This window comes from Thamnophis elegans, chromosome Z (assembly GCF_009769535.1).
Source record: "Thamnophis elegans isolate rThaEle1 chromosome Z, rThaEle1.pri, whole genome shotgun sequence".
Lineage (NCBI taxonomy): Eukaryota > Metazoa > Chordata > Lepidosauria > Squamata > Colubridae > Thamnophis > Thamnophis elegans.
Window position 1 is genome coordinate 111,420,750 of NC_045558.1, and position 144,179 is coordinate 111,564,928.

At 38.1% G+C, this 144,179-nt stretch overlaps 8 protein-coding genes across 8 annotated transcripts; 1 reads left to right on the top strand and 7 right to left on the bottom strand.

The window, feature by feature from the left end:
- Positions 1-3,938: 3,938 nt before the first annotated feature.
- On the bottom strand, positions 3,939-4,877 carry LOC116521481 (olfactory receptor 14A2-like). The gene has a single exon (XM_032236149.1). The coding sequence runs from the start codon at positions 4,872-4,874 to the stop codon at positions 3,939-3,941; it is 936 nt and encodes a 311-aa protein (XP_032092040.1). The 5' UTR covers positions 4,875-4,877.
- A 5,787-nt stretch (positions 4,878-10,664) lies between these two features.
- LOC116521482 (olfactory receptor 14J1-like) lies at positions 10,665-12,561 on the bottom strand. Its single transcript, XM_032236150.1, has 2 exons — positions 11,656-12,561; positions 10,665-10,694 (listed from the first exon to the last, which is right to left on the bottom strand). The coding sequence occupies exons 1-2, from the start codon at positions 12,556-12,558 to the stop codon at positions 10,665-10,667; spliced, it is 933 nt and encodes a 310-aa protein (XP_032092041.1). The 5' UTR covers positions 12,559-12,561.
- Positions 12,562-20,450: 7,889 nt separating this feature from the next.
- On the bottom strand, positions 20,451-24,642 carry LOC116521483 (olfactory receptor 14C36-like). The gene is made up of 3 exons (XM_032236151.1): positions 23,736-24,642; positions 20,985-21,248; positions 20,451-20,563 (listed from the first exon to the last, which is right to left on the bottom strand). The coding sequence occupies exons 1-3, from the start codon at positions 24,640-24,642 to the stop codon at positions 20,451-20,453; spliced, it is 1,284 nt and encodes a 427-aa protein (XP_032092042.1).
- Positions 24,643-41,118: 16,476 nt separating this feature from the next.
- On the bottom strand, positions 41,119-42,051 carry LOC116521484 (olfactory receptor 14A16-like). Its single transcript, XM_032236152.1, has one exon. It carries the CDS (start codon positions 42,049-42,051, stop codon positions 41,119-41,121), a length of 933 nt encoding a protein of 310 aa, XP_032092043.1.
- An 11,208-nt stretch (positions 42,052-53,259) lies between these two features.
- LOC116521485 (olfactory receptor 14C36-like) lies at positions 53,260-54,165 on the top strand. The gene has a single exon (XM_032236153.1). It carries the CDS (start codon positions 53,260-53,262, stop codon positions 54,163-54,165), a length of 906 nt encoding a protein of 301 aa, XP_032092044.1.
- A 15,362-nt stretch (positions 54,166-69,527) lies between these two features.
- Positions 69,528-70,457, bottom strand: LOC116521486 (olfactory receptor 14A16-like). The gene has a single exon (XM_032236154.1). It carries the CDS (start codon positions 70,455-70,457, stop codon positions 69,528-69,530), a length of 930 nt encoding a protein of 309 aa, XP_032092045.1.
- Positions 70,458-107,932: 37,475 nt separating this feature from the next.
- LOC116521487 (olfactory receptor 14I1-like) lies at positions 107,933-108,880 on the bottom strand. The gene has a single exon (XM_032236156.1). It carries the CDS (start codon positions 108,878-108,880, stop codon positions 107,933-107,935), a length of 948 nt encoding a protein of 315 aa, XP_032092047.1.
- Positions 108,881-140,418: 31,538 nt separating this feature from the next.
- LOC116521488 (olfactory receptor 14A16-like) lies at positions 140,419-141,354 on the bottom strand. Its single transcript, XM_032236157.1, has one exon. The coding sequence runs from the start codon at positions 141,352-141,354 to the stop codon at positions 140,419-140,421; it is 936 nt and encodes a 311-aa protein (XP_032092048.1).
- Positions 141,355-144,179: the final 2,825 nt, after the last annotated feature.

Here is a 144,179-nt window from a genome sequence, read left to right on the forward strand (position 1 = left end):
GTAACTGTGCAAAAAATATAATTAGACATGTCATTTTATTGTTGTATCATTCCCCCCCCCCCCCAGTAATAAATTGTTATATTAAATTATATGGACAGGCCTTTTTCAGTGACCCCAATACAACTATAATGATATTGGCCTTTTAAAAGATTAACAAATTAACTAAAACTTGTGAAGTTTATTTTAATTATTACATGACTAATCTTCATAGTCAGAAATTGGTAAAAAAATATATCATTCAAGTCCTAAGCAATGACTTAGGAATTATTAAGGCAAAATTTCAGGATATAAGCAATTTTTAAAAAAGGATATTTTTTTGTAAAATTAGATTGTTCAAGTCTGATAAATTCAAAATGTCCAAATATCAAGGTTTTTTTTAAGCTATCGCTTAGGATACTAATTGCAACTGGTTCAATAATTATTTTCTTTTGAATTGAATAATATTTTTGTCCAAATAATTTTGGAATTTCCAGTTTACATTTTCTTTTCCTTTTAAATATATTTTTATTGTTTTTGTATTTAAAATAGTGCAGCACAGCGAAGCCATTATGGCCATACAAACACAGTACATACACATAATCTCATCCATTTGTTGTCAATCTACTTAGTACATTATCCATCTTTCTATCCAATCATTATTTACAATTTGTTCCAGTCTTGTCACCTTGTCTTATACCAATAATAAAATCTGTTCCAAACTTCATAATATTCCAAATCTCCTTTATTTTTTAATTCTAGGGTAAGCCAATCTGCTTCCACACAGGCCAGTATTTTTCTAGTTATGTTTAACTCTGTTGGGATACTTTCTTTTTTCCAATACTGCATGTAGTATTCGCGCTGCAGTAAATACATGGATAACTAAATAAAACACATCCTTCTTATACCCTTCTGGTATTATGCCTAAGAGGAAAATTTCTGGTTTGAACAGAATTTGCTCTCCCACCATTTGTTCCAGCCATAATTGTATCATTCTTCAATATCTTTTTGCCTCGCTGTATGTCCACCACATGTGAAAAAAAAATGCCTGTTTTTTGTTTTTTTTTTGCACTTCCAACAATTTGGAGCCAAACTTTTAAACATTTTGGAGACCCGTGTTATGGGAAGATGCAGTTTACATTTTCTGAAGTACATATTTCCTTACTGTTATCAGAAACTGATAATAGCATGTGTTGCATTGGACGTAGGAAAAAGTGAAATAATGAACTGTTCAGTCATTGAAATTATTAGGAATATAATTCTAATGGTTGGGTTGGCAATATACAAATCATGTAACAATGGTGTAACTGGTTCTTTAAAGCATACTGTAAAATGTGATTGGGTGCTGTTTTTCCTCAACCGGCCATAAGAGGGAGCCAGAACAACTGTTAGCTCTCTCTGTGTGTTTGTTAGATGCTGGGCTGATCTGATCTGAGTGCCATGAGCTATTGTAAGTTTTGCAACTGTTAGCAAACTTTGGTTACCAGACTGATTATATGTTACTGGACTATATTATTTGATTATCCCTTAACTGAAAGACATTGATGATTGACTGACTTATCCGTGTATGACTTGGACTGTTTGATGGACTCTGATACCTCTATTTAAAAGCCTATTTAAACTGCAATGTCTCGGTATGCTGGTTTGTGTCTTCTCCAACACAACTCTCACAACACTTCGCTGAACATACTCGCTCTCCCAATGGGGAGCTTACCTAACAGAAATCTCTTTTAACTTTCTTGAGATATAATCAGATTAGATGAGGGTGTCAAACTCAATTTCATTGAGGTCTGCATCAGGGTTGTGTTTGATCTCAGGGGTCTAGGGTGTGGGTGGCCGTGGTGACCATGGCCAGCTCTATATCATTCATGTTGTAGGGGCACAGCCCACCCAAGCTCCATTTTCAATGGCAAGGCACTGCGGGCTGGTCCTTCACTGTTTCCAGAGGGACACTGAGAGCCTGTGGGCTGGATCTGGATTGCAGGCCTTGTGTTTGACATCCCTGCATTAGATTATAATATATGTTGTTTGGCTGACATGTATCAAGGATATTCAGTGTTAGACATTAGAAATATATGTGGGTCAGTATTAATAATTTATGCAAAAACCAGGAGAAAGAGCTTGACTTTTGAAATAATAATGTACAGACATTTGGATTCCAAGGAGAGGAAAGTGGTTTTGATACCCTTCATCATGTATGTAGCCTCTATGGGAAAAACAAACAAACTAGATCATTATACAAAATACAGAAAAACTTGTAATCTATTTGTTTTTTGTTTTCCTTGAAGAAAACCTCATGAGAGACAGGATTTCTGGTGTGGCTGTTGATTGTTTTTTAAAATTGTGGTGTTGTGTTGTCCGTTGTCTTTCTCTGTCCCCCCCCCCCTGACTTGGTTTGTGAGCCACCCAGAGTCCCTCTGGGAATAGGGCGGCATAGAAATACAATAAAATCGAAATCGAAATCTAATTCATTTCCATAAATATCTTAAATAAGCTTCCTAGTTTAAAATAATGAGTTATGAGCTGTAGGGACAGAGGGGAGGAAAGCTAAGAACATACACACAGAGTGAAAAGACAGTGCAAAGTGTATTTATAAGACTTGAAGTGTATAAATATTTTTATACATAAACATTTGTGTTTCTCTCTGCATGTGTATGTCTACTAAATATAAATATGTATGCTAATGCTTTATTTAATTTAAGGATTAGAATTTAATTAAATAACTTAATTATTACTACTGACTACTACTACTACACACACACATCAATGAGCTTATGACTGAACTGCTGCTGCTGCTGCTGCAACAACAACAACAACAACAACAACAACAACAACAACAAAAGGATAAAAATTGAATAATATGTCTGTCCAAATAATTTTGGGATTTTGAGTTTACTTTTTCTCAGATGCATATTTCCCAATCTATTACTGGAAACTAAAAATGACATTATTTGTACTGGACATAGAAAGAAGCATTATGAAATTAATGATTTATGTAGAAAGCTTGAGGTTCAGAATAATAATGTGCAGCTATTTGGGTCCAAAAAGGAAAAAAAAACTGTTTCTACACTTGCTCATGTATATAGGTCCTATTGAATACACACAGAATATACATAGAATTGAACACATATGCACAAAGCTAATAAGTGAAAAATCCTGTTTATTACTATACATAGTACAAAATATATTTGTAGGAATTTGTCTGTACAAATATTTCTATACATCTACATATGTAATGTATATAAAACCATTTATCTGGGTGTGTGCTTTGTGTATGTGTGTGTGTACGTGCGCTCATGTACATGTATGTATGTGGTAAATAAGTATAACATCAATATTGAGAATTTAATTAACATTTTAACAGTTTGTTTATAATACAAAAAAGGTTCACTGCTAATTTCTTCCTCCATATTACTTACGAATAGTCTTAGGAATGTTAACAATCTCTCCATTATTACCAGGACCTAAGACAAATGGAACTTGCTCTACCACCATCTAGAATTGAGAGTCACATGTCTTTCTACTGGCTGTTCTTTGGCTCTTTTTTCATTTCAGGGAGGAAGATCCTTAGGGATCTTCTTGCTTCTTCTCATTGGCAATTGATCTTTTGGTTTCTATATCAACCAGCCATGGCTTCCTCTGCTGTAACCTTTCTCCATTCACTTCTCATTCCAACAGCATCTCTTGTCACATTTAGAAGACTCCTGTCCTCTTTCTTTGTTTACCTGCTATAGCTTATTTTATCATTTTCTTTAGAAATGCCAGCTGCATGCCAGTTTATAGGGATTCGAATTTAAACTTTGCTTCCCATTTTCTTTAAATGTCTATCTGGACAGCTGAATAACCTCCAACCTTGACAGTTGCATATAACATTCTTTCAATATGAAGACACTTCAATCAACTCACAATATGAAACTATGAGATAGGCTTCATTTTATACTGAACTCTTCATATGTTTGCTCCTAATTCTTGCTAATTAAAATATGGGTCCTCAGACCAAAATGTCTTGAAAGAGCAATTTTGATATCCTTATTTCTAAAGCTGTATATTAATGGATTTAACATAGGTGGAACAATAGAATACATGATGGTAATTGCAAAATCAAACTGTGATGGGGTATCAGACGGAGTTCTCAGGTAAGCAAATGAAGAAGTAAATATAAATAAGGAGAAAACTGTGAGATGTGGGAAACAAGTGGAGAAGGCTTTTTTTCTTCCCTGAACAGAAGGGATTTTTGAAACAGCAGTAAAGATCTCTATGTAAGTAACAAAGATAAAAGCAAAACAACCAAATGCTAATGTAAAACTGAATATTATGCCAGCAATTTCAATTACAAATGCATCTGAGCAGGCAAGCTTAAGTAACTGAGGGATTTCACAGTAAAACTGATTAATCGCATTAGAACAGAAATGAGTAGTAAAAGTTCCAATTGTGTTTAATACAGCATTGAGAAAGCTAGCAATCCATACACTGCCAATCATTTTGATGCAAGCCTTCCTGTTCATTATCATTTCATATCTTAAAGGATTGCAAATGGCAACAAATCGATCATATGCCATGACAGTAAGAAGAGAAATATCACAATCTATGAAGAAGACAAACAAGAGGACTTGGGCGACACATCCAGAATATGAAATATATCGTGCATTAATAATGGAATTGACAATAGATTTGGGGACAATAAGTGAAACAGAACCAATGTCTTGTAGGGCTAAGTTCATCAGAAAGAAGTACATGGGGGTGTGAAGGCGGGAATCAAAAGCAATTGCAGAGATAATGAGGATGTTCCCTATTAGGGTCATTAAATACAGAATCAGAAATAAAGCTGTGTACATAACCTGTAGTTCCCTAATCGTTGAGAATTCCAGTAGAAGAAATACAGATGTGTCATTATCCATTGTTTTGTCATAAATATCAGAAACCTATAGTAGAAGAGAGTGATTGATTAAAATGTTTCTCTTGAGAACATTTGAATAGCAAATTCCATACGTTCAGGGAATATTTAACAAAACATGCTTTTCCAAAAACCTATAAACAGTCCAAAACATATGCATCTTTGTTTTACTACTTAGTTGTCTTACGCTAATTTAAAGTCTAGGGTTTTGGAGTCTATTAATTTTATCAAATAATATTCATGTCTCCTATCAGCACTTATAATTCTGAATTCAGCGACATTGGAGAAACTCATTTAAATAATAAGTAAGATAACTAAAAATGAAAAGCTATAGGAATAATTTTTTTCTCACCTGTTATATATAAATTAATAAATCACATCATCTTAATAATTTTCAACATTTCTCCATAAACAGTTTTGAAAAGACTTCAGAGAAAGAAAATGGTGTTTTTTATTTCTCTGAATCTGATTCATAGGATAATGAAACATTTATAAAAATATGTAGATTCAGATTTAATAAAATCCATATCCCACTGGAGTTCCTAATATATAAAACAGAAAATATCTCTAAAGAGAATAAATATATAATGTATGTAATCTAATAATACAGACAGACAGACAGACAGACAGACAGCCATAGAATATGAATATATGAAGAAGGAAAGGAGACAAAGGGGAAAAAGAAATCAGCTTACTTTCCTATTCTAATTTGATTTTCAGTTATTAGGTATTCATTTTGATATGTTCCTGGAAACTCTTATATGTACTTTCCACCTTTAAATATCTCTTTTAAATAATTTTCTGAATCAGGATAGTTTTATCAGGTCTTCTGTGCCTAATCAGAGTTTAACTCCCCAGGGATCCTGCACAGCTGATTAAAATAACCTCTAGGCGCAATTTTCCTTCACTTTTCATTTTTCATTGTTTTTCCTAATTAATATAATACAGTAGAATCAATATAATTCTAGAAATAGTTCTTCAAGTTATAATTAGGATTTAGCCAATTCAGTCAGGAAACTATTGTATCTTCCTGAAGGCTACGCAATTGCCTGTCATTTTATTTACTATTTAAATGACAGCACTATAGAAGCACGGAGATCTAAACAGTGGAATATATTACAACTTTTGCTGAAACACACACACACATTTACAAGGCTATTCTAGGAAACAGTGAAGATGGGTGAAGGCTCCTCTTTGGCTACAAGCTCCCCCCCCTCCAATTTGGAAATTCCTTTAGTTCTTTTTTTTCTTTTGATATTACCCAAAATCTTGAGTATTCTCCTTAGTTTCTATTCAATTGGAAATTGAAATTGCTCTATTCCAACCTGCCAACAGAAACCAATTTTCATAAGAAAATTCTATTATAGGTGGTCCACCACTTGTCACTGATTTCTTTATGCTCTTTTTGAAGTTATGATGGCCATGGAATGAAAGCTCTATGACCTTATGGATGGTTTAAAAAAACAGATCATCTTATATGTTTATCCTGACCCTCCATTCTATGACTGTGTTTGGGTGGGTCAGTTTTACTATCAATAGAGGTGGGTTGCTCCCAGAGGTGGATTCCTACCAGTTCGCACCTATTCGGTAGAACCGGTTCATCAAATCTACCGAACCGGTGAGAAGAGGTTCCACCAGTGGACCCAGAAAGCAGGCCACACCTACAGAAGAGGTTCCAAATTTTTTGAAACCCACCACTGGTTGTTCCTGGTTCAATCCGGATTGGGTGAACTAGTAGTATTGGTGGCAGGAGGCTCCTCCCACCTGCCTGGATGCATCTGTGCATGCAAAGAAGCACCGCACGCAAGAGAGAGAGCACCTAAACCAGTAATAAAAAATGGCAACCCATCACTGACTACTAGTCACAGGTTTTCATAGTCATGTGACCATGATTTCCAATATTTTTCTGCCATTGTGTAAAACATACGTCAGCTGACAAAATTGGTATTTGAAATAAAAGCAACAAAATTGTCAGTGAAATATTCATTTTTATAACTGAAATGCTGAGAAAAAATAGCAATTGTAATATGTGCCACCTCATTAAATCTCCTTTTAATTCATTCAATGTTTTAACATTAATTATTCTGAAACAACATACAATTTTTATTAGTCACTTTAATTCTCTTTTCCTTTCAATTTTAAAACCAGTCTTTATCATCAACAGCTCTGGAACTTATGCACTCATATTTGTGACCAACAACTTAGTCTTCTATTTATTAATCTTAGAAACAGTCATTCTTCCAAATTCCATCACTTTTTATTAAATGATTCATAAAATTTATAGGATAGCAATAGCACTTAGACTTACAGTATATACCACTTTATAGCCCTCAGTAAATGGTTTACAGAGCCAGCATATTGCCCCTAACAATTTGGGTTCTCATTTTACCCACTTCGGAAGGATGGAAGGCTGAGTCAACCTTGAGCCTAGTGAGATTTAAACTGCCAAATTGCAGGCAGCCGGAAGTCAGCAGAAGTAGCCTGTAGTACTGCACTCTAACTACTGAGCCACCGCACCTCTAAAACCAAAATTACTAAAACCAAATTCTCAGTATCAAAAACACTTTATAGCTCTCTTTTTTAATCAGTCAGTTAAGGAACCCCTTAATTTTGTCAACTTGTTTATTATCTCTATCTAATATTTCCAAAATTAAACTACAAAGCAAAGATGATTAATGGAAAACTATATTGCACAATATTAAGATATATTAACATTAATGATGATATTAGCTTTATTTAATATACAAGTATAAATATAATATTTATTGTCATTGTACTTAAATACAACAAAATTGGTTTTAACCTCACTGGTGCAAAATTATAGCAGAAACAAAAAAAGAAAGAAAAAGTAGCGTGTACACATGGAGCGATTGTGGTTGTATTTAAAAGTCTGACAGCCCAAGGATAGAAACTATCTTTAAACCTATTTGTTCGGCTGGCTATACTTTGATGTCTTCTGCCCGATGCTAGAAGTGCAAAGAGACACTGACCAGGATGTGAATAATCTCTGAGCATCTTCCTTACTCTGCTAAAGCAGCGAGATCTGGCAATGTCATCCAGTGGTTTCAGAGGGCAACCAATGGTTTCTTGTGCCGAATTGATCACTCTCTCTAGTGCCTTCCTGTCCACAGCTGAACCAGCATACCATACTGTAATGCAATTACATATATTGTAAATGAATAAAATCCCTTCTAAAGAAAAATCAGCCCACACACTTGAAGGCCTTTTATATGGCTTTAAAAATATGACTATGCCACCAAGAACACAAGCTGTTGTTGTATTCGGGTCTTTTCCCATGTAAGATTGAGATTGTCTTGGCAACATTTCAGCGAGGTCCCATTCACCATACCATCTTCAGGCTGGTGTTTTCAGCTTCATGCTTGTGCAATTAAGGCATGATAGGAGCTGTCGTCTTTCTATAAATCTTGGTGGAAGTGTGTGGAGTGTTGGCTTTGTTGCTGTAAGTGGGTTGATTGGCTGTGTAGTTGCATCCTGATTGGTAGATGGAGTTGATGTTTGTAAATTGGTTGGCTGTTTCATATCATCCTGTGTGTCTGTTGTTCTTTTGTGTTGTAATGACCCGGGTGGTGGGGTTCGAGGGACTTCCTGGGGGCGTGGCCTGTTGCCGAGGAGGGCTCCACCGAGCTCCTCAGAGATCTGGTCTGTATATCTAAATAAGATCATAGATAGCACCCCTTTTTGGCTAAAAAAGGGGCAGGGAGTAGCTCTGTAGGCGAGGGTCTATTCGTAAGCCACAACCTCTTTCTTTTTTTTTTGGCTGTGGACAGAGATTAGATCCAGCTGGAGCAGAGCTTTTATCTCCAGCCAGTTCTTCTCGTGGGGTTCGTTTGTTGACTAGGGCTGGTTTCCAGATGTCTGGTAGGTGAGATGTATCATCACATTTATTCATATTATGGGGGTGTTTCTCTATTTTGATGGCTTCCATAATTATTCTCTTGTTGAAGTGTTCTGTTTTGGAGATTAATTTGGTTCCTTCAAAATCAATTTTATGTTTTTTGTTGAATTGAATTGAATTTATTGCATTTACATGCCGCCCTTTTCCCCGAAGGGGACTCAGGGTGGCTCACAATCCAAGTCAGGGAAGGGGGTACAGATAAGGGATAAAAAAGACGAACAGAACAATACACAATTTGTGCTTATGTGTTTAAAATAATAAAATAAAAAAAATAAAAAATAAACAAAATCAATTTTATGTCCTGTAGCTTTAAGATGCTGGAAAAGGAAGGAAGTTTTTTTTTCTTTTTTTTTCTGGCTTCGTTCTAGTGTTCTGCGATGCATGCATTTATTCTCCTATTAGTTTGTCCAATGCATGTGGCAGGGCAGAGGTACTAGCTGTGTGCCAATTAGTCTTTTGTGCTGTAATGACCTGGTTAATGGGCTGTGTGATGACATCCTGAGCTCTAGCATAGTGATATCCTGACTCCTGTGCTGCAACATCCTGGGAAGCTGGCTGTGTTGTATCATCCTGAGTCTTTGCATTGTAACGTCCTGAGTTCTGTGATGAAATGTCCTGAGCAGATGGCTGTGATGTAACATCCCGGGCTTTGGTTTGGCTCTGAGTTTGCGGTCTGGCCATGTGTTCATGGCATGTGTCAGTTTGCTTTGTGTGACATACTTTGCATTGAACATGGGAAGAAAAATCTTTAATTCCATTAAGTTCCATTCAAGTCTCTTTTAAAATTTTTGCAATAAAATCAGGTTCAGAGGTGGTGTTCAGCCAATTTGCACCAGTTTGTGTGAACCAGTAGTGCAGATTTACTGTTGGTCACCAAACTGGTAGTGACTGCTGGCGGGCCACGCCCCTGAACTGGTCACCTGGTTATTAACCATGCCCACCAGCTTGATGCTCTCTCATCCCATCAACCGACTAAATGCTCACTCGCTTCGTTCACCTGTTCGATGTTCATTTGCCCTGCCTGCCATTCCCCAGCTCCAGCCTTGACCTGGATCTGGAGCCAGCCACCACAGCTGGGAAGTGGCTAACAGAGAAGCCTCCCAGGTTCCGCCTCTTTGAGAGCCGCTTTGTGGCTGTGGTGGCTGGCTGCAGGCCACTGAAAATATATGGAGGTCACTGAAAAACCTGCTGCCATTGCTGCCCTGTTCTCTGCACATGCACATCCCATTGCCTGCTGCATTTCTCCACTCAGACTTGCAAAGCAATGGGATGTTCATGTGTGAAGAACAGAGTGGCAATGGCAGTGGCTTTTTTGGTGACCTCAGGTATTTTTCAGTGGCCTGCAGCCAGCCACCACAGCCACAAAGTGGCTCTCAAAGAAGCGATGTCTGGGAGGATTCTTTGCCAGCCATTTCCCAGCAACAGCAGCTGGCTGGGGGTCATCATTTGTCTTCCAGAGTCTGGAGAAGCCACCAGGGGAGTAAGGTAAGCAGCCCAAACAAGGAAGCAGTGGTATGGGAGGAAGCAGGGATATGGCAGGGGCTACCTAACAGGGGAAATGGGGTGATGCCTGCAACTGACAAAGGGGAAGCAGGGCAGCATGCTGGTAGCCAGGTTGAAATTCAAAAAAAATCCTACCTTTTTTGTGGCCATGGCTTGGTGGTGGGGTCATGTGACTGAGTGGGCATGGTTATGAGTGATGTCAAGTTGCCCATGCCCACTCAGTCACATGACCTCCTACCTTGCCATACCCACAGAAAAAGGTAGGAAAATTTTTGAAACCCACCACTGATCAGATTAGATTATAATATTACTTTGACAGATATTTATCAAGGATAAATGCTATTAGATTTTAAAAATAAATATGGCTCAGTGTCATTAATTTATATATATAGAAGAACATAAAGAATTTGAATTTCAGAATAATAAAGTATAGCCATTCAGATCCAAGGGGGGAAAAGTGATTTATGATATAATTAATCATGTGTGTAGCTTCTGTTGAAAAAACAAATTCCCAAAAATTACTAAAATGAATTCACTAAATTGGAACAATATGAATTATCAGATTGTAGAAATGGATAGGAACATAGCCAAACATATACATACAAAGCCAGCAAGTGAAGTCATTGTTATTTATTACTATATAAACTTAGTACAAGTTTATTCATGAGACTTTACATATGCAAATGATTCTATACATCAATCAACATCTCTCTCTCTCTCGCTCTCTCTCTCTCTCTCTGTCTCTCTCTCTCTCTCTCTCTCTCTCTCTCTCTCTATCTCTCTCTCTCTCTCTCTTCATGTATGCGTTTGTCTGTGAGTATAGTAACCAAACATAAATATTTATACCAATATCAAACAGTATGAAACTTAGAATTTAATTAAATCACTTAAAATCACTTTGTTTGTAATAATAAAAAGTTTCATTGCTTGTTTCTTCCTCCATATTTACAGATTTAAATCTGTTAATCAACAGATCTTTCGACAGATTTAGTAATGCACATAGCTTCTCTTCTTAATACTCACTGGACCACTTATCCAGCACCAGAGCCATGTAAAACTAGTTGTACCATCATCTACAATGCAAGACTATATATTATTCTTCTAGCTGTTTTCTGCAGACTCTTCTTTTGCTTCAGTGATCTTAGGGACCTTCATCTTTCTTGTCATGTCCATGGATCCTTTGGATTCTGGAACTCCAGCCATGGCTTCCAGTGCCTTGGCAGTTGCATGTAACATTCTTTCAGTTTCAAGAGAATTCAATCTCTCCCTCCCCTCCCATGATAAACTATGAAATAGGATTCACATTATGCCTAATTCTTTATATATCTGCTCCTAATTCTTGCTAATTAAAATGAAAATCCTCAGGTAAAAAAAGCTTTGAAAGAGCAATTTTGATGTCTTTGTTTCTCAAGCTGTATATTAATGGATTTAACATGGGTGGAATAATAGAATACATGATGGTAACTGCAAAATCAAAGTGTGATGGGGTATCAGATGGAGTCTTCAGGTAAGCAAATGAAGAAGTAAATAAAAATAAGGAGAAAACTGTGAGGTGTGGGAAGCAAGTGGAGAATGCCTTTTTCCTTCCCCGAACAGAAGGGATTTTTGAAACAGCAATAAATATTTGAATGTAAGAAATAATGAGGAAGGCAAAACAACCAAACGCCAAGGTAAAACTAAATATTACAACTCCAGTTTCAATTAAATAAAAATCTGAACAGGCAAGCTTAAGTAACTGTGGGATATCACAGAAAAACTGATTGATCACGTTGGAACAAAAATGTGTAGTAAAAGTTACAATTGTATTTAAGACAGAATTGAGGAAACTGGCAATCCACACACTGCCAATCATTTTGGTGCAAGCCTTCCTGTTCATTATCATCTCATATCGTAAAGGATTGCAAATGGCAACAAATCGATCATAGGCCATGACAGTAAGAAGAGAAATATCACAATTTACAAAGAAGACAAAGAAGAAGACTTGAGCAACACATCCAGGATAAGAAATATGCCGTGCATTAATAATGGAATTGATAACAGATTTGGGGACAATGAGTGAAACAGAACCAATGTCTTGTAGGGCTAAGTTCATCAGAAAGAAGTACATGGGGGTGTGAAGGCGGGAGTCAAAGGCAATTGCAGAGATAATGAGGATGTTCCCTATTAGGGTCATTAAATACAGAATCAGAAATATAGCCGTGTACATAACCTGTAGTTCTCTAATCGTTGAGAATTCCAGTAGAAGAAATATAGATGTGTCATTATCCATTGTTTTGTCACAAATATCAGAAACCTAGAGAATGATAATTGGTTAAAGACATTTAAATAGCAAATTCTATGTCTTTATGTGAAGATTAAACTAAAATTAGTATTTCCAAATACTAATAAGCAGTTCCAAATGTAAGTATTGTTTTCTTAATTTATATGAAGTGTTGAGTCAAATACTTTTATCTAACAGTAATCATGTCTCATGTCAGCATTTATAGTTCTGAATTCAAAGAGAGTGGAGGACCTCATTTGTAATTCTCTTAAGTAAGAATTACTTAGCAAGTAATCCATAGCTGTAGAATGGAAATGAAGGCAATGTTTCAGAGAAGAAACTAAATCTAACAATTTTGAATCTTTAGCTAATGATAATTTGCTTTGGAATCTTGATTGTTTACTACCTGAATGAGGGTCTTTCTTCCACCATCTCCTTCTCAACATCCACCTTGCAACAAGATATAATGTGTTCCCCTTCAGTTCCATTTGAATTATATATTGAAAAGAATTGGTGCTACAATCTATAATTTTCTTCAAAAAAACAAAAGAACAAGAATTGATGAAAGAGAAATTTTCAAATGTATCCTAAATGGAAGATTTATATTTGAAGAGACATGACTTGAATGTTTATAAATTCCATCATATTCAGAATTTAATGTTTGTGTGTGTAGGAACAAATTATTTTCCCCAGATTGTGGGAAACTGCATGAAATTAATTAATCACATCAACTTAATCATTAATAATCAAACAGATTTATAAAAATCTGTAAAACTCAGGTTTAACATAATCCATATCCCATTGGAGTTCCTACTGCACAGAACAGAAAGTTGCTTTAAAGAAAAAAAGATGAAAATTTATTTATATGAATTTGACTTTTCTACAATTTGAATACCATAATTCATCTTGTAATTGAAAGAGATGTACGAATATATTAAAATCTGAATAGGTTCTGATGCCAGCAGCCTCTAAATTGGAAGAGAAGTGGAAATATTTGAATTGAGAGTATGAAAGAGGAAGCCTTCACAATCCCCAAATGTGAAAATCTCTCATCCCACCCCAACAGTTTTTTCTGGTTGTCACATCAAAAATTTAAATATGTAGTTTTTTTTTAGCAGGAAGAAGAGAAAAAATGTGGGGAATGTATAAATAAAATGCTGAATGAATAGATTTATAGAAAGCAGTACTGTAGAATATTAATATATGAAGAAGAAAAGGTGATAAAATGGAAAATAAATCAGCTTACTTTCCTAATCGGATTTTCACTTATTAGGTACTCATTTTCCTGTTCCTGGAAGATTCCTTCTTTGAACTGATCATTGTATATCTACTTTGCACCTATAAATATGGGTTATAATTAGTTTTCTTCATTAGTATAGTTTAATCACGTCTTCTGTTTGTAATCATTGTTTAATTCCTGGGGGGTCCTGAACAGCTGATTAGAACAACCTCTAAGGTCATTTTTCCCTTCTTCACATTTGTTTTTGCTTTGCTTTTCCTAATTAACATTATAAGCTCTAGAACAATGTAATTCAGAAGTTTGTTATTCAAGTAAATAAACCTAGCATTTAGCCAATAGTTCGGGAGACTACTGTATCTTTTTCTATTTTCTTTCTAGGGAACATATTTCCTGAAGCACTATTAGATGCTTATTAGGACATAGATCTACAGCCAAGATGGTATTCAGTCAGTCCTGACAGGTTCTGGAGAACCAGTAGCAGAAATTTTGAGAGTGGAGAGGGAATGAGGATTTTGCAGTATCCTTCTGCTGCAATGCCCACAAAGCTACACACACAGAACCGGTAGCAAAAATATTTGAATCTTACCACTACAGATATATTGAAGATGGAATCAGGCATATTTGAATAGCTCAATTATCAAAAACTATTTCTATCCTCTTCTATCGGAATCAAACTGGACTTAAATGTATCTATATTGACTTACATATACCAAAGAAAATCACTGTTAGACATAAAGTCACACTTTTAAAGTCCCACTATATAGAAATATTTGAGGAAAGACAGTTGGAATAGACTGTACCGTAATGCTGAACCTATGGCACCTGAACTTCCAGTTAGGTCGTTTTTCACCATCCCCATGCTCCGGAGGCTTTCTTAAAGTCTGGGGAGGGCAAAAAATGGCCCAACAGGAAAACTTCTGTTTGACCTGTTGGGCTTGTTTTTTGCCCTCCCCAAGTTATGGAGGCTTTCCTGAAGCCTGAGGAGGGCAAAAAGTGCCCCAATGGGCAAACCAGAAGTTTCTTCCCAAACTTCTAGTTGGGCTGTTGGGCCATTGGCCCATTTTTCACCCTCCCAGGCTTCATGAAAGCACCTGGAGCCTGGAGAGGGTGAAAACTCCCCCCAGGAGAGGGCACAGTGGGAGATTGTGCACACATGCACTGGTGGGTGAGCACATATATGCGTGCAAATAGCGCATGTACACACAATTTTGACATTTAGAAAAAGGTCAACACAATGGAATTGACAGAAAACCTCAAGAAAAGCTAGTTCTCAGATAGCCCTTTGAGGCCCTCTGCAATGATGGACTTTAAAAGTGAACCCTGAATCACACATTAATAAGAGGTAGTTGTGCGGCTTACACAACAGCACTTTAATATTGACAGTATTGATCAGAACTGCATATAGTACTGCATTCTAGACCAGCTATAATTTCCAGATGGTCTTCAAGATAAGCTCCATATAGAACACATTGCAAAGTCAATGTTGAAAGAAATCACCAAGCCACAATTGAGAGAGAGCAAGTCCTACAGGTCCAGGAATACAAACAATTTATTCTACAAAGAAAAATATATATGTACAAATATGAATTTATGAAAATCCCTCTCTAGTCACAACTGTCTCCCAAGTCCAGGAGGATCACCACATTTTGTATCTTATCTGTTGTATCTTATTGATAGATAAAGATATCACATCTTTACATCCAAAGCCGAAGCCATTCATTTTGCCAAGGTTGAGCTGAATGTGTTTCCTTACTATACATAATCTCAAGCCTCTAAACATTGGGACACCACCAAAACAGCATCCCTACCTGGTCAGGAGTTTAAATGTATAACTAGGAATCATCAGTATACCTCAGCACAAGATGAACAAACAACCCAAGTCAATGAATTTATGTAGATATTAAAAAGGTGTGATGAAAGATCTGAGCCCTGATGTAAACCAGATTTTAGGGCCCTAAGTTTACATCACTTTCCCCAAAAAATATTGGCCATGGAAGAAAGACAATAGCAAAAAGGTGACCTCACTGCCCATAAAAAATTGTCCAGAACCAAACATATTACAGTGAATTGTAGCAAAAGCCACCAATGGGTGCAAGACACACAGTATTATCTCATAATACAAAAAAGCATTACGGTAAATTCCTTAACCCAGCCACATGATACCTCCCAGAAGGCTCTGACCAATCAAGAGAAGTATGGTTCCAGGACAAACTTTGTTTTGTTATAACCTAGCCTTATCTTGTAAAACAAAAGTCTCCTCAAGCACTGAGAGGAAAAATAATAATAGGTTTTCCAGGTTCCTGTGTTTTTCTGGTTGTATTAAGTCTGGGTCAATTCTGGTTAGTTAAGATTAAAGGAATCTTTGAAAAGTTTGATTATAAAAAGATTGCTTCAGATTGAAGAGAGATGTTCATATCAACAATGGCTCAGGCTCCCCTACAGAACAAAATCATGGTCCTAGATTAAATCAGTAGGCACTTCTTCAAGGTCTTGTGAATGCTGAAAATAGAAGGTTCATAGTACATCTTTGTTTCATAAGGAAAGTGGCATATATAGATAGACAGTCCTGTAGAAATGTTATGGGGGCATTAAATAAATCCCTTTAGTCAAAGCTATGAATTAGCAAATACTAATGATAAATTAACCCCTAAATTACCCCCTTGGTAATTAGAATTAATATTAAAATTATAAGTGATTGAGTTCAAAGAGAAGACTAGCAGAGTAGAAGTAACTACTACAACCTAATTCAAAGCAAAGGTAGAGAAGGAAGAGATCCAAGAGGGAAAATGAGATTTTCACCAGCCATTAAGGTTTAATAGAAGAAATAGAGCATAAAAAAGAAAATGTTGTGAAGAATATGGTTAAAACATAAGGAAAAATCAAAAGGAAAAGTATTCTCAAGTCAGAGGTTAATATTAGGGAAATCCAGAATATACAGTAGATTTTCCTTTACAACCATACTTTGCCTACAATTATTCGGGGGGGGGGATCCTATTTTTTTTGTATGCACAATATGACATAAACATTTGAAAACTAAAACTCGACAAACATGCAAAAGTGCAGACATAGGATTTTACATATTTATTGTTACATTTTTATTTAAGAATAAAAAGTTAACATCCATTCTTTTGTTTTCTAGTACTAAAACAAGCATTTAAATTAATAGGACTATGAAACTAGATAGTAGAATTCACATTAAACCTCTCTTTCACATGGTTTGCAATTACATTGTTCATTTTCTAATTCCCAGAGAGAAAATTTTTGAAAGAGCAATTTTAATGTCCTTGTTTCTCATGCTGTAGATTAATGGGTTCAATATGGGTGGAATAATGGAATAGGTTATTATAAGTGTGATGGTTTGTCAGGTCGTGGGATCAGGTAAGCAAATGAAGATGCAACCAAAAATATGGAGAAAACTGTGATGTGAGGAAAACAAGTAGAGAAGGCCTTTTTCCTTCCCTGAACAGAAGGGATTCTTGAAACAATAGAGAAGATCTATCCATAAGTAACAGTGATGAAGATAAAAGCAACCAAATACTAATATCATAATAAATATTATATATCCAATTTCAATTACATATATACTTGAGCAGGCTAATTTAAGCAACTGTGGGATTTCACAATAGAACTGATTAATTGCATTAGAGCAGAAATGATTAGTGAAAGTGCCAATAGTGTTCCATACAGCATTTATGAGGCTCACAAGCCACACACTTCAAACAATTTTAGTACAGACTTTTCTGTTCATTATCATTTCATATTGCGAAGGATGGCAAATGGCAACAAACTGATCATATGCCATGACAGTAAGGCGGCCCACATCAGAGCCCAGGAAGAAGAGAAGCAGGAGGACTTGAACAACACATCCTGAATAGGAAATACATCTTTTATTCACTACTAAATTAAAAACAGCTTTGGGAATGATGACTGAAACCGAGCCAATATCTTGCAGAGCTAAGTTCATCAGGACAAGGTACTTGGAAGTATAAAGGTGGGAGTCCAAAGCAATTGCAGAGATGATCAAAAGGTTTCCTGTTTTTGTTATTAAATACAATAGCAGGAAGAACATTGAATACATAATCTTAATTTCCCATATCTTTGAGAATCCAAGAGAAGAAACACAGTTGTGTAATTTTCCATTTCTGGCCGCATTTCTGAGAGTCCTGGAAGTAAAGTGGAAGCTATGAAAATATTTCCAATTCATTTCAAAATACCCTTCAAAGCTATTCACAATTTCAATAAATCCCCAATAACGTTACACCTTTATAACATATTCTGGAAAAAAATCAATTAATAAGATATCTAAGCATTCCCCCCCCCCTTTTTCCCCTCCAACTCACTATTTAAAGCTTGTAGCCAATTTGCTTTTACCAATACAACACATGTATATATCATTAATCATTATCCATTAACATTTCCTTATTATTGTTGTAGTTAGCTAAAAAATATTTACTATTTATATCACATCTCCTCTCATCAGACCCCCCCCAAAAAAATTACACCTTTATAACAAGATCTAAACAAAGATTTATTAATACAATTTATAGGTCTTTTTCCCAAGTCCCAATTTACAATTTATATCCAAGTTACTTTTACTAGTTAAGGTTATCATTTCATTATTGTTATCATAATTAAATATATGTTAATGAATAAACATTTATTAACAATCTAAAACAATCTACAAATACTAAAATTCCTACTTATTAATCACCAAAAAATAACTAACTTTTTGTTAATTTAACTAACTTTCATTATCAACCTGTGTCTTTCCAGTGGCAAAACAGTCTTATCTCTCTTGCAAGTTGTGTCAATTCTCTTTTTAACTCCTTTATAACGTTTTTATAAACTTCTCTCTGCACTTTATTGCTTGAAAGATCTCTCAGGTAATCTCATTGCCCTTGAATTGTTATTGAAATTAGCTTGTCTTTGGTTGTCAGACTTATTTCTGAAAAAGTTTCTCTTCTTAACTCCATCATTATCACCCTTTTTATCTCCTGTATCTTGAAATCTGGGATAAAGCTCCAAATTGTCAAATTCACTTTTCCATCTTCCCTTCTTTCCACTTTCACCCATGTTTGCTCTATTAATAAGTTCATCTATTGTCTTATCTTTATCTTCTATATTTTCATTCTCTTCTTTAATTTTTGGGGCTCCAACCCCATCATCTTTTGCTGTGTGAAACAATAATCTATCCAACTTCTTCTCAAATTTCCCAAATCCTTCCAATATATTTTGAATTCCAGCCAAGATATTTTGAAACTTTAAGGTTTCCTCCTCTGTGTGTGTGTGTGTGTGTGTGTGTGTGTGTGCTGCATTTGTGCTGATAAATAAATAAAGGGAGACTAGTATAGATCTATTTCAAGCTATTTAGCTCTCATCAGCTCGCCGTACCCTTACTGGGATTTGAACCTGTGCTGTATTAAATATTAGGCTGTTGTATTAGCCACTAAGCCACAGGTTCTCCATATATATATATATATATATATATATATATATATATATATATATATATATATATATATATATATATATATATATATATATATATATATATATATATATAGGCTCTTTATCAGATTTTGTAAGCAAGTTGCAAACCCTTCAGTTACAAAGTCAGTGAGATCAAAGAAGAAAGAACAAATGATACATTGTTTAAAAAAAACTCCAGACTGACTTCCGAGTGGCAGATTCCACTTTCTCATACTTGTCTCAAGCTTATGGAAAACAAAGATCTTTAATTGTATTTAATGAAATTTAATAACAAATGGTAGGAAGAATTGTTAAAATAAAAAAGAAAGTTTTAGTTCAAGCCAAAAAATGAGGTGACAAGTTTAGAGGAAAAAAAATCAATCCGTTCACTTTAAGAGGAGAAACAGGAAACAGCAGTCTCGTGCAGTCAAGACCGCATGTTGTATTGTCATGACGTTGGCTCCTCCCTCTATTATTCCTCCTTTAGAACATGCCATTATGTGTGAGGTTTCAACCATTGCTACTATATTTAAATGGTTTTCTGAATGAAAATACTAATTGGTCATCAAATGATATCTCAGAGACTTGTTCAATTCTCAGGAGTCCTACACAGATAATGAGATTTTAAAAAAAAAAAAAAAAAAGGCTCAGAGATTTTTTTAAAAAATAATAATCTGCATGTTTGCTTTTCCTTTTCTAATAGACATAAGATGATAACAATGACTCTTACGTGTAGAATTCAGAAGATTTTTGTGCCTTTCTAAAATTTGTATACTAGATTCAGTGGTACATTCTTGAGATAATTGAGCTAATCATACCTCTGCTACATACATAGCAATAGAGAGGACCATTTGGCTTGAAAAAGGAGTAAAATAATCAATCGATGATAATATTGAAAACCCCCCCCCCTCTCAACAGACTGTGGTGGGGAATATTGAAGGAGGAAGAATAATTGGAATGTTTGCTGCTTTGAATTACTTATAAAAAGAATGATGAAATATAAATAAAGAAATAAATGATTTTTCTGGAGGATGGTTTTTTGCTTTGTGGTGTCAGCTTCCAATTTTTTAAAAAGTTTAAAAATATTTAGAAGAATATATAAATACAGGAGTAGATAAATTGCCAAGCAACTTGCAAAGTATGTACAGACATACATTGATTTTCTGGGTAGTACAAATGGAGACCCCAGGCCTCAGATAATTGGTAGAGTATATAGATCAGTCATTAAATCACAATTCTCTGTCTTCTTTTTTAATACTGCAAATCCATCCTTCTCAGAGGACCCTTTTTGCAAATTTAAAGAGCCTATCAAAATAATTAATATGAACAGTTTGGAAAAGTTATCACATGAGCTCATTTAAATATTTGGAAAATACAGTACAAAATACTTGTATAAAAGGATGCAATATTTTTATTTTCATAAAGCATTGTCACCAAAAATAGTTGTTTCAATTCTAAGGTACTTCTAACATACTGCCATTAAATTCCTTTTGCTCTCAATCACCAAAAATGAATACTTCCAAAATTTTCCAAGGCCTTAATTCCAACAGTTAAAATCTATAGGATTGTTAGGACATATAATCAATTCTAACACTACAATATGCAAGGCTTTCAAAGGTCCCTTACATTATTTTCTAAGCTATTAAAAAATCTTCCTTTCCCTGCTCACCATTCTCACCTTTCCCAACCATTCTGGGGCCAAAATCCCTGAAAGTGACCACCTTACCTGCTAAGCTGTTGTAAGAGTTTGCCAGGCTGCTGGCCCCCATAAAGCAGGCATTCGAAGTGGTGCCCTCAGAGTCTTCCTGGGCCAGCAACAGTCCCTTCAGCTCCAGCAATGCACTGTGATACTTGCCAATGGCTTCCTGGCACTTCTTCTCCTTGTAGCACTGAGCTCCTTGGCTTTTGAAATCCAGCATTCTTGGATCAGCTGCTTGGGCTTGGTAGCTGGAGAAGAACCACCAGATTTCAAAAGCCAAGGAACTCAGTGCTGTAAGGAGAAAAAGTGCCGGGAAGCCATTGGCAAGAGGCCTGGGAGGAGGTGAGGAGGCACATTCAGCCAGCATTCAGAGGCAAGTGGGAAACAGAGGGAAATGGTGGGAAATAACAGGAAACAGTGCGGATTAGAGGTCTGTCTTCCAGAGAGAGAGGCAAGTAAGAAACAGTGGGAAATGCATGGGCAAAGGAAAGGCCACACATGGCTGGGCACTCTTGGTGCAAGGAGGAGGCTCATTGCAATGGGGCTGTTTTTTTGCCACCGATGGAGCCACCAACCAACTGACCAACCTGATCAAAGCTGAGCACTTGTGGGGTTAGTTTGGCCAGGCAAATTTGACCCCCCATGTTATCAAAGTGGAGCCTGGGCACTGTGCTGCAATGTAGGTTGGTGGTGGATGGGGAAAGCTCCATGGCATGGTGTGGCACTGCAATGGTTAAATGGGAAATGGAGCAGCCATTATGAGGGAAGGAGGAGAAGAGAGGAAAAGGGGCCTCCTGCTTACTTCACTCTGGCTGCTCCATTGCCCATTTTGGCATTGCAGTGCCATGCCATGGAGCTTTCCCCATCCACCACCACCCAGATGCCCTAACTTTTCCTAAGCATTTCTTTGCCTACCTGATTTCCAGCTTCATTGCATTTTTGCCATCATGTGCAGGGAAAGAGAAGTTTGTGGGTCTAAAATTCACCCAGTCAATTCCAACTTTGTGAGATCTTTTTTTTCCATGAGAAGTTGAAATTGATTGATTGAACTTTTTTTTAATCCTACAAGCTTTAATTTTCCTGCACATGTGTGTGAAAAATGCAATGGATCTGGAAATCAGGTAGGCAAAGAAATATTTGGGACATTTGGAGAAAACAAGTGCATCTGGGTGGTGGTGGGTGTGGAAAACTCTCCTGCCCACAAAAACCTTGTCTTTCAGAGCTGAGAGGCAGAGCAAGAGCTGCCTGTAAGAAGCAAGTCATCCCAGGAATCAGGAATACTCTTTCTCTCTTTCCCCACTCTTCTCTACCCGCCACAATCCCAAATTACATCCAAAAAGGGGCAGGGGGCTAAGTGAGGAGCAGGAAACCCAGTCATGCTTGGCAATGGGGGAAGAGGAGAAGAGATGGCAAGAGGAGCTCTGTTGTGCTCCACATGCCCCAATGAAAGGCAGCCCAGCCACTTCTCTTTTCCATGGAAAGGCAGGCAAGCAGGCTGGGCCACGGGGACCATGTGGGAGGCAGCTGGGCAAGTAGTGAAGGAAGACTCACCAGGCAGAGATCATCTGAACCACATGGTCGATCAAATGAGGGAAGCAGCAGCTATGCCTTGGGCATAACTCTAGGGACTGGCCAAGGCAGGTGAGGTGAGATAAGGAGTGACTGGGAGGAGTGGGCAGGCAGGGTGGGTGGGGCCTGCCAGTAGTGAGATTAGCCACTTGTTTGAACTGCACAAAATCTTAACAACCGGTTCACCTGAACCAATCTGAACCAATTGAATCCCAACTCTGCTTAAATCCCTCTTATCTGACAGTTCCTTTGGTAGTGACTCTTTATCCTGTTCTTCCAGGCCAGGTTTGTACATAATTTAAAGAATGAATGAATGAATGAATGAATGAATGAATGAATGAATGAATGAATGAATGAATGAAACTCTTCTGCCCCTCCCGAATGCTGAGTGAATGTTGTGTTTTAGTACTTTTTAGTTATTTCACATTTTTTTCTATATTTTGTCTTCACTCCCCTTCCCTTATTATTGTAAGCCGCCCTGAGTCCCCTCAGGGAAAAGGGCGGCCTATAAATGCTAAATAAAATCAAAAAAATAAAATCAAAAAAATTAAATGAATGAAAGAAAGAAAGAAAGAAAGAAACACCTTTGTTCCAACTCTTTTAATTACTAAAGAAAATTATATTATTTTAAAATGACTTGTAAAATAAGATCCTTTGAACCAAATAAATAACCAAAATTCATTTAGAACCAATTTCTTCAGTTGACAAACAAAATTAGACTAGATTCAATTCTATCCCTTTAGTTTAACTTATATAATAAATGACAATCTGTTTTATGGACTAACATTACCAATGCATAATGTTCACAGTTGAAAGATGCAGTATTCAAATGATAGGTATTATGTATCCTTTTCTTATATTTGTGAATTAACTATTATAAGCCACCATTGAATAAACATCTATTAAAGAAATTAAAGAAATTATCACATGAGCAGATTTTGGAGAAACATTCTTTTCTACAAAATATATAAAATCAAAAATTTTAATATATACTGTATCTTAAACACAAGAAATGAAACTTGCTTGGAAGCTAAATATCTTGAGTCCAGGAATCAAAATATCTAAAATAAACTTCTTAATATAAAACAAAAATGTGTGGAAAATATGTGGAAAAGAGGGTAAAAAATATGTGAAAGTGTGAAAAAGAAGGTGGGAATTATATCAACAATAAAATTCATATGCAATATTTGTAATTACATTTTAAATTACTTTTCACCAGAATTCTTGAAAGAGAAACCTTAATATCCTTGTTTCTCATGCTATAGATTACTGGATTCAACATAGGTGGAATAATGCAGTACATTATTGTAACAATGATATCAAAGTTTGATTGTTTCTCAGACTGAGGCCTCAGATAAGCAAGTGAGGCTGTAAATAAAAATAAAGAAAAAACTATAAGGTGAGGGAAGCAAGTGGAGAAGGCCTTTTTTCTTCCCTGATCAGAAGGGATTTTTGAAACAGCAACAAAGACCTGAATGTAAGTAACAATGATAAAAGCAAAACAACCAAATGTTATTGTAAAAATAAATCCTACAATTCCAGTTTCAATTACATATAAATCTGAGCAGGCAAGTTTAAGTAGAGGTGGGATTTCACAGTAAAACTGATTGACCATATTAGAACAAAAAGGAGTAATGAAAGTTCCCACTGTGTTTAATACAGCATTGAGAAAGCTGACAATCCAAACACTAATAATTATCTTGGTACAAACCTCCCTATTCATTATCATCTCATATTGTAAAGGATTGCAAATGGCAACATACCGATCAAATGCCATGACAGTAAGAAGAGAAATATCAGAGTCTACAAAGAATACAAACAAAAACACTTGGAGTATACATTCGGGATAAGAAATACTATTGATGTTCATTACTGAATTGAAAACAGCTTTGGGGACAATGACTGAAACAGAACCAATATCCTGAATGGCTAAATTTGTCAGAAAGAAGTACATGGGGATATGAAGACAGGAGTCCAAAACAACTGCAGAAATAATGAGTAAGTTTCCTGCTAATGCAATCAAATATAAAAACAAAAGTACCATTGCATACAGAAGCTGTAGTTCCCATATATTTGAAAATTCCAAGAGAAAAAACACTGTAGTATCATTATCCATTTCTGGCCACAGATATAAAAACCTAGAAATAAAGGGAGAATGTTAATATATTTCCTATACATTTAATTTAATTTAATTTAATTTAATTTATCTATCTATCTATATCTATCTATCTATCTATCTATCTATCTATCTATCTATCTATCTATCTATCGATAGAGGATGATAGAGGATTATAGAGGATGATAATAATTTTAACAACAGCAATATCTTTCTGCATTGTTCAGCACTATTATAATATAACAATTTGCATTATGTTAATTACTATGAAAATGAACATTATAATGAGTTGATTTTGGAATTTGACAGATTCAGAGGTACAGGGCGGGGCATAACCTTTTCCTAGGGGGTCACAGCAACACTTGTAATAACAACACAAATAATTCATACACCATTCGAAAGCCCATAAAAAACTGAGTTTATTGACACGATTTAATAGTCAGTATGATTATCAGTAACCCAATCTGGATGACGTTTCAATTTGTTTGCAATCCATTTTCGATTGATAAACGTCGCTCCAGCATCGCGAGCCTCTCGAAAGGCAATGCATTTTATTCTGTCAATGATCCTTTGTTCTTCCGAATCGAATTTTCCAGCCATTCTTAAAGCAAATTTAACATTTAATAGCTCATTCAATTCAGTTTTTTATGGGCTTTAAAATGAGGTGTCGCGGAAGTTGTAAACTGCTGTCGATCTTGCTGTGACCCCCTAGGAAAAGGTTATGCCCCGCCCTGTACAATAGGTATAGGGGGAAGCAAAAGATGGATGGATAAGAGCTCATATTAAGAGCATGGGAGCAAGAATGATAAAAAGAAGATGTTAAACAATGAACTTACTTTCCAATAAATTCCACTTTAATTTCAGTGTTTCATGAAGAAATTAGCCATTTTGTTCATTAAGGACTAGTATTCTTTCTTTGAAAGCTTGCATGTCTCATATACAGCTTTTCCTCATCAATGAGGGATTTAAAAGGATTTCCTATGTATGAAGCAAATTTCATCAAGTCTGCTTTGGATTCTCGGAGACTTCTTCCATTCCCCTGAGTCCATCATACCTAATTAGAAATGAATCCTCATTTTGTTTTGTTTTTACCGGATCTGTACTTTGCAGTGAGAAGAAAGTGATTAAAAAGTTGGAACTAAATATTCTCGGGGATCTTTTTTCTTATCCTGTAACTGATAACATATTATCAGTGAATACTCAGTGAAGAATTATTTGCCCTCGTTCATGGTCATCTTAAATTAATATTATTTTTATATTGTAATCCTAGAACAAAGAATTCAGAGCCAGCTACAGCAATCTTTAGTTTCAGGTGTTTGGAATAGAATAGAATGTTAAAAAAAAAAAAAAGATGTGGATCCTCTCAGAAAAAAAACCCATAGAAATATGATGAAGTTATGAAGCAATAAAGGAACAGAATAATATTGAATGTCTTTGCTTTTAAAGGAATATTTTACTTTATATGAACTTGAGACAGGAAGACCAAAGAAATGTGAAATATTTTAAGTCAATGGGGAAACCAGATTCACTTAACAATCATTTACTAATTTAAGAATTGGAGTGTTTCACTTAAAAAATGCAGTGAGAAATGTAAAATGGGGCAACATGCATTTTGGGCTCAGTTGTTGTCATAAGCTGAACACCATCTGTATAGCTTACTGTTGTGACTCAGCAGCAGTCTTCTGTGAGTCTTTTCGGGATGCAAGATTAACTATGCAGCTGGGGCTCATTAGGGGCATCTTCGGGGGATAAAAGGACGGATAGTGCCACGCCCTGATTGCAGGAGTCAACGTTCATTCATTCGTTCAACATTCATTGATCATCGGTCGTGGTTTATTTGAGATACACTTGGAGAAGTGATTTGCTTTCTGTAACCCTGATTCAAGGAGACACTTGGAGAAGTGCACTGCTTTGTAAGAGTTTTTGTTTGGTATTCTGTTATCTCGTTAGAGACTTTATTTATGTTTATTTTTGAGCTCGCAGCCAGTCTGAGCTGAGAACTGATAAAGTGAGTTCCTTTTAAGTTTGTTTGCCTGTCGTCTGTTAACGAGCGGAGAAGGGGGGACAGAACAGTTTGACTCCTGCCGACAAGCCTCCATTTCATTAATTATAGAACAATTAATGGCTGAAAATAGGCAAATGGCACAACAAATTGCGATGTTGTCGGACCAAATTACGTAGTTGCAGAGAGCTGCAACCCCCCCCCTCCAAGCCAAGGAGGAAGTGCCCAGTAGCCATGCCAGATAAATATGATGGGAGTCTGGCCATGTTTGCCGCGTTTCTGGGACAATGCCAGCTGTTCCTGAGTTTGAGAGCGGAGGACTTTCCCACTGACCGGACGAAGGTGGGATTCATTATCAGTTTGCTCTCAGGCACAGCTGCCCGCTGGGCTACCCCCTTGTTAAATCAGCAAAGCCCTTTGTTGTACGACTTCCAGGGCTTTTGTCAGTACTTCAAATAGATGTTTGAAGATCCTATCAAGGGGGAAACATCAGCTAGAAGTCTGAAGTCACTGCAGCAGGGGAGTGGTTCATTGCAGGACTATGTGATGGAATTCAGGCTGTGTAGCCAGGATTCCACGTGGAATGAACCAGCTCTAATGGACATGTTCCAGGATGGATAGTCTGAGGCCTTGCAGGATGAACTGGTGAGGGTGGACAGGCCACCGACATTCGACGCATTGGTCCACCTGTGCTTCTGGATAGATGCCAGGCTGCAGAGGTGAAGGCCTCACCGTGCATTCCAGGAGACCACCAGCATGCCGGTTCAGCAAGGGACTGCAGTGGACTGGGAGGAGCCCATGGAGTTGGGTGCTCTCAGACCTCGAGTGTCACAGACAGAGATGGACAGACGATGTGCTGAGGGATTGTGCTTCTACTATGGGGATCTTGGACATCTGGCAGGGAGTTGCCCCAAGAAGAACAGAAGGGTTGTGTGGATTGCAGCCGTCCCTCAGCAATGCACTATCATGTTGGACAACCAGCATGTTTGTGCGGCCGTAATACCCCTTTCGCACAAGGTAGCATGCGTTCGGGGGTGTGGAGTCCAAGGGCAGATGCCCTGCTGAGTAAAGTAGAGAACTATGTCCCTACGAACTCGCTTCCACCTTGGACTGTTCTACCTGTTGCATCCTGCGCTGCTGTTTGTCATCCCGTGAGCATGCAGTCTCTGATATGGGATATGCAGCGGGGTGATGACTGGTTGGAGCGACGAAAAGCAGAAGTGGGGCCAGCGTCCCCATGGACTTTGGAAGGGGATCTTTTGATGTGTTGGGGCTGGCTGTATGTTCCTGCAGGGCACATCCGTTGACGGGTGCTCTCGCAGATTCATTGCGCATCTGCATCAAGACATTGGGAGTTTGTTCGGACGTTGCGCCTGGCGTCCTGTCAATTTTGGTGGCCCCATCTGAGAAATGGCATACGGAGGTGCAGGGAGTCATGTGCCCAGTGCCAATGGGCCAGGTGCCCAGTGCCAATGGGCCAGGTCTGCAAGGAGAACTCCGCCAAGATTCCAGCCTTTGTCGACTCCGGTCCCCGCAGCACTGGACTTTGTTTCTAGGTTCCCGGAGGTGTATCAGTGTCTTGGACCATGTTCCGTGGAGGCCGTCACCAACCCTTCTGGGCCGCACCCTGATTGTCGAAACTGGGGGAAGGGCTCTGTGGGAGGGAATTGCGTGGTGGCTCAGCAGGAGTCAGTGGATCTGCCGCCAGACTCTGACGGCAAGGGGGTCATGTGGGTTGGCCTTGGAGGAGGTGGAGGACCCTGGACAGGGTATTAAGACTTGGCCAAAGCTGGTAGAACTGCCATCAACATCCGACGGTAGGAGGGCTGGTGGGTCGACCTTGCAGAGTGTGAAGGACCCTGAACGGGGTGTCGATGCCATGAAGGGTGGCAGGAAACATGGTGGCCACTGGATACCTAAGGAGTTCCGATTCAAGGGGGCTATTCCTGCAGAGATTTGGGACTCATGAAAAAGGCACCACAGGAAATGGGTGCAGGTTCATTCCGACCGCATCCAGACCATCGGAACCGGGGAAAGGGCCCTGCGGTGGGGGATAGTGTTGTGACTCAGCATCAGTCTTCTGTGAGTCTTTTTGGGATGCAAGATTAACTATGCAGCTGGGGCTCGTTAGGGGCATCTTCTGAGGATAAAAGGATGGATGGTGCCACACCCTGGTTGCAGGAGTCAACGTTCATTTGTTCGTTCAACATTCATGGATCATCAGTCGTAGTTTATTTGAAAGACATTTGGAGAAGTGATTTGCTTTCTGTAACCCTGATTCAAGGAGACACTTGGAGAAGTGCATTGCTTTGTAAGAGTTTTTGTTTGGTATTCTGCTATCTCGTTAGAGACTTTATTTATATTCATTTTTGGGCTCGCAGCCAGTCTGAGCTGAGAACTGATAAAGTGAGTTCCTTTTAAGTTTGTGTGCCTGTAGTAAGCGGAGTAAGGGGGGACAGAACAGCTTACTATAAAGGATATTGTTTTATCTCTTGTCTGATCTTAAACAAGTTATATCCAAAAAAATTAGGAACTAAAGACAGTTATGACCATAATGGTCTGCCCATTACAGTTGTAAGTCATAATATCTGTTATGTCATTAAAGTTTTAAATATTTTTTACTGTATATTTAAGCAAGCCAATGGCTTATATGTTTGAAGTTTTTCCAAAAATTGGAAGAAAGTGCCAGTTTTGGGCAAATTTGTCATAAAACATGGTCACATGGTTCCTGGATGCTGTAAATGTCCATTTAGGCAACTCTGTTTCCAATGCCCAAAGTACAGTCATGTGACCACAGCAGGTGATCATCAGAACATTGGATGCAGATCATAAGTCCTATATTTTGTCTCTGGTCATAGGTTGTGGAATAGATATATGCATGGGATTTGCTCAAAAACAAAGAGATGGCCTTTGATCACCAAATTTTGAGGTTGCCACCTTTGCACTAATCAGGTGATCCTAAGGACACAGATAAACTTCAAAGAAATCTCAACAACTCTTTAAAGAATGCAAATGAACAGTAGTCTGCAAGAAATATAAATCCTTCTATTCCTCACCATCCAGCCAGAGCTGAAAAAGCTTATTGGATGAGAAATGAAACTTTTAAAGAAAACAAGAAAGTCCAGTTGCCTCTTAGAAAAAAAAAAAAGGAGAGATCTTTGGGACTATCACCTTGACAATTTTAATACACAGAAAAACACAGCCCGGGTGAGATCCATTCTTTGATGATGGAAATGTACATGATTTTGACTTTAGAGAAGCAAAGTGATATGGTGACATATAATTTTTTTTTTGCAAGCTCCAAGATATATAAAAAATTAAAAAATGAACTACCAAAGTTTTAGGTATAAGGAATGGGATGAAGAATGATGATAAGAAGGATAATAAATTATACATATATTTACATACCTTACTTGCAAATTTCACTTAGATTTATTTGCAATTCTAGGATAATGTTGGTTTTGGTAACTCAGTTATGCCTTTCTGTTCATTGAAACATTTTTATACTTCCTTTGAAAACTGCCACATTATTAAGCATTGTTTCTTCTAATCAAAATGGATTTTAAAGGATTTGTTGTATCTGCAAATCCTGCTTCTTTTAGCGTTTTTGACATGACTTCAATACCCAAGAATCCATCACAACTAATTAAAAATAGTTCCACATTTAAAAAAAAAACTTACTGTAGTTTTTGTTTATTGGATTAAAATATTCAGCAGTCCCTTTTCCTCATTCCTTAATTGTTTACAGCATATATATCATATATTTATGGTAATCTAAAGTTAATGTCAGCTATTTTTACACAGTACAATCTATATTATAAGGATATAATTGGTCATGACAATCATATCATTTCTTACTATTACCATGCTTATTTTACTCCCAATTAAATATTAGTGAACACTACAGCAGAAAATTTCTCAATTGCAGAAATTTCTTTGACTTGTATATTAGAAATGACTGTGCTTTCAATGTTTCTTTAAATAGCAGAAGACTCTTGACAACTGTTTATCTAAATTGAATATGTGATCTAAATTTATGGTACAGATGTTCCACGAAGTGTTTGCCTCTTTAAACAAACACTTTATAAAACAGCTATACCATACATTTAGATCACACATTCAATTTAATGTTTCTGGGTTGAGGCCACAGAAAAGTCTTACGAGACTTTGTTTGTGATTCAAGTGAAATATAGGTCTGCTTTTGTTCGTAGAATCATGAGCAAATATAGTATTTTTTCCTCCTGTGGCTTAACCCCAGAGACATTAAGTCCCCTCTTTTTTAATTTAATTTGTTATTGAGAATTCATTCTCAAATAAATGTGCCTTACCCAGTATATGTGCGTGTGTGCGTGCGTGCGTGCCTGCGTGCATGCATGCAAAAAGCCAAGATCACAAACTTAAATCAGAGGCCATCTCATTGTTTATGTGTACTTTCTTTATTTTAAACTTTCCTCATTTTTCACATATATCTTGTTTGTGTAATGACAATGATAAAGCAATATCAAGTTCAACAAGGCATAGAAAAGCAGGAAAACTTTGGAGAGTAATGCTGAACAATAAAAGTAGGTTTTTATATATTTCACATTGCATTGGTCTTCCTACCCCAAATCCACATAAGCAATGTCATTCCATTCACAAGCAAGGACACACTGCAATTTTCTGGTCCTGCATTGCTTCAGAGATTCCAGTTTGTTTCTACAGTGTTCCTTCCAGTGTTGACACCTAAGCAACAAGATTCTTGAATTAACTATAGGGCATTGCACTGTTGTACACACAGAGCAAAAAGCATTACAACTCAGCTGAATGTAATATCAGTCCACTTATAAGGTCCTATATCATGTAAGGCTTTAATGACTAGCAGCATGAATCTTACCTGGAAGTAAACTGATAACCAGTGCAGCTTGTAAGAATTGGTCACTACAGATGGATCAGTTGAAGCTTGTGGATTGTTTTCCAAGACAGACTCATGTATACTACAACACAACACAACACAACGTAACTATAATCTAATATATAGATCTTTTTTTAATGATTCATGAACAGCACAAACCAAAGTAGATTTTGGAGACAGTTAACAAATTAACAGAGTTGGGAGGGACATTGTAGGTCTTTTAGTCAAACCTCTCATCCAAGCAGGAGACCCTATACCATTTCTGACAAAGAGCAGTCCAGTCTCTTTTTGAAAGTTTCCAGTGATGAAGCTTCCACAACCTCTGAAGGCAACTTCTGTTCCATTGGTTGATTGTTCTCACTGTCAGAAATGTTTTCCTTATTTCTAGGTTAAATCTCTCCTTGATCAGTTTCCATTCATTATTCCTTGTTTGGCCTTTGGGTGCTTTGGAAAATAGCTTGACCCCCCTCCTTTCTGTGGTAGCCCCTCAAATATTGGAACATTGCTATCATGTCCTTCTCTTCATTAGACTAGCCATGCCAACTACTTTCAAATGTTCATTGTATGTTTTAGACTTTGATATCTCTATCATTACATTATATTCTAGAGTACTATATACTGTACATTACAGAAAATATGGGGATATCATTTCAATGAAAGCTAGTCAAAGAAACTATAATATAAATGATCAAATAAAGAAGAATAGAAATGACTTATCCCAAATTCAATATCAAACATCCTATTTATGCTTTCAAAAATGAGAAATGTTTTCCCAAGCAAACACTCATTAGGATATCTCCTTTACATATATATTAAACTGATCTCAATTGAAAAAAATGTTTATAGGATGAGTGTAGATCCTTCATATGAGACATGGCCTATTGTATGGTACTGTATTTATTGTTGGCAATAGTAAAATATATTGTACTTTGTTCACATGAAATTCTGAAATTAATTAGAGCTTATTGATGATCATCGGCATGGCTATGCTTATCCTTGAGAAATAAGAGGAATTGGATTTCCCAAATGTCAAGCAATGAAATATTCCATCCATGTTTATGTTTATTTTAATTAAAGTTTTTTTTTATTTTTTTTCATTTTCATAACATATAATCAAATGTGTACTATTACATAACAAACATCATATTGTATTATTAAATGTTTACATCAATTCATCTTACCAACAATTCCCCCCAAAAAAAACAATTATTGGCTCTTCTGCTCCCCATATACCATATTTGTACCTTATCCATCACTTTCTTCTTCCTCTCTCCTCGCCCTTTCTTCCTTCTGTCATCCTTCCCTTCTCAACTTCCCCTTTCCCTCTCCTTCTCCTCCCTCCCCTTATCACTCCTCATTACTCTCCTCCTCTTCCCTTCCCCTTCCCCTCTCTCCTATCCCTCTCTTCTTCCCTTACCTCTCTCCTCTACTTTGCACTCTTCATCTCATTTACTTGGTGTATTTCAGCTTCTGATTGAGCTTCATTTTATGTTGATGGTAATTATAATTCCTTTTCAATATACATATTTAATTTTTCTGCTCCTTTTTAGTAAAAACAAATGATATAACAGAAAAGTATAAATGTATAGTCATTATGCTTTTAGCTGCCCCATCCCCAATCTAATTTTGGTCAAACTGTAGACCTGGTTACAATTCCCAGCTATTCTCATCATTATCTTTACATAATTATGCATCCTTACATGCTCCCAATTTGTGATTCTTTTTATCACAATAGTTTCCTATTGTAGGTATATTTTATGTTCTCTCTCCATTTTTCCATACCTTGGATTAGATTACTCTTATTTGTCTCTAGATGGCAATCTTTGCTGTTCAATGTTCATTACACTTCGCTAAATGTATTATATAGAATAACAAGCAGTAAACCTCTCACTTTATTCATCATCTTAAAAGTTCTACATATGTCCATGTTTCATATATTATGACCCATGCTTAGTTGTCCTTCTATTGTCATATTCACTCAATTCGCAACTCAATTTAATTATGATGTTTAAAAGGTGGATCACAAACCTCTGCTTTACAAGCTCCCCATGTCAGTTTCATATTTATCCATATTTCATATATTTTAACCTTTATTTAGCTATCTTTCCATTATCATACTCAACCAGTTAGCAACTACATTTTATTATCATATTTAGGAATAAAGCCCTGATTTATCTCAACTTTATATTTTCTCATATAATAGTTTCTAGTTATCTGGGTTTTTTTCTTGGTAAGTCTTCTGTCCCACTTCTCTGTTCCTGTCTTCTCCCATTTCTTTATCTTGACACATCCACTCCTTTCAATTTTCCTGAGGTCACCATCAAAATAATATTTTATATTTCTCTTTGTTGGGGCATAATCTCATACTTCAATTTTCCTTATGCCACTAACAATCTCCAAAACCACTTTTGTCTGCTTCTCCCCCCCCTCTCCTTTTCACAATTTTCCCTAGACCACTGCCGGGTCTGCTTTTTATTTCCCTCCATTTCTACCCCTTCAATGTCTCGTCCCCCTTCTTCTTTGAGTTCTTCTTTAGCTATCTGCTTCTCTCGATTCAGAATTCTAATTGGGATTGATATTAATGTTTCGTGCATATATTTTATAATTTCACATAGTTCTTCAAATTCCCAATTTTCCATGATGTCCAGTTCCAAAGTTACAGTTAGTTATACAGTTATTCATTTCTTATTTCAGAATTCTGTTCCACCTTAAGTTTATTTGCTTCAGTTGCTGTGGGAAAAAAACGATGGTGGCCATCTTAATCTTTTGTTCTACCTTAATGTCCAGTTCCAAAATTGCAGTGTAGTTATGCAAATCTTATTTTGAGATTCTGGTCCATCTTAAATTCAAACCAGAAGAGAAGCTGGGGCCATCTTAATCTTTAGCAGAGCGGGGGGGAAAAAGAAAAAAAGTAAAACAAAACAAAAAAACCCTTTGTATTTCCCAGTTTTTGATCCCATTATCATTCTGTTATTATTCTTTCCCTTACCAGGCCAGGTCGCTTGTAGCTGCTCATAATATATCACTTGGAACAAACTTGTGATCAGCCAGATTCAGGTATTCCTCTTTGCCTCATGCTTTCCCAAGTTCTGATTTATGGCAGTTGGCTAATTAAAACTTCCCACACAGGCAAAGTTAGGTTATCAGTTATCAGTAAGAAGAAGTGTTTCTTTTTTTGGAGTTAAGATATACTAGCTGGAAAGAATTTAAACAGAATAAATCCTTCAGTGTTTGGTTTCTACTTCAAATCCAAAACCAAGTTTAGAGTTTATATTTGAGTGGGTTTATCATTTCTCTGCTTTCTCCTTTCTGTCCAAAATTGTTTCAAATAAAAAACTTTTTTTTTTGGGGGGGGGGTGTTTCAACCCTCCTTCCTTCCTTCCTTCCTTCCTTCCTTCCTTCCTTCCTTTCTTTCTTTCTTTCTTTCTTTCTTTCTTTCTTTCTTTTTGAAAAAATCCCGATCTGACCATTAATATTATTTATGTTCTCAAGATTTCTTTGCCTTTTCCAGGTTTGATTTATGGCTGTGGATTAGATAAATTTTCTTACAGGTCTTTTCATCTCTTCCGTACCCTCCTGTTCCTTTTGCTTTGACAAGAAGTCAGCATCTTGTCAGCCATACTGTAGACTGTCACCCTGACTCTGATTTAAAAGACAAATCTCCGACATGTGAGAGACCTGTTTCCTCTCTCTGTGTCTGATGAGACGCTGCCTTCTTCACCCCCCCTCCTGGGGGGGGGCTGATTAAAAAAAATCTCGGTATTGGTTTGTCAGACAGGTTTCATATGATGCTCTTGAGAGTCCACCCCTCCTGTCTGTCCAGCTGAAGAACTTCCTGTCGACTCCCCATCCATGTTTATGTTTGAATGTTCTTAATTCTTAGTCCCAGATCCATAGAAATATTGTGGGAGAAATAATCAAATTTCTTGACAAAACTAATAACTTATAAATATTAAATCTTCAGATTAATTCCTAATGTATCTTCCTGCAGTAATCAAGCAGTACAAGATATCATTCAATATGGACAACATTTGACATTGCCTTTACTTTCCAAATTTAATGACTTTGAAGGAAAACATAAAGCAAATTCCATTTTCATCATACATTCAGTCTGAGGAAATATATAGTTTTGTACTCACTTTTATAGGTCAGTGAAACTGTGATATACTGTACATCAAATCACTTTGATATGTGCTTCAGTGAATAAACAGATGTTCATTGGAGCCAGTCTTCAAAAGTAAGTCAGTTCAACACTTTACCAGGCATTATCCAGAAAAGACAGACAGTTTATGATATTTTAAATGTTTCAGGAGTTATCCTATTTTGTAACCACAATCTGAAAGACTTTTGTGGTCATTTTGTCAATGTCCAAGAATTTCCACCCTACCTTAGTGTGGTAAACCCTCCTCTTCTTCTCTTCCAATGCAATTGGATGAGACTCAGTTCACTTTTCAACTCTTGAATAAACATAGTAAAAATAACGATGGAGGCACAGTGATTAGAATGCTGTATTGCAGGCTAATTCAGCCAATTGCCACCAGTTCGATCTCGCTGGCTCAAAGCTGACTCAGTCTTCCATTCTTCTGAGCTCAGTGAAAATGAGGACCCAGCATATTGCTGGGGGCAATATGCTGACTCTGTAAACCACTTAGAGAAGGTGGTGAAAAGTACTATGAAGCTCTATGAAGTAGTATATGTCTATAAGTAGTATATAAGAGGTCCAAATGCTCCATTCTTCCATCCTCCCCTCCTCTCCTCTCTCTTTTATTCTACTTTACAAATTAAATAGGATACTCTAGCTATCCCTACAAACAATTTGCATTTTTTGACAATATCAGAGTTGGAAGGGACCTTGGAGGTTTTCTAGTCCGACCCCCTGCCTGGGTAGGAAACCCTATACCCTTTCAGACAAATGGCTATCCAACATCTTCTTAAAGACTTCCAGTGTTGGGGCATTCACAACCTCAGGAGACAAGCTGTTCCACTGATTAATTGTTCTAACTGTCAGGAAATTTCTCCTCAGTTCTAAGTTGCTTCTTTCCTTGATTAGTTTCCACCCATTGCTTCTTGTTCTACACTCGGGTGCCTTGGAGAATAGTTTGACTCCCTCTTCTTTGTGGAAACCCCTGAGATATGAAACACTGCTATCATGTCTCCCCTAATCCTTCTTTTCATTAAACTATATATACCCAATTCCTGCAACCATTCTTCATATGTTTTAGTCTCTGGTCCCCTAATCATCTTTGTTGCTCTTCTCTGCACTCTTTCTAGAGTCTTCACATCTTTACTACATCGTGGCAACCAAAACTGAATGCAGTATTCCAAGTGTGGCCTTACCAAGGCATTATAAAGTGGTATTAATACTTCATGTGATCTTGATTCTTTCCCTCTGTTTATGTAGCCTAGAACTGTGTTGGCTTTTTTGGCAGCTGCTGCACACTGCTGGCTCATATTTAAATGGTTGTACACTAGGACTCCAAAATCCCTCTCACAGTTACTACTGTTGAGCAAGGTACCACCTATACTGTACTTGTACATTTTGTTTTTCTTGCCTCAATGTAGAACCTTACTCTTTTCACCATTGAATTTCATTTTATTAGATAGTGCCCAATGTTCAAGTTTGTCAAGATCCTTCTGTATCTTAAGCCTATCTTTTGGAGTGTTGGCTATTCCTGCCAGCTTTGTGTCATCTGCAAATTTGATGAGTTCCCCATTTATTCCCTCATCCAAATTATTGATGAAGATGTTGAAGAGTACTAGGCCTAAAACAGAGGCTTGGGGTACTCCACTGCATACTTCCCTCCATGTACATGCAGTTCCATTGAGGACTACACATTGAGTGTGGTTGGTCAGCCAGTTACGAATCCATCTGATGGTGATGCTGTCTGACCCACATTCTTCTACTTTATATAGTAGTAGGTTATGGTCTACCTTTAATATAATAGAATAAACAATGAAATATAATTGAATAATTTTATATGAAATACATATTTCATATTAAAATACAAATAATGCATTGAGAGATCTTTTGGAAAAAAAACTTTACATTCCCAATAATTTTTGAACAAATGTGGAAAGAGCATTAAATAGTAATCTAAAATTTAAGAACTTACATGAGACAAATTGAAACTCTTTATTTCTAATCTTGTAAATGAGTGACTTTATCATAGGAAAAATAATCAGATATAATGGGAAAAGCTAAGTTTAAATAAGATGAATTATTGCTGGGAAGTCTAACATAGACAAAAAAGCAATTCAAATGTATGTACAATGAAACAACAGTGAGAGGTCTGAGGCAGGAGCAGAGGGCCTTTTGCTGCCCTTGTACAGAAGGGATTTGAAGTACAATTCTGAAGATCTGTACATAACTTGTAGAGATAACAAAAAGCATCCCACCCCTAGGCTAGAACTCACTACAAGAAGAGCAACTTCAGCTAGGTATAGGTATAGGTCAGAGCAAGAAAGTTTCAGTGGCTTAGGTATTTCACAGAAAAATTGGTCAATTTTTTTTGAACAGAAGGTTATCGAAAATGTACTGCTTGCGTGCAGTAGGGCATAAAGAAAGCCAACTATCCACACTAGGGCTACCATTTTAATATAGACTCCACTGTTTATTATTGCCCCAGAGTATAATAGATTGCAAATAGCAAATTGATGATAATGTGCTATTATTGTTAAGAGACAGGTCTCAGATTCATTGAAGAAAAAGAAAATCTGAATGACATATTTAGAATACAAAATGAAAGGTCTGCTCATGGGTGAATTCAACATAGATTTTGGTATAATGGATGAAATGGAAGTTACATCAATAATTGCTAATTTCATTAAGAAGAAGTAGAATGGTTTGTGCAGGGGATTGTCAAGGGCAATGTAAATGATTGTGAAAATATTTCCAAGCAATGTATAATGTCTATCAATGTATATTGATAGAAAGAGGAAGAGATGTAAGATCTGTAACTCTTGAACTTGAGAACATTCCACAAGCAGGAACTCAGAGTCATAGGTAAAATTTGGCATTCTGTGCTCTCTGTAGGAAGAAGAGCAAAAGGGATTAGTAGAAGTTGATTGCTCTGATAATACAATATTCTTAGCTTGAATAATTTAATTTAGGTTGACTAATGAGTTGAAAAAATGTTGATGAACAGAATGATTGGTGTTTAAATCAGTGTTATTTTCTTGGTAAAGGAATAGTATTTCATTCACCAGAAATTTCAACTCTAAATGTATTTGGCTACATTTTCATATAAGAGATTTCTGAACAATTGCCAATTGTCTAATGTGTTAAAAAATATTAGTTCAGATTTGACACTAAGATAAATTACTACTTCAACACCATGATAAAAGAGAGTTGTTTGGCAGTACTTCCATTTTTCCATTTGTTGTTTTATTGATTCACAGTAGTTATTAATTTATTCCAATCATCTTTGAGACCTCAAAGTCTTTTAAAGAAATTGAAATTTTTAAGACTTTTGTATGTTAACTGGTGTCAAAGTTAAGAAGGCAAAGATACTAATAAAAACATGAACATAGAAGTTCAAACAGAATTGATAAATAAAATAGATTTTATGATTTTAAGATTGAGAAGAAGGTAAAAGGTCTGGGTATCACTATGACAATTATGACATACATATTATCTCAGAATAATTATGTTAAGACATTGAATCAAGTTACAAAGTTACAAAGAGATATTAAGATGGGAGAAACCACAAATCTCATTGCTGGGGAGAATTTTCATGCAATCAATCAGGATTTTAATTTCACTATTTGACAGCATGATTTTTTTTCTAATAATCTTATCTTGTATCACAATAATGCACACAATATGCATTGTAATAATATGTACAATGGAGTGAAATTAACAAGGTAAGAAGAAACCAACAATACTCTACTTTTCCTAAATATCCTCATCAGTGACCGCAAAATAGAAACAGAAATCTATCATAAAATTATTCACACCAACCAAGTGGTCCACTACACTATGCTCCACTAAAAAATCCAACTTTACACAAAAGAATGTGATTTAAATGAGTGAGCACAAATACATTGAAGCAATCCTGAATATCAGAAAAATAAGAGTGTCAGGCTGGGATCATAAGTATAGCATCTTCCAACAAAATGGATACTTATGTAATGCTGCTGACACAGTATTGTTTGTTTGTTTGTTGGCTGCTGTAACTTTGACAAAGTAGAGTACAACCTACCTCTTAGTAATGGAAAAATGTGGGGTAGACAGCATCATCATCAATTGAATTTATAACTGGTTAATGAACTACACTCAATGTGTAGTCTTCAATGGGAGTCTACGTGGAGTACAGCATGCAGGGGGTAACTCAAAATTTTCTCTCACGCTCAATACTCTTGAACATCTTCATAATCAATTTAGATAGGGAACTCATCAAATTTTCAGATGACACCAAGCTGGGGAGAATAGCCAACATTTTTAGAAGATAGACTCAAGATCCAGAAGGATTTTACAGTTTGAACACCTTGCCCCATCCAATTAAATACAATTCAGTTATGAGTAAATAAGGTTTTACAATTAGGTAGGAATGCAAAGGTATTGAATAGGCAGTATGGAGTTCATCAACAGTAACTGTGAGAGGGACTAGGCATCCTGGTAGACAACCACTTAAATATGAGCAGCATGCGATAGCTGCCCCCCCCCCCAAAAAAAACCCCACCACCCAATGGCAGCCCTAGACTGCATTAACAGAGGGAAAAAATCAAGATCATGTGAACTATCAGTACCATTTCATAATGCCTTGGTAAGACCACACTTGGAATATTGCAGCCAGTTTTGGTCACCACAATATTAAAAAAAAGATGCTGAGACTCTAGTTGCAGGAACTAGGTGTGTTGCAGGAACTAGGTGTGTTTATTCTAACAAAGGGAAGGAGTAAGGATAATATAATAGCAGTCTTCCAATATTAGAGGGACTGTTATTGAGAAGAGAGAATAAATCTATTCTTCAAAGCACCTGAGAGCAGGACAAAAAGTAACAGACAGGAACTTATTAAGGAGACATCCAACTTAGAACTAAGAAGAAATTTCCTAACAATGAGAATGATTCATCAATGGAACAACTTACATCCAGAAGTTGTGAGTCTTCCTTCACTGGAGATTTTTAAGATGAGATTGGTAAACTATTTGATTGGAATGGTATAGGGTATCCTACCTAAGCAAAGAGTTGGACTAGAAGACCTCCATTCCACTCAAAAAAAGAAATACAAGGAGTCATAATAAAACATATAGTGTAAAAACAGTAATAGCAACTAATGTAGACTAAACAAACAGACAATTAGAAGAGTGCATCCATCAACATCAACTAGTACTCAGAGTACTTCCAAATTTACATATATTAAAGATTCAGATTAATTCCTGATACATTTTCCTGCTGCAATCACACAGGACTGAAATAACTTTCAATTTGCAAATTCAATTTTGTTTTTAGTTTCCAAATTAAATGACTTTGAAGAAAAATATAAAATAAATCATCACATTAAACAAGAATTGGCAAAAATATGGAGAATTCCTTTACTTGGCAATAAATAGTGCCTCCAACATATTAAGCAGAAAAATGACATTATTTCTTTTCTGAAGAAGGCTTGAGACCTAGTAGTTTTACTAAGGCCAGTCCAATGTCTTTGTTTCTCAGACCATAAATTATTGGGTTCAGTAGGGGAGGCATTAAAGAATATATAATTGTAAATAATAAATTCAGATGTGACTCAATGTTAGAGTTGGGCTTCAAATAAGCAAACATTGTAGTTGACACAAATACGGAAAATACAATGAGGTGTGGAAGACAAGTTGAGAGCACTTTTTTCCTCCCATGAACTGACGGAATTCTCAATACTATAATCAAAATCTTTGTATAAGAGAGAATGACAAAAGTAAAGCAACCTAAAGCTAAACTGCAACTTAATAAAATAATTAAAATTTCATGAAAATACCAGTCTGAGCAGGAGAGGGTAAGCAAATGTGGTATTTCACAGAAAAATTGATTGACAACATTAGAGCAGAAAGAGTTTGCAAATGTGCCTGCAGTGTGTACTAATCCATAAAAAAACCCACTTATCCATGTGCTAGCAATGATTTGTTTGCAGACTGTCCTGCTCATTACCATCTCATAATGTAAAGGTTTGCAAATGGCAATATAACGATCATATGCCATGACTGTGAGAAGAGAAAAATCAGACCCCATGAAAAAGATAAGGAAAAAAACCTGAGCAACACATCCAGAATAAGAAATGTATCTAGTATTTTTGAGAGAATTGATCATAGATTTGGGAATAATGACTGAAACTTGACCAATGTCTTGTATGGCCAAGTTCATCAGAAAGAAGTACATGGGGCGATGTAGGTGACTGTCAAAAATTACTGCAGAGATTATGAGAATATTTGCTATAACTATTCCCAAGTATAGTATCAGGAACATAACAAAATGCAATATCTTAAATTCTGAATTTGTTGTAAATTCAAGAAGGAGAAATCCAAAGACTGTTTGATTGCTCATTGCTTCATGAGATATTTTCTGTCCCTGGGAAGAAACAAAATGAAACTTTTTGAAATATAATTTTAACTATGACTATAATTTGAATTACATTAGTTTTGGGGAGTTTAAAAAATAATTTATACTATGTTCAAACTTCCTTAGCTTTTCAATGTCAAAGCCAAGTTATTCTAATAGTTATAAAAGAGAATAAAAGAAACAAAAGTATTTTTATTGAGTCACTCTGTGGAGCATCTAGGGTAATATGGCTGCTCTTGATCAGAAATCCTTTCCTGGACTTGAAATTAGAGTATTTTCTATTACTTGAATAATTAAATTGTAATTTTGCCTACCATGATACTTTGATAAATCAAGTCTAAAAGTGTTTGGATTATTGGTAGTGTTCATGAAATAAATTAAGTTATAACTATTGCTTTTTAAAGGTAAATGGCTTCATGTATTATTAAATATTGTGAAAAAGGTCAATACATTTGAGATGTAGTGGGAAAGAGCTGTTTTTTGTTCATACGCCCTTTTCAATATTTCAATATCCACAAACTAGAAGAAGGGACACTGAAACTAGAATTGTTCAATTACAGTGTTGTGGCAGCCCCTTTATTTGTCTTTAATTTCCTTATTTATTGCATTTGCTTGGAGCCCATCTTTCCACAAGGTTTCTCTTATTATAATAAAGTATTAATTATTCTTTTTTAATGTAGGTTTTTTGGAAGCATTGGTTAAAATTATGATTAATTGGATTTAGATATAAGGTATTAGATCTCAAATATGGTGATGTATCATGTAAACCAGATTAATTTATATATTATTGGATTTAATGACATTTAAATGATCCAATTAGTCTTGCAAAAAAAATGTGTAAGAATGACTTTGACAGAAATTTCTACCTCCAAAGATATATTTGTTTTAATTTCTTAAAGCTTGATTACTTTTATTCTTTTGGTCTATTAATGAAAAATAACATTTTCATTTATCTGACCTTTTCAAATTTCTCACAGAAATTAGTAATCAAGCACCTACTTAATTTTGTATTTGAAGTATTTTCTAAATCATATCCCAGTATGTATTAGAGCAATTTGATATTAGAGCAGTCTGTGAGGTGTATCACTTTAAAAAAATATCAGTTTGCAAAAAAATATTTTGCAAACCTCTTATAAGGTAGCTAAATTTGTTTAAAATATGTCAGCTGCTTAAAAATAATCTGTTTGTCAATGGAAGAATTAAAAGTTTTCTTAAAGAAATAGTAATGATGCTGTTTCTATACTAATCACTATTACTACACTCATCAAAATGTTATACACATCAAACCAGGTGGAATTAGTATGGTAGGGATATTTTTCTAATAGATATATCATGATAATTCAAAAAATGATGAAGAGATTATTTAAACAATCTGCAAAATACCTGTAGTATTTTAAGGATTTAAGAAATATTCCAGCGATATTATACAAGGAAAAGAAGAAATGTAGCAAGAGATTATTCCATACAAAAATATAGTATATCACTTACACATTAATTACAAGGTGACACATGCATTTTTCCAGTAAAGTAAGAACTTAATGCATTTTTATCCATACTTTTCAAAGAGATGAAATATGTGCTGCAACATTTGACAGAAAATTATTACATCTTTGTAAATTTAATCTCAGTACTCCAAAAGTACATGACTATGGGAAACTAAATTATTTTCTGATTATAGTTCTATTATAATCCAACTAGAAGACTAAAGGACTGCAATTATTGATTTATAAATCAATAATAGTATTTGTATTCCAGATCCTACTTTAAATCCTTTTAAAATATCTTATTGAAATTGAATTGTGCTCAATTAATTTCAGTACTATTGAAGAATGGTTCCAACTTTCACTTTAGCATAAAATGTAACAAAGCAAGAAAATCATTTTAGCAATTATCAGTATAAATTCATGGTTATCAAAGATGAAACTCACCTCTCTGTGATCTCAAAGGAAGATGCACTATATCTACCATTCCGATAGATGCTATTTCTAACTTTCTGCAATGTGATTAGAGTAGTTCCTCAAGTTAACACATTGAGTATAGTATGCAATATGAAGGTCTATGAGTTCATTTCCTCATAAAGGATTGGAATCTCCAGGAACAGCAACTATATATGTTGAAGAATCCCAAATAAGATGAAACCATTCATCTTCCATGATCATTATACAAAAAACTCAGTGGTTCACAATTCCTTCTATTGTTTAAGCCCTCTAGAAATATACATTTCCCTTTGATAATACCCCAAAGGCAATATGTTTCAAAATGTTGGAACTGAAACTTCAAGAACTCATTTATAGATCTGGAAAGCAGTAGACTGTGAAAGGCTACTGCATTGTATAATTAATTCATATACAGCAGTAACTTCAAGCAAAGGACACTGATCCATTGCCCATGTATGCTGAAAGTTTTTTATTTTTTAAATAACCCATGTATCAAGGGAATTTTTAAAAGATGTAGCACAACATAAAATCATGACAGAGAAAAGAGTGAATGGAATAAAACCACCAAAGTAAACTATGCTGGGAAACTACCAATCAATCTGAATTGCAATACAGGATGGTCCCATAGAGGAGATATGAACTATATGGACTGGATGAAATAACAGAACAAAAATAAGGACATAGGTATATGAGGAAACTGATAGCAATGGAATATTCATAATATGATCAATTCTTCTATTATTATAAATAAATATAATTGTTAATGAAAAACCATGTAAAATTGCTATTCTGTTTGACATTCTGTGTTGGCTAGAGGCTACTTATAATACCATAGTAACCTGTATACCTGTATTATCGCCACCGTCCTCCTCCTCCTCTTCCTCTTCTTCTTCTTCCTCCTCCTCCTCCTCCTCCTCCTCCTCCTCCTCCTCCTCCTCATCATCATCATCATCATCATCCCTTTATTCATTATCTATCCATTGCAGGATGAAGGACTCTTCCACATGTTTCCAACCTATTTGGTCCTAAGCTTTCTTTTGCCAATTGCGCCTGTAATACTTTTGATGTCATTGATCCATCTTGTTTTAGGTCTCCTTCATGGATGTTTTTTATCAAGTGGAATCTATTTTGTAACTGCCTTGGTCCACCTGCCATCATTTCTTTTTACTATATGACCAGACCATTTCCATTTCAACTCTTTTACTCTCTTGATGATATTGTATACTTTCATTTGTTCTCTAATCCATGAGTAGGCCTTTCAAACTTCTATTATAATATCAAGAATGTGTCTTTCCATGACTTTTTGAATCACTTGTGAGGTTAGTGTCCATGTTTCATTGGCATATGTTAGAGCAGATAGCACACACTGATTTCTTCAGGTATAGAGGGAGATTTTTCCTGAAAATTATGCTGTGCTTGGTGAATGTCTGCCAACTACGTTTAATATTCTGTTCAATTTCTTTTATTGTATCATCTTACATTAAGATCTGTTGGCCAAGATATATGTAGTGATCTATTATGTCTAATTCTTCTCCAGATATTTTTTTCTTTAGTGAATATATTAAACATAATCTAGTTTTTTCAGGTTTATTTTTAAACAAAATGGTCATCCTGCTTCATGCAGATTTTGTATGTGTCTTTGTAGCTTTTCCAGGAGAAGAGAACATCATCTGCAAATCTTAAGTGATTTAAATAGTTGCCATGGCTTTTTATATTGGACATAGGGGCCAGGCTTTTGGACATAGCGGCAGGGCTTTTGTATGCCCCGGTGCTGTGTCCGCCATAGAGATGGGACACCGCGGACATAGCAGCAGGGTGCCTTTTGCCTCTAGCGCTGGGACGGCAGGGCAGCTTTTGCCTGTTTTCAAGAAAGCTTTCTTGAAAGTGGGCAAAAGCCACTCTGCTGCCCCGGTGCTAGAAGCAAAAGCCACCCTGCTGCTATATCCATGGCGGACATAACTTTGGGGCGGCAGGACGGCTTTTGCCGCCTTTCAAGAATGCTTTCTTGAAAGCGGGCAAAAGCTGCCCTGCTGCTATATCCAACATAGAGGTGTCCCGCCTCTATGGGGGACATAGCATTGGGGCGGCAGGGCAGCTTTTGCCTCCTTTCAAGAAAACTTTCTTGAAAGCAGGCAAAAGCTGCCCTGCCGCTATGTCCGACATAGAGGTGTCCCGTTTCTATGTTGGACATAGTGCCAGGGTGGCAAGGCAGCTTTTGCCCGCTTGCCTCACCAGCCATAAACCTCACCGCATATCACTGCTATCTATCTCCTGTGTGCCACAGTTTTTGTGCCTTTGAGGGAGAGGAGAGTCAATGGAAGCTCCTGGGCATTGTAACATTGCATGAGTTCAAGCATCTGTTCTTCTTTTGCAGAGACTGGGTGCCTGAACTCTGACAAGATCACAGACCCCAGAAACTTTAATTCTGGGCATGAAACATGTTTGTGGTGCTTTTCTTCTGCTCCCACCCCCAAGTTCTTTCTGCCACCACCAGAACACTTTCACCCAGAAAAGTGAAAAGCCATGTGCTCCATTTTTAAGCACCCCTTTTGTGAAGAAACGAAGCTTCCAGCTCGTGTCGGTTCTGTGTCTGCGCAAAAAAGTGCTTAGGTGCCTATAGAATGCTTGGACATGGAGCAGTTGGATCCATTTCTAAGCATCCCATAGGTGCCCAAACACTTTTCACTGAATGGAGAACTGACACAGATTGGAAGCTTCAATTCCTTGCAAAATGGGCACGTAAAAACAGAACTTCCATTGACTTTCCTCTCCCTCAAAGGCAGAGAAACCAGAAGGAGGAGCCAACTTCACGATGATACAGATGTGCAGTCTTGATGTTCCGAGACTGCTGCCAATACTTTTGCTGTGGATGGTCCAATCGGACCTAAACCTTCCCGTAGAGATGGTGAACAGGAAGAATACGTCTTGCTAATCTCAGAGACACTGCAACGTCCCTGATCGATCCAAGAGAAGTTCTTTAAGCCGGCAACAAAACGTCCAGCCCCAGGCTCATGAAGTTGAAATGGCTCCGGAACAGAAGGGAAGCGGGAGAGGAAACTTTATTGTTTTAGAAAAGACTGCTCTTAAAAAAAAAAGTTAAATTAAATCCAAAAGCAGAAGAAAATAAGTGGCAAGATCAACCTATATTGGATTGCTTTGGATAGTCTGTTTAATTTTACTTTATGGATTGAAGTGCTTGCAACTTTTTTTTTAAGAGAACAGATCAGTTTTTCTTCTGTTTTTTATTTTTATTTTTTAACCTATGGATTAAAGTCCTCTTTATTTCAACAAGGACTTTTATTACTTGTTTTTAATGCCATTTAAGAACTCTGTTTCTTTTAAGTTTAAAATAACATTAGAAAGTGGGAAGCAATACTGTCATTTGGAGGCTGGAGGCTTGAGTTTTTGAAACAATGCACTTTCCCTTTTCCTTTTGATCTCACTGACTTTGTATCTCGAGGCTTGGCAACTTGTTTATAGAAAGTGATAAGGAGCAAGGGCATGAATTGTTTTTACAGGTGCATTTTGAGAGTCTTACTGGCAGTGGAAGAGAAAAAGAATCAGAGCCTTCTTTGACTATACCCCTTGTCATTTCATTGTTTTTATTATAATTGTTATTTATTAATAAAAATTCATTTGCTAATTATATCAGGTTTCCTCTAATCAAACCAACACATGTATGTACCTTGTTATCATTATCAATTATTTATTTAACATATCACTCTAAAGATTACTAAATTACTAATCACTAATCATATTGTAGAAGTGTGTCGATTGGTTACAAATAACTTTCATGAATCTCTTCAACAGTCATTACTTATAATTCAAATCACATTATATATTTTAAATCAAAAATCTTTATATATCTTACTATCAACATACCAAACTTCTCATTTGACTGTGGTTGTTTTAACATCCTTTTGCATGAAATAGTTCAAAATTAAAAACACAACCACATAGTAGCATTTCATTAATTATTTCTAATATCATCTAATATAATTACCCCTTTATAGCATGTTCTAAGTAAAAATTAATAATGTTTGATAACAAGGTTTCTAATCCTCCTTTCCAAATCACTGTTTACAGTTTATATCCCAATTCCTTTTATTAAATCAGTACATATATATATTGTTCACTATATCTCTTGTCATTTCATCATTATTGTTATAGTTATTATTTATTAACAGAAATTCATTTGCTAATTATATCAAATTTCCTGTCATCAAACCAACAGATGTATGTACCTTATTATCAATTATTTACTTAATATAGCACTCGAGAGATTACTAAATTACTAATCACTAATTACTAAAATTAACTAAATTTTTATTATCAACTTTCATATATTAGCCTGTATCCTTCTAGTAATAATACAGTCTTATTTCTTTTGTCATTTGTTGAATTGGTCTTCTATTTATTTTCTTAATAAAAATTTTATGGACTTCTCTCCGCACCTTGTTGCTCATAGCATCACTTAAGTAATCTCAATGCCCTCCATCTGCTATTTTAATCAGCTTATCTTTGATTGTCAGTTGTGGTTCTGATAAGTTTTCTCTCCTTAAATTCATCGTTTTTTCTCTTTTTTTCTTCTTCCATGCCTTGAAATCCAGGGTAGAGTTCCTGTCGATCTAATTCCCTTTTCCATACACCCCTTTTCCCACTTTCAACCACATTCACTCCACTGGTAAAGTAATCAGTTGCCTTATTTTTATAACCATTTTCCCCTTCAATTTTTGGGACTCTGACCCCATCATTTTTTGCTGTTATAAACTCTAATTTTCCATCTTCTTCTCAATTCTCTCTGTTATTTCTAATAAATTTTGAATTTCAGCCAGGATGTTTTGCAAAGTTAATGTTTCTTTTGAATATTGTGCCATTTTGGCAAGCTGGTAGATACTGCCACTCTGGCTTTCAAGGCTTCCTATATTAAATTAGCTTAAACGCACATTCATTTATGATCTTCAAATAAGAAGGTTCTGTTTCTTTTTCTCTCCCACTGCCAGTAAGACTCACATAAACAATTTGTGTCCTTGCTTCTTATAACTTTCTATAAACAAGTTGCAAAGCCTCGAGATAAAAAGTCAATGAGATCAAAAGGAAAAGGAAAAGTGCATTTTTTCAAAAACTCAAGTCTCCAGCCTCCAAGTGGCAGTATTGCTTCCACTCTCTAATGTTATTTCAAAATTAAAAGAAACAAATAATTAATTAATTTTTATATAACTAAATCATCCACATCTCCTGAAGCTAGGAAGTCTTATATGAGAGCTTCTATTACCTGAGTTTTGCAAAACAGAAAATATTGTTGGCCAATGTCATATGGTAATCCTATATTTATTCTAAGCACACTGGGCAAAAAAGATTGTCAAGCCTGAATTTTTCATGGGGTTAGCCATTTTATTTAGCTCTTTATTATACTAATTTATTCCTTTTGCTTTCTCTTTACTATGTAAAGGGTCTTTTTTTTTGGCTCGCCACATTCTTAAGGTTGGAGGGAAGGAGTGAATAGATAGTGAGGATTGTTTTAGTTAGGTGACCTTCTTTTCTGTGGGAACAGCTGCTCCTGCTGAGAATGGAGCTGGAGTTTGAAGATACTGGGCAATCTTTTTTGAATGGGTTTCATCACTTGGAAAGCTGACAAAGATTTTGCTCTATAAACTTTTTTGGGTGTATATGGTAGCGCAATGGTTAGAATGAAGTATTCAGGCTTATTCTGCTGACTGCCAACTGCCAGCAGTATGGCAGTTCAAATCCCACTGGCTCAAATTAACTCAGCTTTCCATCCTTGTGAGATAAAATGAGGACCTACTTTGTTGGAGGCAATATGCTGACTTTGTAAACCACTTACTGTAAAGCACTGTGAAGTGGTATATAAATTGAAGTGCTATTGCTATTTTGCTATGTTATAAGTTTTTAGATGCATTGTTGCAACCATGTTAGACATTAACCTATCACTTTTTATGTTATCTTTTTTTTTTAACAATGGTAATTGTTAATGCTCTAATACCCATTGACTATACTTAACACATAAAAAACATGAAAATGTGGAACTGCTGTGGCAGTTATGTAAGATAATCACATCACATTAAAAGGAAATGTTTCTTGGAAACGTATGTCTCACATAATGAAAATCTTTACCTTTCTTATTTTATCACTTTCACAATTTTTTTCACTAGTCCACGTTTTATGTGAAATAAAGACAAAAATAACTTTGTCAAGTCAGCAAGTAGTTAATTTAAATTACTGGTGTGGTCATTTCTTTTTAAAGTAATGTGGGCTACATTTCTGAACTCCATGTTAAGGATTCCATTTTTTACAATTACTGTTCACTGGTTAATGATCTTGGCTACTGTGTATATTTAACAAGTTTGGAAGTTTTATTTTTATTGTTTTATTTGTTTTTACAGTTTTGGAATTGTGAGCCACCCAGAGTTGTTGAATGAAATGGGAATCTATTAAAATCAAATAAAGAAATAAATTGTTGATAAGAAAAACAAAATATCTAGATAATAGAAGAGAACGAATTAGAGAAAAATCACAAAATACAAAGAATTGCAAATAGAAGTAGAATGTCTGGCAGGAAAAAACAAAACAAAGATAGTGCCAATAATAATAAATGCTTGGGTGCAATCCCAAACTAAATGGAGCATCACTTGAACATAATCAGCATTGACAAGCTCACCATCAGTCTATTGACAAAGATTGCTTTAATTGGAATATCTTACATCCTATGACAATATCTTTAACATCATCAAATAACTATCCTATCTAGGTTTTTGAGAAGTATTCAATATAAATGCCTTATCTAGTATAAATATATGGCTGACTCTGTGACCAACCATAAAAATAAAATTTTGAACATTTGAAATACATTTTTTTCTATTTTTTATTTTAGGGTTAAATTTTGCTTTGTTTAAAATCCATTAGATTTGTGTCCTTTATAATGTCTATAGTTTAAAAAACAGTTTAAAATAGCATTTATCTGTTTTGTTCTTGTTATGTTATTAAAAGGTAGAACTATTCATTAAAATCTGGACATTTTCCAGGACATTTTCAAAGCAGAGAACTAGTATAATGTGATTGTTTTTTTTAACTCCTTAATGTTATTATGAAACCACACACAGAAATTAAAAAGGAAATTTTCATTTGAAAAGCAGGAATATTTTCTTAAACAATTATATTTCCTTACAGGATCTTATTTTAAACCTTGGTACAAATTGTTGATTTAAATAAACTAAACCTCTGTTGGATGAGTAGAAATTACCCAAGAGACGAGAGATATTAATAAATTCATTTCTTTTGTAACTTTTCTTGTCTGAGACATTTTAGCAACATTCTTTAAGATAGGATGAGTAGTTAATGCTGGGAATTGAAAGGTATCATGCATAAATAAAATCCTGCTTGGAACAGAAATATGTAAGCTTTCTGTAAATTTATTGAATGAACAGTAGAACTATTACTGGCTTCCTCAGAAAAGAAAAATAAACATTAGAATTCTAAATCTATACTTAAGAATGTATTTATCTGTGTTATAATTCTCTCCCTTTGTGTATATGTGTTAATATTTATAAATATGGGAAAATATCTAAAGGTTTTTTTAAAAGTTTAAATCTTTATTTAGCATTAGAATTAATATGTCTGTCAGTTCTGTTAATTAATCAAGGTTATAAATATAATATCCATTGTGAACCAAGATTAATGTTACCATAATTTCTGTTTACACTGAAAATTATTCCCTTATTTATAAACATATAAGTAGGTTTATATGTTAGCACTTTATGTAGGGAGACCTCTGAATTTTGGCTGTTGTACAAGTCCATTTCTGAAAATATAATTCAGGAATCTTCAAGTAAATATAACTGCTTGTTTGAATTTTGTTTATTCAAATGTGAAGTTAATTTTGGCACGGAAGTACAGTCCAACAACTGAATTTTCCATTCTTGGAGGTTGTTTATAAATTCATTATTCTGGTAAACTGCAAATATGGGTTTAGCTTGGGATTTATGGGTCTAGCTATGGGTTTAGCTCTTTTAAATGTATATTTTATTGGTCCTCAAATAAAATAAATAAGTAAATATTTGCTCTAGTGAGTGAATAGTTGACATTATAACTAATTAACTAAACATTAATAGAATTTAATGAACTGATCATTGAAAATGAACCTGAATCAAATCCATTTCAAAATAGGAAATTGCATATTTAATTAAGCTTTTCATTTAAAAAAATATTAAATAGATTTTCATGTACTTTTAAAGAATTTTGCATGAACTAATCTTCCCCAATTCTTATTACTATATGAGGATGTGTGCTTCTACATTTTTAAAAAATTCTTATTTATAGTTGCAATGATCCTTCATAGGCTTCTTGTGAAAATCTTGTGAAAATAACCTGGTATAACCAAAAATCTTACCATTTATTCATTTTGAGGATTTGTCTGTTTATATTTATTTAATCAAGTTTATTTATTATGATGATATGTGATAAAGTATGAAAATGGTTTCAGCATGAAGAAATAACTTGTTGCTAATTTTAATTGGGATGTGAATTGCTAATTGAGACTTTATATTGATTCCTGAAGTTTAATAATGACTCCAAAATTAAACTTGTGTGAAAATAACACAAGGTAGCTTTTTAAAAATGCTGCATTGTTTTTGGGGGAGAACAAAGAAATGAATCCCAATCTTTCTAGTTCTTCCCAAAATGCATTTGCTTGGTATGGATAATTTAAAAACATTACTATATATTTCTGAGACATTGTGATTCCCCTTATTTTAACCAAACTTCATAGCATTTTTTAAAACAAAATATGTATTTAAAAAGCCACACATAAGTAGAGTATTATCTTAATTTAAACCTCAGAAAGGAATTTTACTAGTGTCATAATTTATAGATTTACAACAAAGTATACTATTTCCATTGCTTTGGAGAAAAAAAATCTTTTTTTTTTTAATAATAGAGAATAAAGGCTCATAGCTACAAAACAAATGGGTGGAAATATATCACATAACAAGATGGGGAAATTCTGAAAAAAAATCATTGTTGAAATTTGCCAAAAACGACACCAAAAACTATCATCTGGCGCTTCACCATTATTTTTCCTTATCTTTTCCTGAATATTTAAATGAATACAAATTAGCAAATCTATACAGATTAAATAAAAGTATAAATTAGATATTTAAAATTTTAGGATAATATTCAAAATACAATAACTGTCCTTCTATTCTTTTTTCTAGAAATACCATGTGCCATGTTGTAAACCATGGATAATCAATCCTTTATATTTGAATTTATGCTTTTTGACTTTACAGAGATAGAAGAATTGCAGATGTTTTGCTTCTTTATTTTCACCGTGTTGTACTTGGCAATTCTGACAGGGAATCTCCTCATCATTTCTGCAATAATTTGTGACCATCATCTCCACAATCCCATGTACTTCTTCCTGATGAACTTGGCCATACAAGACCTTGGTTTCATTTCTGTCGTTGTCCCTAAATCCATAGCCAATATACTCATGAACACAAGACAGATTTCTTATTTTGGATGTGTTTGTCAAGTTTTCTTTCTTGCTTTTTTTATGGGTTCTGATTTTTGGATCCTCACAGTCATGGCTTATGATCGCTATGTTGCCATTTGCAATCCATTACACTATGAAACAATAATGAACAAACAAACCAGCATTAACATGATTCTTGCTGTGTGGGTCAGCAGCTTTCTTAATGCATTGTTGAATACTTGTTTTACCTTTGCAACTCCTTTTTGTTCCAATATTGTCAATCAGATTTTCTGTGAAGTCCCACAGTTACTTAAACTCTCCTGCATGGATTTAAATCAAAATGAAATCAAATTAATTGTTGCAAGTTGTATCTTGGGCATAGGTTGTTTTGTCTACATTCTTATTAGTTATGCTTCTGTTTTCAGTGCTGTTCTGAAAATTCCCTCAAAGGAAGGAAGGAAAAAAGCCTTCTCCACTTGTTTACCCCATCTGTTTGTTGTTTCAATATTTCTTCTATCTGCATTGATTGCATATATGAAGCCACCCTCCAGTGTACAGGATTTAGCAACAACTGTACTGTATTGTTTTATTCCCCCTTTATTGAATCCTCTCATCTATAGCATGAGAAACAAGGACATCAGGTTTGCCCTGTTGAAACTGTTAAAAATGTGAAATCTTTCCTAGAAAATAGCTAGTGGGTCTTTGCTTTTTTTTTTTTGTAAGTCTATTTTTTTTTTCATTCTGAGGAATGGCAATGTATCCAGATAGCCCAATATGAAGTTGCATCAAAAGAAAGTAACATTTCTCATGACAATTTAGATTAGTAGAAAGTGTCTTTATTTATTTAGTTTTATATTACATTCTTATTAATGTGTACTGTAATATACACATTAATAAGATTTTAATGTACACCATTCTTTTTTTTTAATGATTTATGGCTATTCAGCAATAATTGCTATTGCCATTGCATACCAAAAATAGCTGGTAGAGACTCCTTGCTGTTGCTATTGTACAGGAATATTGTATGAAACTTTTTGTTAAATTTGTAACCAAAAGGTTACAGAATAAGAGATGGAAATGAAAAGCATTATAGAAAGCATTGCAATGAGTCATTGGCAACTTTGGGTTACCTTGCAGACTGTAGTTGCAGCCAAGTCTAGATATGCAACCCACAGTAGACACCAATGCCCATGAATGTTCTGCAAGCCATCTCATAAAAAACAAAATTATACCCAAGAACTTGAGTGCAGGTAGTCCTCTACTTACAACCAGTCATTATAAGTATCAGCCTACATAGAAAAAAATTCTAAAATTTTAATAGTTGCCACCCCCCACCTCCCCATGGCCATGTGACTTTACTTTGGATGCTTCATAACATGACATTATCTCATTTACAGTTGTTTGAGGCATCCCTTAATTATATGAGTGAGTTTTACAATTGTTTAACTGAAAAAACACAACTAAGCAACAATGGTTAATTTAATAGCCACAATATTTAATTAACAACTGCTGCCAAAAAAAGGTTGTGAATTTGAGTTGGTTACATGACTGATTTACAGTCATCATGACATACAACCATAATGAAAAACACCATTACAATCATAAGACTGTCAGGCACAAGGAACCAGAATGACACTAAAAGTTGATCAGAGTGTTTTGTTTATTGCTATTCTCTTATTTACAAGAATCTAGACAGACTAACTACTGTACACATATTATAGAATAACTAGATAATCACTGCAAGGTTTAGAAAGGGTTTACTTTCCACCACTTTCTCTCTTTCAGTGATTCCAAGCTACACAGTGTCTTAACTCCTTTCCCCTACTTCACATGCAGACTCCACCACCTGTAGTGAGGACACAATAGTTTTCCTTATACCTGACAATCCAGTTCTTAGTTTTCAGGAAGCTTTCCCAGGAGCCAATTAAAAGGATTGCAGTTTTATTTTATTCTTCTATTTCTTTACAAATGACATGTTGGATGGGGTTGTGGATCTTGGCTCACTTCTTTTGGATAGACTGTTTTCTTAATGGTTGCTTCAGTTTCAATTAATTCAGTTCCTGAACACTTGAAGCATGTGGATAATTATTATAATCCTTGAGGATTTGAAATTTTCTATTCTATACTATTCATCTAACTTTTCCACTATTCTACAAATGAACAGATAAGAATGACTCTTGTTCAATCTGAGGAAGTACATAATTTTGTGCTCACTTCTATAACTCAGGGAAGCAGATAGTATACATCAAATTGATGTGGGATTCAATATAAACATATATTCAGTTGAACAAGTCTCCAGAAATGAAAGACACTTTATATTATTTTAAATGTGAACTAGAGTATTAGGAGTTAATCTGTTTTGCAACAATAATCTCAAAGAGTTTTGTAGCTGGTTTGTCAAATCTTCAGGAACTTCCATCCTATCTTAGTCTCTTGAAGTTTTGGGTGCTCCATCACTGGAGGTTTTAAAGAAGAGTTTGGACAGTCATTTCAACCCCAGGGTGTTGAATTAAATACTTCCAAGGTATCTTCCAAATTTATTATTCTGCTATTCCTCTATTCTAATAACACTGGGTGAAATTCAGCCAATTCACATTTCAACTTTTGTTCAAACATGGTAATAACTGGAGGGAAATCAGCTATAAAAGCTTCAAATTATCTACTAAATCTCCCCTCTCTCATAATTTAATCTGTGTTATTTTGATATTTTTCTCTGAACTTTTATATTTTGTTAGGAAACCACGTTATTATAATTCCCTCAAAAAATCAATTTTCATGTGAAAATTTCAAATTAATCCACTTTTTAAAATAAAATGCTGTTTTATCCTCATGTAGGATATAAAACATTCCTGTAGACTAATTTCCACCCAGACCAGAGGTGGGTTCCTACCGGTTCCTACCGGTTCAGTAGAACCAGTTCGTCAAATCTACCAAACCGGTTAGAAGAGGTTCCACTGGTGGACCCAGAAGTAAGTTCTGGAATCCCTGCCTCAGCCCTGTCGCTTGATCTCCCTGCCTGTTCCATCGCAGCTTGCTTGCTCTCCCGCCCATCCACATTAAACTAGCTGAGCCTGCCACTCACTGATTGGCTGGATCCAGCCAACTAGTGAGCAGGCTGGAGTCTTAAAAATGTTTAAAAGCATGGCACCAATGGCCAACATTCCTCTTCTGAAAAGAGTCTTTCTCTTTTGAAAAGAGTCTTTCTGTTCCTGAGCAGCCCTCGCATCGTGCTTGTTGATCGGGTCTTCCCTTTATTTTGTTTTGTTTCCCTTCACCTTCCAGCAGCTTGCTGCTTTCCTCATGTAAGCAACTAATGCGAGGGGGGGTGGGGGGGCAGGAGGCTAGCTTATGCCAGCTCACGGCTTTCACGAGGGAAGGCCTGCCACATGGCTGAAAGGAGGTGAGTGGTGGCAGAGCTGGGAGGAGAGGCTAGCTTATGCCAGCTTGTGGCTCTCATGAGGGAAGGCTCACGAAAGCCATGAGCTGGTGTATGCCGTGTGGCCAAAATTAGGTGGGCTGCAGCAGTGGTGGTGGCGGCGGCGGGGGAAGAGGCTAGCTTATGCCTAGCTGACCCAGTTGTCCCTTGTCCCTTTAGTCCAGCTTAGCTGCTGCCTCGTTGCCTGCCTGCTTTCTGCTGCAGCCATCACATCGGAGAGCTGCTGATTCTGCCTACTGTTAAGTGACACAGTTTTTTTTTCTTTTATGCTTTTAATATTTTTTAAAGAATATTTTATTTATTGTGTATATAATTTTTTAAAATTGTTTTATTTAAAAGTATTGAATATATAATTTTTAAAGTGGGCTTGTTTTTGACGTACCTACCTCCCAGCTGCATCACAACAGCCCTGCCTGCGCTCCTAGAGGCAGTAGCCGGGTTGGCGGTGGAGTTCCCCAGACTGATAGTACTGGGGGACTTTAACCTGCCATCCCTGGGTGAACACTCTGATGGCGCGCAGGAGTTCATGGCTTCCATGACAATCATGGACTTGACCCAAGTAGTTCAGGGTCCAACTCATAGAGCGGGACACACACTCGACCTTGCATTTCTCTTGGGGCAGTGGAGACGTGATCTTGAATTAAGGGGAATAGAGATCTCACCCTTGTCATGGTCCGATCACTTCCCTGCTGAGGCTTGACTTTGGGATGCGACTCCCCCATCGCAGGGAGGTGGAGCCGATTAAGTGCTTCTGCCCCAGGCGCTTGATAGATCTGGAAGGATTCCAAAAGGAGCTTGGAGGGATACCCGACTCCCTTGCCCACAACCCGACAGAGGCCTTAGTCGCAACCTGGAATGCTGCAGCGGCTGGGGCTCTGGATCGGATTGCGCCTTTGCGGCCTCTCCACAGCAGTGGATCCAGGAGGGCACCTTGGTTCACCGAGGAACTCCAGGAGATGAAGTGCCAAAAGAGATGCCTAGTGCGACACTGGAGGGCTAGTAACTCCGAATCTGACCAAACACTGTTAAGAGCCTTTATTAGGACTTATTTAGTGGCGATACGAGCGGCAAAATGCACATATTTTTCTGTTCTTATTGCGTCCACGGAATCCCGCCCAGCCGCCCTGTTTAGGGTGACCCGCTCCCTCCTAAAAGGTGAGGAAGCAGGGGAACCCTTGCAGGAAGAGCTGAGGAGTTTGTCCAGTTTCTATCAGATAAAATCACTCAGATTCGGGCGGACCTGGACTCTACTTGGGCAGCACCAGCTGAGATGCCAAGGGAGGGTCTTAGTCAGATTTGCTGGGATGAGTTCGAGTTTATCACCCCTGAGGAAGTGGACAAGGCCATGGGAGCGATGAGTTCCTCCACCTGTTTATTGGACCCGTGCCCCTCCTGGCTAGTTTCGACCAGCAGGGAGGTAATATGAGGCTGGTTCCAGATGATTACAAACGCTTCTTTACAGGAGGGGTCTTTCCCGCAGCCACTTAAGGAAGCAGTGGTAAGACCCCTCCTTAAGAAGTCTTCCCTGGACCCAGCTATTCTTAAGAACTATCGTCCTGTCTCCAACCTTCCTTTTTTGGGAAAGGTTGTTGAGAAGGTGGTGGCTCTTCAACTCCGACGGACCTTGAATGAAGCAGATTATCTAGACTCCTTTCAGTCTGACTTCAGGTCTGGATACAGCACAGAAACTGCTTTGGTCGCACTGACCAATGATCTCTGGTGGGCCAGGGATAGAGGACATTCTCTATTCTGGTGCTTCTTGATCTCTCAGCGGCTTTCGATACCATTTACCATGGTATCCTTCTGTGACGTTAGAGGAGGTGGGGGTGGGAGGCACCGTTCTACGTTGGTTCTCCTCTTACCTCTCTGACAGGTCACAGTTGGTGTTGGTCGGGTGACAGAGGTCAACCCCTAGGCCCCTTAAATGTGGGGTGCCGCAGGGTTCGATCTTGTCCCCCCTGCTATTTAACATCTACATGAAGCTGCTGGGTGAGATCATTCGACAGCACGGGGTTAAGTATCATCAGTATGCTGATGATACACAATTATATCTCTCTGCCCCATGCCAGCTCAGTGTAGCGGCGGACGTGATGTGCCAGTGCCTGGAGGCTGTTAGGATCTGGATGGGGGTAAACAAACTCGTGCTCAATCCCGACAAGACTGAGTGGCTATGGATGTTCCCCCTGAAGGATAGCCCAGATAGTCCTTCCTTGATCCTGGGGGGCAAAAACTTACACCCCTCAGAGAGGGTGCGCAATTTGGGGGTCCTCCTGGATTCACAGCTGACACTGGAACATCATCTGTCGGCTGTGACCAGGGGAGCCTTTGCCCAGGTTCGCCTGATGCACCAATTGTGGCCCTACTTGGATCGGGAGGCACTCCAAACTGTCACTCATGCTCTAGTCACCTCAAGGCTGGATTATGTGCTCTACATGGGGCTACCCTTGAATAGCATTCGGAGACTGCAACTAGTCCAGAATGCAGCCGTGCGAGCGATATTGGGTGTACCTAGGTACACCCATGTTACACCTATCCTCCGCGAGCTGCACTGGCTACCCATTGGTCTCTGGACACAATTCAAGGTGTTGGTTATTACCTTTAAAGCCCTACATGGCTTAGGACCAGCATACCTGTGAGACCGCCTACTGCCACACTCCTCCCAGCGGCCGGTAAAATCCCACAGGGTTGGCCTCCTTCAGATGCCGTCAGCCAGACAATGTCGGCTGGCAGCTCCCCGGAGGAGAGCCTTCTCTGTGGCTGCCCCAACCCTTTTGAATGAACTACCCCCAGAAATCCGGACCTCACCCATTCTCATGGCCTTCAGAAAAGCTGTCAAGACCTGGCTTTTCTGGCAGGCCTGGGGCTGTTAACCTCATTGTTGAGATCCAGCCCCGACTGAAATGAATGTATTTGTGTCGTTTTAACTTGTCTTATTTTATTTTTATTTTATTTTATTTCTTTTCTCTTCTGTAAGCCGCCCAAAGTCCTTCGGGATTGGGCGGCCTATAAATAAAATTAAACCTTAAACCTTAAAAATGGTTTATTTCAATTTATTGTGTAGAGAATCTTTTTTTAAATTGTCTTCGACTATTTTAAAAATATTCTATCAACAATAAATTGAAATAAACCCTTTAAATGTATGCTCTACTCAATACATTTAAATGTATTGTGCATAGAATATTTTTAATGGTTTTATTGTAATTGTATATAGAGTATTTTAATGGTTTTATTATAAATTGTTTATGGAATATTTTTAATGGTTTCATTTTAAATTATTGAGTGTGGAATACTTTGAAATTGTTTCATTTTAAATTATTGTCAGTAGAATCTTTTTTAAAAATTGAATTAGACTATTTTTTAAAAAAATATTCTATCAGCAATAAATTGAAATGAACCATTTAAAAATATTCTATATACAATATATTTAAAAGTATTATGTATAGAATATTTTAAAATGGTTTTATTGTAATTTACTGTGTATAGAATATTTTAATGGTTTTTAAGGAATTGTTATTATTTATAGAATATTTTTTAATTATTTTTAGGGAATTTTTACTTATTTATTGTTTATAGAATATGTTTATTACAAGAAATGTTATTTCTTTTTGCAAATGTTTTATTTGCGATGCAATATGTTGCTTTCAAGTGTGCAGGTTGGTGCATGGTTTTTGTGTTTCAAAGTGGCTGCTTTTCTATGGGCAGGTCAGGTTGGTGCAAGGCAACTGCCAGATTTTGTGTGTTTCTGTGTGATACCTGGTTGTTTAAATAATTGTGAGGTGATTTCTGGTTCTGTGAGCTTCTTGGCATTGTCATTTATAATTTCCCACAATGCCTTGATGATTTTTATTCCAGTGGTTTTGTCTTTCCTGTCCTTAGGGTTAGGGAAAAAACTGGCTTCGTCTGCAGGCTTTGGGGAGGGGGGATTGTTATTTTTTTGTGTTTTTCTGGCACTGTCATAGTTTGTGTGTGTGGGTATGTAATGTCCCGCAATTATCTACACATTAATAATGATCAAGTACTAATAATATTTCCTTTTAGTGACCTTTCCTTACATAATTAGTGTTTTCTTTCATACTTTTAGATTTCTAATTTCTGTTTCTGTTAGTTAGCAATTGCCGAGGTGGCGCAGTGGTTAAATGCAGCACTGCAGGCTACTGCTAAATCAGCAGTTCAGCGGTTCAAATATCACCGGCTCAGGGTTGACTCAGCCTTCCATCCTTCCGAGGTGGGTAAAATGAGGACCCAGATTGTTGGGGGCAATATGCTGACTCTCTGTAAACCGCTTAGAGAGGGCTGAAAGCCCTATGAAGCGGTATATAAGTCTACTGCTATTGCTATTGCTAAAACAAATCCCACGTGAAAAAGTATTCAAAGCCTTCTTGATTTTAATTGTCAATTTATTTATTCCTGCACATTCTAATATTTATTCATTTTCATATCTCTGTTTTTCCACTGTTGTGCAAACACAATTCTAACAGCTTTTAACATGTGTAAAATTAAATATGTATTGTATTCCCTTTCAAATAGCCAACAAAATATTTCTGGTTTTAAATCCATACCTTACTTTACCATTGCTTCTAACCACTAACTCTTGAATAGCTACTTGGACCGACCTAAGTACTGAACCTAATTCATATATTGCTGTTGTTTTTTTTAAAACTGAGAACTAAATTTCAGAAAAAAGAAATCTGCATTGCTCTGTGAATCTATCTTTGACATTCATATTTATGTAACTTCTTGGATGAAAGACTATATCTTTCCTGTTTGTTTATGTCATTCCTGTTTGTTGTGAAACATCCTTCCTGAAAAGCTTGTATATTGTTCAGTGAAAGCAGAAGTCCCTTCTGTTACCTGTAGTCCTCAGTTTACAACCACAATTGAGTCCAATATTGTTTTATTTCTTTTGCAGTTACTATTATTTAACAGAATGAAGAAGAGGCAACAGAGTATGACCACTTTCTTCTCCAAAAAACTAACAGCTGGGGAATCAGCTGATCCACAATAGTTACCAGCATCAGCACCAACACCAGCGCCACAAGCACCAGCAAAACAAGCACCAGCACAACAAGCCCCAGCGTAACAAGCACTCGCATAACAAGCACCAGCACCACCACCACCACCAGCAGCACAACCACTTCCATCACTTAAGGTCCATATTCTCTACTGAAGTTAAACAACTTCCTGACTGCTGGAATTTGCAGCAATACAGACACTTCAAGGACAAGTATGATGAACTGGCAGTATCTGACAACAAGTTAGGTTGTGAGTACTGTGCAAAACACATGTTCTCATTAGAGAAAGATATTCATGTTTCTAGAGAGTGGAAACATTTCCAGGTTGTGCCAGCAGGGAAAACTAAGGAGACAGAACAAGCATTGCTCAGAAAAAAAAATTAAAGGAACATTTTCAATTAAAAGCACACTTTATTTGCTTGGAGAGCAGTAAACAATGGGAGCAGGATGCTTTAACAAATCTGTATATAAGTCAACTGATAAACATTTATCCAGTACTTGCAAAATATTTTCTACTGTTTACGATCTGGCGCAAAGATGTAATCCATTCTCAGACATCGAAGCGCAAGTAAATTTGCTAACTTCGGTTGGAGTGGCTTGCATTCACAGAGATCCGAAGTGAAAATAGTTGAATTCATTGCGAACAAAATCAAAGCCACCATGTTTTCCAGGATTATTGCAAAGAATCTAAAGTTGCGCCTAATAATTGATGAAGCCTCAACACTTTCAATGAAAGCAGTGCTGATAGATTTTGTTATAGTTGACGATCCAGAATGCCCAGCAATCATTTTCACTGAGCTTTTGGAATTAGAAAAACAAGATGTGGAAACCATATGTTCTGCAACGATGGGAAGCTTGCGTAAAGTTGGGTTTACCACTGAATATCTCCAGAAGAATTTAATAGCTTTTTGCTCCAATGGTGCCAATATTATGCTTGGAAGAAAATCTGGAGTCAGCACCAGAATAGCTCAAGACTTCCCAAACATCGTCATCTGATACTGCTTGAACTACCAACTTGTGATGGATGGTGCAATAGGAAAAATAAAGCAACTCAACCACTTCAAGATCTTCCATGATAAAATACACACCACCTTCCACAAATCCTGCAAGACCCAGAATGACCTTTTCCAAATCTCTGAACAATTGGGCATTGAAATTGTGAAGATTGGCAGAGTTTGGGGACCAAGATGGACTTCCTGTAGTTTAAGGGCAATCATGGCTGAGTGGCATGCTTATCCAGCGCTACATCAGTTTTTTCTGGGCAATGAGAGATTCCCAGGCATGGCTTTCTGTTTTAAAAATCTATTTTTTTAAAGGATTTGGCCTCATGATAGATATTCTAAATGAGATTTTACATCTGTCAAATGCCCTGCAGGGGAGGGACATAGATATCATCAAGGCCGAAGCTTTTGAAGTGCTTAGACAGAGAAAGGGCAGATATGAAACAGAACTTATGGAAGTGCTAAAAACACAAGCCTTCAAAAACATCAATTTAGCTCCAAATCAACGATTTGTTGTCCTTCCTCATGACAAGATTTTGTCAAGCATCATCACCAATTTGAACAAAAGGCTGATGGATTGCGACCATCTAAAAACAGGTAGCCAATTGCCAGCCGCAAACAAGTTACATTTTATCACATATTTGGAGCCAGATTACTGGAACATTGAAGATGTAATCATTCCATGGGCTGAGGCAGAGGCAGCATTGTTTGAATTGAATTGAATTGAATTGAATTGAATTGAATTGAATTGAATTTTATTATTTATATGTCGCCCTTCTCCGGGAGGACTCAGGGCGGCAAACAATTCAAAAGGGGAAAAAGGGGAACATAAAACGAAATACAGATAATTAAAATAAACAAAAGTCACACAATCATACAAGTCGAGAGGGGAGGGAACTCATCACCCCCAGGCCTGCCAGCAAAGCCAGGTTTTGACGGCTTTTCAGAAGGCCTGGAGAGAGGTGAGGGTCCGAATCCCTGCGGGGAGTTCATTCCAGATGGCCAGAGCTGCCACAGAGAAGGCCCTCCCCCGGGTAGTAGTCAGATGGCATTGGCTAGTAGATGGAACCCGGAGGAGGCCAACCCTGTGGGATCTAATGGGTCTGTGGGAGGTAATTGGCAGCAGGCGGTCTCTCAAGTACCCAGATCCAATACCATGAAGGGCTTTATAAGTTACGACTAGCACCTTGAAGCGTATCCGGAGACTGATCAGTAACCAGTGCAGCTCGCGGAGGATAGGTGTAACGTGGGTGTATCAAGGTGCACCCACAATCGCTTGTGTGGCTGCGTTCTGGACGAGTTGAAGTCTCCGAATACTCTTCAAGGGCTGCCCCATGTAGAGTGCATTGCAGTAGTCCAGTCTTGAGGTCACGAGGACGTGAGTGACTGTTGTGAGTGCCTCCCAGTCCAGGTAGGGACGCAACTGGTGCACCAGGCGAACCTGGGCAAATGCCCCCCTGGTCACAGCCGACAAATGTTGTTCTAAGGTCAAGTTGCGAGCCCTGTCTGAGGGGCATAGGTTTTCACCCCCCAGCCTGAGTGATGGAATATTGACCAAATTTTTGGGAGGGAAATATAACAGCCACTCGGTCTTGTCTGGATTGAGTACAATTTGGTGGAATTTTAAATTTGGTGAAATTTTAAATTATGAAATTAATTTGAATGATTACAGAGATTTTTTGGAAAATGTGCTAAAAAATCCAAACAAGTACAAAATTCCTGATGGTATCAGAAAAGCTAGATATATTGTCAGGACAATTGTTGTTAGTTCAGCAGAGGCAGAAAGGGGGTTATCAAAAATGAACCACATATGTTGAAAGCAAAGAACCCACCTAATTGTTCCAAACATAAGTAATCTGATGGTGATAAGTTTTGTTGGCATGCCTGTTGAGAGATGGCACTCAATTCCTGCAATGAAAAAGCTGATGATCCATGAATAAAGACCAAGAAAGCTGCAATTCAGGAGTCTGGAAGCCTAAGAACAATATGGAAATATCAACAACCAGAAAAGCAATAAGACAAGTAAGTACTTGAGTGTATCTCTTTCATTGTGTTATTGTTATATAAGGTATAAGTGCATGCGATTAAAGTTCTCCTTTCTGTGTCTCTTCTTTGTGCAGGTTATTGGAGCAAGGTGCTAAGGTGGTGGTGTGCAGAAGACTGGCAAGACAGTAATATTCCCTCTGTAAGTAGCTGTCTTTATTGCTGGGTATGCTGGGTTTATCCTTAATATAGTAAGTGCAAGTGATTAAAGTCTTCCTTTCTGTGTCTCTTCTATGTGCAGATTATTGGTGCAAGATGGTGAGGTGGTAGTGCAGAAGATGGAGAAAAGGACAGTAATCTTCCTTTTCCATTATTTTGTGTGCTTGTTTCATCCTAATGCAGTGCATGTAATTAAAGTCCTCCTTTCGGTGCCTCTTCTTTGTGCAGGTTATTGGAGCAAGGTGGTGAGATGGTGGTGTACAGAAGACTGGTAAGGCAGTAATCTTCCTTCTGTAAGTAGCTGTCTTTATTGCTTTGTGTGCTGGTTTCATCCTAATGCAGTGCATGCAATGGAAGAGTTCATTTCTGTGTCTCTTCTTTGTGCAGGCCATTCATGGGAGTCAGTGATACTGAAGACTGACAAGGACAGTCATCTTCCTTCTGTAAGTAGCTCTTTTATTGTTTTGTATACTATTTTAATCTTATTGTAGTTTATCAGTTGGGGCAAAGAATTCAGTGACATTGTCTTGGCCACTCCCACCTGGTCACATGGGTGGCAAATCACTCCCACCAGTCACATGGGCAGCAAGCCACTCCCACCTGGTCACATGGGTGGCAAGCCACTCCCACCCAGTCATATGGGTGGAAAGTCACTCCCACAAAGCAAGCCACACCTACAGAAGAGGTTCCAAAAAATTTTGAAACCCACCACTGACCCAGACATATATGTCATAGTCAATAGTCAGTATAATTTTTAGATTTTCCTTTGCTGAAATAATTCATTTCCCAAATAATCAACAACAATCTTTATTACAGTCATAGATCATCACAAAAGTTAAATATTAAATAAATACATTCTGTAAAAAATATTGGAAAATAACTAAACCACGTAGTAATATGAAAAAGGATCTTTATTTTCCCCCTTATTATCATTGCAACAGTACAAAATTTTGCTGCTGCAAAAGTGGTGGATGAATTCAACTCTTGAAGAAGATGGTTCATGTAGAAATTATCTGATCTACCTAGAAATCTGTCTAATAGAGGGAGAATGTACATTTATCTGATAAAACTTGCAGTACAATAGGACATCTGAGATATCTTCAATTTCCCCACTGCCACATGCACACTTTTGCTCAGTTATTGGAGTTTCATCATGCCTGCCCTGCGAGAGTGCTGATGGGAGGAAAAGTCAGATCTTTTAGATAACTTGCAGGTTCCTACACACTCCATTTAATCTGATTTCTTCTTTAGAGAAATGTCCTGTTAAGTTCTAGCTGGAACTCCATATCTCTTATTCTATTGATAAGCACTTGCTTGGCTAAATCATAGCTAGGGATATTAAAAACAGTGGGGAAAGTCCATAGAAAGCTAGCTTATGCTCTATCATCTGTTTCCATGGAGAAGGGAACTTGTTTATCAGGATTAAAGGGTCAGTCCCTCTGGGAAGAATTGAATTTTTAATCAGTAAGTTTTTATCTTCCAGGATCTAAGTGATTTTGGATTGTTTACAAATATAATAAATAAATATAAATAAATGATTAAAGGTAAAGGTAAAGTTTCCCCTTGCACATATGTGCTAGTCATCCCTGACTATAAGGGGGTGGTGCTCATCTCTGTTTCAAAGCCTAAGAGCCAGCACAGTCCAAAGACGTCTCCATGGCCAGCATGACTAAATAGAGCACTATTACCTTCTCATCCAAGGTGGTTCCTATTTTTCTACTTGCATTTTTGCATGCTTTTGAACTGCTAGGTTGGCAGAAGCTGGGACAAGTAACCTGAGCTCACTCTGTTATGCAGCAGTTGGGATTCAAACTGCCAAACTGCTGACCTTTCTGATCAACAAGCTCAGCATCTTAGCCACTGAGCCACTGCATCCCTCAAATACATGACTAGAAGCATATTAAAAACAGAGTTAATAGCAAGGATAAAATTTACATGTTAAAATTGAAAATCAAAATTAAATATTTTAGAATTTAAAAAGTTAACAACATGGAGGGAGAGCCCTCAAACCATCCCCAGTATTGCATCATACTCTTAGGCTTCAGGCTAAGTGGCAGAGCCAGATCTTAACATTCATCTGGAAAACTCGAAGATTAGACTTGATGCACTACTGAGTCTTTTTTCATTGTCACTTTTTAAAGTTTCTGTATTAAAATCAAAGTTAGGGGTTTTGCCTCATCTCTGGGTCAAAATGTTCCAAAAGTGGGGGTCCCAAAAATGCTTTTTTCAAGAGGCAACTGGACTTTCTGGTTTTTCTTTGAAGACATTTCACTTCTTATCCAAGAAGCTTCTTCAGCTCTGACTGGATGGTAGGAAATGGAAGGATTTATACTCCTTGAACACAGTTGGACATTTGCATTCTTTTAGCAGGTTCTTAAGGTCACCTGGAGATTGATCTGTTTCATCAGGGTTACCTGAGTAGTTCAAATAGGTGTGGAGCCTTCTTGGAACTGTTGAAAGGACTGTGTTGTAGATTGGATATACATGAAGACAAAATGTCTTCAAGAAAAGACCAGGAAGTCCAGTTGCCTCTTGAAAAAAGCACCTTTGGGACAACTATTGAATTGAATTGAATTTATTAGGTTTCTATGCCGCCCAATCCCGAAGGACTCCGAGCGGCTTACAGTATAAAAATAAATTTAAAAACTTAAAAACAATAGGACACACAAAGTTAAAAAAAGAACGCAACGAACACCCAATCAGAAGGCCTGCCGGAATCTATGACCTGGATGACTGAGAATCTCCATAGATAAAAAGTAGAGGCAACAGCAGAAAAGTATGTCCTTCTAGATCCCACCAGTCAAAATTATTTGACTAATGGGATTCACAGCATTCTATCTCTGCTTAGCTGGATGGCATGAGTTATCTAATTAGGATGATGACTCCTGATGGCCCCTCAGTTATCCTAGTCCCAATCCATGTGGAGCTTTAAAGATGATAAATGAATTGGGCTTGGTTTCTATACAGAACTTAACCTAAATTTGTGTTGTCTGAAAGTAAATATCATCACTTCCACCTATTAGTCAGGAAAAATAAATCCTTTTCCCTCTCTCTATTTATAACTTCTGATTTATTTTCCAAAATTTTCACTTTGTCAATAATTTATTTTAAATCTGCCAATTTCCTTACAGAACCTTCATTTTTCTTCACCTCTTCCATATATTTTTTCATCCCTGCAAATCCTTCTTCCATTTCTTTTTAAACTATTGCAAAGATATTTTTAAGCAAATTCTTCAAATAATTTCTGCAATACATCTTTTAAAAAGGCCATTATCAGAAATTTGTTCTAGTAAATCTTTGTATTCACCAGGTTTATTAGCTTTTCTTATGGTTGCCTGGTGAGAAAGTGAAAGTATGTCAGTTATTTTATTGCTTTATTTTTTTCTGCTTAATTTTTATCTATTTTGACCCTTTTAGTTTCACTACACTTTCTGTAGTCATAATTAAACAATCTAGCTCATGTTCTCAACCACAGAGAAGTCTGATCTGTTACTCTAATTAAATTTACTATTTTCAAATACTCTTTCATTAAAGAAAAATAATCCTGTTTTTTTTAAAATCAGTTGTCTTTCCCTGTTTAAAAATTTCCGATATCATAATCTTGTCAAGCTTTTTTTTCTTCAAAATATTTTTAAGATATTCCCTCTCTTCTTAAATTCAAAAGCAGATGCTCACTGAGATTTTTTTTTAACCTTTGCTGTGATTTGGACTATCTCCCTTAAATAGTAAAGCAATTGAATCATAAGATGATTATTTTTTTGTCAGCCAAATGTCTTTAAAAAGCTGTGATGCAATTTAGGTCACTTTTTAAATCCTTGACTACCAAACTCCTCACAATCAACCACAAGACTAAATTCCTGCAGGAATTTTTGCTAGGAGCAGCTCTTCCAAACCACAAATAGATATGCCCAATTTCTCCTTCATCTGTAGGAATTTTCCATCAGCAGAATTAACTCCTGATTGGCAAGTCCACTGCTGTACTGTTTCTGCATCTAACTCCAGAAACCAGGCTTGAATAACATGGATATTTACACTATGATAACATTAAAGTTAATATGGGCTTTAAAAATCATTTTATTACATATTGTTACTATGGAATAAACATTAAACCCAGGTTCTGTCAAAAATATCCTTAGGGATCACAATTCAGGAGCATATTATTAAATAAAAATTTCAGATATTGGAAAATATCTGGAATTACCTATTGGAAAATTATCAAGAGAAATTTAAAATCAGAACAAATTAACAATTAATAGTAGGATATACTTGTTAATGGTTTCACATTTATAATTGAAAGATTGTAAGATTAAAATGGATAAAAAGAATTACAGTTAAAGTAGATCCCAAATCTAAATCTAGAAAGGAAAGGCAGGAAAAGAATGCTTAGAACCAAAGTTTGGACAGAGCTGTCTTTATGTCTTTGTTTCTCATGCTGTAAACCAGTGGATTTAGAATGGGTGGGACAAGGGAATATGTAATGGTCAGTATTATATCCAGATCAGAGGGAGAATTTGAGGGAAGCTTCATGTATGTGAGTGTTCCTGTGAACATTAACACAGAAACAACAGTGAGATGAGGAAGACAAGTAGATAAGGCTTTTTGTCTTCCCTGTATAGATGGTATTCGGAACACTGCACTCAAAATCTTTATGTAACTTACCAAAATGAAGATAAATAAACCTAATACTATAATAATACTGAAGGCAAGAATTCCAGCTTCACCTTGATTGAAATCTGAGCAAGTGAGCTTTAATAATTGTGGGATCTCACAGAAGAACTGATCAACAACATCAGAGCAAAAAGGAACTGTAAATGTGCCAATTGCATGCAGGATTCCAAAGAAAAAACCACTGATCCATACACTAGCAATCATCTGGGTACATGTTCTCCTGTTCATCACCATTTCATACTGCAAGGGGTTGCAAATTGCAACATATCGGTCATATGCCATGACTGTGAGAAGAAAGAAATCAGATGTCAAAAATGAAACGAACAAGAGAGCTTGAGAAATGCAACCAGAATAAGAAATATATCTGGTATTCATGAGAGAATTTGCTATAGATTTAGGCATAATGACTGAAACAGAAGCGAGATCCAGCATGGCCAAGTTCACGAGAAAAAAGTACATGGGAATGTGCAAATGGTGGTCAAAAGTCACAGCTGAGATGATGAGAAGATTTGCTATTGAAATTGTGAAGTAGAAGGCTAGAAATACAAAACAATGTAGAATTTGTAGTTCCCGAATGACTGAGAATTCCAGAAGCAAGAATGTAGTCACAGAAGTCTGGTTACCCACCAAGAGTTTCTTATTCATTATTAAGATGTATATACCATCTGAAAAAAAAGAAAATAATTAAAAGTACAGTTGGAGTCAATTTGGAAAAATAACTATTTCTCTGGTGATTCAGAAATTGTAATTCTCAATTTGTACTTTCATGCTTCAGTACCAAGTCTTCCATTTTATATTCATCTTTGAATAAATAAAAAGCATTAATAAGTCTTTGAAATTAAAATTTCACTCCATTTTAGATTTCATTTATAACTACTATCTCATTAGAATTAAAATCAGAAAGTAATAAAATAACTGAACTGGAATAAGAAAAATTGAAATATTCAATTGCCTGCACTATTCTGATCTTTGTAATTAAAACAAGTGATTGTATGGCATCTGCAGAACTCTCCACGTTGATATTCATTCTGATGTCATCTACTGGTTTACGATGACCTTTTGCCTCTGCTCATACTAGCTAACAAAGAGCCCAAACACCCCAAGATTGCTTATTTTGTAATTGAAAGTTTGGCAATCTGGGTGTTTGTTTCTCTATGTATGTATCCATGTATCCAAAACAACTGGAAATATCCAGATTGCTAAGGTTGATGTGCATCAATGAACAAACATATAGATTAACATTTCCCAACCTGATAATAACAGGATAATTACATACTCTAAATCCTGTACAATCTGTAAGGATGCTCTAATATGCGTTACTTGTCTGTAATTTAGGAAAAGTATCTACCACCATTTGTTTCAATGTTATTACCATTCTTGCATTTAATATATTTACCTACTCAACAGGTAGAGTGGGAGATGTTGCTAAATATCAGAAAAATGCTTACTTTAAAATAAATGTAATCTATAATTTAAAAAGAGAAAATTGTATTTTGGATTCTACAAGATGGAAAATAAACAATACTAAATATAAACCCAGTCAACAAAACAGAAAAGCAAATATCTCAAATATCCAGTAATTCATTATTATTACAATTTATGCCTATTATTAACTTACTATTTTTGGTCTTTGCTTCTCAATTTATTTCTGATGTTTTTCTTCCACCAATAGTTTATAGATGAACTACAGAATACTATGTCTATTTATACACATTTTATGTTAATACATTAGATAAATGAGAAATTTGTCTATTGTCTTGGGAAACAGACTTCATGCAAATGCCTCAAGAGTGAAACACTAGTTAGAAGTATACAGCAACACAGCAAAGAGACTGGGTCAATAAACTCAACTTCAATATATCTGATTATATTGATGTGTTTCAGTAATGAGTTTTCTTCTGTTTTGGGCAAAAGATTAATTATTCTTGGTCTTCATTTGCTTATTAGACTATGATATTGAATATGTACTAACCATTATTAGCAGAACATATACTAGTGTTCTTCATTACTACATTACTAAGAAATAGTATATAGTTTTTACTAGTAAGGTTTATCAATTAAATGTTCACTTAGACTTATAGAACTAGGAAAAGTTGTATATAAATACTGGTGGGAGATAATAGGTTTAATAGATCAATTAAAAATTGGCTAACTTTAAGAAAATTAAGAAAAAATAATAAAAGTGAACAAATTAGAATATGGTACATTTTGTTTGTATGTTATGTTTGTTTTCCTACGAATTCCCTCTGCACATAGCAAATGTAAGCCAAGTGATTTTTTTAAAGATATATTTTTAGAGATTAGAGAATGAAATTATTATATTTGAGCTGATTGGAGGGAATGAAGGTTTAGCAATTAAAGCAAAAATATTGGATAATGGTGCTAACAAAATAAGCCTAGCACTTTTTTTTCTTTCTAAACACATAGAGTGGAAAGATTAGTTAAACATATTATCTCTTCTTAGACTGGACTCTATGATGTTAATTAATTGCTGCTATTGCAGCTAATTTGTGTTGCTTCCTGAAACTGACAAGACCCTAATCAATTTTACATTAAAAGCTTTCTTTTGTCTCCTAAGTGGCTCTCTGCTCAGAGTTGTAGATATGCTAGGCAACGGTTGTGCTAAAACATTGCTTTCTATGCTTATCCTCAATGTGTGACTACTAATTCTCTTGTAATCTCTTCCTCTCCAAGGAATGTAAATACAAATATTAATTTCCTTCTTGCTAATCATTCCACTGCAATGGTATGCATTCCAAAATGTGGGATGTATTGAGGGGAGAGAGCTGTAAGATTTATCCTTTTCATCCAGTTTCCACATGAGTCAAGTCCCAGAAAGCTTCCCTACCATTTGAGTTTACCAGGCTGTTTAGGATTGTATCCTTCTGAACAGTATAAGTATTTTTCAGGGACAAAGAATTATCATCCTGGTGTTTTTTTAGGGTTCTTGCTCTTTGGTATCCATCTTGGAAAGTCTAAACCAAGTATCAACACAAAAATTAACAGCAACAATATAAAAACAAACAAAAAAGTCAAGTCTTGTAGGTAATTTTGAATATTACAAAGGATGCAAAATAATGTTTAGAATAATTTGAAGCAGATTGTCCTCTTACATGGAAAAAGAGGTGTCAGATACAGTATTTAAGTCAGTTTTGGAAAAGGTGAAGATTGCCGATGGACATTGGATAATTGAGAAAACCAGATTCACAAAAAATAAGTTAACCCATGCTTCATTGATTATAAAAAAGATTTTTTGGTTATGTCAATCCCATTAAAATTTTGTAATGTGCTTAGAAATGTAGCAATCTGTAAGTTCTCATTGTCTTCATATAAAAGTTATACAAAAGTAATAGATAATATAAGCAGAATTTGATGAACAAACTAGTTCTAACCTGGCAAAGGAGTGAGACAAACCTGTACACTCTCTCCTTATTTATTTATCCTGTATGCTGGATATCTATTAAGGATAACTGGATTGGAAGAATATGAGTGTAGTTTTAAAATGGTAGAAGAAACATTAATAACCTGCGTTTGCTGATGACACTATTCTGATAGGTCAAAATGTAATGGATCTGCAAGTAATATCTAGTAAAAGCAAGTTATCTAGTAATAAAGATTAAGGAGCATGAAAATATTGGACTGAAACTAAATATAAAGGAATATTAAGAACAAATTAATGATGACATATACAACTTGCTTTAGAAATAACAAAGTAGTTTTTAAAACAGTCTTTCTTTTAGAATCAGCCATCATTAAAACTGCAAGTACCAAAAATACTTGGTAGAGTAAAGGCCTTGAAATGAAATGCAGATGTCATTTTGTGATGTATACTTAAAAAGATGACAATACTGCAGGTAATAGTATTCCCTGTGACATTCTGTGGAAACAAATGTTGAACCTGGGAGAAGCAGGATAGAACAAGTATTGGCACTTTTGAACTTTGATGTTAGAGAAGAAAGCCAAAAAAGCTTATGCAAAGATTTAGCTCTAAGGAAAAATCTGTAATGCTGGGAAAAAGAGGAAGGAATGGAAGAAAAAAGAGGAAAGATAACAACAGCAATGAGTATAACTTTGAAAAACCTGATAGACCATGTTAGGCACAGATTGTCAAATGGGCATTAAGAATCAATATTGACATGATGGTGAAATATGAGCGGGGAGCAAGGTCATCTAGCTGACTTGATACACCTATTTGGCAATCCATACAACTAAACCATTTTACTAGCCTTTAATATTCTGAATTTATAGAACTAAATAGCATTACAATTAGTAAATATTTAAAAAGTACACATTTTACTACAGTGAGTCAGGTGAGCTTGGTTCTTGGAAGGAATATAAGATTTTGATTTACAATTAAATTACATTCTGAAAATTTTGTATTTTTCTATTTCTGAAGAGCTTTGGCATATTGTGTGTAGACAGTTGTGAAAAGAGTTATTCTATTCCTCTAAGATAGTGATCCCAACCTTTCCCCACACCCCTAGAACACTTCTCATATATTCTTGCATTCTCTCTTGAAAATATAAATAATTATATGCATATACTTATATACATGCACTATAATTTTGAAACTTCTAAATCCATGTTTTTGCACCCTTTGGAAGATCATCTTGCAGTTGGGAATCCTTACTCTAAGGGCACATATTTATGAAATTCTAAATCATAGTTTATTATTTCTCAGTCTTTGAACTGACTTCATGTCAATGATATGCAAAACTGGAAAAAATAATTCTGTGTGGTTTAGATGATCTCCTCCCCCTCCCCCTCCTTCTTTTCATTATTCCCCACACTTATAGGTCTCCCTTGAATTTATATTTGGATTGTTTAAATGCCGAGAACCAATATATTGAAATTGTTATTAATGACTTATGATCATTGTAGCACACACACTGAAATTACATAGTTATTACTGTAACAGAAACAATAGCAACAAAATATTTAGACATAAGCATTTAGACTAATCTTTTAAATCAAACCAAATCTCTCTTGAAAATCATCAGAGGGAAATTGCTAGAGGGAAATCACCAGAGAGACAAGGAGAGATATCAATACATTCCTTTCTCTTTCTTAAATCCTCTTGTCTAAGAGATTATAGCGACTTCATTTATTACCAAATGAGCACATAATATTGGGTATGGAAAGTGCATCAGAATAATAATAATAATAAAAACCCTGCTTTGAAGGGTAGTGTGAAAGATGACTGATAGATGACAGAAAATAGATAGAAAAGCAGCTAATGAGCATTACCACTATTACTGACTTCTCCAGACAAATGAGTTTAAATGTCAGGTTTCTGAATATATTTTGAGAAATATATTTCCTTTGTCAGTTATATTATGTATGTATAAATATACAGAAAGAATAATATAAATAATTTCAATATTGCAATAAATATTTGATAATTAATTATAAATTATATATCAGGATTAACTTTGTAAAAAATGTTTACATAATCTGAAAAATCTTCCTTGTTTAACATTCTCTGGACAGTGAATTGAATTGAATTGAATTGAATTGATTTTATTTGTAGGCCGCCCTTTTCCCTGAGGGGACTCAGGGCGGCTCACAGAAACCAGGGAGAGGGGAATACAATACAATACAGTACTAAGACAACAACACATAATAAAAATGATACACAACATGCATACAACATTCGGGCGGGGTAATGGTCCTTATCCCCAGGCCTGACGGGCGAGCCAGTTCTTCAAGGCTGTGCGGAAGGCCTGGACGGTGAAAAAATGAGTCTCAGTCTTTTTAATTATCCCCAAAAAGCACTTAGAATAATGTTCAGTATAGATAAAGTCAAAATGTTTATATTACAATTATATTTAATGTTTTATACTTACACAATTTCTATTTATAGGAAAAAATCGCCTATGGGCAAACCGGAAGTCCCTTCCCAAACTTCCAGGTTGCCCATAAGATGGTTTTTTGCCTTCCAGAAGCTCTGGAGGTTTCCCTGAAGCCTCTGTAGGAAGAAAAATGGCCCAGTGTGCAAAAAGTCTGGTCCCAAACTTCCGGTTTGCACGTTGGGTTGTTTTTTTGCTTCCAGAGGCTTCAAGGAAGCCTCTGGAGGGCAAAAAAACAAAAAAAAAATAAAGGCCGAAGTCAGCTGGCCAGCACATGCATGCATGCTGAAGATGACAGGGCAATGCATGCCATAGATTCACCATCACGACCCTACTGGATAAATAGACATCATCATAGATACAAGGAGACTGGATGAATAGATATCACCAGAACAATAAGAATTATTAACAATTTCATTTCTTTTTCTTAACCCTTCTTGTCAGACAAATTACCTTAACATCATTTATGACCAGAAAAATATGTAATGGTGGGAATGGAAAATGCATCAGAAGCAAAGGAAACTTGCTTTGAAAGGTAGTATGTAAAAGAGAGAGAGAAAAGAGACAGACTTATATCTATTGAATAAACAGTACAGTTACTTCTAACCTCTTTTTGTATATGTGAATATTTTTAAATGTACAGAAAACAAGAAAAGTAATTTCACTTAATATGCAATAATAACACTTTCCAATTTAATATGGATTATAAATTGTTAAACAGAATTAACTTTACAATATTTTCTGTGTAAAGTACACAAGAAAGCAGGGATGGGTTCTGGCTGGCGTTACTGCCAGTTCGCTTGCCAATGCACTTTGCAATGAACATTGCTCTATGCATGCGAAGAACTAATAAAAAGATAGCGATGGCAACCATGAAGGCAACTGGTTTGGAGGCATGTCCAGACTGGGTCACTATCCAGTTCTGTGACCCAGGCCGGCACATCACTACCAAACTGCTCCGAACCAGTAGAAATCCACCTCTGCAAGAAAGTGCATAATCTCTACAGCGGTTCTTCTAACAAGCAAACTGTAATGAGTCAAATGGAGGGGGAAGATGTGAAACAATATAGTCCTTTACCAATCTCTCAAAACACTTCCTCACATTAGAAGCAGATGCATATAATACATCTAAGAGAAAGACAAACTTCATTTTATTTTTGTGAAGTCATATTTTCTGCTATATAGCTGTTATTTCTAAAATAGTATTTTATATCTTGCCCTTAATTTTGTTGGTTTTTTTGGGGGGACAATATTTGCTGTTTTTCTTTTTATAGGGACAACTGCTCTGTAACTTATTGTAGGCTATTTCTCTTTTTAATCCTATTAAAGTATTGTTCTATTTTATTGCACAAATTATCTCCTCTTTAAACTGTTTAGCTTTCCCTTTCCATTTTACCATTTCTTTTTTTCAAAATAAATTATTGTTTCAAGATAGAAAGGGGTTGAGGAGTCGGAAAAGAAGCTAGAATTTGCCAGAAACAAATTACTAGCAAATTTAAATACCAATTGTTCTGTCAGTGTTCTTTTCCTGGTGCTTCTCCTTCCTTTTCTTGTGTTTGTGTGTTTTCCTCTTAACCAATGCATATTTCTTCTGAGAAACACCTCCTTCCTTTCCTACTAAAATGTATTTTGAAGCCTGCACAACAAAGCATGTGCACCACTCTGAAGCTATTTTAAAGCAGTCAGGATCCAATCAGCTGCACTTATACGTTGTAACATCCTTATACAAAGTAAAAAAGTAACATGTGTATACAAAGTAACATGCTTATAAAATTATGCAGCCAAAAAGTGACAAAAATAATTAAGAAAATTAATTATGCTTAAATGACCACATTAAAAATCCCCAAAAGTTACTTTGCTTTTTATACTGTACAAAACAGTACAGTACTCTGATTGTTAGTCCACAACTGCCTAACCATTGTTTTGCTACAATTATGCAAACTGGTTTTAACAAATTTAAGATCTAAGGAGTTTATATTGGTAATCTCTTCAAAAGAATGAATAACCTCATTTATAATACAAAGAAAGATTCTGGGAATGCCTTCAAAGTGATTTTTATTGTATGTTAATTCATTTAAAGTGCACATGGAAGAAATATATACAAATCCAAAAACAGAAAGATTCAGATTCAGAAGAAACACTAGCTGAGCTGTCTATCCAAGTAATAGACTAAAGAAACCTGAACAATGAAATACTAGATCTAATCAGGAGGTGAGGTTTTCCTCTCTTGTAGATTTTCATAATACTAAAGACCAGTCTTAATTTTGTTTTTGCATTTATTTCTCCTCTAAAGATTGCTGAAGTTCCTTACCATTTAGTATTTTTTTTTTAGTATTTTATTTGGATTTATAGGCCGCCCTTTTCCCTGAGGGGACTCAGGGCGGCTTACAATCATTAGGGAGGGGGTGCAATTCAAAACAAACAATATGTGAACAAAATAAATAAAGTAATAAAAACACAACTTGCATTCAACATTCAACACTCGGGTGGGGCAAATTAGAGACTTATCCCCAGGCCTGTTGGGATAGCCAGGTCTTAAGGGCTGCGCGGAAGGCCTGGACAGTGGTGAGGGTGCGTATCTCGACGGGGAGATCGTTCCACAGGGTTGGAGCTGCAACAGAAAAGGCTCTCCTCCGTGTAGTCGCCAGTCGACATTGACTGGCGGATGGGATTTGGAGGAGGCCCAGTCTGTGCGATCTTATCGGTCGGAGGGAGGGAGAAATAATTATATTAATTAGATCAGTGTTCAACTCCCAGAATTCTGGGAGTTGAAGTCCACATACTTTCAAGTCTTCAAGGTGGAGAAACACTGAGATAGATGATAATGAGATGAGGGAGGGAGAGGGGGAGAGAGAGAGAGAGAGAGAGAGAGAGAGAGAGAGACAGAGAGAGAGACAGAGAGACAGAGAGAGAGAGACCATAACTAGATAGACAGATAGGCAGGCAGATAGACAGACGGATGGATGGATAGAGAGAGAGAGGATGTGTATAATTAAGGTGACCAGACGTCCCTAGCGAGGCCGCGGGCTGGGAGTAACCGCCGCGGCCAGCTCCCTCCCCCCCCGTCAAAGGTGTCCCTCTTTACCAATCTGAAAATCTGGTCACCTTATATAAGAGCCACTGATGAACTAATAAAAAATAATTGGCAGACAACCTAAAGCATAATTCCCATCTAGTACAGTTCTTCACTGGACAATACATATCACAAAATAATTTGATAAAAATTCTTCAGTTCTTGTGCAAGTCCTGTCCTAGCAATATTTTTCTTTTTTACTTTTTAAATAGTCTTGCCATTAGCCTGACTCTTTGTCTTAAAAAAAAAAATCCTTCATCATGAATTGTTATCTTTCCTGATGGTTTAAGAGCAACATTTATATTAATGAGTGGATTTCCACATAGACAATTGCAAAAAAATGGAGACTACTCCAGCTGAAGCATCCTCATTCTTCCTTAGAATAATGGATATTTGTACAGCCAATTACCACAGTAGCAAAACTCACTCGTGGCAGATTACTGTTCATCTGACCAAAATCAATTTGAATTGAAACATAAGCATACTGAAAGCAGGGGAAATTGTCGTAGCTGTTATATGGCCATAGCTATTAAATAGTTCTTCAATTTATAAGAAAGAGACAGTCAATGAGTTAATGTTTCTTTCTGGCTCTATTGATTTCTAAAACTGATTTGGGAGGAACAATCAGTGAAAAATTGCTGATTGATGATAAATCACTGGGAGAAGGGGAGTGGGCAGAATATCAATAACCTATTTCTTTATAACCTTGTAAGCTCTTCTGTAAGATTTCAGAAACAATCGGACATGAATAGATGATCATTCTATGCTCAAAACTAAAAGGGTAGGGTTTAGTTTTAGACTATAAAATATTTGTGCTTACAAAAACTTGTGTTAAAAATATTTCTCTTTTTTTTCAAACAAAGTTTCAACTTTAATGTTAGTTGCCTATTATGCATAATAGTTTCATTATTTCACTTTGTACTCTAATTGCTTGGACAGGTAGAAAGAACTGTGATCATTTCAGTGAATTAATATTATTATTTAAGTACAAATGATCATAATTTAATGAATTTGAATAATCAGCCCTTATAAAGTGCTTCAACTTAATGGAATAATACTATTTTAGCTTCTTTGTACAGATTAGTCAGAGAAAAAATATATTCTTGGGATTATCATCTTTTCTAATTCATATTATTGATAGTAACCATCTTCATTATGTATTTGTGCTCCCAAGAGCAAAATTAGTATTTTTTTCTTTTCTATCAATTAATCTGAGAATGCAGAAATGTATAATGATGAAAATTATACCTTAAAAAAGGAACATAATATTTTCAACAGAGAAAATGTAGAGTAGCTCCAATATTTTCTTCAATTTACATTAATAAATGTCCATTTAATTTTAATTATCTTATCAGTGACTTAGATTCTTCATATACCATCTGACTTCTAATAATATTTGTATATTAGCAATGAAATATCATAGAAGTATTGTGTTAAATTTTGGAAGTATTGACTGATGAAGAACCTGGGGATAGTTGGCAAATATTAAATAATGTCAGGAGAGTGTGTGTAAGAAAGAATGTGTCACCAAATCATTTCTTGGTGATGAGACATATGGGAAAAGTATATAGAGATGGATGGATGGATGGATGGATGGATGGATGGATGGATGGATGGAGATAGAAATGATAGATAGATAGATAGATAGATAGATAGATAGATAGATAGATAGATAGATGGATGGATGGATGGATGGATGGATGGATGGATGGATGGATGGATGGATGGATGGATGGATAGATAGATAGATAGATAGATAGATAGATAGATAGAATATAAATATAGATATACATATAGATAGCTATAGCTATAGCTATAGCTATAGCTATAGCTATAGATATAGATATAGATATAGATATAGATATAGATATAGATATAGATATAGATATAGATATAGATATAGATATAGATATAGATATAGATATAGATATAGATATAGATATAGATATAGATATAGATGATATAGCTACCATGTTTCCCAAAAACAAGCCCAAGTCTGATTTTAGTGTGTTTCTAATATAAGCCCAACCCAAACAATAAGTCCCAGTTAAGTTGTCGTCATCGTTGTCGTCATCATCATCATCATCATCATTGAGGAGTGGGTGTGGCCAGCAGTTGAGGTGGTGAGAGTGCAGGGTTAAAGCTATCTAGCAGCAGCCATAGCCCCCACAACACAAGTTGATTACCTATCCAAGCAACATGTGGAGGCAGAGGAGGGCAAAAAACGCAATTCAAATGTGCCATACAGGCTGTGGGAAAGCTTAGAGTTGATGGATCAGAAGGGGCCAGTGGTGGCAGGAGGCTCATCTTTGCATGGCTCACTGGCAGCAGAAGGAGGCAGAGGCATAATAAAGAAGGCAGGTGATCCAAATGTTCCATGCAGGCCGCAGGCATGCTGAGAGACAGTTGGATGAGACACCATCGGCATCCACACTCTTGCCACCTTTTGGGCACATGCTAGGGGGTGGAGCACCCAGACATGCTGATCATTCTGTTATCATGTTTTCCCCAAAATAAGTCCTAATGCTTATTTTGGAGCCCCCAAAAATATAAGACAAGGTCTTATTTTTAGGGAAACATGGTATACATATTCATGCACATACACATAGAAGATACAGATAAAGTTAGGGTTACTTACTTAGCATCCTTCATTGGGATCAGGACCTCCATTGTTAAGTAGCATGAGGGTTTATTGTGATGTGACATGATCATGCTGCTTTACAATATCATTTGCAACACTTTCAGTTGCAGTCCTTAAGCAAGGACCGCACAGGTCACTAAGCAAGGACTTTACATGATTGCTACTTTTACTTTCCTGCTGGTTCCCCCATTGACTTTGCTTATAGGAAGTGGCAAAGAAGTCAAAAATGACAATCATATGCCTGCAGAATGCTATGACAATCAGGAATGCAGCTTGGTAGCTAAGCACTCAAGACATGATCATGTGGTCATGGGCATGCTGAAAGGATTATAAGTCTGGGAACCAGATGTTAATTCAGCATTATTGTAGCTTCAATAACTGAATGAGTGGTTGTTAAGTGAGAACTACCTGCATAAATATATAGAAACAGATACACATACCCATTAAGATATACATACAGATATACCTACAGACAGTGACGTGCAGTGAGGGTTACCATTGGTGAGGCAAGACCGCAGCAGCAGCGAGAAGCAACGTCCCCGCCACTGTGTCTGACAGGCATCTTGCGTTTATGGTGGACATAAATGCGAGACACCTGTTGGACACAGCGGCGGGGGTGTTGCTTCTTGTGGAAGATAATTGATTCTGGAGACATGATTAATACTAATGTTTATTTCAGAAAAATTCATAGCGATATTAAGGTAACCAAGTTCTTATAAATTCAAAGGATGGATGAGAAGCTAGTAGCCTTCTGGAAACATATTGTTAATTTACCACTATAACAGAACATTGGGTACAATTTTTACCTCTCGTTACTGGCATGTTGACAGGTAATACGTTGTCAATTCTATGATAATGACTCTTAGTTTATTTATAATTAGTTCTTGGGGAAAAAAATTCAATCAAACTCTCAAAATGTTGAATGAGAACTCTACTTACTACTGTCCTTATATGTAACACTTTATTTTTAGAAGTTTGCATTAATCAAAAAGAGATTATTTTTAAATCTATTTATATGTGATTTCCATTTCTGCCCTTTTAAAAAATCAGGTTCCATTTATTGTTGTAATGTGTTATTTCAATCTTGAGAAAATTAAGATTTCCTCCAAAAGAAATGAAGCAATGATTTTAAATAATATCTTGAGGGAAAATAACTTAGACTTTATCTTTCTGACTCCAAATGTTAATAAATATTACATATTCATAGTTCAATAATTATTGGAATTGCCAGTTTATGTTTTTTCAGAAAAGTTTTAAAATTTTCATTAAAAAGATTCAGTTATAATCATTCACTAGTGAATATATTTAGAATTATAACATAATTACAGCATTAGAAGTTTTCTAATGCAACTGTCAGCGTTCCAAGTATCACATAGAATTAAATCGGGGTCCAAGGCAAAACGATCCTTAAAGTGCCAACTTAATAAAGCAGACATCTTAGCACATCTGTGTAAATCCCAATTCTGGAAATTACATCAGAATTCCACCCAGTTAAAAGTTCATGATCTTGTCCCCACACCCACAATCCATCACATGGTCCAATCTTCTTCTTCCACCATGACGTCTCCACCCAGCTGCTTCCGGTCAGGTGTAAAAGTGCAGAGACAAAAGGTGACTTTGGCTTCTAGTAAAGAATGACAACAATACATTCCACAATCCTACTTCTTTCTATCCCCCCTCCATCAACTATACTAAATAAACAGCATAATGAAATAAGATAAAGTGTGGCAGGCCAAAATTCTAAAAGGAATAAAATTGCCAGCCTGAGAGGCGGCCTCTCATCAGAAGAAAAAGAGAATAACATAAAAGTTAACATTAAAAAAATTAGCCACCTACTCCCCCCACCCAGGGGACCCTTTGGCTTATTGGGAAACTTCTCATGGAATTGTTCTACTAACTTTTCCACTTTTAAGTTCCAGCTTTTCACCCAAGTGGCTTCAGACAAAGGGTAACCCTTCCATTGCACTAAATACTGCAAGCAACCCCTATTCAACCTAGAGTCTACAAACTTTTGCACCTCAGACTGTGTTTCCCCTTCTATCGCTATAGATGGTGTTTCCCCTTCTATCTCTATAGGAGGAGAGAAAGCTTGGGTGGATGCTCTTATGCTAGACCTATTTACTGGTTTCAACAAGTAACAATGAAATTCTGGGCCAATTTTCCCTAGACTTCTGGGTAGACTGAGTTGAACTGTAAATGGGTTAACTATCTTCACAATTGGGAATGGACCTAAAAATTTTGGACTAAATTCCTTGCTAGGCATTTCTAATCTTAAGTATTTGGTAGACACGAAAACTTTGTCCCCCATAAGGAAGGGGTTTTGGAGCGAACTGTGTTTTTCAGCTTGCTTCTGGTAGGCTTCTGCCACATCTGCTAGAGCCTTCTTCGTATTCTCCCATCCTTTCTTTAGCATGTCCATCCATTCATTCAAAGACATGGAGGAGGCAGGTTCTCTAGGCAGCTCAGGCATGGGAACAAATTCCATGCCACTGGCAATCTGGAAAGGAGTAAATCCAGTGCTGCTGTGAACCGCGTTGTTATGTGCCACTTCGACGAAGGATAGCAAGTCTGACCAGTTGTCTTGCTGATAGTCCACATAACACCGGATGTATTGTTCCACCACTGCATTGACTCTCTCTGCTGCGCAGTTCATGCTGGGATGAATCTCAGAGCTCCGTTCTTGTGTGGACCCAATGGATCTCAGGACCTCTCTCCAGAACTTGGCTGTGAACTGGACTCCACGGTCTGTGGGCAATTCATGCAGGCAATAAATGTTTTTCACAAACATTTTCACTAGTTTCTTTGTGGACAGCAACTCTGAGCAAGCGATGAAGTGCACCTGCTTGGAACCCAAGTCAATACCTATCCAGATTACTCTGTTCCCACTGCTGTCTGGGAGTTCCACGATTAAGTCCATTGCGACCTCTTCCCATGGTCGGTTAGGGCTGGCCAGTCATAGCAGTCCAGGAGACTTCTCTAGCAGTGGTTTCCTCATTGCACAAGTAGCACAGCTTTTTACGTAATCTTCCACCTCTGATTCCATCAATGGCCACCAAAATTAGCCACCTTGCTGGGCTAGGTGGAGCATTTTTAGGAATCCAAAGTGGCCTCCTAATTCCGCCTCATGGCTTCGCTGTAGAACTTCCAGCCTCAACCCTGTGGGGACGCATAGTTTGGACCCCTTCCAGGCTAATCCTTTTTCCATCATTAGGATTTCCTGGTTGTTGTTGAGCCACTAGTCTGTTGGGAGCACCAATTTCATAGCTGTCATCAGTTTATCCCAGCTTCCATTATTATCATGCTGCGGTTTTCTTGACAAAACATCCCCCAACAAGTTTTTGGGTTCTTGTTGGACATCTAGGGTTTTTGTCTCTGCTGCAGGTTCTGAGCTCTTGGATTCAATCATCCCTGGCTGGCCCTTTTCCTCCACCGCTGGTAGCGACTCTCCCATAATCATCAATTTTATACCACCGTCTTCCCACTTTATTGTAGGCTTCCACTTGCCAAGCCATGCAAGCCCCAAGATTATTTTTTCTGGCATCTCTGGAGCCACAATGAATCAGAGAAGCTCTCAGTGGCGGCCCACTTGTAACTTCACCAGGTCAGTTACTAGCGTGGGTTGGGCCCCTCCATCTACCTGCTCAACCCAAATGGGACAGGCTAGAGGTCTTGTGCTTATGCCTAGTTGCTTGACAATCAACGTGCTGATTAAGCATCGAGCACAACTGGTGCTCAAAATTGCTTCAAATTCACTCTCCAACTCCGTCTCAGGCACTTGGAGGTTGACTTGGAAGGCGAAGGGGCAGTTGGGTGCATTCACCATTGGGTCATCTTCAGCATTTTCCTCCTCCGAGGCCTCCCCCTTGGTAAGACTCTTCGTCACCTTAAGTTGTGGACCCTCTTCCACAGGTTGTTGACCCTTTTCCTCCTCCGATGCCTACCCTTTGGTAGGACTCTTTGTCACCTTATGTTGGGGATCCTCTTCTAGAGATTGTTGGCCCAGATGACTCTTTTGTGGTGGCATCTGGGGCCTTCCCTTTTCCGCCGTGACGGTAGGTTCGCACATTGTGGCAATGGGGCTAGAGCCAAGCACTCTGATGCTTTGTGGCCAAGTTGACAGCAAAGGTGGCATTTTATTGGGCCCCACGAGGAAAGGAACCTAGTTACATCTCTAAACTTAGGAACGGCCTCATCACATTTTTCCACCATCCATTCTGTGGCTTGCCCCTTGGCAATCCCTTCTTCCATTGTTGAAAACCTTTCTATGTAGGAAGGTTGGGTAAGAACCTGTTGGGGCATTGCAGGGGAGACTGGACCCAGTGGGGAGGTCAATTCCTCGGTCGGCCACTGCCCAGTTATCTGCCATGGTGCCATCTGCTGAGGAAGGGCAGGTACCAATTGGAATCCCTTCCATCCATGATTGGGATTAAGACCCATCCCGAGTTTGTCTGATTAACAGGTTGCAGTTCGACCAATGATGGTTGGTTAGGGGAGTTTATGTGCCAAGGGTCCCTCTGCTGGCTTGAAGGATTTCTGGTCCAAAGGCCCCTTTGCTGGCTTGGAGGACTTTCCCATGTTGATGGCCCAGGAGGTGCCCAGTGGTATCTTAACCATCCATTCTCTGGGAAGAAAGCCCAATTTGGTGGTGCTTCATCCACTAGCTGCAGACCAATTTCTGGTGGTTAGCAAGTGAAAGATGCTGGCCAAATCCCTTCTTGCTGGCTGGGTTGAAAACACCATCTTGATAGGGAATATGTCTTCAACTCGGTTGCTGGGTATTGGCTCATTTCAGTTACCCCCATTTGGAAGGAGTCAAAATCTCCATTCCAGGGTTTTTTCCAAGCCTTGTTTGAAGGAAAGGAGGGGGAGTATGCACTCACGTTTAGTTGTCCGAAATGGTCCGGGAAGATGGGAGACGACTGCGTGAGGGTGGCTGGGATCTCCTTTCATCAGATCATCTGACCATCCTTTAGTCGCGTTGAGAATAAGTTTCTTCATTCCCCTTCTTTCCACCCCAAACAGGCTGGGCTTCTTGCCAGCAGCAATAAATTTTAAAAGAGAAACTCCTTCACCTTTGAAGATTTGAAGAGAAGCATCTCATCTCAGCTTCTTATATCGAAAGGCTTGCTCATAATTGTTCGCTGATATTTTACACTGACCAGGTGGCTCAGCATTGGGGAAACAGAAGCCCTCACCAGCCCCCCCCCCATGAGGGAGGGGATGCTGGTTATTTATTTTGAAGAGAGAATTGGGATAATGTCAGCATTCCAAGTTGGGGATGAAATCCTTATCCCCATGCTGAATCAAATTTCTCTTATTCCAGATGAATTTATGAATGATTTTGAAACAGACTGCTTTTAAAATAGCTGTCTTTCTGTTTTTATTTGTCAGTTATTACAAATATCCTGAGAGATAAATGCATAACCAATCCACAAACTATTACTTTCTGCTCATGGAATTCTCAGAGGTACCAGAACAACAGCTACTTTATTTCTTTGTTTTTCTGGTAATGTATTTCACAGTTCTGACAGGAAACTTCCTCATCATCTTTGCAATAATTTTCAGCCATCACCTACATATGTGCATGTACTTCTTCCTGTTGAAGTTGGCCATACAAAACCTTGTGGCCATTTCAGTCATTCTCCCTAAATCCATGGCCAATATTCTCATGAATATAAGATACATTTCTTATTTTGGATGCATTTGTTATTTCCAATCCATTACAATATGAAAAAAATAATGAACAAACAAGCTTGTATTTATATGATCCTTGCAATTTGGATCAGCAGCCTTCTTAATGGATTGTTGAATACCTTTTTTGTCTTTGGAACCCCTTTTCTTCAAACATCGTCGATCAATTCTTTTGTGAAATTCCAAAGCTCCTTAAACACAGTTGTATAGGATTAAACAAAAATGAAATAAAAGTACTCATGGTCATGTTTGCTTTAGGCTGAGGGAAGGGCATAAAATCTAGCTCTAAAAAAGTGCTATTCTGCTCTTAGGAAAGGTTATGTAACAGATGACCAAGTTAGGTCGAAGGGCGGGGTCAGATGCATCATCAAACTAGAATACCTATGCCCGTGAAAGATGCATATCCAGTTCTCCTTGATATCCATTGACTCTTATTGATGCTATTTTGCCTTGACTCTTAGTATATCAAATTCTTATGTATAGTTTGCATGCAAAAAAATTCACTGTGCTTTCTGAATTCTGTCCTGGATCCTAATTTCTTGCTCCTGACAGTTTAGGTCTTTCAGATACCTTGCTGGTTTATATATACCCCAGCTAATTCTATTTACACTGTGGAGCATTATCCTATTGACTTCTAACTGGAACACTATGTCTCTTATTCAGTTGATAACTAATTTCTTGGCTTTATCATAACCTAGTGAGGTTAAGAACAATAGGAAAAAAAACCATATAAGTTCATGGCCTCCATGACAGCCATGGGCTTGACCCAGGTAATTCGGGGCCCAACTCACTCAGCGGGTCACACGCTCGACCTCGTATTTCTCTCAGAGCAGTGGATTTGTGATCTTGGTCTGAGGGGTAATGAGATCATACCCCTGTCGTGGTCAGACCACTGCCTACTGAGGCTTGACTTCCGGAGACCAAACCCCCACTGTAGGGAGGAGGAACCGACCAAGTGGTTCCGCCCCAGGAGACTTATGGACCCCTTGAGGTTCCAGACGGAGCTTGGGGTTATTCCTGACACTCTCGCCCACAATCCGGTAGAGACTCTGGTTGCTGCCTGGCACTCGGCAGCATCGGAGTCCCTCGACCGGATTGCGCCACTATGGCCACTCCGAGGTGGTGGATCCCAGAGGCCTCCTTGGTTTACCGAGGAGCTCCGGGAGAGGAAACGCTGAAGGAGACGCCTAGAGCACCTGTGGAGGTCCAATAGATCCAAATCGAACCGAGCACTTTTAACAACCTGCACCAAGGAATACATCAGGGCACTTAGGGCAACAAAAAGAGCATACTTTGCCTCCTTGGTTGCGTCCGCCGAGTCCCGTCCAGCCGCCCTGTTTAGGATAACCCATTCCCTCTTAAATAAGAGGGATACGGGGGACCCCTTGCAGGGTAGGGCTGAAGACTATGCCCAGTTCTTGGCGGACAAAGTTGCTTGGTTGCGGTCGGAACTGGACTCCACCCTTGCAGATCCAGCCGAGGCACGAGTGGACGACTTGGTAGACCATCGCTGGGTTGAGTTTCAGGACGTTACTCCCGGGGACGTGGACAAGGCCATGAGGGCTGTGAGTGCCTCCACCTGTGTACTGGACCCATGTCCCTCCTGGCTGGTTGCTAACAGCAGGGAGGTGACATGGAGCTGGATCCAAGCGGTTATTACCGCCTTGCTTCGGGAGGGGCACTTCCCCGCCGCACTTAAAACGGCGGTGGTGAGACCCCTCCTGAAGAAACCATCTTTGGATCCAGCTGTACTTAACAACTATCATCCAGTCTCCAACCTCCCCTTTATCGGGAAGGTTGTTGAGAAGGTGGTGGCCTACCAGCTTCAGCGGTCCTTGGAGGAAGCCGATTACCTGGACCCCTTCCAGTCCGGCTTCAGACCTGGTTACAGCACTGAAACCGCTTTGGTCGCATTGACCGATGATCTCTGGAGAGCCAGGGATGGAGGCCATCCCTCCATCTTGGTTCTTCTTGACCTCTCGGCGGCTTTCGATACCATCGACCATGGTATCCTTCTGCGACGAATGCAGGAGGTGGGGGTGGGAGGCACTGTTTTGCAGTGGTTCTCCTCCTACCTCTCGGACAGGTCACAGTCGGTGTTGGTCGGGGGACAGAGATTGACCACGAGGCCCCTAACATATGGGGTGCCGCAGGGGTCGGTCCTGTCCCCCGTACTATTTAACATCTACATGAAACCGCTGGGCGAGATCATTTGGAAGCACGGGATAAGATACCATCAATATGCGGACGATACACAGCTGTATCTGTCCGCCCCGTGCCAACTCAATGAAGCGGTGGACGTGATGAACCAGGGTCTTGAGGCCGTCAGAGACTGGATGCAGGCTAACAAGCTTGTACTCAACCCAGAAAAGACCGAGTGGCTGTTGTGTTTCCCTCCCAACAATTTGGCTAGCATTCCACCACTCAGGCTGGGGGGCCAAATTTTACACCCCTCAGACAGTGTTCGCAACTTGGGAGTCCTCCTGGATACACAGCTGACCTTTGATTACCACCTGTCGGCTGTGACCAGGGGGGCATTCGCCCAGGTTCGCCTAGTGCGCCAGTTGCGACCCTACCTGAATCGGGAGGCACTCACAACAGTCACTCGCGCCCTCGTGACCTCTAGGCTGGAATACTGCAACGTGCTCTACATGGGGCTGCCCTTGAAGAGCATCCGGCGACTTCAGCTAGTCCAGAATGTGGCCGCGAGAGTGATTGTGGGTGCACCTCGGTTCACCCACATAACACCTATCCTCCGCGAGCTGCACTGGCTACCTGTTGATCTCCATGTGCGCTTCAAGGTGCTTCTTACCACCTATAAAGCCCTCCATGGTAGTGGATCTGGGTATTTGGGAGACCGCCTCCTGCCGATTACCTCCTCGAGACTGATTAGATCTCATAGATTAGGCCTCCTCCGAGTGCCATCTGCCAGCCAGTGCCGGCTGGCTACTACGCGGAGGAGAGCCTTTTCAGTGGCAGCTCCAACCCTCTGGAACGATCTCCCCGTGGAGATTCGTACCCTCACCACCCTTCAGACCTTCCGCGCAGCCCTTAAGAACTGGCTATCCCGCCAGGCCTGGGGGTAAAGATCTGATCCGCCCCCACTCGAATGTTGGATGAATGTTGTTTACTTTTTAATTATGTGTTATGTTAGATGTTACTGTCTGTACCCCCCTCCCTATAAGTTGTTAGCCGCCCTGAGTCCCCTCAGGGAAAAGGGCGGCCTATAAATAAACCTATTCAATTCAATTCAATTCATATAAGGCCAGATTGTGCTCTACTATCTGTTTCCTGAGAGAGGATAAATTATCTATCAGGACTAGAGAGGTCAAACCCACAGGGAAGAATTGAATTTCAGCCAGAACGTTATCATCATCTTCTAGATCTTAGCCTAGATTTGAAGCATCCCTGTCTTAATTCTCAGCTTGACATTTGATATCCCATTGGGTGTGGCTAACATTTATTGGAAGACTTCTGTTTGTACAATGATTCCTGTTTGTGACCCATAAAGAATTTGGGTCCTTGAAACAATTCACTTAGTCGATAATTATCCTTGTAAAATATGTCTGCACTAATTGCCATCTTTTTGGACGTTGATCGATTGGAGTGGATATATGACATAGGCTCCTAAAGATGATTGCAATAGTTAAATGATAGGGAAGGGGTGCGAAGTTCATGCCTGGCCTGGTAGTGTCCTATTCTCTTAGCCTTACTTAGTCTTCTAGGACCTAGGTAATCTCTGCTAGTGATAAATGGCTCAGTGGATGAACATTGAGGGTATCTTTCCCCTCTCTTGGCCTATCATGACTGTGGAATGAACTTACCCAGTTATCTGGAAATTTCCTTTTGGACCCAAGGAAGTAGAAAGGATCCTTGTTACTATAAGCATGGCCACCTGTGGTTTAGATCCAGGGCTCTCCTGGTTGGTAAAGAACACCTAGTAGGTATATTTAGATGGGTCCTGTTAAAAGTTAATTTACCCTTGAGAGATATGTATTCCTGACACAATTTAAAGAGGCACTTGTGCATCTTCTTCGTAAGGAGCCATTATTGGACCCTTCCATTTTGGGTAACTTTTGTCCAATCTCCCGCATCCCTTTGAGTAATAAACAACTCTAGGAGTGACATTCTCTCTCTCTCTCTCTCTCTCTCTCTCTATTTTACATTTTTACTATTTCAAGTTTAACCCTGTTTTTAACTCTGCTTTTATCTATTTTAACTATGCTTTTTAAGACTGCTATATGTTTTTTATTATAAACTGCCCAGGGTCACTTAGATAAGATTGGCAGTGTAGAAAACTGAAAGCTAACTATCTATCTATCAGATGTCTATATTGTCAATCTTACTTAAATAAGTAAATAAATAAATTTTATTTAGCTAGCTAAATGAAGAAATAATAAAGTATATGTGTGCGTGTGTACGTGTGTGCACAGTTAAATATTTGGTAAAGTTTTAAAGTTATTTTTTCATCAAATTAACAAGCAACATTTTTTTTAACAAGCAACATTTTTAAATGCTAATTTTTATCCATTTCTCTCACATATACAAAATTCAAGAATAGAAACTGCTTATTATCAATAAGTAGTTTTAATTAATCTCTTAGGGAAAAAAATCAAGACAATTATTAGTTTCCAAGTTGTTCTTCAAGCTTGGAAGATTGGTTGGTCTCTAATTAAGGTGTGTAAAGTTCAGTAAATAAGTCATTAAATGAGACAATCAATTTATGTTAAAGTTTACTTTAACATAAAAGTAAATTCTTACCTAATGAGATTTATTTTTTAATGTTCCCCATAACATTATATTAAACTTAATGGAATAATACTATTTTAGCTTCTTTATTTGTACAGATTAGTCAGAGAAAAAATATATTCTTGGGATTATCATGTTTTCTAATTAATATTAATGATAGTAACTATCTTCATTATGTATTTGTGCTCCTAAGAGCAAACTTAGTTTTTTTTCTCTTTTCTATCTACCAATTAATCTGAGAATGCTGAAATGTATAATGCTGAAAATTATACCTTAAAAAAGTAATGTAATATATTCAACAGAGAAAATGTAGAGTAGCTCCAATATTTTTTTTCAATTTACATTAATAAATATCCATTTAATTTTAATTATTTTATCAATGACTTAGACTCTACCATCTGACTTCTAATAATATTTGTACATTAGCAATGAAATATCATAGAAGTATTGTGTCAAATTTTGGAAGTATTGACTTTGATGAAGAACCTGGAGATAGTTGGCAAATATAAAATAATGTCAGGAGAGAGTGTGAAAGAATGTGTCACCAGGTCATTTCTTCATGATGAGACATACAGATGCAGTATATAGAGATGGATGGATGGATGGATGAATGGATGGATGGATGGATGGATGGAGATAGAGATGAAAGATAGATAGATGATAGATGATAGATAGATGATAGATAGATAGATAGATAGATAGATAGATAGATAGATAGATAGATAGATAGATAGATAGATGATAGAGAGGTAGGTAGGTAGATAGGTAGATAGATAGATAGATAGATAGATAGATAGATAGATAGATAGATAGATAGAGATAGAGATAGAGATAGAGATAGAGATAGAGATAGAGATAGAGATAGATATAGATATAGATATAGATATAGATATAGATATAGATATAGATATAGATATAGATATAGATATAGATATAGATAGGTATAGGTATAGGTATAGGTATAGGTATAGGTATAGGTATAGGTATAGGTATAGGTATAGGTATAGGTATAGGTATAGATATAGATATAGATATAGATATAGATATAGATATAGATATAGATATAGATATAGATATAGATATAGATATAGATATAGATATAGATATAGAGTGGCCAGCAGTTGAGGTGGCAACAGTGCAGGGCTAAAGGTATCTAGCAGCAGCCATAGCCCCCACAACACAAATTGATTACCTGCCCAAGCAGCATGTGGAGGCAGAGGTGGGCGAAAAACACAAAATAAATGTGCCAAGCAGGCTGTAGGAAAGCTTAGAGTTGATGGATCAGAAGGGGCCAGTGGTGGCAGGAGGCTCATCTTTGCATGGCACACTGGCAGCAGATGGAGGCAGAGGCATAATAAAGAAGGGACGTGATCCAAATGTTCCATGCAGGCTGCAGGCAAGCTGACAGCCAGTTGGATGGAGTGGGCAGGTGACCACAGGAACATTTCTTCGTGTTTTTCAGCTTGTCTGAGGTCATGGGCATGCTGCAAGGGTTATAAGTCTGGAAACCAGATGTTAATTCAGCATTATTGTAGCTTCAATCACTGAATGAGTGATTGTTAAGTGAGACTACCTGCATAAATATATAGAAACAGATACACATACTCATGCAGATATACATAGAGATATACCCTCAGATAGGATCTCTTGTAGTTCTATTCACATTCCTCATGTGGTTAAGAGTTATGGTGTGATTAAACATGTCACCCTGTGGATTGTTGCTTTTATGTTTAAATGTTATTGCCCTTCATAGTCTTAAGCAGGGAGCCTAGTTATCTAATATAGACTTTCTTCACAATTTAGAATCTTCAAACTATTATAGTAGGTTCTAATTCACACATCAGTAGAGCAGGATGCCTCAGCAGCCCTTATCTTGCCTCTGGTGTTTCATAAAAAGTTCTTGAATTGTAAATATAATGGAGAAAGAGTTCAGGAGATAAACAATAACTTTGTTCCTTAGAATTTTGCAAAGTCACTTTTAAAAAGGGGGAAAGTAGGAAATGTTTTTAAAACTATTGTTACCTTTATTGAAATGCCAGTTTACAGATATATGTTTGCTCATAGATGTGTGTGATTGAGTGTGCATACAAACATAGATACACACGAAGGAAAATGATCTAAAAATGATGAAAAATGTTGAAAGCTGTAGTTTAATAAGAACTAGGCCCCTCTGTTAGCAATGAATTGTATTAAAATGTATTAAAATAATATTTGTAATTGAAAATTATATATTTATTATCATTTAAAAGTTTATTTATTTAATACTGAATTAGTGAAACTCTTTTGTTTTTCTTCCTAATGTTTTCCTGAAAGTGTAGAATCCACATTTTTGGGGCTCAATTAACTGTTGATCCACTGGTTGTGACAAAAATTGATTAACTGGCTGTCACATGAGCCTAACATTGTGGCGTGAAAGACAATGACTGGTCCAAAATCAAAATTCATGCCTAAACTGGAACTAGAAACAGTCACCTAATTTCTATCCTGGTACTTTAACTTCTTTTTGAAAACAAAAATGTGGAGCCAGTTCTATTGCTTATTCTTCCAAGTCAGTGGGTTAGCTTAGTATGGTTAGATTAGCGTTAATCTTTATACTATTCTCCATGAGAACTTGAAATGAGAATTGAGGAAAGAATTAAAAAGACAGACTCGATGAAGTTGTCTAAACAGTCTGAATTCTAAATCCAGACCTAATTCTAACATATAGAGAAGTTCTAATAATATTCTGAGCCTCATAACAGGCATTTCTTCCAACCATTGTAATATTGTTTGTTTGTTTAAGTTTTACAATTAATTTGATTTAGGAATTGAAACATACTGCACTTTTTTTTGAAAGATTCCATAAAATTGGATTGTCTTTCCAATGTTCACTGGAGGGGCATTATAATTATTATGATTCAAATGGCTTAAAACCTAATACATTTAGCACACTTCATTAATTATTTTATTTCCTTTATCACCCCATCAAATGTATGTATGCGCTTTTCTGTGCATATGTATTTAGTTGAGACTCAAATTTTTTCACACTTAAAAGAAAACATTTTAAGTTCTTTTCTTCTTTATTTATTTATGAAACACAACCCTTTAATATTCATATTTTTTGAAATTAATATTTTAGAGAGTGAGTGCAAATTAATATCAGTTTTTAATATTTTATAGTGGTGCCTAACTAATTCAATATGAATTCACTAGGCAGACTTTGATGATTTATGGTACCTCTTGCATGTCTGAATATAACAAAAACATTTAATTTCTTTGTTTAAATTAAGAACTTGGCAACATTCAAACAAAACCAGAAATGTTGCACTATAACTATGACTTATTTCATTCTTTGACAAAGTGACTGAATTAGTAGACCAGATAAATGCTGTGGACATAGTATATTTTGATTTCAGCAAGGCATTCAACAAAATAAACCACAACATACTTCTTGGTCAACTAGAAAAAAGTGAGATAGACAGCAGCATCACCAGATGGATTTTTAACTGGCGGAAAAACTATATTCAAAAAGTAGAACTTAATGTTACTACATGGAGAGAAATAAGCAATTGAGTACCACAAGGTGCCATCCTGGGCCCATTATTCTTCAATATCTTCACACATATCTTATTTGAGGGAATAGGGGGAGAACTCATCAAATTTGCAGATGGCACTAAGCTGGCAGGAATAGCCAACACCCCAGAAAACAAGTTCAGCATCCAAAAAGATATTGACAGACTTGAACAATGAGCAACAAAATGAAATTTAATATGGAGAAAAACAAGGCTTTATACCTGAGCAGGAAAAATCAAAGGTACAAGTAGAGATTAAGTGAGATCTGGTTCAAAATAGCAATCATAAGAAGGACCTCAGAGTCCTAATGGATGATCACTTAAACATGAGTTAGCAGTGGATGGTAGCAGCCAAAAAAACTTATTGCAATCCTTGCTTGTATATATAGAATCATAGAATCAAAATCATTTGAAGTATTAGTACTGCTTTATAAAACCTTAATAAAGTCCTATTTGGAATATTGTATCCAGTGTTGGTCACCACATTACAAAAAAGATGTTAAGAATTTGGTAAAGTACAAAAAAGCATCAACTAAGATGATTAAAGACCTGGAGACTAATACATATGAAAATCAGTTGCAGGATTTGGGTTTGGCTAATCTAGAGAAGGAAGGAAGGCTGAACGCCTAAAAATTGAGGCCTTTGAACTATGGTGCTGGAGAAGTCTCCTGCAAGTCTCTTGGACTGCAAGGCAATCAAACCAGTCAGTCCTAGAGGAGATCAACTCTAAACCCTTAAAAGATCCTGAAGATTGTACAAACGGTATTGTTGCAATAAACAGATACTGTTGCCTAATACAAACTGTCTGCAGCTGCTGCTGTCTGCAGCCTCTGCTGCTCCACCTGCATTACAAAGCTGCCTACCTCCCAAGGCCACCTGCCTTACAAAGCTCCCTGCCTCCCAGCTCCATCTTCTGCAAGGTTTACACGCTGACTCCACTGCTGACCAACAAACGGGAGAAGCAAGGCCTGGCGCTGGACGGGAAGCTGAAGCACGAGGACACCAACCTGCCTCCAAAAAACCAAAGTTACCGACAGGCTTGGACTTTCTTTGCACACAAAGCAAATAACTGGGGGGGAAGGAGTGTTATATATGTAAATGTTCCCTGTTACCAGCTCTCTGATTGGCTGGTCATTTGACAGTTGCTTTGGGCTCGAGTATAAATACCCTGACAGTTGCAGGGACGTTTTTGAATTGCTTGTCATCTCGCAATAAGCATCTTACTCTCTGATTCCCTGGCTCCTACGTCTTTCCCTCACAAACACATACAACAAAGATGAAACTCAAATACTTTGGCCATCCAATGAGAAGGAAGGACTCACTGGAAAAGAGCCTAATGCTGGGAAAGATTGAGGGCAAAAGAAGATGGAGATGACAGAGAATGAGGTGCTTGCATGGAGTCACTAAAGCAGTAGGCATGAGCTTAAAAGGACTCCAGAGGATGGTAGAGGACAGAAAGGCCTGGAGGAACATTGTCCATGGTGTCATGATGGGTCAGATATGACTTTGCAACTAACAATGAGACATGGCACATGTGCGAGGTGGAGATGGCCGCTGGTTTCTCTGCTCCATCCGGTGGAGCAGAAAAAACCGGCGGTTTGGAAAGGAGCTTTCTAAAAGGGGGTCCCCGCAACTGAGTGAGACCCAGGGGGCCTGAATCAGCCCCCAGAGGCCCAATTTCTGGAAGGACGCCGCTCCCAGACGTCCCCTGCAACCCCAGCATCTTGGAGTGCTCGACGAGACTGGAGAGGAATGTCGGTGCTGCGCTGAAGGCCTCGTTTCGGTGTTTTCAAGCCTTCTGCACTTTAATCACTACAAGCAGCTCTGGAACACTAGTCCGGTTGTCCCTCCCTGATCGGAAGGAGCCCTGGTTTGTCTGCCTGCTTTTGGAGAGACTATTGGAGGACTATTGTTGCCGAAGGAGGTGGGTGACTCGAATCTGCACTGGATGAGACAAGGCAGCTGGCTTATGCCTCAGCTGCCATATTCTCCTTAGGCGCCCCCCTCTTCTACTTTTCTCCAATGGAGCACATTGCTGGTCGCTCCTGGTATTTTTGTCATCTACGTCCCTGGCGTTTGTGGACTCTGTTGGCTGGCTTTATAGAGGGTTCTTCGGTTTGTCATGGGGCAACATAAGACCTGGCAGTTGGCCTTGTGGCTGTTGCCATGGCCCCTTAGTCTACCCTCTAGCCCTTCTCTATGCTGTGGCCTTTCCTTCCTTCCCTGGCCCTTGGTTTGCTCCTACTCAGACGGGGCTTTTCTACCTGGTTCCCTACTCACGCCTGCTCGACATTGGACATTGGACTCAAGGCACTCCATCACAGCCCACCTGGAACCTTTTGGACCACTCTTTCATAATATCACCTATATTATCTCTGGCGCAAGGAAGTGAGAAGACGTAATTCTTCTTCCCCCTTTACATCTTCGCGAACCCCTCCAGACTGGACTCTTGGCAAACCCACCCACAAACTCTATCTGAATTTGCACATCCTTTAACAACAGCACAATTTTTCTTTTGGTATGGAGAATGCATGTGGTATGTATGTGTTGATTGAATGATCCCACAGCTTTTTTAATTTAATGAATTTATTCTTAGCTATTGTATTGTATCACTGTATTTTAATTAGTGGGGTATGTATGTGCAGAATGCTTGGCCAGTATGGATGGGGGGACTGAGAGCGCGGCCCGGAGCCCCCACCACTGAGTGCACAAGCAGAAGTGGATGGGGGCCCGGATCCACCTCTCGTCCCAGAATGTATGGTATGAATGGCCTGCCAGGGAGAACGGCGGCCACGGGAGGGGAAGAGAGGTCTACGGGTGCAGGGATGGGCTGGTGCATCCCGGTCATAGTTGGGAGAGGCAGGATTGACGGGAGTTATAGGGCTAGCCATTACCGGGAAAGGAGGGTTCGCTACATCACAGCGATCCCTCCTTCTGGCCCTGTTAGCTCCACTCCAGGACAAGATGGCGAGAGTTGTCAGGGCCCTGGTCTCAGGCTTCTGTTGCTAAATGCCAGGTCTGTGGTTCACATAGCTCCCCTTGTCCGGGACCTAATATTAGATGAGGGGGTAGACCTGGCATGTATTACTGAAACCTGGCTGGGCCAAGAGGGAGGAGTCCCCCTCACTGAAATGTGCCCAGAAGGGTTTCAGATGCTACATCAGCCGCGACACCAGAGAAAGGGGTGGGGGAGTGGCAGTCATCATCCAAGAGTCACTAGTTCCTCGTAGGATCCCTGCTCCGGAGACTGTCAGGTGTGAGTCCCTTCTGGTGAAGTTGGACCTTGGGGTCAAGAGGGTTTGCTTCTAACATACCTACCTTCCAACTGCGTTACAACAGCCCTGCCTGTGCTCCTCGAGTCAGTAGCCGAACTGGCAGTTGAGTTCCCCAGGTTTATAGTGCTGGGGGATTTCAACCTGCTCGGCGAACGCTCTGATGGGGCACAGGAGTTCATGGCTTCCATGACAGCCATGGACTTGACCCAGGTAATTCAGGGTCCGACTCATACAGCGGGTCACACGCTCGACCTCGTGTTTCTCTCGGAGCAGTGGAGACATGATCTAGATTTGAAGGACATTAAGATCTTGCCCTTGTCATGGTCAGATCACTTCCTATTGAGGCTTGACTTTTGGAACCCAATCCCCCACTGTAGGGAGGGTGAACCGATTAGGTGGTTCTGTTCCAGGTGCCTGATGGACCCTATGGGATTTCAGATGGCACTTGGAGAGATACCTGACTATCTGGCCCACAGTCCGGTGTAGTTCTTGGTTGCTGCTTGGAATATAGCGGTGGCGGAGACTCTAAACCGGATTGCGCCTTTACAGCCTCTCCGCCGCAGTGGATCCAGGAGGGCTCCTTGGTTTACCGAGGAACTCCGGGAGATGAAGCGCCAAAAGAGATGCCTAGAGCGACACTGGAGGGCTAGTAACTCCGAATCCGACCAAACACAATTAAGAGCCTTTATTAGGACTTATGTAGTGACGATACAGGTGGCAAAATGTGCTCATTTTTCCTCTCTTATTGCATCCACAGAATCTCGCCCAGCTGCCCTGTTTAGGATAGCCCACTCCCTCTTGAAAAGGACAAGCCCTTACAGGGTAGAGCTGAGGAATTTGTTCAGTTTCTGTCGGATAAAATCGCTCGGATTTGGATGGACCTGGATTCCACTTGGACGGTACCAGCCGAGATGCCGGAGGAAGGTCTTGATCGGATTTTGTGGAGCGAGTTTCAACTTGTCGCTCCTGAGGAAGTGGACAAGGCCATGGGAGCGGTGAGTGCCTCCACCTGTTTACTGGACCCGTGTCCCTCCTGGCTGGTCTCGACCAGCAGGGAGGTGACACGTGGCTGGCTCCAGAGGATTTTTAACACCTTTCTACAGGAGGGATCCTTCCCGCACCCTCTAAAGGAGGCGGTGGTGAGACCCCTCCTGAAGAAACCTTCCCTAGATCCAGTCATCTTAAACAACTATCGCCCAGTCTCCAACATCCCGTTCGTAGGGAAGGTTGTCAAGAAGGTGGTGGCCTTTCAACTCCGACGGATCTTGGATGAAGCAGATTATCTGGATCCCTTTCAGTCGGGTTTCAGGCCTGGTTACGGCATTGAAACTGCTTTGGTCGCGCTGATCGATGATCTCTGGTGGGCCAGGGATAGAGGTCATTCCTCTATCCTAGTGGTTCTTGACCTCTCAGCGGCCTTCGATACCATCAACCATGGTATCCTTCTGCGACGGTTACGGGAGGTGGGAGTGGGAGGCACCATCTTAAGGTGGTTCTCCTCATACCTCTCGGACAAGTTGCAGTCGGTGTTGGTTGGAGGACAATAGCAGTTAGACTTATATACCGCTTCATAGGGCTTTCAGCCCTCTCTAAGCGGTTTACAGAGTCAGCATATCACCCCCACAGTCTGGGTCCTCATTTCACCCACCTCGGAAGGATGGAAGGCTGAGTCAACCTTGAGCCGGTGAGATTAGAACCGCTGAACTGCAGATAACAGTCAGCTGAAGTGGCCTGCAGTACTGCACTCTAACCACTGCGCCACCTCGGCTCTTCACCTTGGACAGAGATCAACCCCTAGGCCCCTCAAATATGGGGTTCCGCAGGGTTCGGTCCTGTCCCCCCTCCTATTTAATATCTACATGAAGCCACTGGGTGAGATCATACACTGGCACGGGATCAAATATCATCAATATGTGGACGATACTCATTTGTATCTGTCCGCCACGTGCCAATTCAGCAAAGCAGTGGAAGTGATGTGCCAGTGCCTGGAGGCTGTCAGGGTCTGGATGGGAGCAAACAAGCTTGTACTCAATCCAGACAAGACCGAATGGCTATTGATGGTGCCTCCCAAGGATAGTCCAGACATTCCATCTCTTAGCCTGGGGGGTGAAATTATACACCTCTCAGAGGGCCCGCAATTTGGGTGTCCTCCTGGACCCGCAGCTGATGTTAGAACACCATCTGCCAGCTATGACCAGGGGCGATTTTGCCCAGGTTCGCCTGGTGCACCAGTTGCGGCCCTACCTGGAACTGGAGGCACTTTGAATGGTCACTCATACCCTCATCACCTCAAGACTGGATTACTGTAACACGCTCTACATGGGGCTGCCCCTGAAGAGTGTTCAAAGACTGCAGTTGGTCCAGAATGCAGCCATGCGAGCGATATTGGGTGTACCTAGATACACCCATGTTACACCCATCCTCCGTGAGCTGCACTGGCTCCCCATTGGTCTCCGGATGCGCTTCAAGGTGCTAGTCGCTACTTTTAAAGCCCTACATGGTTTAGGACCTGGCTACCTGAGAAACTGCCTCCTGCCATATACCTCCCAATGACCAATAAAACTGCACAGGTTGGGCCAGCTCCAGGTGCCATCAACCGGACAATGCTGGCAGGTGGCCCCCCAGGGGAGGGCCTTCTCTGTAGTTGCGCCAGCCCTGTAGAACGATCTACCCATAGAGATCCGGACCCTTACCACTCTCCCGGCCTTCCAAGCCACCAAGACCTGGCTGTTCCGGCAGGCCTGGGCTGTTGATCAATATCCAGCCCCACTTAGACAGAATATATGGTGTGTAATTTTAATAATTGTATCTTTTATCTTAAATTTTTAAATGTTTTTTTATCTTGCCTGTAAGCTTCCCAGATCCCAAGGGAGTGGGAGGCATACAAATTTTATTAAATTGAAATTGAAAAATGTAAGATGTTTTCAAATTTCTTATTGTATATGTAATGATTTTTCTGCTATTGGGTTTTTATTATACTGCCTTGTATGAATGCTGAGAGAAGGGCATTAAATCTAGCTCTAAAAAAGTGCTATTCTGCTCTTAGGAAAGGTTATGTAATAGACAACCAAGGTAAGTCCAAGGGTGGGGTCAAATACATCATCAAACTAGAATACCCATGCCCCTAAAAGATGCATATCCAGTTCCCCTTGATATCCATTGACTCTTATTTGGTGCTATTTTGTCTTGACTCTTAGTATATCAAATTCTTATGTATAGTTTGCATGCAAAAAAATTCACTGTGCTTTCTGAATTCTGTCCTGGATCTTAATTTCTTGTTCCTGACAGTTTAGGTCTTTCAGATACCTTGCTGGTTTACATATACCCCAGCTAATTCTATTTACACTGTGGAGCATTATCCTATTAACTTCTAACTGGAACTCTATGTCTCTTATTCAGTTGATAACTAATTTCTTGGCTTTATCATAGCCTAATGAGGTTAAGAACAATATACAAAACCCATATAAGGCTAGCTTGTGTTCTACTATCTGTTTCCTGGGAGTGGACAAATTATCTCTCAGGACTAGAGAGGTCAAACCCACAGGGAAGAATTGAATTATCATCATCTTCTAGACCTTAACCTAGATTTGAAGCATCCCTGTCTTAATTCTCAGCTGGGCATTTGATATCCCATTGGGTGTGGCTAAAATTTATTGGAAGACTTCTGTTTGTACAATGACTCTTGTTTGTGACCCATAAAGAATTTGGGTCCTTGAAACAATTCACTTTGTTCATAATCGTCCTTGTAAAATATGTCTGCACTAATTGCCATCTTTTTGGACGTTGATAGATTGGAGTGGATATATGACATAGGCTCCTAAAGATGATTGCAATAGTTAAATGATAGGGAAGGGGTGCGAAGTTCATGCCTGGCCTGGTAGTGTCCTATTCTCTTAGCCTTACTTAGTCTTCTGTGACCTATGGAATCTCTGCGAGTGATAAATGGCTCAATGGATGAACATTGAGGGTATCTTTACCCTCTCTTGGCCTATCATGACTGTGGAATGAACTTACCCAGTTATCTGGAAATTTCCTTTTGGACCCAAGGAAGTAGAAAGGATCCTTGTTACTATAAGCATGGCCACCTGTGATTTAGATCCAGGGCTCTCCTGGTTGATCAGGGACACCTAGTAGGGATATTTAAATGGGTCTTGGTAAAAGCTAATTTACCCTTGAGAAATATGTGTTCCTGAAACAATTTAAAGAGGCATGGGTGCACCTTCTTCGTAAGGAGCCATTATTGGACCCTTCCATTTTAGATAACTTTTGCCCAATCTCCCCCATCCCTTTGAGTAATAAACAACTCTAGGAGTGACAATCTCTCTGTCTATTTTCCATTTTTACTATTTTAAGTTTAACCATGTTCTTAACTCTGCTTTTATCTATTTTAACTATGCTTTTTAAGACTGCTATATGTTTTTTATTAAAAACTGCCCAGGGTCACTTAGATAAGATTGGCAGTGTAGAAATCTGAAAGCTAACTATCTATCTATCAGATGTCTATATTGTCATTCTTACTTAAATAAGTAAATAAATAAATTTTATTTAGCTAATTAAAGGAAGAAATAATAAAGTATATTTGTGCGTATGTACTTCTGTGCACAGTTAAATATTTGGTGAAGTGTTAAAGTTATTTTTTCAGTAAATTAACAAGCAACTTTTTAAAATGCTAATTTTTATCCATTTCTCTCACATATACAAAATTCAAGAATAGAAACTGCTTATTATCAATAAGTAGTTTTAATTAATCTCTTAGGGAAAAAAATCAAGACAATTATTAGTTTCCAAGTTGTTCTTCAAGCTTGGAAGATTGGTTGGTCTCTAATTAAGGTGTGTAAAGTTCAGTAAATAAGTCATTAAATGAGGCAATCAATTTATGTTAAAGTTTACTTTAACATAAAATTAAATTCTTACATAATGAGATTTATTTTTTAATGTTTCCCATAACATTATATTAAACTTAATGGAATAATACTATTTTAGCTTTTTTGTTTGTACAGATTAGTCAGAGAAAAAATATATTCTTGGGATTATCATGTTTTCTCATATTAATGATAGTAACTATCTTCATTATGTATTTGTGCTCCCAAGAGCAAAATTAGTTTTTTATTTTCTTATCAATTAATCTGAGAATGCTGAAATGTATAATGATGAAAATTATATCTTAAAAAAGAAATGTAATATTTTCAACAGAGAAAATGTAGAGTAGCTCCAATATTTTTTTCAATTTACATTAATAAATATCCATTTAATTTTAATTATTTTATCAGTGACTTAGATTCTTCATATACCATCTGATTTCTAATAATATTTGTATATTAGCAATGAAATATCATAGAATTATTGTGTTAAATTTTGGAAGTATTGACTTTGATGAAGAACCTGGAGAGAGGTGGCAACTATAAAATAATGTCAGGAGAGCTTGTGTAAGAAAGAATGTGTCACCAAGTCATTTCTTGGTGATGAGACGTACATATACAGTATATAGAGATGGATGGATGGATAGAGATAGAGATGATAGATATAGATATAGGTATAGAGATAGAGATAGAGATAGAGATAGAGATAGAGATAGAGATAGAGATAGAGATAGAGATAGAGATAGAGATAGAGATAGAGATGATATAGATATAGATATATAGATATAGATATAGATATAGATATAGATATAGATATAGATATAGATATAGATATAGATATAGATATAGATATAGATATAGATATAGATATAGATATAGATATAGATATAGATATAGATATAGATATAGATATAGATATATAGATATAGATATAGATATAGATATAGATGATATAGATAGATATAAATATAGATATAGATATAGATATAGATAGCTACCATGTTTTCCCAAAAATAAGCTCTAGCCTGATTTTAGTGTGCTTCTAATATAAGCCCTACCAAAAATAAGCCCCAGTTAAGTTGTTGCTGTTGTTGTTGTTGTTGTTGTCGTCATCATCATCATCATCATCATCATTGAGGAGTGGGTGTGGCCAGCAGTTGAGGTGGCAAGAGTGCAGGGTCAAAGGTATCTAGCAGCAGCCATAGCCCCCACAACACAAGTTGATTACCTGCCCAAGCAGCATGTGGAGGCAGAGATGGGTGAAAAATGCAAACCAAATGTGCCAAGCAGGCTATGGGAAAGCTTAGAGTTGATTGATCAGAAGGGGCCAGTGGAGGGAGGTGGTTCATCTTTGCATGGTGCACTGGCAGCAGAGGGAGGCAGAGGCATGATAAAGAAGGCAGGTGATCCAAATGTTCCATGTAGGCTGCAGACAAATTGAGAGAGAGTTGGATGGAGTGGGCAGGTGGCCACAGGAGACTTTTCTTCATGTTTTTCAGCTTCGCTGAGGTCTGAGCTGCCACCATGTGAAGATGAGCTTCCTGTGGCCAGACACCTGTTCTGGTCTACCAGCTCGGCTTTCCCATGACCTGAATGGTGCACCTGGATTGCTTGCCTTCCCTTTGTGCCTCTGCCTCCATCTGTTGCCAGTGCCACCATACAAAGACTAGCCACCCACATCTGCCCACCTGCCCGAGCCCACTGACTTTTGGCTTTTTTGTGACCTATGTGGCTGTCTGGATTCCATGCCTTCCCCTTTGCCTCTGCCTCCATCTGCTGCTTGAACAGGTAATCAACTACCTGCACTGTGTGAGCTGCACAGGCCCAGAGTGCGCTGACCAAGGGGGCTTTGGGCTGGAGCTGCTGCCAGACACCATCGGCATCCACACTCTTGCCACTTTTGGGGGGCATGCCAGAGGGTAGAGCACCCAGATATGCTGATCATTGTGTTATCACGTTTCCCCCAAAATAAGTCCTAATGCTTATTTTGGAGCCCAAAAAATATAAGACCAGGTCTTATTTTTAGGAAAACATGGTATACATATTCATGCACATGCACATAGAGAATACAGATACAGTTAGGTTACTTACTTAGTATCCCTCATTGGGATCAGGACCTCCATTGTTAAGTAGTATGGGGGTTGATTGTGATGGGACATGATCATGCTGCTTTACAATATCATTTGCAACACTTTCAGTTGCAGTCCTTAAGCAAGGACCGCACAAGTCACTAAGCAAGGACTTTACATGATTGCTACTTTTACTTTCCTGCTGGTTCCCCCTTTGACTTTGCTTGTAGGAAGTGGCAAAGAAGTCAAAAATGACAATCATATGCCTGCAGAATGCTATGACAATCATGAATGCAGCCTGGTAGCTAAGCACTCAAGACATGATCATGTGGTCATGGGCATGCTGCAAGGGTTATAAGTCTGGGAACCAGATGTTAATTCAGCATTATTGTAGCTTCAATCACTGAATGAATGGTTGTTAAGTGAGACTGCCTGCATAAATATATAGAAACAGATACACAAACCCAGGAAGATATACATACAGATATACCTACAGATAGGATCTCTGGTAGTTCTATTTACATTCCTCATGTGGTTAAAAGTTATGGCATCATTAAACATGTCACCCTGTGAATTGTTGTTTTTATGTTTAAATGTTATTGCCCTTCATAGTCTTAAGCAGGGAGCCTAGATATCTAATATAGACTTTCTTCACAATTTAGAATCTTCAAACTATTATAGTAGGTTCTAATTCACACATCAGTAGAGCAGGATGCCTCAGCAGCCCTTATCTTGCCTCTGGTGTTTCATAAAAAGTTCTTGAATTGTAAATATAATGGAGAAAGAGTTCAGGAGATAAACAATAACTTTGCTCCTTAGAATTTTGAAAAATAACTTTTAAAAAGGGGAAAAGTAGGAAATGTTTTTTAAAATATTTTTATCTTTATTGAAATGCCAGTTTACAGATATATGCATGCTCATACATGTGTGTGATTGAGTGTGCATACAAACACAGATACGCATGAAGAAAAATGATCTAAAAATGATGAAAAATGTTGAACGTTGTAGTTTAATAAGAACTGGGCCCCTCCGTTAGTCACCTAATTTCTATCCTGGTACTTTAACTTCTTTTTGAAAACAAAAATGTGGAGCCAGTTCTATTGCTTATTCTTCCAAGTCAGTGGGTTAGCTTACAATGGTTAGATTAGCGTTAATCTTTACACTATTCTCCATGAGAACTTGAAATGAGAATTGAGGAAAGAATTAAAAAGACAGACTCGATGAAGTTGTCTAAACAGTCTGAATTCTAAATCCAGACCTAATTCTAACATATAGAGAAGTTCTAATAATATTCTGAGTCTCATAAAAGGCATTTGTTCCAACCATTGTAATATTGTTGGTTTAAGTTTTACAATTAATTTGATTTAGGAATTGAAACATACTGCACTTTTTTTTGAAAGGTTCCATAAAATTGGATTGTCATTCCAATGTTCACTGGAGGGGCATTATAATTATTATAATTCAAATGGCTTAAAACTAATACATTTAGCACACTTCATTAATTATTTTCTTTCCTTTATCACCCCATCAAATGTATGTATGTGCTTTTCTGTGCATATGTATTTAGTTGAGACTCACATTTTTTTCACACTTAAAAGAAAACATTTTAAGTTTCTTTTTTTCCTTTAGTTATTTATGAAACACAACCCTTTAACATTCATATTTTTTACAATTAATCTTTTAGATAGAGAGTGCAAATTAATATCAGTTTTTAATATTTTATAGTGGTGCCTAACTAATTCAGTATGAATTCACTAGGCAGACTTTGATGATTTATGGTACCTCTTGCATGTCTGAATATAACAAAAACATTTAATTTCTTTGTTTAAATTAAGAACTTGGCAACATTCATTTGTGACATATCAGATAAGTTTAGTACTTTTTATCGTGAAAAGGGAAGAATGATTCTAAATATCACATGTGAACAAGATCATCAAAGAAATACATATGTCGTATAATCATATACAAGTTATACAGTTCTCAAGAAGGCTCTCATTAAATTAGAACACTTATTTACAGATTTGCATTGATACAGTTCTAAGTACAGAACAGTATTCTTTTAGATTTTCATCCAACACATTTTATTTCTTAAGTGGATTACTGTCCCACTGAAACAATGTTTCTTTTAGCCTTTAAATATATACAAACATAAATATATACATAACCATGCAGATGCTATCTGTAAATAGCATATAAAAAAAGTCTTTAAAAATGTTCCTTTATCTGTCCTTCAATGCATATTATTCATATATTGTTTATTAAAAATGACTTTGATTGTAAAAGGTTCAGTGTGAAAAATGTTTTCTTATTATCAACAGTATTTCTACACAGACATTATGTTTATACATTTGAAGGATTAAAGCTTAAAGCATGGGGTTTTTTTCCCCCCTGAAAAATTTCCAGACAATGAGTTTCCACAGTCCTCGCTTGATATCTTTATTCCTCATGCTATATATCACTGGATTCATGCATGGTGGCACCACACAGTAGGCTATAGAAGCCACTAAGTCCATCTGGGATGGAGTCTTGTTGATTGGCCGAAAATAAGTAAAGAGGCCAAAAATGAAGAACATGGAAACCACAATGAGGTGAGGCAAACAGGTAGAGAAGGCCTTCTGCCTAGCTTGTATAGAGGAAATTCTTACTACTGCTTTGAAGATCTGTCCATAAGAATTAACAATGAAAACAAAACAGGCAAAATATAAACTGGCGCTGAAAAAAATAGCCCCAATTTCAATGAGGTACATATCAGAGCAGGAGAGCCTGAGAACTTGTGGGATTTCACAAAAGAACTGGTTGATCACATTGGAGCAAAAGGTGTTTGCAAATGTAGCACCAGTGTGCAATATTGCTGTTAGAATGCCACCTATCCAAGCACAGCTTGCCATTTGGATACATCTGTGTCTGTCCATTAAAGTTTCATATTGAAGTGGATAGCAAATAGCAACATAACGATCATAGGCCATAACTGTCAGTAGAAAGAAGTCAGATGCTGCAAAGAGAACAAAGGAGAACATTTGGGCAACACAATGAGAATAGAAGATTATCTTTGTTCTCATTAAGGAATTGGCTATGACTTTGGGGATGGTGACTGTTAAAAACCCCAGGTCAACAATGGATAGATTTAGGAGAAAAAAATACATTGGTATATGAAGATGAATATTTAGAATTACTGTGAGGATGATGAGTAGATTTCCCATCACACCTGAAATATAAATTAGAAAAAATACTAAAGCATAGAAATTCTGGAACTCTGCAATATCAAAGAAATCAACAAATACAAAATACGTTGCCATGCTTTCATTGGACATTATTTAGAAAAAAAAGGATATCTTATATATTGTTTCAGTGGGTTGGTTTCTTCTCAAAAATCCATTTCAGAGAGGAGGATCAATTGACATCAATAAAATAGAAAAAGAAGGATGATGTGGAAGAGATTGAAAGCAAAAAAGCAGTACTATGGAGTTTGGCTGCTATTTAATCCTCATTTAACTGAGAACAGACTGATCTCAATTGAATTTCATTGTTAGTAGAAATAGAAGTAGAAGAAGTCATATCCTTTAGAGTGAGATATTTATAGTTTCTTCCTTGAAGAATTGCACCATGTTGAATATATACATGCACATATGCACATTGTTAATTATATCTCATTTTGGAGACTAGAGTTGAGTAGCAGAAGGTAGCAAGGAATGTGCCACTGAATAGTCACACTATCAATCACAGCCGCCGAAGTTAAAGCAAGGTTAACTTTACTTGTGTTAACAAAAATAAAGTAGGATAAACATTCTCCATAACAAGCGATAAGTAGTTTTGAAATATATACACAGTCTATGATATAACATATTGGTTTACAGATGCTCAACTCATGATTCACCATGCAGACAGGTAACTAACATACAGAGTAGCCATCATCCAATATACAGTATTCAACTTCAATAACAAGCAAGGAGAACATACAGGAACAAGAGGAACAAAAATTAGTATTCCTACTCCCTCTTACAGCTTATTAATGCAACAGCATCCAATCGCATCTCACTTGAGCATTTAAAGTGACAGATACATTATTTCAATCATGGCTTATATTTGGGTTTGCGTCCGTGTGTGTGTGTGTGTGTGTGTGTGTGTGTGTGTGTGTGTGTGTAAGTTCTGTGTCAGTATCCCTGGAGGGCACTTTAGGACTCATGCCTGGTGTATTCAATTTATCTAAGGAACTTTAGATATATTGTTGGACTGTGAACTTAATTCCAATTCCCTACTCAGGTACAATGCTCAGTGGTAAAGTGGATATATAAATTTCTATATATTCTATTTAGCAAGTTAGTTGTGCTAGTAAAATAGGGAGTAATCAATCTATCAGAATAGATCTGGAAGAGAATCTTGGAGATTTTCCAGTCCAACCCTCTGTTCAAGCAGGAGACTTTATACTATTTCAGATATAAGTAGGTATAGGTAGGAGTTGGAGAATAATGTATAATATGCACTTATCTGAACTCAATGGAAAAAAAAGTAAAGGCACATATTTACTTTATATACAATAAAATTAATGGTAGCAGGATCAATTGTGATCAAATATCAACTAAAATAATTAAAATAAAATAAATAATATTAATGATCCATCTCCAATTGACAGATATGTCATATTTGTATTTGTAGTTTCCTCATTTTCACTTGTTATTATTGTGCAATTGCTAAGTAGTCTGACTCTTTGTGATCCCACAGACCATTGCATACCAGTCTCCCTGTCCTCCACTATCTCCCAAAATTTGTCCGAACTCATATTCATTGCATTCATGTCTCTAACTAACCATATCATCCTCTGCCGTTCCCTTCTCCTTTCACCTTCAATCTTTTCAACATCAGAATCTTTTCCAATGAGTGTTCTCTTCTCATTTGGCAGGCAAAGTATTTTGAATTTCATCTCCTGTATCTATCCTTTAAAAGAACAGTCAATGATGATTTCCTTCATTTTCAGTGCAGCCACACAAAATTAGGCTATCGTATTAGTCATGCTAAGACTAATTCTATAGATACTGCAGTAATAACAGCAGCCTTTCAGATGAATTCACAGAGGATTCATGTATTATCTTTCTACCAATGGAGGAGAATCCAGTTTTGTTTTGTTATCCAGAAGTAGTGGTTCTTGTGCACACTAATTCAAGGTCACCTTCCCCAACCAGCTACTCTCAAATTGTATTGGGAATGTAATATTTATCATTCCATAAAGTACGTCCTTCTCAATAATTGTAATTGATTCACACAGATGGTGGGAATTATAATAAAACACATTTGAAAAATAGACTGGACTGCAAAACTCCTTCTACAGCATAGCTCAAAATTAAATGAAAGATTAACTCTCTTCATTAATCAATCACTCAATCAGAATAGAGCTGGAAGGGATCTTGGAGATTTTCTCGTCCAACCCCCTGCTCAAGCAGGTGACCCATTTCAGAAAAGTAAAGGTCCAGTCTCTTCTGTGTGCCAGACATAGAATGGGTAATATCCTTCACAGAATTAGATTTGAAATTCCACTCAAGGCTTTTAACTATGTTCCTTCACTTAGTTTCTTCCACGGTCTTAGTTGCACAGTCTTCCTGGTATCCTGCTGAGTTAGGTTCTAGTCTTGAAGAACACTTTATTAATTGGCTCCAGATCAAACAAGGAGCAGAATATTTTTGCCCACTTGTGGTTGCATGTGGGAATGGGAGACAGGAGGATGTAACACAGCCTAGGTAATAGTTAGATAAGAGATACCTTGGGTCACAAGTGGGGGGAAAGGATGGGAAACTTTTCAGAAGGGATCCCCTCTAATTTTCCAAAAGCTATAAAAGAGGACCAAAGAAATACTTTCATTTTTGCATGATTCTGTTTAATATAACCCCACTATCAAGATGTTTCCATTTGTGCTTCTTTTCATGTTTAACTTTTATGCAGATGAATTCTTTTCCCCTCAAAATTCTTGCCCCAATGAGGAATATGTACTTTATTTTTTTCCTGATTCCCCAAAATCCTTATGAGCTGACCCCACTTTTCCTTGGCAACATGTCTTATAGAGAGCACATATTTGACTTCTTATGTCTACAGTGTATATCTGGTGAGGCATTATTATCCACCCACCCCCCAAAAAACCCTATTCATTTCTATTTCTTAAAACATGTTTTAATGTTGTTTCCCTATTGACTATCATTTCCCTAATAGCTCTTGGTTATTTTATTATCATTTCTTTTTCCATGGACTTGTTTTTCATAATCTTGTCCCTCAATAAATCTCAATTTCTTTTTCTGAAGTATATGTTATCCACATTTTTAGAATTATATATTTATTCTGGTATTAAATATCAGTTTCTGCTGGATAGCCCAGGAAGCACCATCTGAATTAATTCAGACAATCTTTGAATCAAATCTTGCATTGAGCTAATTTATGGGTGTTTCTTTATGTTGTACTATGAATATTTAGTTGAAATTAGAATAATTAATGGAGAATGGGGGGGAGAAAAATTAAATCGATATGTTTATAAATCTCTATGACTCATGCACCTCTTATTTTTGATCAACATATACCTCATTATTTCTTTTTTGTGGTTCAATACTAACTTTAGAAGTTAAATATTGCTAACTCAAGCTTTTTTAGTTTGCAGAACTGAACAGTTTTAGAGGCTATAATGTTGGGCCAGTCCAATAGTTTGCTTTTAGAAGTGAGGAGACCATGTTGCTTTAACAGGGTGCTTCTCCTGAACTCCCTTTAAAGTGAATGCCTTTCACCCCACAATATTCTTCAACTGAAAAAAAAAGAAATTTTATTTAAGGTGCAAATCTGGATAGTTTTGCGGGTAGGAATTAAAAAATAGTTATTCCTAAGCCTTTGTGTTATTGTTAAAGAGTCAAATGTATGCTTGGTATTTTTTTCAGTGGTGTTACATGTTGTTAGGTCCCACTGCTCTATTGAAATCTTTACAATTTGCTAGTGGCAAGTAACCTTTTCTGTTGAGTTGATTGGAGTTTAATCAATTTCCTTTATTTGGGTTTGCATTTTAAAAGATGGAATCAAATATCTAAATTGAAATCATATGTCTTATTCTTTGTGGAAGCTTCCAAAGTGCTGTTGTGATCTCTTTGTTTCTCATACTGTAAATGATGGGGTTCATGAAAGGGGGGACCATTGAGTACAACACTGCGAGTAGCAGATCCAAACCTGATGAGGTTCTGAACATTGTCCCCAAACAAGCATAGACTCCAGTAAAGTAGAATAAGCAGAGCACAGCCAAGTGGGGCAGACAAGTTGAAAAAGCTTTTTTCTTTCCTTCCACAGAAGGAATAATAAAAACAGCTCGAAAGATGTACACGTAAGAAGTAACCGTGAAAGTAAAGCAGCTGACACATATCAACACAGTAAATACAAGGGGCCCAAGTTCAATAAAATAGGAGGAACTGGAACATGAAAGCTTCAGGAGCTGTGGGATTTCACAAAAAAATTGGTTGATTTGGTTGGAACAGAATGTGATCGTAAAAGTGCAAGCTGTGTTTAGTGATGCATCAAAAAACCCAAAGATCCATGCACTGGTGGCCATTTTTAAACAAGCCTCCCAGTTCATTTCTTTCACATAATTCAGTGGATTACATATAGCAACATATCGATCATAAGCCATCAAGGTCAGGAGCAAGAACTCTGATGCTCCTGCCCAAAAAAAGAAGAAGACTTGTGCCATGCATTCATAATATGATATCCTTCTGGTATTCATCACTGAATTAGCCATCGCTTTTGGAACAGTGACTGAAATGAAACTTAGATCAACAATATTTAAATTAACTAGAAAAAAATACATTGGTGTTTGAAGATGAGGGTTAAGGGTTACAACAGTTATCATAAGAAGGTTTCCAATCAATGCAGCTAGGTAGATAAGCAAAAATCCTCCAAATGTTAACATGCGAAGTGCCAGAACATCGGAGTATCCTAAGAGTTGGAAATCAGTAACAAAACTTTGATTATCCATTCCTTTCTTGTATAAGCAGCCTGTAGAGAGAAAATATCTTATTGATACTCTAAATTAATATAGAGTATAAGGGACAATCAAAATTATATTCTTTACTTTCAGTTACTGAATAGCTGTAATTTCCTTATTGTATTGGTAATAGATAATGACCAAGTAGAAATTTAAAAATCTCTCAGCCTTCTCATGCTGACTTAGAAGCATCAGTGACAAATAGGCAGATATCTGAATTAATAAATTAAGCAGCCTCTACTGTCTGATTGTGATGAGGCAAAACATTTTCCTTTTAAAAAGGGAAGAGAAAGCATTATCCGTTATTAATGAGGTATATACAAAGAAATAATGTCAGATAGATGACAAATGGATGGATGGATGGATGGATGGATGGATGGATGGATGGATGGATGGATGGACAGATGGATGGATGGACGGACAAATAGATGGATGGACAGACAGACAGACAGCAAATGCAACAAGGAGAGATGGAAAGAAAAAAAACTAGTGTTGTATATAGCTAACAATATTGTAATATTCTGATTTAACCAAAACAATGAGCAAAATATCATGTTAAGTTCAAAGGAATATTTATGTTTAAGCTTGTATTGCATAATTGTTGAGCTAGATGGAATAGCAAAAAGAGAAAAACAAAGATTCCTTCCTGAGCTTTTTCTCATAGCATGTTGAATGCTATTGTGTTGAGGGAGCCATCATCTACTTCTATTTTATCCATCACTTTTTAAATGGTATCCCTTTATATACCATGTGGTTTTCTTGGTAAATACACTAATGATTTATTGTTGCCTTTTCCTGTGCCATTTGAAATGGAAAACTAAAGTAAATTTCACTAAAAATTTACTAAAGTAATTCACTATTATTTTCACTAAATTTCACTATTCACTATTAATTTTGCTAAAGTAAATTTCCTCTTTGATCATCTTATTCTATTGCTACTCTCCAATCTGTGCCTACTTGCTTTAGCTGGGCAACTGGAAATACCTTCAAACTTTGTATAACCCTGGTAACTATATATAAGTCATGGATTATGCCCACAGTATTTTATTTATTCATTTAATTTTATCCTACTTTTATTATTTTTAATTAATAATTCAAAGCATACTTTCCTCCTCCTATTTTCCCCACAAAAAGAACCCTGGGAGGGAGGGAGGGAGGGAGGGAGGGAGGGAAAAACTAGCCCACCCAACCAGCTTTCATACCTAAGGTGGGACTAGAACTCACAGCCTTCCATGTTGTAGTCCAATGCCTTAACCTACAGACCAAACTGGTTCTCTTCATACTTCATTCATCTCTTCTAAAAACACCTCCATTTCATTTCACACTGAGACAAGATAATCTATAGGGGAACAAACAGAATTAGTATCTGGGAGAAAAATATGTTCTAGGTCTTAGAACTTATCTCAGTGATGTCAGTTGATGTATTTGATCTTCATTTTGCTTAGTCCAATTCTTTACATTAATAGATCTCAATTTTGTTGACCCATTTCATTATTCTTATATAATTAGTGCATCAGGAAGTAAAATAGACAACTTTAAAAAAAAACACCCAGTATCACTAAGATTAATTTTTGCCTTATACTCTTTTATCATCAAGCTGAACCTCTTCTGAATTTAGGTTGCTCCAAACTTTAATTCACAATGAGAAAAATCAAGTTAGAAGTTTTGGGCATCCCTTAAACAAACCAAGCTCTATATAAAGCTTCTTTCTTTAATTGAAGTAAGGAAAAATTAAATACCTTTGAAAAATCTGTCTCATATATGCAGTTCTACACGTTTAACTCATTTTTCCTTTTTTAATCAAAGGATTGTTTACTTTAGATTCTGCTTATTGTCATTTGTGACAATTTTTTTTAAAAAAAAGGTCCAGCAGACATTTACAACTTTTATATATTTCAAACTATGGACAAACACTTCATACTTACTGGATTCTCCAAGTTCCTCTTTATAATTTCTCTCTTCAAAGTTAATTAATTCTGTAACATACATAACTTTAACTATTGTTTTTATCTGTGTTCCATTCTCAAGAAAATGTTATATCCAAGTCTGTCATATTGTGGTAAAGAGACTTGTTTCTTCTTTCAGACATGAATATTAGTAGAAGAATGTTTATTTGAAAGGATTTATCTCAGTTTCTTTTCTAATTATGTTAAATAACTATTTCCCTGGATATCATAGTTCAATTTGTTGTATAATCACTAGAGAATCCTTGAGGGGTCCTTGATGCTCTTTGAACTTGGTTTTTTCCTTGTAGACATTTCATTATCCAAACTAGGTAACATTATCAAAGGGGCAGGTTGCTCTCAGTTTATATTCTAATGGATTGCCCTGTTAGTGTTAATAGGAAGTTCTTTTGCAGACTTTTCACTGTTAGCTTGTTTGGCAGTTCCTTGAGTGGGTATTGTTTACTTCTTGGATGTTGGTCTGATGTTACTCTTGGAGTTAATCTATGTTGGTCTGGGTGTTGATTACTGGTAGAGAGCTATTTTGGACTTTTTGTTTCCTTGTTGACTGAAGCAAAACAAGCCAGCAATCAACATGTAATATTGTATCATTTGCCAATGGGAGTACCTGCTCTAGTTATGGTAACATGTGAAGAACTATCTATATATATTATATAAAATTCAACATAAAATAGCTACATATTGTATGGTCATCTGCTTTTAAACTTAACATATCTGAAAAAAAATTAATGTCTCTGAAAAACAGCTTGCAAGGGCAGTTCTAAGCATCCCACAATTTGCCCATATCACACTACTGTTGCAGAAAGTGTACCAGCTGTGAGGTTCTTTCCAAATGCTGGTTATTCCCTTCACAGTCCTGAGGATACCTGCTCACCACTCCATATCAGATAGAGTGAGTACTGGTAGCCCTCTTTTAAATATTTTATCTGGCAGTCCCAAGAAGTGGGCCTTCTCCATAGCAGCACCTTATATAAGGAACAGCCTCCAGTGCTGAAATCTAAAGGGCTCCTATCTTGCTGATCATGTGAAATATTTGGATAAACATTAGATAAAAGATGTATGTAGTTGCAGGGTTTAAAAAGGGAATCGGAAAATTTCTTCCTTAGAGGATTGTGTGATTGTAGCAGATGTTTATTTTTTAGGAGGAGGAGAGAAGGCAGTCCTGCAAGGAACTTGCATTATATCATATAGGAGTTTAAAAACTTGTACATATTACAAGATGGATGGAATGAACTGCACACATAACTACCTGTAACATTGTATTCTGGATCAATTGAAGCTTATGAATGGTCCTCAAAAGGAATTTCATGTAGAGCAGGATGCAACCAGAAAGTTTCTAAAGCGTGAGTGCCCATGAGCAAGGCCTCCTAGTATAAAAATGGGGACAACTGGTCAATCATTTCCCTCTCACCTACACCATTTGGAATGAGGTCTGGAGGAAGGAAAAATCATTGCACAATAATTCTCCTTGAATTCCCAATCCCCTAAATTGGTTTAATATGTCAATAGTACTGAAGGCTGCTAAGAGATCAAGCATTATCCCTAACCCAAGCTTGTCACAATTCATTAACAAACATTATAATAATGCCATAATAATGTACCATCATCTGAATTCCAACTGAAAAGGTTTCTGATAATCCATTTCCTCCATAGCCTTCTGGATGCAAGTCTAATGTAAATAGTTGTTTTATATTTCTTTATAATGGTTCAAGTTATATTGTATGGGGTAAGGATGATGATGATGATGATGATGATGATGATGATGATGATGATGATAATGATGATGATGGCAGCAATGCTATAATTTCATTGAGAAGAAAAAATAGAAAAGGGAACTAAACAATGGACCATGAAGTGGGTTGACAAATGCCAGCTTTCTTTAATGAGCTGGGTGTTTGGGCATAGTCCTTGGCATTAAATCTCAGTCACTTCAGTAGGATGCTTCCTTAAATCTCAGCTGAACAGTTTTCTTGAGTCAATGTTGAGCTAGGTTCTAGAGTCTAGAAAAAAGACTTTATCATCCAGGTCCAGAATACAGGTTGTCTTCAAAAAACTGCCCTTTGTCTTTTTTTTTTTTTTTTTTTTGGTTTTAAAACTGTTTTATTTCATTTTCATTTTATACAATCACTTATATACTGTGCATAGAAAAAAAATCAATAAATCTTCCACCATGGAAAACCAACATAACACTTCGATCCCCCATACACCCTTTCTTCTCCCCCTCCAACTTTCATTTCTCCCCTCCAACAGTCCCCTCTTCTACTTCCCTTCCCCTTCAGACATCTCCCCTTCCCTCCATCTCACCCTCCTTACATTCCCCTCTCACTCCCTCTTTACTTCTCCCTCTTCTTTCCCTCTACTCCTCACTTTGGTGTATCTCTACAATTCATTAATCTATTCAGTTTATATTTTGCACTAAAATTAAGGGAAAAAAAGAGAAAAAAAAGAGAAAAAGAAAAAAAGAAAAGAGAGCAACAGTATACAAGTGCATTCTTATTGTTCTGAAAATTGAAACTGTATTTCCCCCCTCCCCCCTCCCCCCGGTAGACCCCCCTCCCTAACCCCCTTTCGACTTCCCAGGTCCCATACCCGGCATAATTCTTTATCAAGCACTGGAGTATATTAAAACCAACTAACTTTAAAGTTAAAAGATGAAAGATAAAGGAAAAACAAAAAAAGAGAAATAGTAAAAAAAATAAAAAGAAAAACAAGACACACACACAAAAAAGGAAAAACAGGAAAAATCAACAAACCCACTACATTAACTCAGCTTCCCATCATCTTTAAATGTACCTCATTCCTAATTTCAGTTATTTTATTACTTGCAGGATTTCAAACTATATTGGAACCAAGCAAGTTACTCAAATGGAATTCTCCAACTAAGGGCCTTATCACTTTATCTATATATCCAAACCTTTAATTTATCTCTTTTTTATCCAAATATCCAAACCTTTCTGTAAAGCCATTTAAAGACTCAAGTGCTTCTTTCATTTTTCATTTCCAACACCTCCTATCCTGCCCTTACCCACATCCACATATGAATTTTATACCTTCCATCCTGCCTTTACCCGTGTCCACATATATATTTTATCCTCACCCATTACTCCTCTCATATTTACTCCACCTTCCTGGAGACTCTCCAACTAATCTTTCTTAACCTTATATTCAAATAGCAATTTATACAAAAATCAGCTTACATTCTGACTCAAAGTAATCTAATTGAACTTTCATTACCCTTCCATCTACCCGCACCTCCCGACTCCATTCATCCCAAACCACAATTCAAGAAAATCACGATCTCCGCTCTCCTCGCCCCGAAAGATAATTCATGCGCAATTTAAATTAGAGTTCAAACGAGTCTTATATAGATCCCATACAATATATGTCCAAAATCAGCACCGCTTCTTTCAGTCTCAATATCTCATCATCAATATACAGCTTTGCCATTTTATACCAGACAGGAATCATGAAATTTTATTCAAACTAAAAATTTAAAAAGTATTTTAAAGGCATCGCTGGATCTTTATTCTTTACTCTTCTGCCCTTCCGGAAGAGGAAAGCAACACCCTCTGCCTTGTAGCCACGTGTCCCGCTGCTTGTCTTCTCCTTCTCCTTGTCTTTCTCCAAGTCCGGATGATTCAGGAAGTCCCTCCCTCAGGATCTTGTAATAAAAATCTCGGGCTTCACAAACAGAATTAAGACGATGTTTTTGATTCTCAAATGTGACTGTAATACCAGATGGCATTTCCCATTTATAATGTATCTGAGAATTTCTGAGTTCTTCAGTTAAAAAAGTGTAGTCTCTCCTTGCTCTTAATATTTGAGATGGTATTTCTTTAAAAACAATCAAGTCCTGTCCATCAATTCTCAGCTTATTATTGTAGAGCTTCTGTATTATCGCATTTCTGGATTCTCTTGTGGTGAAATATATAATTATGTCCCTCGGAAGCTGTCGCTGTTTTGCTACACACGAGTTCTGGTGATAAATTTTTTGAATCTGCCAATCAAAGTTAAGTCCCGGACTTCCCACCGACTGACTGAGAGCCTCAAAAAAGGTCTGTTTCAAATTCTCCTGTTCCTTTTCACGCAATCCTCTAACTCTTATTGCAAACGCAGTCTTATTATAATTTATCATGACAAGTTGTTTTTGAGCATTTTCAATTTCCTGTTGTAACGTTTGAATTTTAGATGTCAAATTAGAGTTAGTTTCTTCCAAAAGTTCCAATTTATCCTCCATTCCAGCAATATAGTCTGTCATAACTGTCATAATTCCGATCATATCCTCCTTTGTTTGAGCAATTTTGGCATCAAATTTATCATATAAGTCCAATATAAGTTGATTGATTTCCTGTCTGAAATTTTTAAGGGTTTCAAAAAGAAATTCTTGCGTTAACAAGTCTCCAGTAGAGGGCGTAGGAGGCAAGGGCAGCAACTTTATAGCAATTTCTTGAGATGTGTTGTTAAGGAGGTGCTTGGACTGCTTCGATTTGGGAGCCATTATAAAGAAAAAAACGAACAAACAAACAAGCCAACAAGCAAAGTCTCTGCTCCCCTCAGTTTTAGATGGGATACTATTTGTAAACTTTTAACAGTTAATAAGGAGAAGTCTTCAGGAGAGTAGGGCTGATTGAGTACGTCATATATCAAACGCAGAAGCTATAAAATCGCCATCTTGTAACGCAGCTAGACAAAGAAGCCTTTTACAAAATTGAAGCTGGTATTTTGAATAGTAATAAAAAAGATTTCTCAGGGATGGTCCCCACTTGAATTGATTTTAAATAGCTTAGCTTTGTCCTGAGGGGGGGGGCAACCTGCCTAGGGCTGCAAAAAAAACAGCTGAGAAGAACTGGCTGGCTCAGCTATTGTTGAACCTCTTCTCCGTTCACAACGGGGGAAAAAAGCTGTGAATTACAAAGAGATCCTAACGACTGAACTTCTCCCTGCCCCTTTCTGCCAGAAAGCGGAGATATCTATAGATCTTATAAGATATACAGACCAGAACTCTGAGGGGAGCCCCGTTGAGCTCCCGACAGTGACAGTCTCCTCCCCCGGAAACAAAAAATTGCCCTTTGTCTTTTAAATGCAGATGGACTTCATTTACAAGTTTCAACAGACTGCAACACAGTTCTTTTAACAGTTCCAAGAAGGCTCCACACCCATTTGACTACTCACATGACCCTAATAACATAGATAAACCTCCTGACCATTTTGATTGTCTTGCAGCCCAAGGGACTTGCAGGAGTCTTCTGCAGCATCATATTATTTGGTGCATTTTTTCTAACTGCTTCTTCTTAAAGACTGTGGTGATAACATGAGTAGCTTTTTACATATTTGATTACCTCTTTAGCTATTCTATAAATCCTCTGAAGTTTCATGGTCACTGAGAAGTAATTTTAGTCCATGAGATGCACTATGCAATATGTGGATACTTGTCCATTATGATTTCCCATGCAGATTTCATATTACTTGCATTGTCAGTCAGCAAAGCAAATACTTCACCATTCTCACCTTTCTCTAAAAACTGTGCATATTTCAGTGCTGATATACTCTGCAGCAGAGGTGGGATTCATTTACCTTTCCTACCATTTCACAAATGTGAGTGCATGTCATGTCTGCACACGCATACTCCCCTCTGTGCATGCACAGTGCTGTGCATTACATTGGGATGGGTGGGGGAAGCTTCCCACAGCTGCTGCTACTGGTTCACCCAAACTGGAGAGAACTGGATGAATACCATCTCTGCTCTACAGTATCTCAAGTTTCAATACTTCTATAAAAGACAGGTTGAAGTTATCACAAAGTTGATGATTCCTACTCCCTGAACATTTGTCCATCCCTCTGTAAGTACTGCAAGACTTAGTGCTTCAATGATTTTTCCTTGTTTCAGACTCCATCACACGCTCATATTCTGACTCCAAAAGTGACTTGCTAATGGAATGTCTACTTGGCAAATGGTGTGATAGTCATAATAATTTAAAACTTTCCTGCCAATATGCATTTGCAATTTATTGACAATCCTGATCTTGAAGCACATATTGCTCTTGCAAGAGCATGATAAATTTTCTCCTGATTTTTAGGTGTCAACTTATCTACAAAAGAAGATATTGTGTATTTTTGTGAGGCAGCAGTTTGCTTCATTACTTGAAGATGCTGTTGGTGAAGAAACACTTGGTGATGATCCAGAAGCAGCAGAAAGAGGAACAGCTACTTGCATTTTCATTCTAGTTCTCATCATTTAACTCCATAAAGTATTTTTAATGTCTTTAGGGCATTAAAGGATGTGTTTTGTTATCCTTCTAGCATTTGGAAAAGAATATTTCTTCTCACAAGATTGCAAATTGCAGCTTTGCTCTCAACAGAAATTGCACTGTCAAAATGTTTCCAAACTCTAGATATTGGTCTCACCATTTTACTGAGAGGAGAAAAAGAAAAGCCTATTTACTGAGCAGACGATAGATAAACATTATGCTGTGATTGTGGAGAACATTAATATGAATCATTTAAGGATTATGAAAGAAAAACTAATTTGACAGAGAAATTTACCCTCTTACTTGCCAGTTAAGGCCTGGAAGGAAGATAGAAACTACTCATCTACCATATGCCCAACAATTACTCAACTGTAGGAGGTGCGAGGTACACAACCAAACTAAACTGGAGCCTTTTCCCTGCAGTGCCCCTTAGTGGAATAAGTGCATATTTCTCTTGTTCGACTGCATTGAGAAGTACAGTATTACTTGAGTTGTATTCACGGATTTGCTTGTCTTCAGCTAAGAGAACTTGAAATAATTTAAGACTTTATAAAAAGTCTTGTCAATCTTTCACTAAGATCTTCATATTATATATCCATGTCATAGATATATTACATCATTGGAAAATAACATATTCCACACTCCCCCCACAAAAAAAATGTAGAAAAAAATAGCTTTGGAAAAAATGAAAAAGAAAAAAAACCAGAAAAGAAATTCCCCCCAATTTTTCCAGTTTTTTTCCCCAAGACTTCCCATCTCTAATTCCACCATTTCTTTGATATTAGTATAACTCTTGTTCTGTGGCAAGTTGGCTGTGGAAAGTTGTCCCCCAGTGAGTTGGTTGTGGTGAGTTGGCAAGTTGGTAGTAGCTGGCAAATTGGACAAGGCGAATTGATCATGCTAAGTTGTCCTAGACCTTATTTTTCTTCCCATAAAAGTAAATACATACTTTCAAATACTTGGTAAATACTTTATATGGAAAGAAGGGTGTTTGAAATATTTTGTATTGTTTTCAATAAATGAATAAACATTTCGTCTAATGTTTAGTCAAAATCTGTTGCCTGTCAGTGTAAGATTTATTGCTGTATTTTAGATCTAATTTGGCAATGCTTCTTGCAACAGTCAATGATCAAAAGCCTGTTCTTTTTTAATTTACACAGCATGAGACAGGGCTTCAATCATCTCAGAGTGGTGCAGTGGTTAGAGTGCAGTACTCCTGGCTACTTTTGCTGACTGCCAGCTGCCTGCAATTTGGCAGTTCAAATCTCACCAGGCTCAAGATTGATTCAGCCTTCCATCCTTTCAAGGTCAGTAAAATGAGGACCCAGATTGTTGGGGCCAATATGCTGACTCTGTAAACCACTTAGAGAGGGCTGTAAAGCACTATGAATGATAGATAAGTATAAGTGCTATTGCTATCTCATTATGCCATTTTTAGGAAACCAGTAGTGGTTGTAGTACATGCCATCCTGTAGCATACCTGCACAATAGTACATATTATGGGGGCACCTGGGGGAAGAATTCTGTTTTTATCCTTGTTTTTATATATTATTGTGATAATCATTATACGTATATACAATAGGCAGTTGTTTAAGTCCTATAAAAAGAAAGAAAGAAAGAAAGAAAGAAAGAAAGAAAGAAAGAAAGAAAGAAAGAAAGAAAGAAAATTAGTTAGTTAGTTAGTTAGTTAGTTAGTTAGTTAGTTAGCTAGTTAGTTTAAGGTAGAAAAAATGAAGTTAGATCTTGATTATTTTTCATTAAAGTATTATTTCTTCCAGAATTAGCATTAAAGGAAGAGTTGCGCACAGAATCTTGACAAATGAATATGCAATTCTCCAATCCTGTTAGACAATTCCTTAAACTGGGGTCTCTATGATTTGTTTGAATTTCTTTTTTTCCAGATTATCTAATTAAAGGACCGATATTTTACAATGTAAGATTGCAAGATTCATATGCTTTTTGTTTTTCATGTTTGAAATACTCTCTTTTCTCATGCTTTCACATTTTGATGTTCTTAACTCAGTCATAGTTAACTTTGCTGGTCTGATATGGTGTATTCTGATATTTAAGAATGTGTATGTATGTATGTATGTATGTATGTATGTATGTATGTATGTATGTATCAGTGGTGGGCTCCGTATTCTGTTCCAACCAGTACAGTTGGAATGGCTCCAGCATCACCCACAAGCATGCATGTGGCATGCGTGCAGCACACGGATGTGTTTTAGCTGTAAGCAACACTTCCACAAGCCTCTGCAACGCTCCAGCTGCTCAGCGGAGTGCCACGCAGGCCCTATATGTATTGGTGCTGATAAATAAATAATGGTTAAGACATCTGCCTAAGAGGTAATACAGCACAGGTTCGAATCCCAGTAAGGGTATGGCTAGCTGATGAGAGCTAAATAGCTTGAAATAGATCTATACTAGTCTCCCTTTATTTATTTATCAGCACAAATAACACACACACACACACACACACACACACACACATGATATATGTCAATGAATGGTGGGTTTCAAACATTTCAGACATTTGCGCATGTGCGAGACCTGAATGGCTGCCAGGCTTTCTCGCTCTGCAGAAAGCCTGACGAGAAAGACCTTGGAGAGCTTCCGTAACCTACCACAATACCACTAAAAAGTCCCCCCGAGGAGGACTGGAGCCCAGGGAACAAGAGAGGATTGGGCATTTTCAAGACCTTGAGGGGTGAAACTCTCGGCGGCCCGGATTTACACATGCGGCGTGGGGAGGAAGATGACGGCGCCCCGCTGCTGACGGCAGCATTTTACTTCAATCTTCGGCGTTTTCGGATTTATTCAGCCGAGCGGTGAGCCTTGGGGACCCCATAAATGGCTATTACCATCCTCCATCGCCCCAGAGAGGTGGAGATTTACCGGGGCTTGGTCGAGCGGATCGGGCGGCTGGCTGTGGCTGTGGCTGCTGCCGTCTGTAGCTCTCCTGGACGCCCCCCCTCCATTTTGCTTGCCTCCCTCGCCGTCGCAGCCTCGCCCTTTCACTCTTCTGTGTGTTTGGACATTTTCTTCTCTGCCTGCCCTCGCTGCTGTGGAGTCTTTGCCTGTTTCCTACCCAGCACTGACTCTTGTTGCCTTGGCCTGCGACCACCTGCACTGGCCCTGTAACAACCGTACCCCTTTGACTGCTTACCACCTGTTATTGCCCCTGGAACATCTACTTCGAGCAGCGTCCATCTGATATAACAAACTGCTGGCTTGTTAGACCTGGTTGCCACTACAATTGGGAGATTGCTGTGGCTAAGTTTCTTGGAAGACATCGCCCCTGCGTTGCTTGGGAGTTTTGACTTAGCTATGATCACCATCTTTACCATCCATCTTAACTGGCCCCTTCAATTATGTTTCATCTTTATGGACTTAACTGCTGGCGCCCCCCTGCTGTGGCACTTTAACATCTGGCCTTCTTTGACCGCGGCCTCTGGATTTTTAGGCTCACTGGCACAGCCCCACCCAGCTTTGACTATTATCATCATCACCATCCGCCATTGCCTCTGGGGCTCTATCTGGGACAGCGCCTGTGCAAAAAGGCCCCCTGCTTCTCTCAATTGTTCCGGACTTTTTGGACCTTTCCAGATCTGCAGAAGAGGGGGATACGAGTTACTCCCCTGTATACCTTGCCTGGACCACAGCTGGATGCCAGTTATCTTAACCACCTTGAATGCTGAGAGCCATTTGGCTCTGCCTGAACTCGCACCTTAACAGCTGCGCAATCTATTCTTTCTTTCTTCTTCTCTCCTTCCTTTTTCTTTCTTTTGTATGGGATATGTATGCGATATGTATGTAATTGAGAGAATGACCCCACTTTTTATTGCCATTATTGTTGTATTTCTGTGTTTTTAATTATTACGTGGGGACTGCCTGGGTGAGCGAATGAGTACGTTTGATTCGGAGGACCTGCCAGGGAATGCGGGGGTCATTGGGGTGGTCGGGGGGACTATGGACACGGGAGTGGGCCGGAGCATCACGGTCGTAACAGGGAGGGGCAGATATGGCGGGGACTTTAGGGCTGGCCATTACCGGGGAAGTAGGGCTTGCTACGTTACAGAGATCCCTCCTTCTGGCCCTATGAGTCCCACTCCAAGGCCAGATGGCGCGAGTAATCAGGACCCTGGTCTCAGGCTGTTGTCGCTAAATTCCAGGTCTGTAGTTCATAAGGCTCCCCTCATCCGGGACTTAATTTTAGATGAGAGGGCAGACCTGGCATGTATTACTGAAACCTGGCTGGGCCCAGAGGGAGGAGTCCCCCTCGTAGAGATGTGCCCAGAAGGTTTTCAGGTGCTCCATCAGCCGAGAGCTCAGAGAAGGGGTGGGGGTGTGGCTATTGTTATCCGAGAGTCTCCAGTACCACGTAGGATCCCTGCTCCAGAGCTTGTCGGGTGTGAGTCCCTGCTGGTGAAGTTGGACCTCAAGGGTCAAGTGGGTTTGCTGTTAACGTACCTGCCTCCCAACAGCGTTGCAGCAGCCCTCCCCTCGCTCCTCGAGTCGGTAGCCGAGCTGGCAATTGAGTTCCCCAGGCTTATGGTCCTGGGGGACTTCAATCTGCCTTCGCTCGGTGAACACTCTGATGGAGTGCAGGAGTTCATGGCTTCCATGACAGCCATGGGCTTGACCCAAGTAATTCGGGGCCCAACCCACTCAGCGGGTCACATGCTCGACCTCGTATTCCTTTCGGAGCAGTGGACTTGTGATCTTGGTCTGAGGGGTAGCGAGATCATACCCCTGTCGTGGTCAGACCACTGCCTACTGAGGCTTGACTTTCGGAGACCAAACCCCCACTGTAGGGAGGAGGAACCGACCAGGTGGTTCTGCCCCAGGCGACTTATGGACCCTTTGAGGTTCCAGACGGAGCTTGGGGTTATTCCTGATACCCTCGCCCACAGTCCGGGGGAGACTCTGGTTGGTGCCTGGAACTTGGCAGCGATGGAGTCTCTTAACCAGATTGCGCCACTACGGCCGCTCCAAGGCAGTGGATCCAGGAGGCCCCCTTGGTTTACTGAGGAACTCCGGGAGAGGAAGCACCGGAAGAAATGCCTAGAGCACTTATGGAGATCCAATAAATCCGAATTGAACCGAGCACTTTTAACATCTTACATCAAGGAATACATCAGGCAATCAGGATGACGAAAAGAACCTATATTGCCACCTTGATTGCCTCCACTGAGTCACGCCCAGCCGCCCTGTTCAGGATAACCCGCTCCCTCCTAAATAGGAGGGATACGGGGGAGCCTTTGCAGGGTAGGGCTGAGGATTACGTCCAGTTCTTAGCGGACAAAGTTGCTCGGTTTCAGTCGGACTTGGACTCCAATTTTGCAGACCCAGCCGAGGCACAAGGGGATAATCTGGTAGGCCATCGCTGGGTTGAGTTTCAAGCAGTTGCCCCTGAGGACGTGGACAAGGCCATGAGAGCTGTGAGTGCCTCCACATGTGTACTGGACCCGTGCCCCTCCTGGCTGGTTGCAAACAGCAGGGAGGTGACACGGGGCTGGATCCAGGCGGTTGTTACCGCCTCCCTTCGGTAGCGGGTCTTTCCCCCCACTCTAAAGGCGGCGGTGGTGAGACCCCTCCTGAAGAAACCATCCTTGGATCCAGCCATTCTTAACAACTACTGTCCAGTCTCCAACCTCCCCTTTGTGGGGAAGGTTGTTGAGAAGGTGGTGGCCTTTCAGCTCCAGCGGTCCTTGGAGGAAGCTAGTTACCTGGACCCATTCCAGTCTGGCTTCAGGCCTGGCTACAGCACAGAAACCACTTTGGTCGCATTGACCAATGACCTCTGGAGAGCCAGGGACGGAGGCCACGCCTCCATCCTGGTTCTCCTTGACCTCTCAGCGGCTTTCGATACCATCGACCATGGTATCCTTCTGCGACGACTGCGGGAGGTGGGGGTGGGAGGCACTGTTTTGCGGTGGTTCTCCTCTTACCTCTCAGACAGGTCACAGTCAGTGTTAGTTGGAGGGCAGAGATCGACCCCTAGGCCCCTAACCGCCGCAGGGTTCAGTCTTGTCCCCCCTACTTTTCAACATCTACATGAAACCGCTGGGCGAGATCATTTGGCGGCACGGGATAAAATACCACCAGTATGCGGACGATACTCAATTGTATCTGTCCGCCCCATGCCAACTCAATGAAGTGGTAGATGTGATGAACCAGGGCCTTGAAGCTGTTAGGGACTGGATGAGGGCTAACAAGCTTGTGCTCAACCCAGATAAGACCGAGTGGCTGTTGTGTTTCCCTCCCACTAATTCGGCAAGTATTCCATCTCTCAGGCTGGGGGGTCAAACACTACGCCCCTCAGACAGGGTCCGCAACTTGGGAGTCCTCCTGGACCCACAGTTGACTTTTGAACACCATTTGTCAGCTGTGACCAGGGGGGCATTTGCCCAGGTTCGCCTGGTGCACCAGTTGCGCCCCTACCTGAACCGGGAGGCTCTCACAACAGTCACTCATGCCCTTGTGACCTCTAGGCTGGAGTACTGCAATGTGCTCTACATGGGGCTGCCCTTGAAGAGTATTCGGCGACTTCAGCTAGTCCAGAATGCGGCCGCGCAAGCGATTGTGGGTGCACCTCGCTTCACCCACATAACACCTATCCTCCGCGAGCTGCACTGGCTACCTGTTGATCTCCGGATATGCTTCAAGGTGCTACTTGTCACCCATAAAGCCCTTCATGGTAGTGGATCTGGGTACTTGAGAGACCGCCTACTGCCAATCACCTCCACGCGACCGATTAGATCCCATAGATTAGGCCTCCTCCGAGTCCCATCTGCTGGTCAATGTCAACTGGCAACCACACGGAGGAGAGCCTTCTCGGTGGCAGCTCCGACCCTATGGAACGATCTCCCCATGGAGATTCGTACCCTCACCACCCTCCAGACCTTCCGCACAGCCCTCAAAATCTGGCTATCCCGTCAGGCCTGGGGCTAAAGACTGTAACCCACCCGAATGGTATGAATGTTGTGTTTTTTAATGACGTACTGTCCTACGTGTTAAATGTTTGTTTCCCCCCCCCCTTTTCGAGTTGTAAGCCGCCCTGAGTCCCCCCAGGGAAAAGGGCGGCATATAAATAAACTTCTCAAATCTCAAATCTCAAATTTTAGAACCTATTCTGCAGGTGTGGCCTGTTTTATAGGAGTGGCTTGGTGGTCATGTGACCGAGTGGGCATGGCCAATGTGAACTTAACAATGCTCTTGCTCAGCAATCAAAACTTTGGGCTCAATTGTGATCATAAGTTCTCTTTCTTTCTTTCTCTTTCTTTCTTTCTTTCTTTCTTTCTTTTGTCTCTCTCTCCCACTTTCTTTTTCCTTTCTGTTTTCTTTCTTTCTCTTTCTTTCTCTCTCTTTATCTTTCTATCTTTGTTTCTGTCTCTTTTTTCTCTCACTCCCCCTTCATTCTTTCTTTCCTTCCTTCTTTCTTTCCTTCCTTCCTTTCTTGTGTATATCTCTCCCCCTTCCTTCCTTCCTTCCTTCCTTCCTTCCTTCCTTCCTTCCTTTCTCTCTTACTGTCTCTCAGGCAAGATGTGCGTCTTGCTTCTCCCATACCCCATCCCGCTTCTGTCACTCACAAGTTGTATCCATAAAGGGGGCAAGGGGCAAGAAGCCCTGCTGTGACTGGCAAGGTGGGGGGAGAAAAAAAAACAAGAATAGTGGTTGCTTTATGTTACAGTTTTATTGGCAACTCCACCAAGCACACACTGGGGAAAGGGTTCAAATGGAAGCGGAAGAAGACAGCACTGGTTCCTGCAATTTGCTAAGCAACCTGCTCCTCCACATTGCTCTCCAGTTAACCTTAGCATTAAAACAATTCCTCTTCTTGGACTTCCTGGGAGGAGCCTACTGGTGGGGGCAGCAAAAAATCAGCTGCCTCCGAATTCCTGGCTACGTACCTGTTTAGAGGATCTTCCATCTGACGTCTTATCAGGTTTTCTTATCCTTCAGGCAAGAAGGAAAGAAGAAACTGTTTTGCTGGCAAATGCTCTTCGATTTTTGCAGCTTTTGTGCTTGCAAGGAAAGGGGGGCTAGCCCAAGGCAGAACAGCTGTCCGTGCTGGGAACTTCAAACTGCCTTGTGCAGGACAAAGTAGGTCTCTCCCACTCTGCTCAAAGTTTTGTTTGATTTAATCTTATCACGAGCTGAATCCGTTTACTGCGTGGACAATAATTGCTTATCAACATTTTAGCTTCTTTTCTTTTTCTCCTCCGAAAAATTATTTACTCAGAGGCTTTTAAAATGGCGCCGAGCAGGCTGGTTTCTCCGGTAATAATGAACACTTTTTGCTAATCCTCACAAGAATTCAAAACAAAAAAGATTGCTTATCATATGTTTTGGTTTCACAATAGAAGAATTTTACTCCTTCATTAACCTTGCTTATCTGGAAGTTAAATGGTGATGAATCTGCTGAACGGTCTTGTTACAATGTTTACTCACTGAAAGTTTTGCCAAGCCTTAAACTTCAAAATAAAAGCCTCTTTACTTAAAGCTGCATATTCAGGCAATAGAGTTTTATTAACTGCAGGCAGACAAATTTTGAAATGGCCTCAAAACCAAATATTAACTTGAAGTCGTCACCCTCTACTTCCAGGGGCACATCCTCAGTGCTTGGCACAAAGCTGCAGCCTCCGCTTCCTACGCCCCCTGCTGGGGATGTGTTAACGAAAGAATTTTTTCTGAGTAATCTAAGCGAGGCTCTTAATGCACAGACAATTAAAATGGAAGATAAATTTAGAGATAATAGAGAGGAGAGAAAAGAGGAAATAAAAGAAATGAAAGAAGAAATTAAAAGTGAAATAAAAGGACTTAAACAGGAGCTGTATGAGAAATTTGAGGCTAAGGTTGATAAAATTAGAGACGACATGCTGAGTCTTGTAACTGTATTAACAGAACATATTTCTGGAGTGGAAGATACTCTAGAGGTTCTTAATGATACCAATACTAACTTGACATTGAAAACAGAGGTGGTGGAACAAAAAGTGGAAAATGCTGAAAAAGAAATTATTATGATACAGTACCGACAAATGGAGTTCGCATTAAGAGTAAGGGGGCTGCGTGAGGAGAAACAGGAGAACCTGAAACAGATCCTATCGGAAGCTTTTGACCGCCTGATGGGAAGACCAGGGACCAACCAAGGCTGGCAAATTGACAAAGCTTACCGCGTTAACTCCTGGCTGGCAAAACAGAAGCAGCTTCCTCGAGACATCGTTATATATTTTACTACAAGAGAGTTTAGAAATATGGTACTGCAAGCGTCTTATAACACTAAGCTTCAAATTGGCGGTCAAGACCTGGCTGTTTTGAAAGAGATACCACCTCAAATGTTAAGAGCCAGGAGAGACTACGCTTTTTTGGTCGAAGAACTCAGAAATCGTCAGATACAGTATAGATGGGATGCACCATTCGGCATCATATTTACATTTGATAAGCAAAGGTACCGCCTCAACTCTGTATGGAAAGCCCGAGATTTTTATTATAATATATTGAAGGCCGGACACCCTGCACCATCTGGACCTAGAGAAAGACCACAAGAAGGACAGGATAGACAGCAAACTACACAACCACCAGACAAGATGGAGCATCTCTCTTCTCTAGAAGTGCAAGGTGCTATGGAACCAAGACCTAGCCGCATGACTACTAGACGTATGGAGAAACAAGCTAAAAAGCAACAGCATCAACAATCATCGGCCATCGATCAAGGAACTACAACAACAAATCTGGAAGCAGTGGGAGGAGCTAGACCTAAGGTTAAACAGGCCGTACAGGAAGCTCTAAAAATGCTTCAACCAACCAAAGATGACAACTAAGATTTTAACATGGAATGTCAACGGACTGAACTCTCCACAGAAGAGGAAGAAAATATTTCATTATCTCAAACAGTTTAAGAACGATGTAATTTGTTTGCAAGAAACTCATATCAAGTCAACTGATCAAAAATATTTGATCAACTCAAAACTTGGTCAACATTTTGCAGCTTCTGCTATGGAAAAGAAGAATGGTATAGTTGTATACTTAAGAAAAGATATGAAAGCTGAATTAATAGAAGCAGATCCCTTTGGAAGATATATTGCTTTAGACTTAATCTTAGAAGGGAAAAAGACATTACTTTTGGGAATTTATGCTCCCAATCAACAGCAAGATAGATTCTATAGAAATCTTCATGCTAAATTAGTACAGTGGGACTATAGTTCCTGTATACTATTGGGTGACTGGAATGGAGTGATAGACACTAAGAGAGATAAGAAGATTTCCCGCCTAAATACCAAGATGCGAGCAAAGTTACCCAAATCTTTCTTTGACATTATGGATGATTTTGAATTGAGAGATATTTGGCGAGAAAGAAATGCAGAGGAATGTGACTTCACTTTCTTCTCGGACAGGCATCAATCCCTCTCAAGGATTGATTTTATTCTAACCACTAATGATTTGCTTTCTAGGGTCAAGAAAACAAAGATTGCAGCTAGGGTCCTTTCGGACCATAACCCAGTTTGGATGGAGTTGGGAAGGGTAGTGCAGGCAAGAAAGTCTTGGAGATTGAATGAAAACTTATTTAGATATGAAAAGTATATTAATGATTGTAAAAAATTACTATCTGAATATTTTGTTTTGAATATGAATAAGGGTACAACTATGGAATTTGTATGGGACGCAAGCAAAGCGTATATGAGAGGAGTTTTGATGAATATAAATAAAACACATAGAAATAAGCAAGGGTTAAAACGAACAGAACTGGAAGAGGAAATTAAGAGAAAAGAGCTGGAGTTAACAATGAACCCAGACGATACAAAGGTTAAGGAAGCTATTAACATATTAAAATCTCAATTTGACATGTTGATCTCTGACCAGGTAGCTACTAATTTATTATATGCAAAACACAATACTTTTTGTAATGCAAACAAACCTGGCAGATGGTTAGCTTAACAGATTAGGAAAAAAAGGAAAACTCGAAATATATCTAAACTGATTTACAGAGGGAAGGAGGTGTTTCAACAGGAAGAGATTCAAAAGGCTTTCTGGGAATTTTTTACAGAACTGTATAAAGGGGATAAAATTAATGGTTTAGACATAGACAAATATTTAGACAAAGAGAAAATACCTTCAGTTAGAAAAGAACACAGGCAAAAATTGAATCAACCAATAACCTCGGGGGAAATCCTGCAGGTAATTAAGCAATTAAAGTCAGGGAAAGCACCAGGTACAGATGGCTTGACAGCGGTTTACTATAAAAACTTACAGTTAGAAATGGTAGAACCTCTTAGAGAATTATTTAATATGATTCAAACGGAAGGTAAAGTCCCTCCATCTTGGAAGACAGCGTTTATATCTTTGATACCCAAAGAAGATCAAGATACTACTCAACCCAAAAATTATAGACCTATTTCATTACTGAATGTAGATTATAAAATTTTTACTAAAATATTAGCAAATAGGTTAATGTTGGTCACTCAACAATTGATACATACGGACCAAACAGGTTTTATACAAGGGAGACAGATGAAAAGTAATGTTAGATTAATTATTAATGCATTAGAATATTTGGGAAAGAACAACCAGATCCCTGCTGCGTTTATAGTTTTGGATGCTGAGAAGGCCTTTGATCGAGTTAACTGGCAATTTCTGTTGAAGATACTGCAAAAAATGCAGATAGGAGATAATTTTTTACAGTCAATTAAAGCAATATACCAACAGCAAACAGCACAAATCATAATCAATGGAAGTTTAACAGACTCTTTTCAAATTGGAAAAGGTACAAGACAGGGCTGTCCTTTGTCCCCATTATTGTTTATTATAACTTTGGAAGTATTGTTGAATAAAATACGGGGCTTGGATGGTTTAAAAGGGATCAAGATTAGGCAGCAAGAATATAGAGTCCGCGCTTTTGCGGATGATTTGGTCATAATATTGGAACAACCGCAGGAATCCAGTATGGTTTTAATGAATACGATTAATCAATATGGTCAAGTGTCGGGTTTTAAAATAAACTTAGGAAAAACCAAAATATTAGCTATAAATATGACCATTAAACAAAAGGAAGAATTAGGAGTGATGCTAGGATGTGAGGTAGTTAAAAAAGTCAAATATCTTGGAGTTAACATTTTAACTTCAAATGGGAAATTATATAAGCATAATTATGAACCACTTTGGCATAGCATACAGACAGAGATGAAAAAATGGGAGAAATTGCACTTATCTTTGCTGGGTAGGATAGCGGCAGTGAAAATGAACATTTTACCAAAATTTTTATTTCTTTTCCAAATGTTACCTATACTTAAAAAAGATGCGAACCTTTTAGAATGGCAGAAGGGTATCAACAAATTTGTGTGGGCAGGAAAGAAGCCGAGGGTAAAGATGAAAATAATGCAAGATGTACGTGAGAGACGAGGATTGAAACTACCTAATTTAAAACTATATTATGATGCAGTGGCATTATCTGTAATTAGTGATTGGATTCATTTAACCAATGATAGAATATTGAACATTGAGGGACACGATCTGGTATTTGGTTGGCATGCTTACCTGTTATTCAACAAAAAATTGGATAAGAACTTTAAAAGTCATATTTTAAGAAATGCTTTATTGCGGGTTTGGAAGAAATACCAATATAAATTAAATGACAAGATACCCATGTGGGCAATTCCTAGACACGCAATTGAAAATATGAATACAGCACAAAAACAGGACAGAATTACTTACAGACAGCTTCTTACCTCGGAAAGGGGGGTATTACAATTAAAATCTTTAGAGGTATTAAAAGAGGAGAAGGTAGTTCAAACATGGTTCCAGTATGGGCAATTACAGGCTAGGTGGAAAATAGATCAAAAAATTGGTTTTATTCAAGTTGAGGATAATCTGTTTAAACAAATAAGAGATCAAAGCTTAATGCATATAAAGAGGATATATAATGTATTAATACAGATGGATTCGGAAACAGAATTAGTTAAAGATTGTATGATAAAATGGGCTCAAAATATTGAGGAACCAATAATGTTGGACACATGGGAAAGAATCTGGGTAAGAAATGTGAAATTTACACAAGCTCAAAATCTGAGAGAAAATTTTTACAAGATGTTCTATAGATGGCATTTAGATCCTAAAAAGCTGGCTTCTATGTATCCGAATGTACAGCCTAAATGTTGGAGGTGTGGTTCTCTCGATGCTACATATTATCATATATGGTGGACCTGCCAAAAGGTTAAGGCATTTTGGATAAAAATATGGTGGGTCATGCAAAATGTTTTTAAAAGAAGGATAAAGTTTAGTCCTCAGTTATTTTTACTAGGTATATGTACTGACTTTACAGTGGTAGAGACCAATTTGATTCTGCACCTGATAACTGCAGCAAGACTGTTGGTGGCGCAATATTGGAAGAAGGAAGACTTGCCTACAATCCAAGAATGGACATTGAAAGTAACAAACTTAGCTGAAATGGCTAAAATATCGGCATATCTCAAAGATCATTCAAATGAGATATATAAACGAGACTGGAAAAAATGGATTGACTATATACAAAATAAATACGGGACTAAGAAATTCCAGTTAGCCTATGCTTAAGATCAGAAATGATTTAAACTGTTAAAAGTCAGTTCAGTAAGAAGAAGCTAAGGTCAATCTAGAATGTCATTAATTTCTTTATTTCTTTTTTCTCAATAGATTTTAGACTGTGTTAGTTAAAAATCCATACCGTGTACGGGTTCTGGGAAGTCGGGGGGGGGAAGGAGGAGGGGGGTGGGGGGGTGGAGGGAGGGAGGGGTACACACAACAAAAAAAAATTGTACTTCAATGTCTTAATGATTGACAAATGATGACATATTTGTGTTTTTTTTAAAGAAAAATAAAAGTTCTGTTCAAAGAAAAAAAAAAAAAAAATTCCTCTTCTCCTTACCCAGCATAGCCAGGCAGAAATTGCAGCTTAACATATTTGGAGGACCCTCATTGATGCTGGATAAACTGCTAGAGCCATTTGAAGAGGAAACTCTCTACTTAAATCCTGCTCATGTTTCTTTGAGCTCCAATGCTTGCAACAAAACTTATTTTTCTTTATCAATATAATTATAGGCAGAAACCAAGGGGAGAAATGGCTCAGACAGATGGCTTATACTGTATATGCTCCAATCTCATCAGTACAAATAAGTGATATTTCTGTTCCACACACATTTTAAAAGCACCCATTCTATGACTACCCAAGTAGTCACCCATTCTTTTCAATTCCATTGCATTCACAAACTAAAAGCCCTTCTTGGGTGATGGAATTTCTTTTGTGAATAAATAACAAAGGAAAGGATTTCCTACTGGACTTTACGCTGTGATCTTGGAAGGCAGGAAGTAATACACAGTCTTTGGAAGGTTGCTTCTTTATTCAATTTATTGAACTTATGTTTCCCACCCTCTATGGGGACAGGAAAAGGAAGAGAGATTCCTCCAGGAATGACCATGTGATTTCATTGTGAGAACCATGTGGCAGGGGAAATGTAAAAAGCCACCTTGAAAATGTTAAATCTGCTTTAACTATGAACATGATCATACCCATCTTCCCCTCTGCACCACAATTCCAGCAACATTTGTTTAGATCCATCTGCCAATTTTACTCAATAGGTTGAGCACACCCCCTCTTCTCTCCCAGAGGCCCCTGCTGGAAGAGAAAAGTGAAATCATTTTGGGCTGCGAGATCATTTGGTCTGCTGGGACAGTATCTCAAAGCAGGCTCCCCGCCGCTGCTCCCACAAAACAAATGCATGAGTGCAAGACAAGCCCAATTGGTCTTGCAAGAAACCAAAGCTGGCAATGGCCCCACCGGGAACCCGAGAAAGGTCAGGAGAAGCCCACGGAACCACTGCCTCTTCTTCCATTCACCCACAGGCAGAGAAAGGCCTTATTGGTGCACATGGTTGGTGGTAGATGGAATCTCCCCATTTTTTCAAACAGTCTCTTTGAGCATCCTGCAAGGAGAGGTGGCTGGTATCCTGTACACCTTGGCTGCAACCTGGAGCCCCGCTGGCACTGTTGGTGGCAGCAGCAAAAGAAAAGAAGCGATAGGTCCTGCAAAGCCCCCGGGGAAAGCAAAGACAATGCTGGTTTTCTTGCCGAAGGAACCCATAACCGATTGAGGCTGCAAAAGCAGCAGGTGGCCCCATGCACCTCAGGCCAGCTTCAAGAACAGCCTTACCTCAATTAGTTGCTAAGAGCTTGGCCCCAATTGTGGCTCCCTGGGGTGGAGCCTGCAGCACGGCACCTGAGAGGGTCTTGGGGTGGAAGACCCTTTATGCAACCCAGCTTCTCTTTCAAGTGGACAGGAAGCTCCCTCCTACCATTCAGTGGCTGGTTGAGAATCAGGCAGGCATGGGGATTGCTGCATTTCTTGTTACTGTGAGAGGCTGCATGTTGCAAAGAGCAAAGGTGCTGGGGTGTGGGTGTGGAGGACAAAGCAAGGCAGGGGCTGCAGATCTGCCCCAAGGCTCCACACTGGCTTACCTGAAGGCCCTTTAGTCAGGCCACCCATGCCAAACCCTCCCCCCTCCCCAGGGGAACCACATTCCTTCACTAACCTGCTGCGTATTCAGGACAAGAAAATTAGTCTGTCTGACCATGGGGGAAAAAAAATACCAGAAATTCAGACTTTCCAACTTCTTGCAAAAAAAAAAAAAAAAAAGTCTTGCAAAGTTGGAAGTAGTCCCACAGAGTACTTTTCTTGCCCTGCACATGGCAGTTGAGAATGTAGCAGGTAAGCAGGTTAGTGAAGGGATGTGGCTGCCTTGGAAGGGGTGGGGGGAGGGATCTGTGTGTGTTTGTGTGTGTGTTTGTGTGAGTGAGTGGGGGGACATGGAGAGAACATTGCTTCCCAAACTGGATAACTCTCTAAGGTTGAATCAAATCTCTCCCCCCACTCTCTCTCTCTCACACACCATTCTTTCCTTGGGATCACAGCACAGATGCCCCTCCCAGGATTGCAAGGCTAAAAGCTTTGGATTGAACCTTTTGATGTGTTTCTGGTGCTGTGATCCCAATAAAGAATGAGCGGCAGGAAAAGGGGGAGGATTTTCCTGCAGCTTGTCCTTTCCCCTTCTCTTTGACAGCCACCTCATTTCCAATGGGGGGGGGAATCCATGCAGAGGGAGGAAAAATACATGGATTCCACCCCCCTCCATTGGAAATGAGGCAACTGCCAAAGAGAAGGGAGCACATACCACGTGGGCTTGTCCAACAGCTGGATCCTCATCTCCTGTTCATTTTTGGCTGTTGGACAAGCCAACATGGTGCACCCTGCTCCCTTCTCTTTGACAGCCACCTCATTTCCAATGGTGGGGGGAATCCATGCAGAGGGAGGAAAAACACATGGATTTCTCCCTCCATTAAAAACAAGGTGGCTGTGAAAAAGAAGGGAGCACATGCCACATGGACTTCTCCCAATCTTCTGTTCTGGCAAAGGAAGTGGGTTATAGGGAAACATCATAATTCCTCTGTAACTGTTCTGATTGCAAGAACAAATTAAAGTTAGTAGATACTGTCTGTGTGTGTGTCAAATGAGAAGAGTGAAGATGAAATGACATATAAAGGTTATTGAATTACAAAGAGCCTTAAGTGTTTACTATGAGTGAACATGTTATTATTCAATATATAATCTTCTATCCAAATATCTCCATTTTCTCTGGTTTTTCATCCTTCAATTAAGAAGAATTTTGCAATTAAGAAGCAATTGGAGGATGTTCGCTTTTCCTGAAGAGATTCAAAGTAATCTTCCACCAATTTTGTTAATTTTTTTTGCTTAATTCTATTTTTTATTATATAATAATGTCATATAGGTGGATATGTTTATTATTCATTTAAGATGTTTATATAGTTCACAAGTATTGTCTACTTCCATAGTCTGTATAAATACTGGATCCTTCTGTTAAACTTCTTTCTTGACCCTTTTCTTGCTTTCATTTTCTTCCTCTCATCTGTTAAAACTGCCATGGATAGCCAAGAAAACAAATCAGTGGCACCTCAAATGAATCAACCCAGAAGGCACAAATAACCACACTCAATTATCCAAACTGGATATACTTTTGGAAGGAAAGAAGACATAACAAGGTGGATGTATTCAGTTATAGTGTTACAATTTGAAGACCTGAAAGACCAAATTAGGGAAACATTATTAATGTCATTAACAAAATCTGTGTGGTCATTAGGAGTCAAAAGATTTGATGGCACAAAATAATCACTCAGATCTATCTACTGTATGTAACTACAGATATACAACAGGGCTCTATAAAATTATACATATGAAGTTATAGAAGTATGTATCCATTTGAGTATTGTATATACTCAGCTATGAACCCATTACATTTCTGCACCATTTCAGAAACAATTAATAACAGAACATACAGACAATAACTTTTATTTTGCTTTGTATCTTTCCTTATTAAACTGCACATTTCTGCTGAATATTCACATTCTGGTTTACAAATATTTACAAATCTGTCGATATATTTTTTCTACCCAGTGTTTCAATTGAAACTGTATAAGCAAATCTGGAATAATTGCAAATGTACAGAATTATGGAATAACATTGGAAGTAATCCTGGAAGTCTTCTAGTCCAACCCCCTGATCTAGCATGAAACTATAACATTTAAGGCAAATGGTTGCCCAATGTCATCTTTAAAAACCCAATTTTGAGTACCCACAACTTCTAGAGGCAGTCATTCCACTGATCAATTGTCTATCAGGACAATTTCTCCTTAGTTCTAGGATGCTTCTCTCATTGATTAATGTCCATTCATTGCTTCTTGTTTTGCCTTCAGGTGCTTTGGAGAACAGGTTGACCTCCTCTTCTTTGTCGCATATTAGAACAGTAATATTCAGTAATATGCTTTAAATATTAGAACAGTGATGTCATGTCAACCCTAGTCCTGTTTTTTCATTAAACTAGACATACTCAATTCCCATACCCAATATTCATATCCAATAGCCATAAAGGAGTTCAGTTACAGGTTGAGGCTGTTGAGCTTGGAACAATCCTGGATTCCCCCCTTGTGTAGGGGGTTGAAATTGAAGGCCTCCAAACTCATTTGTAATACTATAAATCTATGATGTGTTTTTTTCTTAACACATTGTGAAACTTTTTTTTTGAAACAGATTTAAATATATTTATCAGATAGCTAGAGATACTGTATACAGAAATGTAGATATAGACCTACATGGATAAGGATATAATATCTATTCAAAAAGAATACGAACTGTTTCTGTATTTCTATTCAAACACTCTAATCAATGAGATCTGCCATGCTTTTCAAAGAAAATTAATGAAGGCTATATTTTCCATCTTACAAAGAAAGGAGGGAAAGTTGATTTACCTTGACCAGCCACTTAAACTAAAGGCCCCTACAGCTAAAAAAAAGTTAAAATACCAAAGTGAAATGATCCAACAACATATAGTACTAGTACATTTTATGGATTTTTCTGTAGAGTGAATGCATAGAATTGAATTACCCAATTAAAGTTTTAGACAGCACAAATAAACATGCTATTTACTTTCATTGCACCATTTGTTTATGAAATTGGCTTTTCTTTCAAAAAGTAAATAACCTAATGTTAGAAAAAAATGTTAGTATAATTACTTTTCATTTCATTTGGAAATGAAAAGTAATTATATTTTACTTGATGTAATGTCACACTTAAACATTTTCCACAAGGCAACTTTAATTTCTCTGTTTCTCATTGTATAAATAATTGGATTCATCAAAGGAGGAATCACAGAATATAGTACAGTGATTACTGTGTCCACATCTGAAGGAGAAGCTGAAGTAGGCTTTAAATATGCAACACTTCCAGTGCTGATGAACAAGGAAACAACAATGAGATGGGGAATGCAAGTTGAGAAAGCTTTGCTCTGTCCTTGTGAAGTAGGAATTCTAAACAAAGATTTGAAAATCTGCACATATGAAACAATTATGAAACTGAAGCAACCAAAGACAATGAATGCACTGAATAGAATAACTCCAACTTCAATGAGATATGAATTATCACATGATACCCTCAGAAGTTGTGGGATTTCACAGAAGAACTGATTCAGAACATTGGAACAAAAGTTGACTGCAAAAGTGCTACAAGTATGCAAGCCTGAATAAAGAAGACCAGTTATCCATGCAATAGCTGCCAGCTGAAGGCAGGCTTTCCTATCCATTATGCTTTCATAATGCAGTGGATCACAGATAGCAATGTACCTATCATATGCCATGCCTGTAAGGAGGAACAAATCTGATATCAGGAAGAAGAATAAAGAAAATACTTGTGTGATGCACCCATAGTATGAGATTTCTCTGCTGTTCAAGAATGCATTTATCATGGCTTTTGGAATAGTGACAGAAATAGAACCAAGATCAACAACTGATAAATTCACTAAGAAAAAGTACATGGGTCTATGAAGTTGTTGATGGAAAGACACTGCTAAAATAATGAGAGTATTTGCTATCAAAGCTGCTATATAGATCACTAAAAAGAGAATGAAATATAACATATTTTGCTCAAATTGGTCAGAAAAACCCAGGAGAAGAAAAGTAGAGAAGTCACTTATATTAGGCATTTTTCTTGAGAATGATTCCTGTATTCCTGTATAAAAAATAAAAATAATTTCAACAGATCAGATAGTAATTATGAAGAACAATAAAATTAATAGGTGTTGGAATATAAATATGAAATACAGTTTTATCTTCATTTTCTCCTATTTAAGATCCAGAAAGAGTTTAGCAATTAAGGATATGGACTTGGGTATTCTATAAAGTCACCAGGAATCAAGGTCAATCTGGAGAATATTTTGCTTTACCTTTTGAAATAATTGCAATTGTTTCATCAACTAAATAACTTTTTCTTCCATGAGATCAAACCCCTCTTTAATTTACTAGTAACAAAGTTAATACACAAACATTTTCATTATGCTGTACCATGGATTATGCTTCCAAAATAAATATGTGAGAGATTGTTCAGAGAAAATAATTATGTGAAAAAACAATGCCACCTAGACTTATATGCCACTTTACAGTTATAGTTTATTAAACTTGTATGCCGCCCTATTCCCAAGGGGACTCAGGGCGGCTAACAAACCATAATAGGGAAGGGGGGCAACACAAAGCAAACAAACAAGACTAACAAAATACAAAAACAAATTTAAAAATTAATCAACAGCCACAACAATTCGAGTGGGGCTGGGAACTCATCAGCCCCAGGCCTGCCGGAACAGCCAGGTCTTGACGGCTTTGCGGAAAGCCTGAAGGGTGGTGAGGGTCCGAATCTCCACAGGGAGATTGGAAGCAATTCAGACTACAGTGCTTTATAGCTCTGTCTAAATGGTTTACAGTGTCATCATATTGCCCCCAACAATCTGGGTCCACATTTTACCAACCTTGGAAGGATGGAAGCCTGAGTCAACCTTGAGCTGTTCAGAATCAATCTCTTGGAGTGAGCAGTGAGTTAGCCTGCAGTACTGCATTCTAACTACTGCACCACCATTGCTCTTACAGAATATAGAGAAGAAGAGAGAAATTACCTTTCAATTCCACATTTTGATTATCTGATCGGTGCCTTCAGTAATGGAAGACTTATGCTTTCTGAATATGAATTGGGTGATATCAGAATCATTATGTGTCCTTTGAATCTGCAGTTTATACATCTTTCTAAAAATACCACAGGGCCCATGATCACTTAATCACTTCCCAAGAGTATTCTGTAGCATTAGGAATCTGAAATATATCTCAAACAAAAATATGAACTGCAAGAATATGCCTACAGATATCCTGTGCTTTGAAAGCTTTGGGAAAAATAAGTTTGGCTTCCTTTGAAAAGTATATGTCTTTAAGGGTCTGGATGGGAGCAAACAAGTTGGCACTCAATCCAGACAAGACCGAGTGGCTTCTGATGTTCCCTCCCAAAGATTGGCCAATTACTCCATCTCTCAGGCTGGGGGGTGAAATTATACGCCCCTCAGAAAGGGTCCACAATTTGGGAGTCCTCATGGATCCCCAGCTGACTTTAGAACACGATTTGTCGGCTGTGACCAGGGGGACCTTTGCCCAGGTTTGCCTGGTGCACCAATTGCAACCCTACCTGGATTGGGAGGCCCTTCAGACAGTCACTCACGCCCTTGTGACCTCAAGACTGGATTACTGTAACGCGCTCTACATGGGGCTGCCCTTGAAGAGTGTTCGATGACTTCAGTTAGTCCAGAATGCAGCTGCACGAGCGATTGTGGGTGCACCCAGGTACACCCATGTTACACCTATCTTCCGCGAGCTGCACTGGCTACCCATTAGTCTCCGGACCCGCTTCAAGGTGCTGGTCATTATCTATAAAGCCCTACATGGCATCGGACCTGGGTACCTGAGAGACTGCCTCCTGCCAATTACCTCCCTTTGACCGATCAGATCTCAAAGGTTAGGTCTCCTCCGGATTCCATCCACCAGCCAATGTCGGCTGGCGACTCCCCAGGGGAGAGCCTTCTCTGTTGCAGCTCCAGCCCTCTGGAATGACCTCCCCATGGAGATCCGGACCCTTACTACCCTCCCAGCCTTCCGCAAAGCCACCAAGTCCTGGCTGCTACAGCAGGCTGGGGGGCTTGTGAAACATCCAGCCCCATGGAAACTGTGAATGTTGCGTTCTTTTTTAAAGTGTTGTCTTGTCTATTTATCCCTCTTCTCTTGTCTATTGTGAGCCGCCCGGAGTCCTTAGGGAGTGGGCGGCATACAAGACAAATAAATAAATAGATAGATAGATAGATAGATAGATAGATAGATAGATAGATAGATAGATAGATAAATAAATAAATACAGGATGACCACCATATAGGAAAAGGGGAATGTACAAAATGATTATTTTTGACTTTGAAATGGCAAGCCAATCTGAGTGATCAAAAATCTGCTTCTTTTTAGCAAACATTGCATTCAAATAGATAGGACTGCTTCAATCATGGGTCATGCCTCACATGTTTCAAACTAAGTATATCACCAACAGACATAAGACAGACATGATAGGTAGGTAGGTATTTTTTTTTCATTTTCATTTTATTGAGATTTATAGGCCGCCCTTCTCCCTGAGGGGACTCAGGGCGGCTTACAATCACAAGGGGAGGGGGTGCAACCAAGAGACAAACAATAGTGAACAAAATAAAATGGTAAACCACAACATGCATTCAACAGTCAGCACTCGGGCGGGTAAATTGGAAACCTATCCCCAGGCCTGCTGGGAGAGCCAGGTCTTGAGGGCTGTGCGGAAGGTCTGGATGGTGGTGAGGGTACGAATCTCAACGGGGAGCTCGTTCCACAGGGTCGGAGCTGCAACAGAAAAGGCTCTCCTCCGCGTAGTCGCCAGTCGGCACTGACTGGCGATGGAATTCGGAGGAGGCCCAGCCTGTGCGAT

Excerpts from the sequence above, each read along its gene's own strand:
- LOC116521481 (XM_032236149.1), bottom strand. The coding sequence starts at position 4,874 with ATGGATAATGACACATCTGTATTTCTTCTACTGGAATTCTCAACGATT.
- LOC116521482 (XM_032236150.1), bottom strand. The coding sequence starts at position 12,558 with ATGGATAATGACACATCTATATTTCTTCTACTGGAATTCTCAACGATT. Across the intron at positions 10,695-11,655 it reads CTCTTTCAAAGCTTTTTTTA|TCTTTATGTTCTTCTATATA; the intron begins CCTGAGGATTTT and ends TGAAATTCAAAT.
- LOC116521483 (XM_032236151.1), bottom strand. The coding sequence starts at position 24,642 with ATGGATAATGATACTACAGTGTTTTTTCTCTTGGAATTTTCAAATATA. Across the intron at positions 21,249-23,735 it reads TTCAAGAATTCTGGTGAAAA|CACTGAGTTCCTTGGCTTTT; the intron begins GTAATTTAAAAT and ends TTCTCCTTACAG. Across the intron at positions 20,564-20,984 it reads CTCTTACAACAGCTTAGCAG|GCTCTTTAAATTTGCAAAAA; the intron begins GTAAGGTGGTCA and ends TTATTTTGATAG.
- LOC116521484 (XM_032236152.1), bottom strand. The coding sequence starts at position 42,051 with ATGAGCAATCAAACAGTCTTTGGATTTCTCCTTCTTGAATTTACAACA.
- LOC116521485 (XM_032236153.1), top strand. The coding sequence starts at position 53,260 with ATGGATAATCAATCCTTTATATTTGAATTTATGCTTTTTGACTTTACA.
- LOC116521486 (XM_032236154.1), bottom strand. The coding sequence starts at position 70,457 with ATGAATAAGAAACTCTTGGTGGGTAACCAGACTTCTGTGACTACATTC.
- LOC116521487 (XM_032236156.1), bottom strand. The coding sequence starts at position 108,880 with ATGTCCAATGAAAGCATGGCAACGTATTTTGTATTTGTTGATTTCTTT.
- LOC116521488 (XM_032236157.1), bottom strand. The coding sequence starts at position 141,354 with ATGCCTAATATAAGTGACTTCTCTACTTTTCTTCTCCTGGGTTTTTCT.